Genomic DNA, 144,179 nt, shown 5'->3' with positions numbered 1-144,179 from the left:
TCTAGGAACTCTTCAATCCAATCACACAATTGGTCTGATAGTCCATATGCTCTTACTTTGTTCATTAAACGACTGTGAGGAACTGTATCGAACACCTTGCTGAAGTCAAGAAACACGGCATCTACCTGGGAACCCGTGTCTACGGCCCTCTGAGTCTCGTGGACGAATAGGGCGATCTGGGTTTTACACAATCGTCTTTTTCGAAACCCTTGCTGATTCCTACAAAGTAGATTTCTAGTTTCCAGAAAAGTCATTATACTCTAACATAATACGTGTTCCAAAATTCTACAACCAATTGACGTTAGAGATATAGGTCTATAGTTCTGCACATCTGTTCAACAACCCTTCTTGAAAACGGGGATGACCTGCGCCCTTTTCCAATCCTTTGGAACGCTACGCTCTTCTAGAGACCTACAGTATACCGCTGCAAAATGGGGGGCAAGTTCCTTCGCGTACTCTGTGCAAAATCGAACTGGTATCCCATCAGGTCCAGTGGCCTTTCCTCTTTTGAGCAATTTTAATTGTTTCTCTATCCCTCTGTCATCTATTTCGATATCTACCATTTTGTCATCTGTGCGACAATCTAGAGAAGGAACTACAGTGCAGTCTTCCTCTGTGAAACAGCTTTGGAAAAAAGACATTTAGTATTTCAGCCTTTAGTCTGTCATCCTCTGTTTCAGAATCCATTTTGGTCACAGAGTGTCTGGACATTTTGTTTTGATCCACCTACTGCTTTGACACAAGACCAAAATTTCTTAGGATTTTCTGCCAAGTCAGTACATAAAACTTTACTTTCGAATTCATTGAACACCGCTTGCATGGCCCTCCTCACATTATATTTTGCTTTGCGTAATTTTTGTTTGTCTGCAAGGTGTTGGCTATGTTTATGTTTGCTGTGAAGTTCCCCTTGCTTCCGCAGCAGTTTTCTAACTCAGCTGTAGTACCACGGTGGCTCTTTTCCATCTCTTACAATCTTGCTTGACACATACTCATCTAATGCATATTGTATGATGGTTTTGAACTTTGTCCACTGATCCTCAACATTATCTGTACTTAAAACAAAACTTTTGTCTTGAGCCATTGGGTAATCTGAAATCTGCTTTTTGTCACTTTTGCTACACAGAAAAATCTTCCTACCTTTTTTAATACTTCTATTTACAGCTGAAATCATCGATGCATTAACCGCTTTATGATCACTGATTCCCTGTTCTGCGTTAACTGTTTCAAATAGTTCGGGTCTGTTTGTCACCAGAAGGTCTAATATGTTATCGCCACGAGTCGGTTCTCTGTTTAACTGCTCAAGGTAGTTTTCAGATAAAGCACTTTAAAAAATTTCACTGGATTCTTTGTCCCTGCCACCCATTATGAACATGTGAGTCTATATCCGGCAAATTAAAATCTCCACCCAGAACTATAACATGGTGGGGAAATCTACTCAAAATATTTTCCAAATTATCCTTCAGGTGCTCCGCCACAACAGCTGCTGAGCCAGGGGGCCTATAGAGTCATCCAATTACCATGTCTGAGCCTGCTTTAACCGTGACCTTCACCCAAATTATTTCACATTTCAGATCTCCATCAATTTCCTTCGATACTATTGCACTTCTTATCCCTATAAACACACCTCCCCCTTCACTGTCCAGCCTGTTCTGTGGTATACACGCCAATCTGAGTTTAGAATTTCATTACTGTTTACATTTGGTTTCAGCCAACTTTCTGTCCCTATTATTATGTGGGCATTGTGATCGTTTATTAATGAGAACAGTTCTGGGACCCTTCTACAGACGCTCCTGCAGTTTACTAATAGCACTGCACTAAGTCCTTCACGGCACTTAGTGTCTCAGCCCTGTTGATCTGTCATCCAAGCCTGCTGACTACAACGCTGAGCTCCTTGTGGAACTTGGCATCACAACGTCAGTCGTCAGCTGACTTTCATCTGAGGACAGGGGGTTGAATCTCGAACACAGCAGTCTCCTCATGCCATCACCATAGTCACTTGTGGAACTGATGGATTGTCTCCCAAAAGGGACACCAGGACACCATCACAGCACAACATATGCACCATTGACATCAACACACAGGCCGTACACACACTGCCGGCATCAGCAGTGATTGTTAACAGTGTCTGCTGTGGACCCCATTGTCTCTGCCATTACCCATGTGATGCCACAGAGTGGTCTCAGGAGGGCCAACATTTCTGCAATCAACATAGGAGTGGCACCACTGCAGCACATCATTCGAGTCACAGCCCGCACTGCCATTGTTAGGGTCATTGAGACTATTTTTGCTCTTGTATGATGATAGTCACGGGGTTGAAGGTTACAGGACATAATTATACACAAGTTACCTTCACAAGACCAGAGGAGCCGGCTGGTTTATCACAGTTTAAGGGGAATTCTAGAGATGAGCATTTAGTGTCCGTGCATTGTACTCGTGTAATGTTTTTGGGCACTCTGATCCTTGTGCTGATTTGTTAGCAGTGAACTGCTTTATACATAATAATTTTGGACACACAGCCAGATACTGCAAGGAGTCCAGATTCCTCTTATTGGACAGTTGGCTGATAGAGTACCCTGCCACTGCATGTTCCATTTCTGTTAGATGAAAAAGATTAGGTATCACCAGTGAGCAGGCTTTGCAATCATTGGTAAATAAGGTAGCTCAGTTGCGAGCAGATAATCTGGTTGTAAATTACATATTGGTGGATAACGATCATGAAATAGAAGTGTTGAGGTATCAGGCTCTATAGGTGGATCTGGCTATTGTTAACCTTGTTTCTCCCATCTGTGGTAGGGTGTCTGAGATGTGGTAGCATTTGTAGGAGAGATCAAGCTAAATGAGAGGGTTGGTCACATAAGCAGTTATTGGAAATTGCGAGGTCGCATTTTATGGGGGAAGTGAAGTTGTCTGTAAGGTCTACAGAAGCATAATGTAATGCAGAGACTTTTGATAAGCCAAGACAGGGGTTAGAGCAATGGTACAAGAAGCAGAATAATGCAATTTTTTTCAGATAGAGTTGTGTATTGTGTCCAGAGGGCTTAATGAGGCAGTGGAGGATTTTGTTGGGGTTGTTTCTGGGGGAGGAGACCAGACAGTGAGGTCATCGGTCTCATCGGATTAGGGAAGGAAGTCGGCCATGCCCATTCAAAGGAACCATCCCGGCATTTGCCTGGAGCGATTTAGGGAAATCACGGGAAACCTAAATCAGGATGGCCGGACACGGGATTGAACTGTGGTCCTCCCGAATGCGAGTCCAGTGTGCTCGCCACTGCGCCACCTTGCTCGGTGGAGAATTTTGTGGATAGGTTCAGGAAGTTGAATGTTCACACCTATGAGTTACTGCAAACTTATATGGTGAACAAAGTGGTGCAGCAGGAAGTTGACCAGCGAGCACTCTCAGATTTTTTTTATGAGAGGGTTTGGTACCAGAGATGTCTAGGAAGGTATTACAGGAGCACCTAAAAATCTACATGTTGGCTTAGGTTAAAGAGTTGGAATAGGAGGAAACTGATAGGTTGTCTGTGATGAGAGATCTAAGGCACATATTTGCAACAAATATAAAGTGTTTTAATCATAGGCAAACAGGAAATACACAAAGACAGTGCTACTAGCAACCAAGGAGTGATCAGAGTAATAGAGGTAGCCAAGAATTCTATGAGAATGTTGACAAGGGAGATGTAGGTCGCTGACACAGATACAGGGGTGATCATAAAGGTGGTACAAGGGGAAGTAAGGGTCCATTAAAATTAAGAGGGAGTACCAGGGCTATGACAGGAGTTCCCAATAAAGGTAAATGCAGTGAGTATGAATGCAAAGGTGGAATCTACCATAATGGGTGTAATAAATGGTAGGAAATATAAAGTTTTGTTGAACACTGGGGCAAAAAATGCACCAGTGTATAATTTACATGGGGTACTGGCGTTTTCTTGAGCCACGAGGTTGACAATCAAGAACATACTCTTGCCTAGGCATCAAGACAGTTTAGTTACAAGAGAGAAAAGTCATTCAGAACAGAGAGGGAAATCCTTAGCTTGGTGTATGGAATTACGTATTTCCAATATTCCCTGAGTGGAAGGAAGCCTATGTGGAAGGAAGTTCAAGGTGATGATAGACCATGCTGCTTTGAAGTTGTTACTTGGTTTGAAGGAGTTGAAGGAACCATCGAGTAGATTGGTGAGGTGGGTGTTGAAACTCAGTGAATTTGAGTGTGAAGTAATTTACAATCCAGGAAAGTAACATGGAAATGCAGACAAGTTTAGCAGAAAAATAGCTGTCATGCAAGTACTAGGTCCTGGAGAATTGCACACAGCACAGAGCGCCGAGGAAGAGTGTAAGCAGTACGGCCAGCAAGAGCAGTTTAGCACGAATGATGGATTATTATACAGAGAGACAAAACTGGAACCATAAGTGGTGGTGCTGGACAAGCTAAGTATTGGTGGAAGGGGAGGAAAGATGGTGTCCATCGATATGTCAGGAATTTTGTGGATTTGAGTCGGAAACAGGTAATGTTACAGAGGCTGCCAGAAGCAATGAAACTATTCAGTTTCATTGGGGGTGGACATGTTAGGCCAATTCAACTGAACACCAGCAGCTAACCATTTTGTGCTGACCATAACAGACCATTTTTCTCATTACACCAAGATGATGCTCATGCCAGACCAACAGAGGTCACACCTGCATAAGTGTTGGTGAACATCATGTCAGACCTGATGGCATGGTTTTGTCTGTTACTAAAGGTGAAAAAAAACTGGCAACCAGCCCACTTCACCCACAAGCTAATGGAAGAACAAAATGAGCTAATTGTACAGTTGGGAATACGCTTAGTTATTACAAGAACTCTCAGCATTCAGAAAGGAAAAAGTATCCTTCCTTTGCAATGAGTGCATACAACTCTAATTACACACTAGTATAGAGCTGTCACCATTCGAGGTGGTTCATGGAGGAAAGATGCCATCACTATTCGATATTAACCCTAAAGGTTGTAGAAAAAAAGAGGCATTAAGGGAGTTTGCTAGAACAGTAATGGAAGTACAGAGAAAGGTCCAATGAGCAAATACTAAGGCAGGGCTTCCCGACGTGTGGTCCGCGGACCCTTTAGGGGTCCTCTGGTTATTTCTAGGGGGTCCGCGGCCACCTTACACCAAATCGTGTAAAATAATGAGTAAAATAATTGAATAAAAATGTGAAAATCAAATACATCGCAATTTTTTTTTTTCGGGTGAAAAACATGTGTACTTTTACTTCAGGTCGTATTCCCAAGCAGCCTTTGCAGTTCCTAAGTGAGAACACATACACAGTTTCGTGCTGGAGAATGCGGTTTCTCTGATCGACTGTTTTGCAACAATACGGGGGTCATTTGTGCGCCGGCTCACGGTGCTAGATGCGCTGAAACCTTTTACGCATGTGTGGAGCGAGCTTTGTTGACCAATCACAGCGCTCGCTGGCACAAATGCGGCCCCAGGCATCATTAAATGTTAAACTTGCTTTCTCAGTGCACTACCTATTTCATAAGTCAATTTTTGACCAGTTTAGTACTTCCAACATGGATCGGTGGCTGAAGTCAGGATCACTGAAGAAGGGTGTAGTTTCTCCATCTGCTTCACAACAAGAGAAGTTTCCAGTTGAAAGGAATGAGGAGAGAGGACGACCAAAGGAAGAACAATCACATGAAGCTCCACAGCCGGATTTATTATGTGAAAATGCTGCAAGTACTCCATTGGTTGCAATATCCTATGGAAGTGGAATAACCAAGAAACGTAAGTACTACGAATGCTATTTAGAAATGGGCTTTATGTAGGCAAAGGAGGGTAAAGTTCAGAGTGTAATTTGTGCGCGAGTCCTTCCGAACAGTTCAATGGTTCCAGTTAAAAAGCGCTGTCATTTTGAAGGTAATCACCCAGATTTCCAGGCTAAAGACATCGATTTTTTCAAAAGGAAGAGTGCTGAACTAGCTGCTTCTCAGCATTGCATGAAAACTCATGCAAAAACAATTAATGAAAATTCATTAAAAGCTTCTTTCTTAGTTAGTTATTGAGTGGCAAAAACAGGCAAAACTCATACCATTGCAGAAAATCTCATAAAGCTGTGTGTTAATGATATTGTTTCTTGCATGCTACATGAAAAGGCAGTAAAGCTTGTATCTTCGGTGCTGTTATCAAACAATACTGTCAAGAGACGCATTGTTGACATGTCAGATGATGTGAAAGACACTTGTTTCTCGCATCCAACACAATTCATTTTCTCTACAGGTAGATGAATCCACTGATGTTGCAGGATTAGCGATTTTATTGACTTTTGTCCATTATGAATATTCTGGCTGTTTTGAGGAGGACCTCTTTTTGTGCAGACCACTACCTGCCAGCACAACAGGTGCTGAAATATTCTGTCTAGTGGATGATTTTTTACGAACTAACGGAGTTTCATGGTCTAATTGCATAGATGTGTGCACAGATGGTGCAAAAGCTATGACAGGTCCTACAGTCAGAGCAATAACAAAAATAAAAGAAAACGCCAATAATTGCAGCAGTAGTCATTGTGCTCTCCACAGATACGCTTTAGCTACGAAACAAATGCCTGTTTCATTCAAGAAAGTTTTAGATGAATCCATTCAAATCATTAACTACATAAAATCAAGGCCATTGAAGTCAAGACTTTTTCACAATACTGTGTGAAGATATGGGAAGCCTTCATCATTCCCTGCTTCTCAACACAGAAGTGAGGTGGCTCTCACGTGGAAATGCACTCTCTCATTGTACGAATTAAGATAGGAAGTCTTAGCTTTCCTTTTGGAGCATAACACCAAATTAGCAGACCTTATTAATGACGAAAATTGGCAGTGTATACTTGCCTATTTGTTAGATATTTTCTCCAAAATGAACGAAATGAATATTTCACTCCATGGGCAAAGTGAAACAAAGGTCACTGCTATCAACAAAAAAGTTCGAGCATTCAAGAACAAAATCAATTTTTGGGCAGAGTATGTCCAGGAGGAGGAGGTCAAGTGTTTTCCTCTTCTCAAGGAGTTTTTACAAAACGAAACATTGGGAAGAACTTGTTTCATCAAATCCTGGAACATCTCCGAAGCTTGATGTCATTGTTGGAGCATTATTTCCCAACAGCTGAAGATGAGAAGCTGCAGAAATACAAATGGGTGGTCAATCCATTCACTGTATCCTAAAAGCCGAACATTCTGTCATCAAATGAATATGAGTTGTTGATAGAAATTGCCACAGACCCTACCTCGAAATCAAGTTTTGACATTGAAGGTTACTCATACTTTTGGATCTGTTTGGATAACAAGAAATACTACCCCCTTGTTGAAAAGGCAAAATATGTACTTCTTCCATTTGCCACAACATACATGTGTGAATCTGGATTCTCGATCTACGCTGCCCACAAAACTAAGTACCGAAACTGTCTAGATGCGGAACCAGACATCCGTCTCCAGCTGTCAAGAATTGACCCCAGCTTCTCAAAATTGTGTCAGCAGAAGCACCCTCAACCATCACATTAGGATTCCATTATTATTCCTACAGACTCATCTATAGTAAAGAAGAAAGCATTTTTCTTTGTAGATGCTCAGTAAACATAACTGAACTATAACTTTATAGGAATTTTGTTTCTGTCTTCTATCATTTACAAAATAATTATTAATTGAATTCTGTTGGAATTGATATTTTTGTTACGAAAATTAAAATGATCTCTAAAGCTAATTTCTTTTCTTTATAATATATTCCGTCCTCTCAGTTAAAAATATGGCCTGCCTATACTTCAATTACAATTACTTGCTATTGCTCTGACACTGTATTGTGGCAACTGGCTGCAAGCGTAAACAAATGAGGACTTTTCACGTGCCACCTTGTAAAAGGTAGACCACTTCTGCCAGAATTGTTTCCTTTGAGAAAAAAAAGTCTTACATTCTGAGGAATGCATTGTCTTCTTATAAGGAATAAGAGAGTCTGTTTGTTTGTTTTCCTAATTTGTTTACAGTCGAGGCTGAATGCCATGATGTAGTGTCCAAGTAGTAGTTGAAGTTGTCAGCTGTGGCTAAGCTATTGCCAAGTCACCTGCCAGTTGCCAGCTACCAACTGACAGTACACCGTTGCAACGCCGCCTGATATCTGCCGGCTATGGACTGACAGCTGCCATTCAGTAGATACGCAAAGATGTAAAAATAACTATACTTTCCGAGCTGTTTACATGGGCACGAAAATAGACTGTGGAACTGGAAAACGGCTTTATAAAAGCAGATTTCCAGAATCGATTGTGAAGTGTTTACCTGACCAACCAAAAGCAGAACTGGGACATCTGATTACGAAATCCAGTTTTGGAAACGCATGTAAACTGGGTGAATGTATTCCCACACATTGCTCAACAGATGTCACAATAGTCCTTTAAAGGCAGTTCCTTGGCCTCTTTTCTTTCGTGATGTGTTTGTATCCCACATCATGGGTCTGCCTCTTTTCTTCACAGCCACGCGGAATGCCCGCAGTCTAAGGTCGTCGTGGATTGCACGGCCGCTCCCACCAGAGGTTCGAGTCTTCCGTCTTCCCTTGTGTGTGTGTGTGTGTGTGTGTGTGTGTGTGTGTGTGTGTGTGTGTGTGTGTGTGTGTGCGTGCGTGCGTGCGTGCGTGTGTGTGTTTTGTCCTTAGCGGAAGTTAAACTTAGGTTAATAGTGTGTAAGACTACAGACTGATGACGTCAGCAGCTAAGTCCCATGGACTTTATATACATTTGAACATTTTTCTTCGGATTTCATGAAAAACCACCCACACACACACACACACACACACACACACACACAAAACCGTTATGAAATATGCATGCTCCTTACACAACAGTAGCCAAACAGTGGAAGTGAACAGACCACAAGTGGCAGCTTGTCAACAGCGAACAATTTGGACGTGACGTTGATTGCTCTTGGAGGAAGGCAACTCCAACGTGTGAAATGTCAATTACCAAGTAATTTTAATCTGGCTATAATGTGTTGAACAAAGGGAGTAAATCCACTAGTAAGTGTCTTGATACAGTGGGAATTCAAATTGGATCGTTAATTTCAAGTTGTTTTCATTCATCTCTAAACCAAACACTATTGATACTTCAGGGGGGAGGGGGGGGAGGAGGGGGAGGCCATTGGGAACATGGCACTTGCATTAAGAACCTTTCAGTTTCCATGGGTTTCACTCTGAAATTTAAAGTTACTGTGCTCTTGACTGACTAGGGTTCCGCCATGGATTTTCGACTGAACAAGGGGTCTGTCAGCTGAAAAGGTTGGGAAGCCCTGTACTAAGGCATTGGAGAAGCAGGTAGAGGCAGTGAAATGAGTGGGGATATTACCTCAATATAAAGTGAGTCAGTGGTTGATGCTGTCAAGCCCTTATGCCCTGCAGGGAAAGATGAATAAGTTCATAATACAGTACCAGTGCCATACCAAGTAACTGAAACTACATTACTGGTAAATATGAAGGTACAGCTGCCAACAATGACAACAACTGTGCACATTGGATGTCTACGATGATTCGAGGGTGCACTGGAGACAATTCCACATTTGTAAAAGAGAGGAGATAGGAGAAAAAGCGGAAGTATGAGCAACAGGAGTGAGATATCCACAAACCTCAGTATCATTATGGATTAAGGCCAAGGAAATAATTGATATATGGTACGACTTTTGTGATTACCAAATATTTTTCTTTTGTGTATAGTGTAGGGTATGAACATTATTTTCAATTAAGTTATCTATTTGCATTAAGACTGGTTTTGTTATAGATGTATTGAGATAGGTTGTTTGGAGACAGCAGGCTTCTCGGGGGAGGGAGATAATATAGGACCCTGTCCTCAGATTGCCATGTGGGAGAAAGACTGAAGAAAATGGAGGCTTGTTTTGGCAGCATTCAGGTGTTACACTGTGCATGCTTATCTGGTGAAGTGAGTACATGTTGGGAAATTTGTACCAGTGAGAGAAGAAGGGGTTCTGCTATTAGCAGAATATGGGGATCATATGGTGATGACTGATGGTGAGCTCCAGTAATGCCACAGTGGGGTACTTACCATATGCCTGACTTGCAAAATTGTGACATGTAGGAGTACATGCATTATGTAACTCTTCACGGGTAAAACAGAGAGACGTCCTTCCAAAAAAAGATGTGATCAAACTAGAACTGTGTTTTCATAAGGTAGGTCTACATTGGATACACTCTGTGTACAACGTACTGATGGTTGCTAGTTGATATGAACAGGAGAACCTAATGGGGGTTAGATGTTTGGAATTGTGAAGCTGTGGATTGTTGATCAATATGACTATGTGCAATGTTCTGGGGGCCATGTTTCATTTGCCAGCTACTATGACAAGAGTTACTCTGCTAAATATGACACAGCCACAGCTGTACTGGCTTGACGAACCTTTAGAGATGTTGTCCACACAAAACCTTACCTTTCTTAGCAACACCTGGGAATGTAGCCTGGACGATTCACTAAGCTGAATGATAGCAGCTCAGGAGGGGTGGATCACTGCTGAGAAATTGTTGCAGCATGTGTAGCAGCACAGAGATGGTAGATGACAAGTAACTACGATTTGTGAGATGCCCTTCTTAGTACTGTGCTGACTCTGCTCTGCCTGGCTCTCATATATTTGAAATGATGAACTGTGTGGAAATCTGATCAAGAGCTAATCCAAATTTCCATAGACTGGATACCACAAGCAAGAGATGAAAGATGGATTTACCGAGTCAGGGATGACCATAGTAATTTGCATAGCAGTTGAGAACAGCCGATTTAGTGATTGATACTAGTTTTACAGATGAAGGGTAGTATTAATTACAACAGAGTTCTGGACCAGGGTAAGACATGAGTGATCAAGTCTTCTCCGTATGAGAGGGTAGTGTTGTGCTGTGATCCGCTACTTGCTCAGGAAATCATTTGTCTTTAACAAAAGTAATGAGAGGTAGCATGCAAGCACCATAAAGCATTATGTTAACAGCCACCGGTTGATAATGTCACTGTGGTAACGTGGGTTACAAAACAGATATGGCAATGGACTGCACAGCAAAGATAGCTGGTCTCAGTGGTAAACAGCACTGCACAGCCATAACTGTGTAGCAAGTGGGGAGGTGTCACTGCAGTAGGGTGAGTCTCTTGTTTTGGCAACGCGACTAGGCACAAGGTTTTAGTGAAACAAATGGGCACAGGAGACACACAAATAAGTTTGGATTTTAATATAGGGATCACTCATCATTGCAGGAAGCCAGCAGTGCCACCATGACAACAGAGTGATGTCAGACAGCGAGATGACTGGGCTCTGCTACAGTAGCCATGGGTTTGAGACTGGGCCGCACCTGCAATTTTTAGTCCTTCATCAGACTTGGAGTCTCAGCCTTGCCATTCTGCCGTCCACACCTGCCGACTCAAACACTTAGTTCCTATCAGGAGTCGGTATCACAGCACCAGCTGCTGGCTGACTTCTATCTGAGAACAGCGGGTTTATTCCCACACACAGCAGACTCTTCATGCTGTCACCATGGTAGTGTGTGGAGCCATGGGGCTATTTCCCAAGTTAGCCACTATCGCAGCACAACACAACGCACCACTGTCAAAGCCCAGGGTCTACAGAGGCTGCCAGCCTCAGCAGTGTGAGTTGCCTACACAGCAACAGCACCAGGCAGATGCCACCACACACAAAATAGCTCCAGACAGCGTCAAAGAGGAGAGGCATGCTTGTCTCACTATAATTTGTACAAGATTAATAATCCTCTTTGTAATTGTTAACTGTGTTTTCCCTGATCCCCGCAGCCTGTTAGCACCACTCACTCATCCTACAGCATGCCCTGCATCCTACAAAGTGTTATCACTAAACAGAATTTTCAGACGATGAACTAAGTAAAAAAACAAAATTGAAATAAAAAAAACTGAACTCTTGAATAAGTGTTCAGGTAGTGGATATTAAAAAAGGTCTTCCCAAACTGAAATTCACTATAGAATTGGAATGCAAACATTCCAGTACTTGGATTAGTTTGGAAACAGTTGAATACTTGGGTTAATTTAGTAGATACTAAAACTGTAAAGGTAGAACCAAATTTCATTAATGAAGCTGAAAAAACTGAAAAATTTTGGAACTGTTCACAGTTTCATAAAACAGGGAAGTCAAATCTTGAAATTCAAGAGAGATCTTACTAAACAGAATCTAGAAGAGAAATTTTTAACTTTGGAATCCAAGGAAGACAACCATTCTGCTGTAATTAATATTGAGGTCACAGATGTAGACAAAGTTGTCATTAGCAATGTAGATTTGTGACAAAGTAGCATACATCACAGAAGCATAAATTCTGTTGAATAACAAGAAAGTTTTGCTGCAAAAAGTTTGCCAGTAATTGTAATGGCGTGTGGGCCGAAGTAGCTTTTAAGGGGAGCCGGAGGTGCCTATGCTGCCCATGTTAAAATCACTAAGTTTGAGGAACATTTATGAATAAACTACCAAATAGAAAAATTTGAATTTTTTTTTTTTTTTTACATATAGAGTGGTTTAGTATTGCAGTTATGACGAGGGATTTTGGAGTATCTTTTCTAGATTCCTTCCAATTATTTTTTTTATTAATGACCCAAATTTTTTACAAATAATTGCTTTATAATTAAACTGAAATGAAACTACTGAACATATTGCCAAATGGCTGTGTTACAATGTAAGTTTGACCACTAGGAGTGCTGTATAAAAATTTCATCTCTCTAGCTTGAGTGGATTTTGAGAAAATGTTCCTTATATTCGAAACATTCTAATTTATGGGAAATGGCTATCAAAGTTTCTCAATACATTCCTGCACTGTAGGATGGATTATCAGGGTCTTCTTCTTCATCCTCCAAAAGCTTCCTCTTATGTCTTCTTTTCTGGCCTGTTGTTCCATCATACTTCATATGCCTTTCTCTTCTTTCTGCTCCTCTTATCCTTTCTCTGTCAATATTTCTTAGTGCTCGTACAGTGTTCACCCCAGCTGTAAATCCTAATGCCTTCAGAACTTCACGCTTCACACTGTTCCCTTAGTTGTAGGTTGCTATTGCATCATAAATGCCAAAGTGCAGTGCTTTTATGCTTACAAACACCCTTTTAGAAATCACTTTCCAAATCAAATTGTTTACGCACTTATTAGGATTCTGCGTCTTTCCGCGTAGACATTTGTGTAACAATTCTGGCTGTGCTAAGTCATGAAAAATTGGTTTTATTGCATTTATCACAGCTGCTGGCAAACCATGTTTGTGATCATAGTCCTTTTTTGCATTATATTTGCACCAGGAATCTTTTGGGCACAGGCTGTGTTGAGGGTATTCATTGGAAGAGGCAGTATGAAGGAACAATGCCCACAATGCTTTTCGCATGTCACTAACATTACTAGTATTTTGCCTTATAGCATACCCATAGTATCTCTGTAGACGTTCAATCACCTCATCAGTAAGCCTGCCTCTCCCTCCTTTCCATCACTGAGCTTACTTGAACCCAAAGTTTGTTTGAGCCTTCGAAGCCGTGCACCCATACACTTTTGCACATGCCCAATGCATTCCAACTTTTCAACTACAAATTCAATTCCATATGGTTTCAGTTCCTCTATAGTCTTGAAACCTTTGTAGTCACCATCCCCAAGGTAGTATTTGCTAGAAGATGTTACAGGGCTATGGCCGGCCATGTGTTGCTTAGCAGAAAAATGCACTGTTGCAGTAATTGTAGTATCGCAACTTGGTATTAGTGTTAATTTTCTTTTCCCTACATTCTCCCTCTTCTTATATACACAGTTACTAAAACATGGCATCGTAATCAGAACAACACTTTACACAAGAAGTATAATACTACCAACAACAGGCGCAACACTGAACTAATTCGAAAGAGTAAACAGCAAAGAGACGATGTTCCGCGCTCTTAGCGCTTCATGTGTCACACAAAACAATGTAGCCAACCCTTGCACACTCGCTGTATGTGTAACATAAGGCGCTGTATGCGTAACAGGCCGAGAAAATCCCAAGCAGTTCGCCAGGGAGTCACAAGAGGGTGTTAGATGCATTCAGCGGCCGCCCATTTCCTCTGCAGGCGTGGGGGAAAATGGTAATAACTCCACTTCTAGGGCGAGTAGAACAATAATTCAAAGTATACATTAAAGAGGAATGTTCCAATTAATTTTCAGTAGCAAAAAAATAAAAATAAAAAAAATAAAAATAAAAAAAATCTTAATTTTTTTGGATTTGACCACCTCCGGCTCCCCTTTAAAAGTTTTCCTGACAAATTCCATCCTGTTGATTTTTTACGGCACTGTCACGATAATTTTGTTTTTACAGTGGTTTTGGATGGGGAAGTACTAACTTGGGCACATCACCACATGATTTATAGTGATTTTGAAAAATGTTTCCTTAATAAGTTCTGCTAAGAATCAGAACATGCTAGGCTTGTAAGTGTCTTTTTAAATGGATCAAATTACAGAGAGAGAAGTGGGAGCTTGAAAGAAATTTGTGAAAGACAACTTAGAAATTAATCCATTTAGAAAAACCTTTTAAGGAACTGCATAACACAAATAAATGCATTAAAAATAAGTTTAACAGGGAAGGTACAGTAGAGTTTAGTTTACGGACCTGATGATTCTACTGAGGAATTTCTAAAATATGTAAACAATTTAGAGAAGAAAATGGAGAAGACGAGAGACAGAATTTTTAGTTGATAATTGTTATTCCTCTTTCTGACTGAAATCAAAGACAGATACTAATAAGCTGTTATTGTAGAAACTGTGACTTCTCAATCAATTGTGATTTGTAACAGATACATAATCTCTTGCCCCTTCTTAGTTTGCAGTGTGACAGAGTTACTGGTTCCCTTTTGGATACAAAGAAAGCTGATGTGATATGCTGAGAGGGAAGCTACACTGATGGTGACAGATAAAGCTTTAATCTCATCTTGAATGCAGATTGGCTTTGGATAAGATGCACATTACAGGGCAATTTGTTTCCCCATTGCCCAGCTGAAATTTAGGGAGAGATCAAGAGATACTTAGTGTTAAGCAAAGGAAAAGCCAAAATCCTAGATGTATATGATTTGATATAGCTGCTGTGGAGTAATGACATACACTCCTGGAAATTCAAATAAGAACACCGTGAATTCATTGTCCCAGGAAGGGGAAACTTTATTGACACATTCCTGGGGTCAGATACATCACATGATCACACTGACAGAACCACAGGCATATAGACACAGGCAACAGAGCATGCACAATGTCGGCACTAGTACAGTGTATATCCACCTTTCGCAGCAATGCAGGCTGCTACTCTCCCATGGAGACGATCGTAGAGATGCTGGATGTAGTCCTGTGGAACGGCTTGCCATGCCATTTCCACCTGGCGCCTCAGTTGGACCAGCGTTCATGCTGGACGTGCAGACCGCGTGAGACGACGCTTCATCCAGTCCCAAACACGCTCAATGGGGGACAAATCCGGAGATCTTGATGGCCAGGGTAGTTGACTTACACCTTCTAGAGCACGTTGGGTGGCACAGGATACATGCGGACGTGCATTGTCCTGTTGGAACAGCAAGTTCCCTTGCCGGTCTAGGAATGGTAGAACGATGGGTTCGATGACGGTTTGGATGTACCGTGCACTATTCAGTGTCCCCTCGACAATCACCAGTGGTGTACGGCCAGTGTAGGAGATCGCTCCCCACACCATGATGCCGGGTGTTGGCCCTGTGTGCCTCGGTCGTATGCAGTCCTGATTGTGGCGCTCACCTGCACGGCGCCAAACACGCATACGACCATCATTGGCACCAAGGCAGAAGCGACTCTCATCGCTGAAGACGACACGTCTCCATTCGTCCCTCCATTCACGCCTGTCGCGACACCACTGGAGGCGGGCTGCACGATGTTGGGGCGTGAGCGGAAGACGGCCTAACGGTGTGCGGGACCGTAGCCCAGCTTCATGGAGACTGTTGCGAATGGTCCTCGCCGATACCCCAGGAGCAACAGTGTCCCTAATTTGCTGGGAAGTGGCGGTGCGGTCCCCTATGGCACTGCGTAGGATCCTACGGTCTTGGCGTGCATCCGTGCGTCGCTGCGGTCCGGTCCCAGGTCGACGGGCACGTGCACCTTCCGCCGACCACTGGAGACAACATCGATGTACTGTGGAGACCTCACACCCTACGTGTTGAGCAATTCGGCGGTACGTCCACCCGGCCTCCCGCATGCCCACTATACGCCCTCGCTCAAAGTCCGTCAACTGCACATACGGTTCACGTCCACGCTGTCGCGGCATGCTACCAGTGTTAAAGACTGCGATGGAGCTCCGTATGCCACGGCAAACTGGCTGACACTGACGGCGGCGGTGCACAAATGCTGCGCAGCTAGCGCCATTCGACGGCCAACACCGCGGTTCCTGGTGGGTCCGCTGTGCCGTGCGTGTGATCATTGCTTGTACAGCCCTCTCGCAGTGTCCGGAGCAAGTATGGTGGGTCTGACACACCGGTGTCAATGTGTTCTTTTTTCCATTTCCAGGAGTGTATTTGATGTGTATGGGAATGTATTGAAGATTAAGAATCCAATTAACTAAACACCAAGTATGAAAATGATGCTAGATTTGGGGTGAACATACATTATTCAAGCATTCATTGCTAGCTTGAGTTGTCTGTAGTTTTCACTATCTGTGCAATTTTTTTATGTAGGTAAGAGAGAGATTTCCTGCACACTGCAGTAGGTTGTTCCTCTCAATTCAGATGCTCACCCACCATTATGCCAAAGCACTTAACTGTTTTTTTAACTGAATACCATAGATATGGGAGGTATTGAAGGAATTGTTTCATTTAAGTGTCTACCAATCAGTTTATGGTGTGGTTTCTTGGTTGACTGTACAAAGCATTTGACCATAGACTAACAAAGGAAAATGTCCTCAGATCAAGTTGAACTCAGAAATCTGTATTTTATAAACATAAATCTCAGCTTACATCACTGTAAAGAAGGACCAGCTTTGATTGGCAAAATGTTGTGTATCAGTTCAACTGCAACTGCAAGGTTACAGCGTAGTGGCATTACACAATAATGTTTTTTGTGCAAATCTGAGTTAAAAAGAAGTAAATAATAAAGATATTATTAGCAACATATATTTTGACGGCCAGTACATAAGTGTATGCACCACAGTCACACTGCTTAAGTTCAAAATATTGTTTTAGATCTATAATGTTAAAATTAATACTGTGGTGCAGTATTTCCAGTGCAGTGGACAGAATGTCACTCCTTTGGTGTTTTTAATCAGTCCTGATGCTGCAAATGCATGCAGGGCACAGCACCAGTAGGGAGTATCCCCTGGAATGGACTGTGAGCATTTTCAGCCTCAGGACTGATTAAAATGGCAAAGAAGTGACACTAACAGCTGTCCACTGCAGTGGACAACCGTACCAGTGTTATGGAATTATTGGGTATGTAAGTAATGAGTGGAGATTATTTACACTCCTGATAATTCTTGGAGGTGATTCATAATTAGTATGTCTAGTTTAAGGCATTCTATATACTCTTAGTACCAATGTAAAAAAGGAAAAATTGAACACCCCTTTCAAAACTGTTCTTTAAGCTATAACAAGAGTAACTATGCCATTTGCATTTAATTTTTAACTGTAAAATAAGTTTTTTTGATAATAATAGCAGTACTGACTTTAAACAAATGCAAAATAAGTGCTTCAGCTATTATGCTAACAGCACACACATAGGGCAACAAGATTAGTAGTATGCATATGTAAGTCAGTTTGTAGTTATAAAGTGGTTGCTCAGTCGTTGTATGCTGGAAAATTCAGACAATGCCATTTTCTGATGCTACATCATTTCATAGAATTTTTTTTCCATTTGCCACTTCTTTTGTCTCTTGCAATCTTTGTTAATGTGCAAAATGCTGAGCTGTTTAGGATCAGAATAAAACTATATCGCACACAGCTGGAGCATTTGATTTGCACAATACAATATAAAAGTCACTGCATCAGATGAGGAGCCTCAATGAACTGTACCCTGCAGTGTTCTTTAAATGTGTAGAAGAGCAATAAGTCAACTAGAATGGATAATGTTATAAACTATCTTTTATGCAGCAATTTATTTGAGCATATTAAAATATATACAAATCACCCCATGTAACTTTAGGATGAATATCTACTTGTTATCTAGGGAAATAATTGTGGCTTCAGGCCTGAAAATAGCTTCTGCCCATTTTCGGTAATATAACGCCTGACAATTACTGGTTTTGCATCCAGTTTTATGCATTCAAACATTGAAGAGTTCTGACAATGTTTTTGCTCTCATGTAATTACATAGGCATGAAATGTAGTAACTGCAAAGAGCATCTTATAATTATACCCTGTCATGCACAGATGATTTCTTGGTCAGTTTCTTAATATTGATGAAACACTTTTTTAAACATTTCAGGTCACAATTTGTTTCTATGTTCTGTGAATTCCTTGCCTTTCTTTGCTGGTTTATCAATTTCTTGCCTTCTACTGTGTTGTTATGCTAACACCATATGGTTTCCAACATTATATCTTTTTCAGCTGGGGAAAAGTTTGAACATCACAACTCTTCTGCTCACTTTCCTTCATCTTTATAGCACAATATCTTCTATAGTTATACACTGTGTGCAAAAGAAACATGCAAAACAGGAAGAAAATCAAGGTTCTTAAGCAGCTAAATTGGCATCTCAAGCAGCAACATAGTCTTTTGATCATACTACAAAGGCCTGGCAGAAGAACTACATAGATGAAGAGTTTCTTAATGCTTAACAGTGTACAAATCCAGTGTTGTCTAAATAAAGAGTTCTCAGTCAGTTTGCCAAGACAACATTGTAGACAAGTAAGTGGTAGCAAGTTGGGGCACATGATTTTGCAAATGATGCAATATGTGTGTCCAAGAATTGCATTGATTAAAAGGTTACTGAAGTTATAAGTAACTGTTTAGACACGACAACTTCTGAATCTAAGTGCTCACATGAGACATCAATGGTCACTTGATAATCACTTGGTATTACAGTCTAGTGTGGCTCATGCAGTAAGAATGCTGCAAGTCATCTTTCTCACAGGAATAAAAGTGAATGCAAATACAGTAATCTATCTTTGATGGACACTGAACTCGATTTGTCATACAGTACACTGGTTGCTAAGTTGCAAGTATGTTTTGTTTCATGAAAGAGAAACAAAGATTTAATTTCACGAAACACTGGAATATTGCTTTGTTGAATATAAAATGATCATTCACATGTAGGCCTATAACTGATTTGTTGTACAAATTCCTTTTTACAGACCTCATAACTGAATACAGGTGCAATAGTGTTATAACGGTAACTTAAATTAATGAAAAATAAATATTACTGACTAGGCAAAGTTGTCAAACGAGACTGATAGTGTACAGAGTGACGTAAACATTATTAGAATGGGGAAAAATATGTGTGAGAGAAAGAGATAGTGTTTACTTAACATTAAGCATAAGCTATTGATTTTAGTGGTAATGCTTAACTACACTTAAGCTCAGTCAAAAATTTTCGTACAATGCCGAAAAAGTGTCATTTCAGGGCTTACATTATGGAAATTGAACATAATTAGTGAAATGACCAGAAGGATCTTGTGCCCTTTGTAATATTAACTACCACACTAATAGTTTAACTTAAATTAAAACAACTGGCTGTTTTGCCACGACTTAGTCAATGCTTAACAAATGAAATTTTGCATAAATAAATTAAGTTCTCAACTCTCTGTATCAATTCAATGGCTTTAAGTAGAGTGGGCATGTTTCACACAGTGTTTTAAGGGAGAAAACACTGTTTTGTTCTCAACAAGATGGCACCCCACCTCCTGCCCCACCCCACAGGATGGACATCAGAGCTTCCTAATGTCTGCTCTACATGGCCTATTTTACTGTTGAGTTGGCCACAGTGCCACTTTGATCACTGTAGGGTCAGTTTTTGTACATAGGTTATTGCCTGTATTTATCACACTTATGGACTGTTTGAGAATGGACAAAGGTGTCCAGATCTAGTCACCAAAAAAATAATAAAAAAAAAATTTTAAAAAAATATTTCTCATTGCAACTTATGATGGAGCTAGAATCATTTATTTCACCACAAAAACAACTTTATCAGAAAATAAAAAGGATGGAAATTAGATAAATTGTAGCTTTAGTGCTAAATAAAACGAACACTGACAACTCTTTCCCACTACAAGTTCCATAACATATGTTGGTCAGTCTCCTCCATCTTTGACAGCAGTCTGATAACATCACAAGCTGACTGTTGCATGGATACATATAAACAGTTCGGCTTTCTGAGCTTGTCTCTAACAGCTTTCTTAGTTGTTAAAGCCTCTGGTGATGTCTCCAACATTGGAAGACAAAACATTAGGCAGACAATTATGCCTTGGACCATGGCCTGATGCTCGTAAGACAAATGTCAGATATCATGCAAATACCAGCCATGAAAGCCTACATTCTCTGATTACAGTGAAATAAGCTTACAATACTAGTGAGGGGAAAAACTATGGGGTTAAAAAGGCAGGTTAAGGGTACTGCTGATAATATAGCAGCTCAATATAAACTAGGCTGATGTATGAGTGTACATAATTAGTTATGCAATTAAGTAGAATAGTTGAGCAAATCTATATTTAAAAAAATAATAAATAAATAAATAAAAATAAAATAAAAATGGAAAAACATTGTGTTCGCACCCCCTGTTTTGCTGCTGCAGATGCATCTTGTTTTCCAGTTATAATTCAGCATGCACTCTTGATACCCGGTTGCACCCAATACAGCTACTAACAGTAGTAAGACAGATAGTATAACTAAGGAGGCCCTTTTTTAAGCAAGGACATACTGAGGATGATCCACAGAAGAAAGTTTGTAAGACATGTGTCAGGAAAATCTTTTAGAAAAATGCTTTTGTCATAAATAAGGAAAAATATGGTAAAGACAAACATAAGAAGAAGCAAGTGTGAAAATGTGTACTTTATCTATCCAAAATATTTTTAGTAGATTGTCAAAGGAAATTAAAAATTTCATAAAATCAAAGCATAGCTGAAACACTTTCTAATAACATATAGTTTCCATAATACTGAAGAATATGTGAAGTGCTTTGTTGAAGAGAAATTATTTACATACATCCAAGTAAAATGATTGTGTTTGTAGGCAAGCTTCTTAACAACTTACAACAAAATGTTTTAATGCAATTAGCCTTAAAATGGCTCTGAGCACTATGGGACTTAACTGCTGAGGTCATCAGTCCCCTAGAACTTAGAACTATTTAAACCTAACTAACCTAAGGACATCACACACATCCATGCCCGAGGCAGAATTAGAACCTGCGACCGTAGCGGTCGCGCGGTTCCAGACTGTAGCGCCTAGGACCGCACAGCCGCTGTGGCCGGCGTGCGCGCGCGCGTGCGCGTGTGTGTGTGTGTGTGTGTGTGTGTGTGTGTGTGTGTGTGTGTGTGTGTGTGTGTGCGCGCGCGCACACACACACACACACACACACATCAGCGCAGGCGAGTGTGCGCAAGTATTTTTTATAAAAATTTTAACTACAACTATACTATGCACATGGTTAGTACATCAATAAGTGAACTGAAGTTCTGTACCTTTTGTTAAAGTATACATAGACTTGATACGCATCCCTAATGTTCTCCTTGTTGATGGTAATACAGAAATGATAAATGAGTGGTTCTCATTATCCACGGACAGTTGCTAAACAAGCTTTCTAGAGGTGGTTATAGAACAGCGATGGATGCTGGCAGTTTTGGTGGGCCATCAGAAGCCATTTTGTGAGCAGTGGGGATGCACCACCAACTCCATGTACAATGTTGGAATTGGATTGTATGGTAAATTTTCATTGACAGCCTTGATTTCCTCATACTACATCACATCCAGCATTTTCTGGTATGAAGGGCTAGCTGCTCCATGAATCTTTTCTCCAAATTTGATCAGGGACCACAAGAAGATTGTAAAATTGGAGCAAAATTGGGGCTCGGTCTGCTTCCTAGACCCTAATTCCAACTTGCCCTTAGAACTGAGAAATGCATATTTCACCAACAAAACAGAGAAATTAGAAAGACAATGAAAATGATTAAAAATGACAAACCATTTTCTTGAAGGAAAAACACACATGTGGCATGCTCCCAGTCTTTCAGCCTCCTGATCATCATTTACAACTGATGAGTGATTGTTAGGAGGCTAGACGACACACACAAGATGGAGGAATCATCAACAAATAAGGAGCACTTGTAATGCAGCAGGGTCGCCCACTGCTATCCTGTTTTGGTTTTACACTCCTTCAGTAACTTAGTTAAGCAATGAACTTTAATCTTTTTTCATTTTCACTAATCAGATTCCGACTACAGATTCTGTGGCCTTCAGCCTCATAGTACAGAATTCAGAAATAGTTTAAATAAAATTCCCCTAGTAAAATCTATTATTTCAGTACATTCTAATGTCTATTCTGAAAGTAATGAGCTAATTAGTTTTATTGGAAATGCATCCTATTAAAAGTTATGAACAATGACGTATATTGTGCAATACATATTAAGTAAAACTCGAGTGAGCTAATAGATCGAATTCAGCTATAAGACTGCATCCAAAAGAAAGCCTAAATTTTACTGATTCCAGCAAAGTGTTTGAATTAACCTTAAGTCTATTAGTTAAATAGATATTAAGACTCGAAATCTGTAGCCTGTATGACTTTCAGTGCCAATTGTGACCAAACTACTAAATAATTCCGAGATCTGTTTTGATACTTTTGCTACCTTTGTTTTTCTACGTAAAATGACTCCAGTCTCAACTTTGTAAGTGCATTAATTAAGAATTAAGTAAATCTGAATAAGTAAAAATTATTGTTCAAGAGGGCTGCCATGGTTATAAATCGGGAATTCCCACTGCAGATGCATAAGTTAGTTCCGCATATTTAAATTGATACAGCTCACTCATGTTATTTAAGTAATAAAACCATTAACTTCAAAACCAATTAGAAAGGATCATTTTAACCCTGGGAAATTATAAACTATAATATATTAACAGAAATAGTCAAATATTCAAGCACTCATCTATATAACGTCTGATCTGGTGCAGTTCTCAGTTAGTTCTCGGCCAGATTCTCATGGAGCAAAAGTGCGGCAAGTCGGTTAATTTTTCCGCTTGATACCAAAAAAGTGTAATTGTGAACACTGTTAAAGACTGGAAGTTTTTGACCTACCTAATGTGACGATTAAGTGTAAGAGGCCTGGTCACATGAATATTGTGTGTATGAGTGATAACAAATAAATCGCACTGTGGTTGTCATAAATGTTCAACAATGAATACGGTCTTGACTTTTGATTTTGGAAAACTTTGATCCTGGCTTCTTAATTTCAGTGTGATTTAGGTGAGACGGACGCAGCTACCAGGAAGACAATATTGAATAAGCAAAGCAAGGTAGGTCGGGAACACTGCGCACTATCTACTGGGTGAGGAAAAGTTTCAGTACATCCAGTTGTGACGTGAACTTTAAGTGGCTCTAATACAAGGATACAGCCCGGCACATTACACACTACACAGGACCCTTACCATGGACATATTACTGTTAACTGCAAAGACAAACACAGTCACACTTAAACCTCTTGGATGAATGATGCCATTTTTCGGCTTAAAATATTTGCACAGGCAAGTCTCAAATCAGTATCTAACAAATCTTTTCAAAAGAAGGGGCCACATGAAGGTGCTGAGATGCCCACAATGTAATAATACGTCTACAAAGTTACTGAATTGTCATTTCTGGGTCATATATGAAGATGGTATCTGTTCTTTCGGACCTGTCTGAAAGAACAGATGCCACTGGTGATCTTGCAGCTCTCGAAATATGAAATTACAATGAAATCCAGAACACAGCTGCTTACGGGCGTTGACAAATATCAACAGGGACAGTTGAAAATGTGTGCCCCAACTGGGACTCGAACCTGGGATCTTCCGCTTACATGGCATATGCCCTATCCATCTGTGCCACCGAGGACACAGAGGATAGTGCACTGCATGGACTTATCTCTGGCACATTCCCTGTGAGACCTACATCTCCAACTTACTGTCCACACACTACAGTTGTAGTGCTCCTGCCCACTATATTCTTTACCCACGGCAGTCAATCTACCAATTCCCGTAACAGTTCGAGCAATGTGAGTGCATCCACACTGAAGAAGATCAATGGCCAGTAAGCCTTATTGGACAGGTCCAAAAGAACACATACCATCTTCATACAGATAATGGTCTGGATTTCATTGTAATTTCACATTTCTGGATCAGGTTATCAGGTGTGTAAGGATATCTCCTGAACCCACACCGCAAGTGATCTTGCAGTGACCCGATTTCAAGAAGCATCATTAGATCCAAGTCAACCATGCACTTGAGAGTCATCCTTTCCCTGCAGGCAATGTGAGGACAGGAAACTTGTATTGAAACTATGCTGACGTTTACTGGTATGATACTGTAATATTTGTCCCATAAGACATGAATCATCTTCATCTATACTATTATCTCCAAAACAAAGTAGCTGGGAGCATTTATCAATACCAGTCTATAACAGCATACGAGTTTGCCGAGGACAAACAATGTAATTCCAAAATTATGTTAACAGTTCTGAATTTCGTACAAACCTTTTATAAAACTTTATAAAAATAAAATTTTATTACAAATACAACAATTTACAAAATACAAGTTTGCAGCATGGATTTTTTTTTCATTGACTTCAAATAGCATCAGTTATAAAACAAATTACTTGGTTAAAAAAATTACAATGAAATGCCATTTGTGACTAAAAGATTAAAAAGAATGTTCTTGAAAAATTACATGGAACATAAAAACAAAGAATATAATTAAAATTCCAAAAGTGTTAAACTGATAAACACAGTTGCCTTGACTAGTGACTCTTTTCTTAGGAACATTTAACTGATGGCAGCATCACTCTTGAGCCATTTCCTGCAAAATGTCTGCTGACAAGCAATCATCCAAATGGATGTTCATGAGATTCTCTTTCACTAACTTCATGCATAGAGGGCACGGATGTAAATCCTCTCCACCATCACTTCCAATAGCATCATTCACCTCACTCTCACAGTCATCTTCATCTTCAATGAAACAAGCATCTGCTTTTGTAATACAAAGAATGCACGATTCTAGATGGACATTTAGTGTATGTTTTAAAAGTTTCTCATCACACATAGGACATTTAATCATTTCATCTTCCTCTTCCATTGTTACAGAGGTAGAATCATCATTATTACTCAGACATACATCAACATGACTATTAATTTCATTTAATGGAAAATTCTTGTTGCAGATTGGGCAGTTTGCTACATTCTGAGATGCAGGTGTGTCTTCTGCTCTATACTGCAAACAAATATCTAAGTGTGAATTGATTGCATGTTCTTCCACTAATTTTCCACAAGTTGGACAGTTGACCATAACTTCCAAACTGCCATTTGCTGATGACTGTGCTTGGCTGTTAATATCCCTGCTACTGTGGATTTTATTGTTGCTGCCCACATCAGATGTGAAAAAAGGCTTTGTAGCAGGATCATTTTTGAATTTCTTGGGTGGCGACCGCATTGACTCACTGGAATTCTTCATTTTACTTTCATTTTTAATAATTTCATTACTTTTTACCATCTTTGTTGTTGAGAAGCCTTTGTCAATTGTCAAAGAGGACAAATGTTTCTTTTTCTTCCTGTCAGCTTCAATTTTGTCCAACAAGGACAACCACGGCTTTTCAGTAGCTGCTGGCACAGGCTGACAGCTGCTACTGGATCCAACAGTATAGCCTTTTCCAACAAAAGGAGTAACTGGTGCAGAAACAGAGCGTTGAGGTGCTGAATCATTTGCACCACTGGACTTTTTCTGTGTCTGCTTATTTCCTTTTTGGGTGATTACCATAGTTCCATTTCCTTTATTGGCCAACATTCCTCCAATTTGAGCCTTTCCAAACTTATTGTTTGGAGATGAACCAATAGGTGAATTGCTCTTATTATTGCTAAGGAGATTATTTTTACTATTTGTTACATTTTTAGAGTGATTGTTTAAAACTGGCTTGTCAAATAGCCCCTTAACACCTACATTTTTATCTTTAGCTATTGGGGCACCTTTAATGAAACTGTTTGCAGATACTGGCCCATGATGCACTAAATCACTTGGCCCCCTTTTGTTAGAAGTAACCATATCTGTGTTTCTGAGAGTATCCTTTTCAGATGGACACTTTCCATCTGAAACAGGTCTTGCTTTGTTATGTGAACTGCTCGTGGCCAATGCCTTACCTTCACCCGTAAATGGAAAGAAATTACGGATGTCATTCCTTTCTTTAGACACTGTAGCAGTCCCTGAAAGTAAAGACAATATTGTTATTACATATTTACTCTAATTACAGTATGCTGGCATGGATTTTTTACTGACTGGCTGTACAGTAAATCTAATGGATTTGATAATAATAATCTGAAATAAGAAACAGTGTACAGAGAACACACTTGGGTCTTTTAATAACTTTAGAAAATTGTACAGGAAGCTGACGATAAAAGCACTCCCAAAAATATGCACTGACACGGCACAGTGCAAACAGATCAAGCTCTGCCACCAGTATGCAGTGCAGACAGTATACATGTGCACCAATTCAGACTAAGCATCTGTTCAAGCTTCTGAGTGTAATGAAGATATGTCAAAAACTTCTCTTTCTTATATGAAGCCGTCAGTGACAAAATAGTCCTCTCCACTTCATGGATCACGTTCATTTCACTAAAGAAATCTAACACACACATTTAGATGAAACACAGCATTCACCTATGGCTATTACAGTGCTTCCACATACAGTCTTGGTTGATACTTAAAGTAGATAGTGACAGGAGACAAAGTACAAACAATTCAAAATCTTCTGATTTCTACTAATTAAAAACTAGCAACTGAAGATTCTGAAACGTCCATAGAAAGTGGAGAGAGTAGCCAGGTGGATGGCAATGGCAGCAGTGGCAGTGCACTTATAAAAATCTTTATAAGATCTGCACCATACTTGCTTTATTACTTGATGAGGCAGAGACCATATGAAATCTAAGGTCACATCATGTCAGTATATACAATGTAGATAATACGTAGTGCATCAGCCTTAGTAAATCACAAACTCTCCGTAAACAGCAGCCTTGTCTTTACCCCTACACACACACACACACACACACACACACACACACACACACACACACACACACATTCTGCCAGCTGAGCACACAATGCTGGGACTGCACAGGTAGACTGGTGTGAGGGGTTGTGTTGGGTGGGGAAGAAAAGAGGTAGGAGGCGGGGAGTGGGAAGAAAGGTTGAAAGGTTAAGGAAGAGTTGCTTGTGCCTTGGAGGGAGGCAGCAAGCGTGTGAAATAGGACAGCGGGGGGGGGGGGGGGGGGTGCAGCAATTGCATGGGGCAGGGGCAAGAGACATGGGCACTGGAGCAGGTGTTTTCATGCAGCACACAATTACAATTTCGCAGGGAAGGGGCCTGGGAGAAGGTGACAGAAGAGAGGAAGGGGAGGCTATTGAGAAACAGGCGTTGGTGCAAAGAGGTTAGCAGAGATTGAGGCCAGGAGGATTGTGGGAATGAAGAATGTGTTGCAAGGATAACTCACATGTAAGTGCTGGGGAGAAGGATGCAGATGGCACTGGTTGTGAAACAGTCATTTAAACTGAACACTACATGGTGGTTGACTGCTCTTGGAAACAGTTTGGTGGGTTCATTTCATTCTGGTGGACAGCTGGCTGATGGTCATGCCTACATAAAATGCTATGCAGAAATTGTGGCAGAGCTGGTGTATGTCATAGCTGTTTTCACATATGGCTTGGCCTCTGATGGCATCATAAAGACTGTGACATGACTAGAATACAATATGCTGTGGAGGTGGGGGGGGGGGGAGAGAAATTAGCAGGTCCTTCACCTCACTCTTCTACAGTAGTGTGACCCCAGTGGCAAGGTAGGGCAGTGGGAGTGGCATACAGATGGGAGAGGATGTGCAGGTAGGGTGAGTGGGGGCATAGCACTTTAAGAGGGAGTAGGAAGGATTATGAATATGATGTCCTTCATTTCCAGGCACAGTGATATATACTCTAGGCCCTGGTGAAGGATGTAGTTCAGTTGTTCCAGTCCTGGGTGTCACTGGGTAACTGGGTGGGGGATGCTCCTCTGAAGCTGGTCCTTGGGGGTAGAGGTAAATTAGGGATATGTGTGAGGATATAGTGCATATAGTGCAAAAAATCTGATGCAGACTAGATTTTGGAGACAGTACCTCTCTGTGAAGGGCTTAGTGAGACTTTCAGCACACTGACCCTTCCTCCACACATTGCTCTCAGAGTCATTTTACATCTTTCACTTTTTTCTTTGCATGCAATGATAGTTAATGTGCAAATGATATCTTCGCATTACAGAACTATCCTATATGCCACAGCACAATTTTTTTCCTTTTTTATTTCCTGATGGCTCACCATGTTATTCGTGGTTCCCTTTACAAACAGCTAATGCTTTCATTTGTCTTTTCTGCAACTACTTCAATATGTACTTCGGTACCCACTCCCTACCCCAGTGACATTCCATCCCAAAGAGACCAACCTATCTGTATTAATTCAGAAAAGTATCTCTACCCCTAGCTACAAACCAGTCCCACATCCTGTTCCTGAAAAGCTGTGGAATACCCCCCAACAAGCTAACCATAAATATTCCCTTCTCTGGCTGCTGCCCCTCCTTTCTTGATGCTCTTCAAATTTTCAGATTCTGCTAATTCTCATCCCACACCAAACTGACACTATAGAAACAAATCTCTGTGGTACAGCCATCCTTCAACCACCTCTGCTCCTTTCATCAAATACTGTTACTGTGTAATCCCGACAACAAACAACAGATCTCTGAAATTTAAACTGCTGCCCTACAACACCTGGAAGAGCACTCCAGACACCCCTTCGAAAAATTATCTAATTTACTGAGAGCCCACTTCCACCACAGACTTCCACTATCCTACTACCACTGAAGGCCCTTGTCAACCCTTCACAGCACCCAGGCTCTGCCTTGCCGACCTACTTTATCTGCCTCAATACTTCCTCTAAACATCCCATAAAACTCAGAACAGAAACAAATCTAAAACCAAGTTGTCAACCCATCTGGGAAAAAAAATTTCTACACAAGTTTCAACTCTACCACAAGCATTCACCTACAGCCAGAAACACATGTTCAACCACACTGGATTTGTCAAAGAAATTCTCTCCTCCTCCTGATCCATGAAGTGGAAACACTTCTTTGCTATCAGTTCCTCCAACCAAAGATATTCTAATCTCAACATTAAACGTTGCCTCTCCCAGTTCGTACCACCACCACCACCACCACCACCACCACCACCACCACCACCACCACCTCCACACTGTGACCCTAGCCCTTTCCTACATAATCAATGCCTGGTTACCTTCCAGGAATTCCGATGTCTAAACTATCCTCACCATCCTTCCCCAAGTACCTTCCCAAGGTACACACCTCTCATAGCAAGAAAGAACAAGCATCTAGAACACTAAGACAGAGCCCCATTTAATCACCTTTCCTGCAGCCAGATCTCCACATTCTGTCAGGATGCCTAACTGACAGAAAGCACCCACCATCTGTCTGTCCACCTACAAGCCCTTCCAAATTGATCCCATCCCAGACGTCCAGCATAACCTCGAATCTCTTCTCAAATCCTTAGGACCCGAATCCATTTCCCACCTCACTTCAATGAGTACTTGCACATACACTACACACATGCTTCCCAAAGCCTGTAAACTCAAGAATCCTTGTCACCATGCTCCCTCTGAAAGAATCTTCACTGTTGTTGACCATTACCTGCAACTAATTACCCACAGTCTAGCATTACCTATTAAGGAACCACTTCCTCTGCCAATTCTCTACAAACTACCCCACTGCATCTCATCATCACTGATGCCACCTTCCCATTAAACAATATCCCGTGCCCAAGGTTCTCCTGCTATTGAACACTGCCTCTCTCTGAACACATTTCTAACTCAAAACCCACTACTTAATTCCTTATGCACTGAACCAATCCCATCCTCAACACAGGGTTCCCACTCTTTTCCCAATCTAGAAATTAAGGCCTTTTTTGGGCCAGTGAACACGTGTTCCAAAGAGAAAACTTAAAACAAGAAGCTGCAAATTTAAGATAAAATAAAATACTCACTAATTCCACATAATTTTTTTATTTAGTAAATTCAATTTAAAGGCATTATAAGCCACTTTAAGAAACATATTTTATAAGTACATTTTATATACACATTATACATTAGCTATATGCACTTTAATTATAACTACACATTCTAATTTACTTTCATGTCTTTCAGCATGGGTTCAGTTTTAGTGTTTATCCCTGTCAATTCTTTTGATTTATTTATTTTTTCCCTTGATTGATCTTCTGAAACTGTGACTGAAAAATATATTTCATATTTCCCAAATTTTCAGCTTCTTCTGCCAAATCAGCACCACATTTCTCTTGTTAACTAATAGCATCTTTTAATCTCCTCTTTTTGGTTTTCTGTCCTCTTATTTCATCTACCAATGCTTTTCTTTTAGAACCCAGCATTTCAGTTTCTCAGTTTTTCATCTTCTACAAAATGCATTGTATATTTCTGCCTGGCATTAGCAGCAGATAAAGAAAGTTCCTTGCTCGTTTCAAAATTTGCTAATCCACTAATATGTTTTACATGATTAGTTATTACTCTTTAGGCAATACATGTTTCACTTTTCACATTATTCACTTCCATTAATTTGTTTGATGAGAAACTTCTTTCTACATCATCTTGACCACAATATCAAATCAATAACTTTCTGATGATGCTGTACAGCTTTGAAGAATCTGGAGTCAAGAACTTATTTAAAAAAGAACTAAGTCTTTCCTCGGAAGGACTAAAAACTTTAAAGATATGATGGTTACATGATACTTGCTCACTTAGAAATTTATTACAATCTATCAATAACATGGCATACTCATCTTCTCTAATAACTTTAACCTTCATAATATTCCTTAACACTAGTTTCATTTCAGCATAACAATCAAAGTGATTTAATGCCATCTGCCTTTGATCTAAAGAAGATAAGCTTCAGACCATTAGAGAGTTAATTGCAGATTTTTCTAGCAAGTTTTGAACTAATGAAATCAAAAAATTATTATCGTCAGATCCTACATTAAAGATATCTTTCTCCGAGACTTCTTTCTCAAAAAGTAAATTTTTTGCTATTAAATTTCCTAAAAGGCTATTAAGTTTCCTAAAATGCCTAAACTAATTTTATGGATTTCTGTATGCATAGATTTATCTCCCATATCAATTTTTGATAGTTTGTTTGCAGAGGTCAGTTTATCTGTGCTTTTTTCTGTATTATATTAAAATTTATAAAAATGTGGTGAACAAATCTCCTTAGACCCTCAGCATAAAAGGTAACACTGGATTACTGCTTTGATACTTTTCTAAGAAAGGGGTTAACATTCTGGACATAAACAAGAAAGAAAGAAATCATGTTTCACAGTTATCAAATTGTCTTTGGTAGCTTTTTCTACTGTCTCATCAGATTTTGAACCTAGTTTGTTAAATTGCTTTTTTCTACACTAGAAACAAAATGTTTCGCATCCTCCTACAAGGTGTACAACTTTGCTTCCACCGTTTTTTCCCCAACATTTGAAGCTTTAATGAAACAAATTGGTTACACATGTATCATTCAAAGTATTTTCCATTGCTGGCCGCTACTTTCTCCCATCTTTTGGGAAGTGTACGAATCCCGCGTCGAAAAAATTGTTCATCTGAAGTGATAGACGAATCGATCCAATTTGTGACTTCTTCACGAGATCGGAAGTGTTGGTCAGCCAGGCCATGCGCCACTAATCTAAACAGGTGATAGTCAGAGGGAGTACTGTCTGGAGAATATGCCAGGTGGGGTAGGACTTCACATTTTAACATTTCCAAGTATGTTTTGACCTCTTTTGCAATGTGGGGTCGAGAGTTGTCGTGCTGCAAAATCACTTTATTGTGCCTCTCGCTATATTGCAGCTGTTTGTCTTTTAATGCTCTGCTCAAACGCATTAATTGCATTCAATAACAAGTACCTGTGATTGTTTCACTTGGTTTTAACACCTCATAGTACATGACGCCGAGCTGGTCCCACCAAATGCAGAGCATGATCTTGGAGCCGTGAATATTCTGGTTGGCCGTCCACATGGAAGTGTGGCCGGGGTATCCCCATGATTTTTTGCATTTAGGGTTATCATAATGAATCCATTTTTTATCTCCAGTAACAGTGTGATGCAGAAATCCTGTCCGTTTTTGCCTCTGAAGCAACTGTTCACAAACACAAAAATGCCATTCAATGTCTCTGGTTTCAGCTCACACGGGACCCAAGTTCCTTCTTTCTGAATCATGCCCATAGCCTTGAGATGTTTTGAAATGCTTGCTGTGTCACTGCCACTAATCATGCCAATTCTTCTTGAGTTTGACGTGAGTATTCACGCAGAAATGTCTCCAATTCTTCATCTTCGAAAACATTCTCTCTTCCACCACTATGCCGGTCTACAACGCTAAAATCACAGTTCTTGAAGCGTTGAAACCACTCGTGACAAGTTCTTTCACTAATAGCGTCCTTACCATATGTACCTGAGAGCATTCGATGAGACTCAGCCGTCGTTTTCTTCATATTGAAACAAAATAGTAACACCTCTCACAAATGATGAGAATTAGGCTCATAAACAGACATTTTCAATCAAGAACAGCTTTCTGATGTAGACACAAATTGACTAATGTTTGAATGAGGTTATGTTGACTGAGGTCCAAGCTAACTGCCTGATGTCTGCAATCTGTCTCTTTTGACTGCAACTTACCATTGTTGCCACTTATCTGCAAACAGCGGAAGCAAAGTTATACACCTTGTGTATCTCTAATGTCCTCTCTGATGCTGGAATATTTTCAAGCCACCTATGGCTACAAAGTTTGCAAGTCATTTTATTATTGGTTGAAATTTTTAAGAAATCTTCCTTACGTGAGAGAGAATCATTGAACAGACAGTAAAGTGCTGTACACAAAGAACTTAAATTCCTCCCTGCCACTTTGTTTCCTTTCTTAAAACCACTATTCAACACCTGCAGGCCACTGCTACCTAAATTAAGCACCTTGATTTGAATTTCCTTGAATCGTTCCAATTAACAGCTGGACGATCCATTGAAATCTAAATTAATTTTTGTAAGCCCAGTTTATTTGTTTGATCATAAAATGCTTTTGCAGCACCCACGGCAGTAATGTGACTGAGAAAAGCAGAATATCGATATTGCGTTTCTACTTTATTGGTTACATAATCTCAGTAAGGGATGTGTAAATCCAATTTCTTTGGCATGCATCATCAAAGCATAGTGTGAAAGTATTCACATTATTAATTTTATCATGCAGTACATTCATGAAATATGGTGCTACCACAAAGCTGCCCAAGTATGCAACACTTAGTTGGTCCGCATGGACACTGTTTTGCAATGTTGCTGTCTGGAAACATTTGCTGAAAAACATTACTGTTCCTGATATCCTTAAGACTTGTAAGAAAAAGAACTAGTAACACATTTTATCAAGCATATTATTTCAGATCTAACGCTGATTTTTTAGAAACGTGTTCTGATACAGTATCCACTTGTTCTACTGCTTCATTAATGTTTTTCTCTTTTTGTTTGGATACTATAGAATTGGGTGTTTTAGTTCCTTCTTTAATTATCTATTTATTTTTGTTTAAAAATGACTAAGTTCACAGCAGCTGTTTTTCTGACCATCATTAACATGTATCTTAATTAAAAATAAAATAAAAGTGTAATTTTCGTTAGCTACCATATGTATATGCAATTTGAAGGAGGAAAGTTAAATTTGGGTACACACATTTACTATTAAGGCCCTTTCTGCAAGACCATACAGTCTGATCATTCCATCAATTTTCTATAGTATAGTACAACTTCTCAAATCTGCACTCAAGTTGACAATCACGTAGTGCAGTTATTACAAAAACCCTCTGTACAGTGCTGCCAAATAAATAAATTAGATTTCATACTATTCATAAATGAATGCAACAAGAGTTTTGGCCTCCCCACTGAACACAAATTTTTATGTCACAGTTTCCAGTTTCATCTGCTAGGGGCGCAGTTCTCACGTCATGTGAACCAACTGTATAATTCTTGGGTCTTGGTTGCTACTGATTGGTCATATTGCCTGCACCGTTTCAGAGTCAAATGATTTGTGCCCTATTTCACAATTTTCCTGCCTCAATAACTTGGTACCAAATTTTGCTGTTCAAATGCCCCCCATGAACTGAAAGTACTTATGAAACTGCTTGTAGCAAGTTACACAGTGTGGCATTGGAATCTTTAACACATACCCATTGGACAAAGCAATTCTAATGCTGGAGTCACACCTGTGTCAATTGTGACTGAGCCGTGCGTGGCTCATGTTCATGCCATTTCTTACTTTACATCTTGTTTTTACTGTACTGCCACCTCATTACATTAATTTTCAATTACTGGAGTCACTCAGCAGCTGCCTTGCCTGTCCGTGAGCGGCAGCAGCAGTACTTATCAATATAGGCCCTGCCGTATAATCTATGCTGGACTGCTATTACTTCCCGGTTGTCGCATATTGAGAGTTAGTTTGGACCTGGGAGTGTTTGAGTTGGCACGCAGCACAAGTTCAGTCGTGGCGCGGCAGCAGTGAGGTCTGGACCAATATGATTCGCCCTACAGTTGCCGACACACAGGACAGGAGTGGGGAGAACTTTGGTTGGTCGTTGGTCAGTCGTCTTGCCTGACGACTTGTATTTGGCTGGCGATCACTTATGGGTTGGCTGTGTGTGCCGACTCGTGATTTGTCCTGGTTACTGTACAGTCACTGCCGTTAGATTGTCTAGCTCTTCGTGCAAATGTTCATGAAACTGTATGTAGTTCCTGTGATTTTCACTGAAAAGTAATTTTCAATGTTGCCGGTGTACTGGCTCTGACGAGTCAGTCGGTTGGCATGGAGCAGTGAGGAATTCTCAGCGGGGCGTAGTTTGGCCAGGGCCCGCTGGCGGTCTCTACTTGGTGTTGGAGAGTGTGGCGCTGTTCCCATTGCTACGAGGTCCGTGGCTCTCCAACCCTCCCTGCACACGAAATTTGAGTTTTGATTGAACCTACCAGCAAGTCAAGACTGTTTACATTGTGTTGTTTGGAGTCCGTTGTCGGCTGTTGGGATATTCCCACAAGCAACAACATAGTTTTCAAGTTGGAAAATTCTAGCCACCCTCCGGTGAAGTTTCACTGTATTTGGTTATTTTAAATTAAGTGCACCAGTGAATCTTCTGCCTTGTGGCCATTAATGTTATGGTTACCTGCCCTGGGCGTTGACGTAAATTTCAGGCGGTGTAGTTTCCTCATTGTGTTGTTGCTGTCCAGCACGGTGTGTAGTTTGACAGCTCCATGTATGATTGGTTGTGGGCACCAATATCTTCCACGTTGTTCCATTGAACTCCCGGTTGTGCCCTGGTAGGGTGAAGTGGAAGTTTTCGTGTTGGTGGGTCAGCTGACTGTCGGTTGGTTGGGTTGTTGTTGGATCGTGAATGGTTGACCTGACTGGACTGCCTGTCTCACCTAAGCGAGCATTAGTGTTTGAATTACAGGCCGACCCTCTAACATCTGCGTGCCCTTGTGTGGACTGCCTCTTTTTTATTTGTTCTTGTTGTTCGTACTTGTATGGCTTCTAGCCGGTTTTGTGTTTTAAATTAGAGTTGTTTTACTCTAAATGCCTTCAGCCTAGTTTAAAGTACTGTTTCACATAAGCCCTTTGGCATTATATATATATATATATATATATATATATATATATATATATATATATATATATATATATATATATATATATATATATATATATAAATCAAAAGTGGTTTTCAGCCAGTAATTAAGTCCCAAGGATTAAAACTGTGTGTTTAAAAAAAATTTTTTGAGCGCTTGTAACGTTTGATCAAATAATAAAGTTGTATGTTTGAGTGTAACTGACAGCCCCTTATTTTGGCCCCTTTCTGCAATATATTCTATCTGTCCTGTCCTGCAGGTTAAGCGGGGCATTTCAGAGACAAAGCAATGCGTGCTGAAGCTTCATATATTTTGCTTGCCAAGAATCATGGTAAAGTGGTCGTCACATTACTGGCTTTGTAATTTTACCCTGCAATTATTCAAGTTGTCCACAGTACAATTTCCAGCCTTTTGGCAAGTTTGTTTACTTCTACTAGTGAGCTAAAAATTATTTCATACATGTATGAATGTAGTACACACATCAAAAAACGTTTTGCTTCAACTCAGATCAAAGAGTTCCGGAACATGTACAGAAGACTGGAATAGAGATCAACATAAACATCATTTTCACCCTTTTTATTGCTCATGAAAACCACACATTGGATGTTGTACCACCTTCAGACCTACAGAGGTAGTGGTCCAAATTGCTGTGCACACTGGTACCTCTAATACCCAGTAGCACGTCCTCTTGCACTGATACATGCCTGTATTCGTTGTGGCATACCAGCCACAAGTTCATCAAGGTACTGTTGGTCCAGATTGTCCCACTCCTCAATGGCAGATTGGCGTAGATATCTCAGACTGGTTGGTGGGTCACGTTGTCCATAAACAGCCCTTTTCAATCTATCCCAGGCATGTTCAATAGGGTTCATGTCTGAAGAACATGCTGGCCACTCTAGTCGAGCGATGTCATTATCCTGAAGGAAGTCATTCAGACGATGTGCATGATGGGGGTGCGAATTGTCATCCACAAAGACGAATGCCTCGCCAATATGGTGCCGATATGGTTGCACTATCGGTCGGAGGAGCATATGTCGGCCCCACATAATGCCATCTGAACACAGCAGGGAACCTCCACCTTTCTGCACTTGCTGGGCAGTGTGTCTAAGGCATTCAGTCTGACCGGGTTGCCTCGAAACACATTTCCGACAACAGTCTGGTTGAAGTTGTATGCGATACTCGTCGGTGAAGAGAACATGATGCCAAACCTGAGTGGTTGATTCGGCATGTTGTGGATCCGTCTGTACCGCACTGCATGTTGTTGTGGTTGCAAAGATGGCCCTCGCCATAGATGTTGGGAGTGAAGTTGCGCATCATGCAGCCCACTGCCACAGTTTGAGTCTTAACACGATGTCCTCCGCCTGTACGAAAAGCATTATTCAACATGATGGCGTTACTGTCAGGGTTCCTCCGAGCCATAATCTGTAGGTAGAGGTCATCCACTGCAGTAGTAGCCCTTGGGCAACCTGAGCGAGGCATGTCATCAACAGTTCCTGTCTCTCTGTATCTCCTTGAAGTCCAAGCAACATCGCTTTGGTTCACCCCAAGATGCCTGGACACTTCCCTTGTTGAGAACCCTTCCTGGCACATAGAAACTATGCGAACGCGATCGAATCGCGGTACTGACCGCCTAGGCATGGTTGAACTACAGACAACATGAGCCATGTACCTCCTTCCTGGTGGAATGACTAGAACTGATGGGCTGTCGGACCCCCTCCGTCTAATAGGTGCTGCTCATGCATGGTTGTTCACATCTCTGGGCAGGTTTAGTGACAAATCTGAACAGTCAAAGAGACTGTGTCTGTGATACAATATCCACAGTCAATATCTATTTTCAGAAGTTCTGGGAACAGGGGTGATGCAAACTTTTTTTTGATGTGTGTGCAATGATTTCTTTTCATTTAGTCAGAACGTGTAATCAGTCTGAGAATGAGCAATGCTAAGGCTCAATAGAGGTGGAGAAGGACCACTCGGTCTGCTCCCCAGGAGGTGCCATTCAGGACACGGAAGGTGTTGGATCGCAGACAGCGAGCCGAAAGATAGGAAACGTGGGAGGACCAGCACAGTTTTCTGTCAAACATAAGACACAAGAATTTTGCGACGTCTGCGAACGAAAGGTTGACAGGGCCTAGATGTAAGGAAGGCAGAAGAAACTCTGTATTATGCCAAAAATTAACACAAACGGTATTACTGGGAGAAAAGCAGAAGCCAGTTTCGATGCTCCAAGAGTGGAGGCGATCGAGACATCCTTGAAGACGTCGTTCAAGAAGGCTGGTCCGTTGAGAACTGTAGTAGATCGCAAAATCGTCCACAAAGAGGGAGCCCGAGACATCAGGAAGGAGACAACCCATAACTGGATTGATGGCAATGGCAAACAGTACAAGACTTAGCACGGAGCCCTGGGGTACCCCGTTTTCTTGGGAGAAAGTACGGGAGAGAGTAGTGTTCACCCACACTTTAAATGTGCGCTCTGTCATAAATTCACGAAGAAAAAGGGGCAGCCGACCTCGAAAGCCCCAAGAGAACAGTGTGTGGAGGATGCCTGTCCTCCAACAGGTACCGTATGCTCTCTCCAGATCAAAAAATATTTCTACTGTTTGGCGTTTCCTGAGAAAATTGTTCATGATATAAGTGGAGAGAGCAACAAGATGGTCAACTGCAGAACAATGCTTTTGGAAACCACATTGGGCAGGTGTTAAAAGACTTCGGGACTCCAGCCGCCAGGGTAAATGGAAATTCACCATATGCTCCAAAACCTTACATGCACTACTCGTGAGAGAAACGGGGCGATAGCTAGATGGGAGATGTTTGTCCTGTTTCGGAACAGGAATGACGATAGCTTCCTGCCATCGTCTGGGGAAAGTACTGTCGGTCCAAATTCGATTATAAAGGCGAAGGAGGTAACGCAGACTATGGTATGATAAATGCAGCAACATTTGGATGTGGATACCATCTGGTCCTGGGGCGGAAGAGTGAGAAGAAGAGAGTGTGTGCTGGAGTTCCCGTATAGAGAAAACGGTATTATAGCTTTCGCAATTGTGAGAGGAGAAAGCTAGAGGTCGCACTTCCGCTGCACGTTTCTTCGGGAGAGAAGCTGGCGGGTAATTTGAAGAGCTCAAAATCTCAGCAAAGTGTTGACCCAGTCAGTTAGAAATTTCGACGGGGTCCACTAATTTATCATGCGCGACAGTGAGCCCAGAGACCGGGGAGAAACTAGGTGCACCAGATAACCATCGAATCCGACTCCAAACTTCCGAGGAGTGAGTGAAGATGTTAAATGAGCTAGTAAAGAAGGCCCAGCTTGCCTTCTTGCTATCACGGATGATGCGATGGCGTCACGCATGGAACTGCTTACAGCGGATACAGTTGGCCAAAGTAGGATGGTGGCGGAAAACGCGAAGAGCACACCACCGCTCTTGTATTGCATCTCGGCATGCCTCGTTCCAGCAAGGAACTGGGGGGCGCAGGGGCAATTTGGAGGTGCGAGGTGTTGAATATTCCGCAGCTGTAAGAATAACTTCTGTAATATGAGTGACCTCATCGTAGACGCTAGGAAAGTGACAGTCATCGAATGTCGCTAGAGACGAAAAGAGTGTCCAATCGGCTTGGGCAAACTTCCAGTGTCTCGGGCACATATATGGCAGTTGTGGCTGCAATCTAAGGACACATGGAAAGTGGTCACTGGAGTGTGTATCAGCAAGAGCGAACCATTCGAAGCGCCGAGCTAGCGGAACAGTACCGAGCGAAAGGTCCAAATGAGAGAAATTTGTCGTGGAGGCAGACAAAAATGTAGGGTCCCCAGTGTTGACGCAAACAAGATACGCTTGGTGGAAGATGTCTATCAATAGTGAGCAGCACAGACAAGGACGCGGAGATCCCCAAAGCGGGTGGTGGGCATTGAAGTCCCCAGCCAGCAAATAGGGAGGCGGAAGCTGACCAAGAAGATGAAGGAGATCAGCTCTTGCCACTGGTATGGACGATGGAATGTATACAGTACAAAGAGAGAAGGTGTATCCAGAAAGGGAAAGACGGACAGCGAGAGCTTGGAAGGAACTGTTTAAGGGGATTGGGTGATAATGGACAGTATCATGGAGAAGAATCATAAGTCCTCCATGTGCTGGAGTGCCTTCAACAGAGGGGAGATCAAATTGGACTGACTGAGAATGGGGGAAAACAAAGCAATCGTGGGGACACAGCTTTGTTTCCTGAAGACAGAAGATGACTGGCGAGTAGGATCGTAAGAGGATCGACAATTCATCCCGATTGGCTCGAATGCCGCAGATATTCCAATGGATAATGGACATTGGGTGGACAGAAAAGGGAAGAATGTGACCAAGGTTGCCCTCAACTCGACGACTGCTCAGACCTTGAGACTGACAGTGTGGAACGGCTATCAGCTGAAGGCAGAAGATCCTCATCCATAGGTTGTCCGGGAGCGGCTCCTGCCACCAGCGATCGGCCAGTTGATCGGCCGCCAGCAGTGAAGCCTCAGCGACACAGAAGACGGCCGAGGGCGGTTACCACCAGGTGGTGCTGTAGATGAGACATGCCGTGGTGGAGAAGGAGAGGAACTGGGTTTCTTATTAGCCTTCTTGGAAACTGGACGTTAAGATGAAGGAGGAACCGATGGTTGTGAAGTTGGGGTATGTAACAAGTCTTCACGAGTAGGCTCTTTTTTGGAACTCTGGGTGTCTGCTTTTGGAGCTCGAGATCTAGCAGAACCCAATGAAGGGTGAGCCATAGAGTGAGCAGGTGAGAGTGGGGATGTTGAACGGGCGATCTTTGCTTTGGCCGATCTGACGACCGTGGCACTAAAGGTGAGATCACAAGTCTGCGTGGCTGCCTCCTTTGTTGGCCAAGGAGAGGCAAGGACAGTGCTGTATTTACCTGTGAGGCACAGTGGGCTTTCGACTGGCGAATAACTTTCGAGCAGCAAAGGTCGACACCTTTTCCTTCACTCTGATTTCCTGAATGAGCCGTTTGTCTTTAAAAATGGGGCAATCTCGAGAGGAAGCAGCGTGGTCACCTATACAGTTGATGCAACGAGAGGATGGAGGTGGACAAGCACCCTCATAGGCATCCTTGCCACACGTAACGCATTTGGCCGGATTGGAACAGGACTGGCTGGTATGATTGAACCGCTGACACTGATAGCAACGCGTAGGGTTTGGGATGTAAGGGCGAATGGAAATTATCTCATAGACTGCTTTTATGTTCAATGGAAGTTGAACTTTGTCAAATGACAAGAAGACAGTTTGGGTTGGAACGATGTTCTTGTCAACTCTTTTCATGACTCTATGAACAGCCATTACGCCCTGGTCAGACAGGTAGTTTTGAATTTCCTCATCGGACAATCTATCGAGGGAGCATGTATAAACAACCCCACATGATTTAAGGTGCGGTGCGCTTACACCCGGACAGGGAAGGTGTGTAGCAGTGAAGCACACAGCAATTTTTGTGCCTGGAGGGCACTGACTGTTTCTAACAAGGTGCCATTTTGTAAACGGGAACAAGACATTACAGGACCTGCCATTGCGTCGACACCTTTCTGAATAATGAAAGGGTTGACTGTGGAGAAGTCGTGACCTTTGTCCGACCGAGAAACACTAGGAACTGTGGCAACGATGGAAGAACTGCCCGTAGCTGAGACTCATTGAACTTACGCTTGAGAGCAGACACAGTAGATGATGAGGAAACCATTGCAGAAGTATCCCATGATTACCGGCATCTCTGATGGCATGCTCCTTCCTTGTGGGGGGCCCTCTCTGAGGGCACTCCTGCCTTAGGTGATTGTTCACACCTCAGGTTACACCTCCCGAGAAATGGACGGAGGGACCAATCGGCACTTTCAGAAGGTATCAGCTCGGGTAATCACCCCTCTCTGAGCCTGGCCGTTACCAGGGGGTGCATACGTGTCCTACCTGTCTACCCGGGGCGGGGAATTACGCGTCACCCCGTCACTGGCTACGTATGGCAATGCGTGGGTCGGCCTTCAGACACGCACAGAGAGGAAAAAAAGAGAAAGGGAGGAACAAAGAAAAGAAAAGGAAAGAAGAGAGGTCTCAAATGCCGCAGCAGAGATAAGGGGTAAAGAGAAGAGGTAAGGAAAAAGGAAGGACAAAGGAAGAACAAAGACTTGCCAGCAGAGAAAGCATAGAAGAGAGACCGATTTACAGTTTTGAGCGTCCGTCTCCGGACGTAGGCACTAAACATACTCCTAGAGGGGGAGAAAGGGAAGGGAAGAGGCGGAGGGGAGGGGGGGGGGGATAGGGGATGGGGAAGGATGCGGAAAAGGAAGGTATGCAGCCCGGAAAGGAAGGAGGGCCACACTAGCTCGGGGTCCAGTGCTCGCTACGCACATATCCACAAAAAAGTTGTGGACCCCCTGGGTGTTTCGTTTCTTGTCATACATTGGAAGAATGTTGTCACTTATGAGCAAATGTAAACAAGCTAACACCAACTACCTGATGTGCAATGCCACGAGCGAGATATCTTGACACATTCATTGCCTGTGGAAATACCTATAATGTTTATACTCTCAAATTGAAGTGATATTTTGCGTCTCTCTTTCTAATCCGGATTTATTTGAAGTCCATAATCAGTGAGCACTGAGCAATTCTGGATTGGAGAAGTTGTTCTGTATTACTTATTTTATCACAAACTTATTCTGCTGTAAAACGCTATTCACCATAATAAAGTAAATACGTACAGAAAAATTATGGAAAATGTACCTATTGCACATAGTTTTAAAGATGATTCTCCCATATTCCCAAGTACAAAATCTTCGTTGCATACAGGGCAATTTCCTTTGAATTTATGATCAGATTGTGTAATCCAATTCTTGAATTCATCTTTTTTTGACCAAAGATGATTAAAAACACATTTAGCCATTATGGACATTTAAGGGTGGTAACATTCAATGAATGACTCAACACAGGGTGTAACCTAATTCTTGAATTCATCTTTTGTTAAAGATGGTAAACTGAGGAACACCGCGTAAGAGAGATTCCGCCCTGATGTCACATGCTTAGATGGAGATTGAAGACAACATGGAGTTTAACGCCTATTCTTTCTTGTCTGTAGTTGCCGTATAATCTGTAGCACCTCTAGCATACTACGAAGCAACTACTGCCAATAAAGGATAGGAAATTTACTCTTGTGGCATCTTTGGTCTCCCATGCAAGTGATGCCAGGACTGAGTCTTGTGTAGCTACCCAATGCTCCTCACTACTGACAACAAAGATGATTAGAAACACATTTGCCCATTACAGAATTTTCAAATTTTATTAAAGGGCAGTACACTCAACAAAATATGCATTAAAGAACCAAAAAAGCACTAGTGCACAGGTTACTGTTAAAAAGAACTAAAATGAATGGCAATGCATGATTCAGTACAACATTGATTCTTCTTGTCACACAGATGAATATCGATGAAGGCATGTGCCATCCTTTCTAGTGTAAATCTTGCAGCAGTAGCACTACAAAGGAAACCACAGTGAATGGGCAGAAGGAATGCAATGTCATGCTTTCCAGCAATTCGCCACTGAATCAGGCAAGCCCTCGACAATCTGATTAAGGAAAAAAGACAACCTGTACTTCGTGTAATGTCGGCGCGTTTTGTTGACTTTTGTATCATATGTCCTCTGTTCCCCCATTGCAGTCATTTGCCAAGCTCAACGATCTAACAGTAGTGGATGTTTGGGCTCACTGAATTACAACAACCTTAATTTAATTTCACACATTTTCCTACAGAAAATGTCCGATACTGCATCTGACACTCATACAATGAATGTGCGAAGAACCCTTGTTACAACTGTGAATACAGTATGTCATAGCTGCTGTATGTTATGAGATGTGTACATCTGCAGGTTGGTAGCACTGGCCTTTTCACTGCAACCGTCCGGACATTCCATTTTCCCCACGCAGTATCCATCTGCCTTTTTACCCACAGCCAAACTGTACATGGGTGGTAACCTTTTGCTTTCCTTCCTGTTTGTTGTCTCACACACAAATGATTCTTTTTACAAGTATACTGAGAGATAAAGTAATGAAACTTATGCAAAGATTTTATACAATTTTCAGGGTCTGAAATTTTAAAAATAAGGCCTTTTTAGGGAACCCTATGAAGGATTTTGAAAATTAGGGCCTTTTTAAAGCACAGGGGAACCCTGTTACACATTATTACTTATCCTTTGGGGGGAGGGGGCAGGGGCAAGATATATAAACAAATCTGCAGCATGGCCATGGGCACCTGCATATGGCACCCTCCTATGCTGTGCTATTTATGGGATATCTTGGGGAAACCCACCTAGCCTCCCAAAAAACTATCTTCATGTTCTGGTTGTCAGGGCCAAGACACCCTATGCTCATTCGGCTATAGTATCAACACCACCTCTTCCACTCACTTCACCTGGCCCTCCTCAGCTCCATGTGCCACCTTCCTGGACATAAGACTTTCACCTCTCTGATGGCTCCATCAACATTTTCTTCCATTTCAAGCCCGATATTCATCAACAGCAACTACATTTTTGAAAGGTGTCATCCCTTCCAGGCTGTGGTCTAGTGGTAGGGTCTATGACTATCAATCAAAACATCCTGTGTCCCATGTTAAAACTCAGCCACTTCTTAAATTCCAAATAAAAATCATCCACAATAGTGGCAGAAGATTCCCAGGAAGATGTCACCCATGTTCTGCCAATGGCCTTGTCAAAGAGGGCAGAGCTCCAGGTGAACCTCTTGCCCTTGAGTTAGGAAACTACCCTTAAAAGGCTGATGAATCAGCAATGACCGATGACATGAGGATGCAGAAGGCAATCGAAACCAATGCATGAAACAGCTAATAACCAGCAAAAGGTTAACACTTTACAAATTGGAGAGTGTAACGTCAGAATTTTGAATGTGGTAGGGAAGATAGAAATTTTGGAAAGGGAAATGCAAAGGCTCAGTCTAGATATTGAGGGAATAAGTGAAGTCAAATGGAAAAAAAGGTAAGAATTTCTGATCAGGTGAGTATGAGGTAATACCAAAAGCAGCACAATATGGCATAACAAGAGTATGATTCTTTTTGAGTTGGAAAATACAGCATAGTGTAAGTTACTGTGAATAATTCAGTGCTAGGGTTGTTCTCGGGAGAACTGATAGAAAACTCACACCAATGACGATATTTCAAGTATACATCTTATATTACGAGTGGAAGATGAGAAAATACATAAAGTATATGAGGATATTTAATGGGTAATTCAATATGTAAAAATAAATAATCTAATATCATTGGGGACTGGAATACCGAAGTAGGCAAAGTGATAGAAAAATGAGTTACAAATGAATTGGTAATAGGACAGAGACGAGGAAGACTAACTGAGTTCTGCAATAATTTAGTAATAGTGAATACACTGTTCAAAAATCACAAAAGGAGGTGGTATACTTACAAAAGGCCTGGAGATGGGGAAGATTGCAGCAGGATTACATCACAGACAGAGACTTCAAAATAAGACATTGGATTGTCAAGTACGCACTAGGGCAGATAGATATATGACAATTCAGTAATGAGTAGCCTGAAGCTTAAAAGGCTCATTTAGAAGAACAAATGAGCAAATAAATAAGATACTGAAGTACTGAGGAATAATGAGATGTGTTTTATGTTCTCTGAGGCTATCAATACTGTTATAATGAATACCACAGTAGGCAGTTCAGTTGAAGAGGGTAAACGGAACGTACAGAAACTGGACAAACACAAAATATAGAAATGCAAGTCACTTAGGAATGAAATAAATAGGAACTGGAAGGAAACCAAGATGAAATGGTCACATGAAAAATGTGAAGAAAATGAAAAAGTAATGGTCATTGGAAGGGCTGATTAAGCATACACAAAAGTCAAAACAACCTTCTGTGAAATTTTAAGTAAGGGCAAAAAATGGTTCAAATGGCTCTGAGCACTATGGGACTCAACTGCTGTGATCATAAGTCCCCTAGAACTTAGAACTACTTAAACCTAACTAACCTAAGGACAGCACACAACACCCAGCCATCACGAGGCAGAGAAAATCCCTGACCCCGCCAGGAATCGAACCCGGGAACCCGGGTGTGGGAAGCGAGAACGCTACCGCACGACCACGAGATGCGGGCAAAGTAAGGGCATCAACATTAAGAGGCCAACAGAAACTCTACCGATAAGTTCACAGGAAAGAACAGATAAGTGGGATGAGAACACTGAAGGTCAACACAAAGGGAAGGAACTGACTGACAATGTGATTAGGAAGGAACAGGCGGCGATATGGAAAACACAAGGAACCAGCATTAGAGACAAGAGTTCAATAGAGCTTTGGGAGACTTTTGATCAAATACAGCAGAACAGAGAGATAAAATTTCTTTGGAATTTCTGAATCACTGGGGGAAGTGGCAAGCAAGTGACTATTCAAGTTAGTGTGTATGATTTACGAGACCGCCGATATACTATCAGACTTTTGGAACATCATCATCCACACAATCCCAAAGATACAATCAGCAGATAATTATGAAAGTTATTGCACATTCAGCACATCACCACATGTATCAAATTTGTTGACAACAATAATATATACATGAAAGAAAAATAATACTGACAGTCTACTAGATTACACTCAATTTGGCTTTATGAAATGTAAAGAAAGAGAGAGGCAGTTCTGACACTGTATTTGATTTAGGAAACAAGATATAAAAAAAAAATCATGATAGCTTCATAGAATACTCAAAAAAGCATTCGACAATGTAAAGTGGTAGTTGATCAAAATTCTGAGAATAATAGGAGTAAGCCACATGGAAAGATGGATACAATACAATATGTATAAGAACCAAAAGGGACCTGTTTGGAGTTAAAGTTAAGCAAGTGAACAACAGCTACTTTATCCTTTTTGTGGCTGGATTAGATTTGGCATTGCTGCTGTTTGAAAAGACGCTGATGAGTCAGGAAGGCCTTGTATTCTGAAGAAAAGAGTAGTAGATTTAATGATGTATATTGTTTCTCCTTCAATAAACATTGAAGTGTTTAATATGAATGTTTATTCTACTCTGACAATGGTTATGGGCCCAGGAAGTGTAAATAAAAAGAAAACTTGAATTAGAGTCAGTAAGTCAATCTAAAACTCTTACGTATGGCAAACACAAAACATTTGACGATATTGAGGGAGTATTTTTTGTGAGACACATTTGGAAAGAGTTAATTATGGCAAGCTGTGCTCATTAATTTTGTGTGAAAGAAAATGTGTTCTTTTAACAACAGTAAGACAATTTGTGGAAAATAATATAGATGATGGAGAATAGACACAGCAATGAGAAACTCAGTTGAGTTACACTTCTTGGTCATACCAAATGAAAGTGAGTTAACGGACATTGTTTTGACATGTATATTCAAGGTAAAGCACTAGCAAAATTTGCACTTCCCAGCAGCAGTTAGCAGCAAATGCATATACAAAATTTGGCAAATTCAAAACAGTATGGGAAGAACTTCAAAAATAATTTGCCACAGAGAACAGCAAATTTTGTATTGTACAGCTGAGATGAAAATTATATTTGTGAATCCATAGAAAATAATCAATGACTAACGAAGAAAACTGTAGGAGATCCAGCAAGGGTTGTTTTTTAAGTAAGGGCCGTTTTTATTTTTTTAAAAAAGATACAAATACTTTTATTTTCTGATTCTACACACTTTTGCCTATTTTTCTACATAGTTGCCCTGTTTATTTAAGCATTGTCATACCGTACAACTAAGTTTTTAATTCCCTCTTCAAAGAATTTGGCCGCCTGCTCCGACAGCCAAGAGTTCATGGCCGCTTTCACTTCATCGTCGTCATTGAAGCGCTGCCCACCAAGATGGTGTTTCAGGTACCGGAAAAGATGAAAATCGCTAGGAGCAAGGTCGGGGCTGTATGGTGCATGGTCCAAAACTTCCCAGCCAAAAGAATCAATCAAATCCCGAGTCTTTTGAGAGGTGTGAGGCCTAGCGTTATCATGCAGGAGCAAAACTCCTTTTGTCAGCATGCCGCACCTTTTGTTTTGAATTGCTCTGCGGAGCTTCTTTAGAGTTGCACAGTAGGCAACTCAGTTGATTGTCGTTCCTCGTGGCATAAAGTCCACTAGCAAAACACCGCGCCGGTCCCAGAACACAGTTGCCATAATCTTGCGCTTTGACAGCATCTGTTTGGCTTTGACCTTGAAGGGTGAGGTTGTGTGTCGACATTCCATCGATTGTCACTTGCTTTCAGAATTTGACTCAACATGCCATCCCCTTCTTTCTCGTAACGAATCAAAAAGTCCAATGAAGTGGCAAATCTCTTCCCTTTGTGGTCCTCTGTGAGGAGTCTGGGTACCCACTGAGAACACAGTTTCTTAAAGTTTAGGTTTTCAGACACAATTTTGTACAAAACTGATCTTGAAACTTGTGGAAATTCCAAAGAAAGAGTGGAAATTGTGAATCTTCTGTCCTCACGAATCCTTGTTTCGACTGCAGCCACCAAATCATCAGTGATCACAGAGGTCCGGCCTAAGCGTTCTTCGTCATGGACGTTTTGACGGCCATTTTTAAACTCTCTAACCCATAGACGCACTTTACCTTCACTCATTGCATTCAAGCCATAAACTTCTGTTAACTGACGATGAATTTCTGCAGCTGATAGGCTTCTCGCGGTCAAAAAAGTATCACTGACCGTATCTCACACGCGGCGGGCGATTCAATAATCGTAAACATTATAAAGTAGCACAGCGATGTGTACATGTCAGTTACAGAGCTGCAACTGGCATCAGTGTGAATGGGAAGGATGCCGGCAAGTGGCGCGGTGGCTTGTTGCGGCATCCTCGCGAACTACGGGACTATACGTGCGAACGGCCCTTACTTAAAAAACAACCCTCGTAGTGAACAATGATGATAAAACTGAAGATGGAAATCTAGCTATCACCCATCTATGTTAATTTCCAGATGAATGGAAAGTGGCAGTCTTATTTTTTGGAGTTTGCCACATGATTTGTGAAGGCAAATGTCTGCTTGTGTCTGTATATGTGCGGATGGATATGTGTCTGTGTGTGCGCGCACGAGTGTATACCTGTCCTTTTTTTCCCCCTGAGGTAAGTCTTTCCGCTCCCGGGATTGGAATGACTCCTTGCCCTCTCCCTTAAAACCCACATCCTTTCGTCTTTCCCTCTCCTTCCCTCTTTCCTGAAGAAGCAACCTTGGTTGCGAAAGCTTGAATTTTGTGTGTCTATCAACATGCCAGCACTTTCGTAAGGCAAAGAGTCTGGGCAGAGATGCCAGTCGAGGCGGAAGTGCAGAGGCAAAGATGTTGTTGAATGTCTTTAAATATGTCTGCTTGTGTCTGTATATGTGTGGATGGATATGTGTGTGTGTGCGCGCGAGTGTATACCCGTCCTTTTTTTTCCCCCTAAGGTAAGTCTTTCCGCTCCCGGGACTGGAATGACTCCTTACCCTCTCCCTTAAAACCCACATCCTTTCGTCTTTCCCTCTCCTTCCCTCTTTCCTGATGAGGCAACAGTTTGTTGCGAAAGCTTGAATTTTGCGTTTGTGTGTCTGTCGACCTGCCAGCACTTTCATTTGGTAAGTCACATCATCTTTGTTTTCTTTCCGCTCCCGGGACTGGAATGACTCCTTACCCTCTCCCTTAAAACCCACATCCTTTCGCCTTTCCCTCTCCTTCCCTCTTTCCTGATGAGGCAACAGTTTGTTGCGAAAGCTTGAATTTTGTGTGTATGTTTGTGTTCGTTTGTGTGTCTGTCGACCTGCCAGCACTTTCATTTGGTAAGTCACATCATCTTTGTTTTTATATATATATATATAAAGAGTCAATAAGTTGTTGTTGTGTTAAAAGAAGAATAATTAGTTCCTCTGCTGTAATAGTGTATGTTGTTTACTTTCAATAAATATTAATGTGTGTAATCCAACTGTTTATTCTAATTCAACAGAAACATTAAGAATGGAAGGCCAAGAATAAATCCTCTGAACAAAAAGAAAGAGACAGGGACATAGTTTTTCACACCTATTGTTCAGTCAATACAATGAAGAAGCGATAACAGAAATAAAAGAAACATTAAAAAGTGGGATTAAAATTCAGAGTGAAAGAATATCAATGATAATATTTGCTGATGACAATGCTATCTTCAGTAAATGTGAATAAGAATTACACATCTGTTGAACAGAAGAAACAATCTCATGAGTAGAGAATATGGATTGAGAGTAAACCGAAGAAAAGCTAAAATAATAAGGAACAGCAGTGATGTACCTTCATTCATGTTGTGTGCAATTTCAGAGATTGCATCTCCATACAGTTCACAGGCCCGCTTATAGTGGCCACCTGGGTCGGTCCTCTGGCGCACTCCAGTGACACACCAAAGAAATTGTATCTACATCTACATCTACATCCATACTCCGCAAGCCACCTGATGGTGTGTGGCGGAGGGTACCCTGAGTACCTCTATCGGTTCTCCCTTCTATTCCAGTCTCGTATTGTTCGTGGACAGAAGGATTGTCGGTATGCTTCTGTGTGGGCTCTAATCTCTCTGATTTTAGCTCGATCTCTCTCATTTTATCCTCATGGTCTCTTCGCGAGATATACGTAGGAGGGAGCAATATACTGCTTGACTCTTCAGTGAAGGTATGTTCTCGAAACTTTAACAAAAGCCCGTACCGAGCTACTGAGTCTCTCCTGCAGAGTCTTCCACTGGAGTTCATCTATCATCTCCATAACGCTTTCGCGATTACTAAATGATCCTGTTACGAAGCACGCTGTTCCCCGTTGGATCTTCTCTATCCCTTCTATCAACCCTATCTGGTACGGATCCCACACTGCTGAGCAGTATTCAAGCAGTGGGCGAACAAGCGTACTGTAACCTACTTCCTTTGTTTTCGGATTGCATTTCCTTCAACTTTATACGATCATTCCATTTTATATCGCTCCTAATGCATACTCCCAGATAATTTATGGAATTAACTGCTTCCAGTTGCTGACCTGCTATTTTGTAGCTAAATGATAAGGGATCTATCTTTCTATGTATTCGCAGCACATTACACATTTAAGCTTTCACAAATGAGTGCTCAGCATATTCTGTAAACCATGTTACTTTTGTCCATTCAATGTGTTCGGTGCTACACGCAACCTGTATTTCATTGTACCTTAAATTGGCTCTATAAAGTACTATGTGCCCCAAATCATGTTTGTTCTTGCTATAACAAACTTGGCAACGAATGAGATTATGTTTTCTCCATGTGTTAGTGTCTGTGCTAAGTCACCCGACAAACATCTGAATGGAAGAAATACTCCAACATATCATTGCCCAGCAGCAAGCTTTCATGAAACAACAGCAGGCTCTCACCACCACTCTCAATCAAGTAGCATCTGCATGTTCATGGCAGGTTACTTTTCCATCAGTGCAACCATTGCCCTTTCTGGCATATAATGAATCGGATCATGACTGGGACTCCTATGAGACATGATTACACCAATATTTCCAGGTTTTTCACATGGGTGATGTAAACTTGTGTAGGGCTTCCTTTCATTCCTGGCTTTCAGATCAGACAAATATTCCCCCTCATAGATGCCTTCAATCTACTCTTTCCACCTATCCTCTCTCTCCTCTGCATTTAACAGTAGAATTCCCATTGAGCTCTTAATGTTACCAACCTAGCTTTTAATTTCACAGAAGGTTGTTTTGACTTTCCTATATGCTGAGTCAGTCCTTCTGACAATCATTTCTTTTTTGATTTCTCCACATTTTTCATGCACCTGTTTCATCTTTGCTTCCCTGCACTTCCTATTAATTTCATTCCTCAACAACTTGCATTTCTGTTTTCTTAAATTTCACTGATCATTTCTGTACTTCCTTCTTTCATCGATCAACTGGAGTATTTATTCTGTTACCCACAGTTTCTTTGCAGTTATCTTCTTTGTACCTACGTTTTTATTTCCAACTTCTGTGATTGTCCTTTTTAGAGATGCCCATTCCTCATTAGCTATATTGCCTACTGAGCCGCTCCTTATTGCTGTGTCTACAGCCCTAGATAACTTGAAGCATGTCTCGTCATTCCTTAGCATTTCTGTATCCCACTTCTTTGTGTACTGATTCTTCTTGACTAATCCCTTAAACTTCAGCCTACTCTTCACCAATACCACATTGTGATCTGCATCTATCCTGCTCCTGTGTACGCCTTACAATCCAGTATCTGATTTTGAAATCTCTGTCTGAACATGATGTAATCTAACTGATATCATCCCGTTTCACCCAGCTTTTCCAAGTACACCTCCTCCTCTTGTCATTCTTGAACAGAGTATTCACTATTACTAGCTTAAATTTATTACAGAACACAATTAGTCTTTCTCCTCTCTCATTCTTTGTCTCAAGCCCATATTCTTCTGTAACCTATTTCTTTTCCTCCTTTCCCTACAACTGCATTCCAGTTACCCATGAATATTAGATTTTCATCTCCCTTTATGTACTGCATTATCCTTTCTATACCCTCATATACTTTCTCTACCTCTTCATCTTAAGCCTGCAACTATCGTTGACAGTGCTGTTTTGCTGTCAGTTCAGGTAAGAACAACCCTATCACTGAACTGTTCATAGTAACACACTCTCTGCCCTACCTTCCTATTGATAACAAATCTTACTCCCGTTATAGCATTTTCTGCTGCTGTTGATATTACGCTATACTCATCTGACCAGAAATCCTTGTCTTCTTTCCATTTCACTTCACTGACACCTACTATATCTAGATTGTGCCTTTCCTCTTCCCTTTTGAGATTTTCTAGCTTCCCTGCCACATTCAAACTTCTGACATTTTATGCCCTGACTCATAGAACATTATCCTTTTGTTGGTAATTCAGTCTTTTTCTCATTGTCACTTCCCCCTTGGCAGTCCCCTCCCAGAGCTCTGAATGGGGGACTATTCTGGAATCTTTTGACAATGGGAGATCATCCTTTGACTTTCAATTACATGTCGCATATCCTGTGGGTACACATTATGTGTCTTTAATTCTGTAGTTTCCATTGACTTCTGCATCCTCATGCTGTTTATCACTGCTGATCCTTCCGCCTTTGGTGGCCATTTCCCACCCCAAGGACAAGAGAGTGCCCTGAATGTCTGTAACTCCTCCACCCTCTTTGACAAGGCGGTTGGCAGAATGAGGGTGACTTCTTATGCTGGAAGTCTTTGGCTGCTGATAATAATTATTAATCAAAATTTAAGTGGTGGCAGATTTTGAAACCAGGATCAAGGATGTTCTGATTACTAATCAAAGATTCTATCCCTATACAACGGGTGCAAGAACTTGGTTAGCTACAATAAACAATAGATACCAATCCTAGGTCAATTTTATGCTCCTGTATCTTACAAATCTGTTGTTTGTCCTCTCAACTTCCTTGCTGTGGATCATTCCCATGCCGCAGACTTGTTTCGTTTAGACACATTTAACACTTTCAGCATCTCCATTGCCAATGATGTAAATTTCCATATCAGCAACTGGAGACGCTCTGCTCCAAGTTTTCATCACTATGTTTCCCAGGGCTCGGTTGTGTTACCAGGTTTCAGACCCTCATTACCATGAAAGAGCCCACCCACGCCTTTTTTTTTTGTGTGGTAGGCGTCTGTCACATTGCGCGACTGTCAAGGCCGAATTACTGTTTGACATCGCTCTATGTCATTCAGCCTATTCCTTGTTGCAAATGGGCTACACCACTGGATATTATTAACAATCCAATGGTTGACTTCAGTGTCACAATTAAAGTGCTGTCTGTGATAGGTACATATCCTTTGTCCACTCTGATGAGTTTCTCAAAAATTATCAGGCAACCGAAGACTTCCAAGATTGATGTTTTGGAAGTGTACATCTAGCTCCCCTTGGATGAGGTCACAAGGCACCTTCTTGTTGCCAATAATCCTTTCAGGCTATACCAATATCAATGCTTGCTTTTGCCATTGCTAGTGTACCGGCAATTTTTCAGTGTGGTATTTTTTTTTTTTTTTTTTTTTTTTTCCAAGGTCAGATGACAGCCTCTGTGCCCCGCTGCATCAATTACCTTGATGATACTGTCGTTTCCCGTTCTTCCAAACACCTCTTTTGCAATTTCCAGTCATTTTCTGTTTTGCAGTCTGTGGCTTTAACTGCAATCTTGCCAAATCTCAGTTTTTTCAGCTGTCAATTGGGTACCTAAGTTTTGAGGTTTCTCACTCAGTGGTCAAGCCGTTATGTCACCATGCTGATGCAACTGTGGATGTTTTTTGTAACATTGCATACTACAATAATCTTTTACTGGACACATCCACTGTTGCTAAGCACCTGCACATACTTTTGCACAAAAATGTGCCTTTTTTCTGGTCACCCCATTTGTGGCCAAGCGTTCACTTTGCTTAATCTAAGCATCAATCTGTCCCGTGTCTGCTTACTTTTCAGAGTCTTGTGTTGGCTACAGATGCCTCTCAGCATGGTCTTGGCATGGTTTAGGTGCACAAATATGTGGACGGGTCTGAACAGCCCATGCAATGGTATTCTCAGATTGAAAAGGAGGCTTTAGTGATTGTGTTCCTCTCACAAAATTTCACATCTTCTTGTGTGGTTCAAAGTTACATTTAATCACAGATCATAAGCTGTCTGCTGCTCTTTTTCACCCTTCAGTTTCCATGCCGGACAAGGTAGTGCACGGTTTTTAGCAGTGGGCTCTCTTCCTCTCCCATTATTATCAGATCCATTAGCAGCCGACGGCACAACATGCCCATGCTGGCCGATGCCAATGCCTTATCCATTTTCAATCAAGATGAGTTGCTTTGTTTCACTTATACCCTGAGAACCAGAACGTGGTCAATCATTTTCCCATTGCTAGCACCATGATAGCATCGGCCAATGTCGCAGATCCTGTACTTAGTCAGGTTCTTTCTTTTGTGCACCCCATGTCGCCAGAAAAACCCTCAGGCTGCACCTTGGATCCCTTGTGTAGTTATTTCTTCCTCCAGCACTGCCTTTCTGTGTTTGACTGGGTCCTTTCATCACCTACGGAGGAATCTGTCTATGGGGTACGATTCCCACTTCCTTACGCCATAATGCACTGCAGCTTCTGTATGTCCGTGACTGGGGTACCTTTCACACCAAAGCTTTGACCTGTCGGCATAAACAGGAACATTATGTTGCTTACTGCCACTTGCACTCACTGTGTGGAGTAACACGCGACCCTGTGGGCATTTTTTCTGCCCTGGCTGATGCTGAAGTGCCCATGGGATCACCTACATGTCAATGTTTCTGGGTCATTCCATGATCAGTACTGGCTCATGGTAGTTGATGCATATTTCAAGTTGCCCTTCGTGGCGTGTCGTGTGTCCACATCAATGGCGACCACTATTTTGGCCCTATCTAAGATTTTTGCTATTCAGGGACTTTCATAAACCATTGTTACTGATAACTGTCCCTTGTTTGTTTCTCGAGAATTTTCATTTTTCTGTCAGGCAACTGGCATTCACCTCTCAGCTCTGTCATTTCATCCTCAACCTAATGGCAAGGCTGAAAGCATGGTTAGGACGTTTAAGACTCAGATGCAGAAGTATTTATCTGGAGGCCCCCTAGAGCTGCTTTAGACCATTTTGTGAGTTCACACCATTCCACTCCGATGGGAGACAAGAGCCCAACAGAGCTGTTACAATGATGCTAACTACCAATCCACCTTCACCTGCTGCACCTGTTGATGCATTTGTCAGCCTTGCTGGCTCTGTGACAGTTCTGGCCACGTGCATCTGTCTGGGTTCACGATGAATTGGATTTCTGCCATCATCAAGTGTCACCAGGGCCGCCCCTATGCTTCATTTGCATTCCTCACAAGAGGAAGCCCTGTCATTTCGACCAGCTGCAAACCCACACATTGGGGACTGTTTCAGAGGGCCCACTGGCTCCGGTGTCTACCCAGGTGTCAATGCACCTGCAGCGTCTCCCTCCCGCATTCCTATCTTGTACACTTTCTGCTTCTCTCCAAGCCACCAGCAACCTTCCCTCATATTTCCTTCCCACACACCACCTCTTTTTTCCCCTCAACTAACCAACTTGTAACAGCCCCTCACCTCAATCTACCTGCTAAGACTACAGTGTATTCAGATAGCACAATGGAGCTGTGTGCATGCACACAGGTATCTGAACTCAATCTCAAGAAAGGATTCGTCTGAAAACTAGTGACATTTAATTGTTTTATGTCACCCTGCTGAAGACCTAATGCTTCCACTTTCAGTGATGTTTCCTTCACTCCAAAATAATTACGACATGGGCTTATGATCACTGGGCATTATTTTTGACAGTCAATCTTACACAAATAGAAAGTCAGTGATCAAAACAGAAGGTTCATGTACGTGAAATAAGACAATAAGTTGTATTACATCAATGATGACAGATTTTTGGGAGTTGTCAGCTGTCACCATGTTTTGTTATTTGGAAAAGGTAAGAATACTGAGGGCTCTTGATGCTTGTAACTGGGATGTTCACTTAGTGCACTGAAATAGAAGCAAATGAAGTCAATTCTTGCATCAGAACAATGAACCCACTCATGTGAAGGTGACTGTGATAGCTGAAGGTTTCAAAATTGTTACACACGAAGCATATTCCTCACATTTGGTGCCCAAAAACTGCTGAATGAAAATTAATTTATATCAAATGCACAGACTGTAAATATCTTTTATGAATAATTTTAAAGAAGGAAATTTGCTCAAAAAGGTGCATTACATTGCATGGAGAATAGACTGAGAAATATATAGTTTGCTTACATTTAAAAAATGTTATTTATGTGGTTTGTAGCAAATTTATAAACTGTATCACTTGACTGAACAAAAACTTAACCATAAATAGAGGAGTGAAACATTATAAATTAGTAAAATAAAATCCTAAAAAATCCAAATGAATGATATATGAATACTATGTAATCCCAACTGTTGCTGAAACACCACAATTTCAACCTTCAGCATTAATTCACTGTCAATTCTCAGCTAACAGCTGTTAATGGCAGGTCACTCACCTTTTACTGGTGCATGACCTGTTTTCTTTTTGGAGAAACCTTCTGGCTCACGGACTTTGATGTAGGTACCACCACATTTAGCCTGATGATTTGCCCACCAAAAGTCAGTGGGTCCAGGAGGTCGATTCATTGCTCGTTTTACCATACCAAAATAAGGTGGCCACTTCTGGCATGGGCCATTGCACCGCCACCAGTGTTGCTGATAAAGCTTCACTTCATCATGAAAGTTATGGTATACAGATATTTTGGTGCCTGCTTCTTTGTTGATGCGATACATGTGCTTGTGGAATTCAGGTCCATGCCCATCTCGGTCCCGATCATTGTTTGTCACAAAGAGGTAGGCGTGTATCATTTCATGCTGAAATTGAGATTTAAACTAAACACAACTGCCAAAACATATAACAAATTTAAATTATTAAGATAAAATGAATCTGGAATATTAAACCCAGCATAACAATACACTCCCTCAAAAACACATAACAAAGGTATTTTAAGACAACTCTTCTACAAACATGATGTTTGGACTTAAACATAGTATCTAATTAATGTGCGTATGGAAATGAAATAATTATCCAGACCATGAAAACAGCAGACACCATACAAAGGGATAAATGCTAAGAAAAAGAGAGACTGACAATATGGAGATTTAGTTAGCAAACAATACCACAGAATAATTAGAACCTGTTGGAATGCTTTGACAAACTCTTCAACTACGTGCCACCAATAGAGAAGTAAATCCCCAACAATGACAATGACAGGAAGTCTCATGAAAATCATCTGCTGTAATATACTGATCATCAAAGACTTCACAAAGTAGCATTCAAAGCTGACAAAAACTCTCATAAAGGTGGATATTATTGATGATACCAACTTTTTACATAAAGCGACTGGAATTAAATATTAGCATTTATGGGAAATCTTATTACAGCATTTGACCTAAAATATACTGGCTAGTGATTTATTGAGATCATAACTTTCACTTGTCACTCATCAGATTACACTACAAGAAACAAGTAAAAAATTAGTAATACAAGAAACATATCAAAAATTATTAATACAATTCATTTATATAAAATTATCGCTAATGAGATGGAACAGTATATTGAAATTAACATTTTTGTCCTGAGAATGAAGTCAGATTTATGTAATGATGTTCATCATCAACCTGCTTAAAGTACCAACTCTTCCACCAACTAATAACATTTCAGTATCATGTAGCTATTTTTCAGTAAATCTAATTTCATGTTGAGAATGGGAAACAGAGCAAGTTGGTATATTTCCATTTGCTCTTATTGCATTCCTATATATATAATTTATTAATTTTCATCTAAATTTAGTTAGCTACGTTGTGTGTATGTAGTATATGCCCCATCTGTCCATAATAGTATTAGACTATATTCCATGCAAATTTATTATACAGAAAATAATTTGTTAGGTGCTGATTACAGGAACATATTCAGTTTTCCTAGAAACCACATTAATGAAAAGTAATTACAAATTTCAAGTAGGCTGATCAATAACTATGGCACTATTGACACAAACCATTAAAAATACAAGAACCCAGACTTTGCAGTAACACGTTTTAATTTTACTGAAATTATTTGAAGACATACACAGAAAAACAGGTTAACCCTCAAATGTAAAGATTTGGAGATAAGTGCTGGCTGGCATCTGTTGCTGGGTACAGGAACTATCAAAACTGACACTGGTCTAAACCGTAAATATCACAGAGGATGTAATATAACACAGAGAATTGCTTGTGTTTCACCTTTCATTACTAATGTGAAATTTCCTCTCAAATATGATGGTCCAAGACTTATAAAACCTGTCAAGCTAAAGAATTTACAGCAATTACTAAATTACATTCCACCAGTTCAACATGCACATTATAGGAACCTTAACCCAGAAACATTATCTGAGAACATCAATGATGACACATTGATATCACCAATTATTGTCAATAATGTTTGTGTGTGTGTGTGTGTGAGAGAGAGAGAGAGAGAGAGAGAGAGAGAGAGAGAGTGTGTGAGTGTGTGTGTGTGTGTGTGTGTGTGTGTGAGAGTGTGTGTGTGTGTGTTTTTTCAGAATAAATACATTTAGACTACATTAAGCCTGGTATATAATTTTAACAACGATAGGAAAAATTTTTTTAACTACAGTTAATGGTAATTTGTGATTGTGTATATTTGATAATGTACAAAACAAATCTTTACGTAATGCTGTTCTTCCTTTCAATTATTATTTTTCATGTTACATTGCAATATAAAGGACATGGCAGATCAGAAACATTAACTGGTCCATTCTGTATGGGTTCTGGTTAGGTTAGGTTAGGTTAGGTTACAGAGAGAGAGAGAGAGAGAGAGAGAGAGAGAGAGAGAGAGAGAGAATAAAATAATTTGATATGTATTTTCCAGCATTATTTACAAAACCCCTTTCTCTCCATTTCTAAATACTGTGGGTTAGTCCATTTTATTGTGTACATCTTCAATTTAACTTAAAAAAATAATCAGCACTCAAGTCCAGATACAGCAAAAACTACTGTTTCCTTTTGGTCCATTATACCCATTTAATAGCCAAATTTGACACTATACTTTTATTGCCATACTTTTTCTGGACCAAATGTCACCCATCTTTAATCAAAGAAGTCACTAATTAAGAATTTGCATAATTTATCACAATTTCAAATATGGCAACTGTATTTATTATTGCTAATTTCCAGCACACACCCGCAATTGTTCTGTAACATTTTGCATTTTATTACCCAACTATATATTTTGTTCAACAAGGCTTTGCTGAAATACATAACTTATCCAAATAAGTAAATTATAACCTAGCAGCTCTACAAACAAATATGTAGTTCCCAAAATCCAAATGTATTTGTATGCAAGTTTTTAAATAGCACAACCCAACCAACAATCTGCAGTCTGTGCCTGACCAGTACATAAGCTACATCTCAGTGAAAATCCACTATCAGTCAACATCATCTAGTAACTAGTATTACATTTTCCGAACTATTTTGACTATCTGTGAGTAAATGCCACTTCAGTCACATCTTTTCATTTCTATAAGAGATCAGAAAGTATGTCATGCTCAATAACTGTATAAATTAAAGTCAACTTTGACATTCAGTGGTAAGATTTGTAAGCGAAAGTGTACTCTACATAATTTGCCACTGTCATACTGATTAGTAGGTTGCTGAAAGTGATTGCCTGTGAACAACATTTTATGCGAGTGCTGATACTGCTCATCATATTGTCACGAGTGACAATAAATGTGGAAGAAGTCACGTTAATTATTTATTTATTGTTCCATGGGACCAAATTAAGGAGAAGTCTCCATGGTCATGGAATGAGTCAATACATGAAATTATAACATGATATTAGAAACAGATAAAATGAAATATAAAAAAAACATATTCAGGTGACAAGTCGTAAGTTTAAATAAAGAAAATCAACAATGTAACACTGGAATTTGCTAAATTTTTTAGCTCTTCCAGGAGCTCCTCGACAGAATAGGAGTGAGCCATGAGGAAACTCTTCAGTTTAGACTTAAAAGAGTTTGGGCTACTGATAAGACTTTTGAGTTCTCGTGGTAGCTTATTGAAAATGGATGCAGCAGAATACTGCACTCCTTTCTGCACAAGAGTCAAGGAAGTGCATTCCACATGCAGATTGGATTTCTGCCTAGTATTAACTGAGTGAAAGCTGCTAACTCTTGGGAATAGGCTAATATTGCTAACAACAAACAACATTAAAGAAAATATATACTGCGAGGGCAATGTCAGAATTCCCAGACTATTGAATAGGGGTCGACAAGAGGTTCTCAAACTTACACCACATATAGCACGTTTTTGAACCAAAAATACCCTTTTTGAATCAGAAGAATTACCCGAAAACATAATACCATATGACATAAGCGTATAAAAATATGCGAAGTAGACTACTTTTCGTGTTGAAGTGTCACTTATTTCAGATACTGTTCTAATGGTAAATAAAGCAGCATTTAGTTTCTGAACAAGATCCTGGACGTGGGCTCTGCACAACGGCTTACTATCTATCCGAACGCCTAGGAACTTGAACTGTTCCGTCTCACTTATAATGTGCCCATTCTGTCTGATCAAAATATCGGTTCTTGTTGAATTGTGAGTCAGAAACTGTGAAAACTGAGTCTTACTGTGATTTAGCATCAAATTATTTTCCACAAGCCACGAACTTATTTCATGAACTACATTATTTGATACTGTTTCAATATTACACACAAGATCCTTCACTATCAAGCTGGTGTCATCAGCAAACAGAAATATTTTTGAATCACCTGTAATACTAGAAGGCATATCATTTTTATATAAATAAGAAACAGCAGTGGCCCCAGCACCGACCCTTGGGGAACGCCCCACTTAACAGTGCCCCATTGGGACTGAACATCACTACCACTCTCAATATTGCGGAGAATTACCTTCTGCTTTCTGTTCTTAAAGTAAGAGGCGAACCAATTGTAAGCTACTCCCCTTACTCCATAATGGTCCAACTTCTGCAGTAATATTTTGTGGTCAACACAGTCAAAAGCTTTCGTTAAATCAAAGAAAACACCTAGCGTTCGCAACCTTTTATTTAATCTGTCCAAAACCTCACAGAGAAAAGAGAATATAGCATTTTCAGTTGTTAAACCATTTCTAAAACCAAACTGAACATTTGACAGCAAATTATGTGAATTTAAATGCTCCAGTAACCTTGTATACACAACCTTCTCGATAACTTTAGCAAACACTGATGGCATAGAAATAGGTCTAAAATTGTCAACATTATCAATGTCTCCCTTTTTATAAAGTGGCTTCACTACCGAGTACTTTAATCGGTCAGGAAGCCGACCACTCCTAAAGGAAAAGTTACATACACAGAACAATACTTCAGTATTCTGCTAGATACCCCGTCATATCCATGAGAGTTCTTGGTCTTTAGTGATTTAATTACTAACTCAATCTCCCTATTGTCAGTATCATGGAGGAGCATTTCAGGTAACAGTCTCTGAACACTTTTTTCTAAGAGCGCTATATGATTCCCTGTTGGGACTAGGGTTTCTATTTAGTTCATCTGCTATATTCAGAAAGTGATTATTAAATACTGTTCATATATGCGACTTATCAGTAACAAGGACATTCCCACTATGCACTGATTCTATATCCTCGACCTGTCTCTGCAGACCAGCCACTTCCTTTATGACTGACCATATGGTTTTAATTTTATCCTGAGACTTAGCTATTCTATCTGCATACCACATACTTTTTGCCTTCCTAATAACATTTTTAAGCACCTTACAATACTGTTTGTAATGGGCTGCTGCATTTAGATTTTGACTGTTTCTAACGTTTTGATATAATTGCCACTTTGTTCAACAAGATATTCTTATCCCTCTAGTCAGCCACCCAAGCTGCCTGTTTGTGCTAGTACCGTTTTGAACGTTCTAATGGAAAGCAACTTTCAAAGAGCACGAGAAAAGTCTTGAGAAAAGCATTGTATTTATCGTCTACTGTATCAGCGCTATAAACATCTTGCCACTCTTGTTCCTTAATAAGGTTTACAAAGGTCTCTACAGCAACTGGATTAGCTTTCCTAAACAGTGATGACTATATTTAACACGTGTTGTAGCACAAAAATCTTTTAGAGTTAAAATTTGTGCATCATGACCTGAAAGGCCATTCACCTTTTTGCTAACAGAATGCCCTTCTAGTAATGAGGAATGAACAAAAATGTTGTCTATGGTTGTTCTACTGTTCCCTTGCACTCTCGTTGGAAAGAATACGGTTTGCATAAGATTATATGAATTAAGGAGGTCTACCAGCATCCTCTTTCTTGCACAATCACTTATACAATTGACATTGAAGTCACCACATATAACTAACTTTTTGTATTTCCTATAAAGGGAACCAAGAACCTCCTCTAGCTTTAGCAAAAATGTTGTGAGATGGGAGTCTGGGGATCTATAAATAAAAAGTTAGAAGTTTAGCTCCGTTAAATTTAACCACACCTGCACAACATTCAAACACCTTTTCAGTGCAGTACTTTGAAACATCAATTGACTCAAATGGGATGCTGTTTTTCACATACATGGCTACTCCCCCACACCGCAAAGAGCTCCTCGAAAAGCTGCCAGCCAACCTGTATCCTGGTAAAGGAAGCCTCTGAATTATCTCCTTATTTAAGAAGTGTTCAGATATACCAATAATTTCAGAGTCAACATTTATAAGCAGTTCACTAACTTTACCTCTAATACCTTGTATATTTTGATGAAATATACTAATTCCCTCATTACTCGGATACCTAAGCTTTGTCAAAAGTGGTCCCTTTGTTAGAGGGACTTCCCTTAAGCAGGAATACCTATCAGCTGACTTCAATCTAAAAAAGGTGCAGCTCTAACACCCACTACTGCAGGAATTTTCCCATGAGTGATCCCACCATCCCCACCTATGCTGTCACCTATAAGCTTTGCCAACCTCCCTTTCCCATACCTGTTGAGGTGCAGGCCATGTCTAGTGAAACCCGTCCTGCTGATAGACTCCACCGACACCACTGAAATGTGACCCATGCTTTCTGTCATCAGCGCACCCACAAGTCTCATGTTATTACGCCTGATGGCTGTATTAAGATGAGGCCGATCGTGATGCTGAAACAGTTCCACGAAATGCACATTCGTGTTGCCAGTCTGAGTGGCTATCTTTTCCAGGTCACCATCCATGTCATACTCCCCATCCCTATCAATACTATTACCAGCCCCACCCACAATCACTACCTGATCCTCTTTAGTAAAATCCCTACATAACCCCCCTATGTTAACAGTCACTTGAGCCAATCCTGCATTAGGCTTCACAATGCTGGTGACCTGGTACTCACTCCCCAGCACTTCCGGCAACTGCTGGCCTACACCTCTGCCATGAGAACTACCTAACAGCATAACCTTCTTCTTCCTCTTCGACTTTGCAACTGTTATAGCCACCGTAACTACTGAGGTCTGCTGCATACTTCCTACATCTACAGCTACTAGAGATTCCCCTCCACTAGACTCTGACAGTTGGTCATATCTATTGTAAACACCAATAGTAAAACTATCTGAAAATCTTCTTCTCCTAGCAGATCTCTTGCCAACAGCCAGCTCTCAGTCCCCAACCCCCTTCTCCCTCTTCATCCTATCTAGCTCCTCCTGCGTGTTTTTCAACTGCACCTGAAGGGCACAGATCTTACGCTCCTGCTCCTCTATCAACTTACTCTTGCTACATAACCTGCAATTCCAGGAGAGGATCTCACCAGAATGCCCACTGTCTTCCCCACTGCATTGCCCTCAGTGAAAATACTTTGAACAAGTCTCACACCGCAATCCACTACTCACAAACCTACGGCAAAGCCCACACTTCTCACTCCTGGTAAAATTTTACTTTTTCTAAGTTCCGCTACTACAATAAGAAGATGTTAAAAACCTGACTACAATAATCACAAACTTACTCTACAAGGGAAGTAACTACTATTATTAACAGTATTAATTAATTATTAATGTCATGGACATTATCAGAGTATTTCCCATAAAGCCAGTTTTCCAGGATTCCACTAAACTTTTCTCACTAAGACACCAAGTGCAGAACAGAATTCCCAGTTAGGTTGTTGTTGTTGTTGTTGTTGTTGTGGTCTTCAGTCCTGAGACTGGTTTGATACAGCTCTCCATGCTATTCTATCCTGTGCAAGCTGCTTCATCTCCCAGTACTTACTGCAACCTACATCCTTCTGAATCTGCTTAGTGTATTCATCTCTTTGTCTCCCTCTACTATTTTTACCCTCCACACTGCCCTCCAATGCTAAATTTGTGATCCCTTGATGCCTCAGATAATGTCCTACCAACCGGTCCCTTCTTCCTGTCAAGTTGTGCCACAAACTCCTCTTCTCCCCAGTTCTATTCAATACCTCCTCATTAGTTATGTGATCTACCCATCTAATCTTCAACATTCTTCTGTAGCACCACATTTCGAAAGGCTCTATTCTCCTTGTCCAAACTATTTATCGTCCATGTTTCACTTCCATACATGGCTACACTCCATGCAAATACTTTCAGAAACGACTTCCTGACACTTAAATCTATACTCGATGTTAACAAATTTCTCTTCTTCAGAAACGCTTTCCTTGTCATTGCCAGTCTACATTTTATATCCTCTCTACTTCGACCATCATTAGTTATTTTGCTCCCCAAATAGCAAAACTCCTTTACTACTTTAAGTGTCTCATTTCGTAATCTAATTCCCTCAGCACCACCCGACTTAATTCGTCTACATTCCATTATCCTCGTTTTGCTTTTGTTGATGTTCATCTTATATCCTCCTTTCAAGACACTGTCCATTCCATTCCACTGCTCTTCCAAGTCCTTTGCTGTCTCTGACAGAATTACAATGTCATCGGCGAACCACAAAGTTTTTATTTCTGCTCCATGGATTTTAATACCTACTCCAAATTTTTCTTTTGTTTCCTTTACTGCTTGCTCAATATACAGATTGAATAACATCGGGGAGGGGCTACAACCCTGTCTCACTCCCTTCCCAACCACTGCTTCCCTATCATGTCCCTCGACTCTCATAACTGCCATCTGGTTTCTGTACAAATTGTAAATGGCCTTTCGCTCACTGTGTTTTACCCCTGCCAGCTTTAGAATTTGAAAGAGTGTATTCCAGTCAACACTGTCAAAAGCTTTCTCTAAGTCTACAAATGCTAGAAACATAGGTTTGCCTTTCCTTAATCTTCCTTCTAAGATAAGTCGTAAGGTTAGTATTGCCTCACGTGTTCCAATATTTCTATGAAATCCAAACTGATCTTCACCAAGGTCGGCTTCTACTAGTTCTTCCATTCGTCTGTAAAGAATTCGTGTTACTATTTTGCAGCTGTGGCTTGTTAAACTGATAGTTCGGTAATTTTCACATCTGTCAACACCTGCTTTCTTTGGGGTTGGAATTATTATATTCTTCTTGAAGTCTGACGGTATTTCCCCTGTCTCATACATCTTGCTCACCAGATGGTAGAGTTTTGTCAGGACGGGCTTTCCCAAGGCCGTCAGTAGTTCTAATGGAATGTTGTCTACTCCCGGGGCCTTGTTTCGACTCAGGTCTTTCAGTGTTCTGTCAAACTCTTCACGCAGTATTGTATCTCCCATTTCGTCTTCATCTACATTCTCTTCCATTTCCAGAATATTGTCCTCAAGTACGTCGCCCTTGTATAGACCCTCTATATACTCCTTCCACCTTTCTGCTTTCCCTTCTTTGCTTAGAACTGGGTTTCCATCTGAGGTCTTGATATTCATACAAGTGGTTCCCTTTTCTCCAAAGGTCTCTTTAATTTTCCTGTAGGCAGTATCTATCTTACCCCTAGTGAGATAAATCTCTACATCCTTACATTTGTCCTCTAGCCATCCCTGCTTAGCCATTTTGCACTTCCTGTCGATCTCATTTTTGAGACATTTGTATTACTTTTTGCCTGCTTCATTTACTGCATTTTTATATTTTCTCCTTTCATCAATTAAATTCAATATTTCTTCTGTTACCCAAGGATTTCTACTAGCCCTCATCTTTTTACCTACTTGATCCTCTGCTGCCTTCACTACTTCATCCCTCAGAGCTACCCATTCTTCTTCTACAGTATTTCTTTCCCCCATTTGTGACAATTGTTCCCTTATGCTCTCCCTGAAACTCTGTACAACCTCTGGTTTAATCAGTTTGTCCTGGTCCCATTTCCTTAAATTCCCACCTTTTTGCTGTTTCTTCAGTTTTAATCTACAGTTCATAACCAATAGATTGTGGTCAGAGTCCACAGCTGCCCCTGGAAATGTCTTACAATTTAATACCTGGTTCCTGAATCTCTGTCTTACCATTATATAATCAATCTGATACCTTCTAGTATCTCCAGGCTTCTTCCATGTATATAACTGTCTTTCATGATGCTTGAACCAAGTGTTAGCTACCTGAATAATTCTTTTATTCATCATACATTTCATCAATTTCTTCATCATCTGCAGAGCTAGTTGGCATATAAACTTGTACTACTGTAGTAGGTGTGGGCTTCGCGTCTATCTTGGCCACAATAATGCATTCACTATGCTGTTTGTAGTAGCTTATCTGCATGCCTATTTTTTTTTTATTCATGGTAACATTTCAAATGTTCTTAACTTTCATGTTGTTTAGTATTTTCATGCTCTTTTATTTGGGAGCCACCATATAATTTTAATTGATGAACAGGACGCATATTATCTTCATTTCTTGTGTTATACAAATTATCAAACTGATTTACTGAAAATAATTATTATTTGTTGTATATGGTTATCTCATAGGCATACAAAGGGGATGTTGAAAGTTCCATGGTTTTAAATAGTCGACAGCATGACTGACTTGAGTGTGCTGCACATTTCTGGAGCAATGCATTACTATAACTTCTCCAGCGAAAAATATCATACATAATTACTCATTTAAAATAGCTATGGTACGCAGTCTTCCCTGTATCAATGGCAATGAATAATATTTGCATTATAAATGTAAAGCTCTATGCTTAACTCAATGTACTGGACAATTATAATTAAACTGATGGTGTTCTGAATGCTGCAGTGCAGGCTGTATACACTACAGGATGCTAAAACATCATAGGTATGTTCTTAATCGGTGCACTCGAAGAGTATGTGGAAAAAATAATAGTTTCACTTTCTGACACCAAGTGAAAATATGGCACTATAAGTAGTCATTATGTGAAATGTTTCCTGTTTTGATGAGTGGACTATCTGTTGCTTGGTGATGCACATTGATTTTGAGAAGTGACTGTTGGGTAAAGAGGTTAAGAATGTTGAAGTTTTCCACACAAAACACAATGGCTATTGGCAAGAAAGACCATGCACTCCTGATGAAGTTGTTTTGTCACAACAACAACAACAACAGCCTTGTATTGTGGAAATATCACAGACAGAAACAATGCCTACGTGGTGCAGCAGAAAAAAGGATGCAGCCAATTCCATGGCAGTAGTTGTAGAAGTTGCTGTTGCTATAGCCGTAGCCAATTGTGCAGTACATGCCCTCTGCAGCCAGTGCTTGAGCTGTGACAGGAACTGTCTCTCCCCAGATCAATGGTTCACAAGATTTTCTGGCACATTTTACACCAGTACCTCTACAAGAAACAGAATGTACACTAAATGAAGCTCCAACATAGGTTACAATACCTTGACTTTGCCCCTCATTTTTTAGTACACAAGGAAAGAATAGCGTCGCTGGGGTATATTCTTTGGGCGGATGAGGCACACTTTATATAGATGCACTCCACCCAGGTTATGCAACCGAGTGGTGTGATTTTTTCACAAGATCCTTCATTCTCTCTGATTTTTTAAAGGAAATGACACCTTGTGGGCCTGTAAGCTGAACAGTGACGTACACACATTATAAAGACCAGCTTTGCAAGAACGAAACTGTGTCCACACCATTTTTTTTCATGTAAGAATTGGCGGCACCACATGTTGCTTGCCAGGTGAAAGATTTGTTTCGAGAAACCTTCAGTAATGACAACATCATCTCTGTACAATTTCAACACTTGCAGCCTTCGAGATCCCTGACCTAAATCCATGCGAGTCCTGGTTGTGGGGATATCTGAAAGGTTACATCTACCAGGAATGTATTGAGGTTCTACCTGATTGGATCATATGGTGACATACTGCTCCGATTACACTGTATATGATGTGGGTAACTGTTGACCATGTCTTGTTACAAATACAGCACATAATTGAGTCAGGAGACGATGCTGAACACATGTTGCAACTTGTGACCATATCCTGATAAACATGCCACAACAATTTTTAGCACGTGTTTGATCATTTCTCCTCTTTTCCTGCACCCACACCACAGTGTAACTGCTTGCAGCACCGTATTTTCACCTGGTGGAAAATTTTGTGGAATAATTATTTTTTCCCACGTACTCCATGACTGCACCAATTAACGAAGATACCTATAATGTTCCAGTGTTCTGCAATGTAGACAGCCCACCCTGCAGCACTCAGAACACTGCAAGTTTAATTATAACCACCTGATGACATGTAATAAGTTCTTATCTAGATCCAGTTCTAGAAGCTTCATATTGCACTCCTATGTTATTTTTGTGGCATTTCTTGTCCTTTTGACTGCTGGATCGAGAATACAGCCTAGAAGGCTACCTTGTATCATTGTTCTCCTTTTGAGAAGATAATTACCCTCTGTCTCATGTTACATAGATACGACATCAGCTACTGTAACGCACTGTCTCTAACCTCATAATTATCTAGTTTGTGAATTAGTGAGGCATGTTTTACTGAGTCAAAGGGCTTTCTAAAGTCACAGAAATTCTTGCCTAGTGAGGTGTTAATCTAAACAAAGTTAATCAAAATAAAGTTAATTATGGCATCTACAGTATTTTTTCCATGCTGAAAACTAAACTGGTTGTTCAAAATTATCTCAGGTGTTACAATAACTATTTGTAGTATGGCAGTGGCTACTTTAACACATTTGCTAAGACAAAAAGAAGAGAGATAGGGAAATAATTTCCCATATCTACCCTGGATCTTTTCTCCAAGTGCTCTTATCAGCAGAATACAGAAATAGCCACAGCCACTAAATGATGAAGTTATGAATAGTAGGTCTTAAGTCTGTCAATTATATATCAAAAAAATATTTTCATATTCTGACCAGAAAGCAGGTGATTGAATTTTGTGAAAAGATCTTGCCACAATGATTAATGCCTCTGTTTTAATGACTACCACCCCAACTCCTGTACCATATCCATGACACTCTTTCCCCTATTTTGTGGTAATTCAAAACAAGATGCCCTGCTTTGAACTTTTTCGATTTCCTCTATCAAACCCATCTGGGAAGTCTCCCAATAGTATTTTGCCAATAAAAAACAGTCTTTGGTTTGCCTTCTCCACATTTTCTGTGTGATGGATTCCAATTTAAGTTGTTTTTAACTGTAATACTTAGGTACTTAAGTTGAATTGACAGCCTTTAGATTTATGTGATTTACCATGTAACTAAAATTTAAAGACTACACTGATGGCCTCTATGAGGGGGAGTACTTGTCTGGTGACTTGATAGAAGAAGAAACTGGAGTTGATAATGAAGACACGGAGGACCCATTATTAGAGTCAGAATTTAAGAGACCCCTGGAAGACTTGAGATCAAGTAGGGCAAAACATACAGATAATATTCCAACAGAATTTCTAAAAGTATTGACGGGGAAATGGTAACCAAATGACTATTAAATCTGGTGTGCAGAATTTATGAGACTGGCATTGTACCTTCCAACTTCCAGAAAAATATTATCCACAGAATTCCGAAAATAGATAGGGCAAATAGGTGCATAAAGTATCACACTATCAGGTTTATATCTGATGTATCCAGTACAGTGACAATATCAATATACACAAGAATGGAAACGACACTTGAGGACATGTTAGATGATGAATAGTTTGGCTTTTGGAAATCTTAGTGCACCAGTGAGGCAATTCTGACTTTTTCATTGATAACTGAAGCAAGGCTGAAGAAAAATCAAGATACACTCACAGGGTTTGCTGATCTAGAGAAAAGTGTTCAACAATGTGAAATGCTGCAAAATGTTTGAGATTCTGAGAAAACTAGGGGTTGGATACAGGGAAAGACGGATAATATACAACATGTGCAAGAATCAAGAGGGAACAATAAGACTGGAAGACCAATAACGAAGTGCTTGGACTAAAAAGGGTATAAGACAGGGATTCAGTCATCTGCCCCAGCCATTCAATCCATATATTGAAGAAGCCAATGACAGAAATAAAAAATTCAAGAGTGGGATTAAAATTCATGGCAAAAGGATATCAATGATAAGATTCGCTGATACCACTGCTATCCCTATTGAAAGTCATGAATGATTACAGGAGTTGTTGAAGGGAGTGAACAGTTTAATGAGTACAGAATATGGATTAAGAGTACACTGGAAACAGAGAAAAGTAATGAGAAGCAGCAGAAATGAGAGGAGCAAGAAACTTGACATGAAAATTGGTGGTCAAAAAGTAAATGAAGTTAAGAAATTCTGCTACCTTGGAAGCAAAATAACCCTGGCAGATGAAGCAACAACGACATAAAAAGCTGACGAGCAGAGGCAGAGAGTGCATTCCTGGCTAAGAGAAGTCTACTAGTCTCAAACAATTTCAGAAAGAAATTTCTGAGAATGTATGTTTGGAGACTAGCATTGTGTGGTTGTATATCATGGACAGTGTGAAAACTGAACAGAAGAGAATCTAAGCATTTGAGATGTGGTGCTACAGAAGAATGTTGAAAATCAGGTGGACTGTTAAGACACATTTAGAGTACCAGGTAGAAGGACTGCTGGCGTGCATAAACACATTCAGAGCAAGCAGGGACAGGTACAAAGGCACGCGTGTTAACACATCCAGAGCAGTTAATGGGTTAAAGCAACAGCCAATAACCTCAATGGTACTAGAAAGAACTGTAGAGCGTAAGAAAGGGGGAAAGCATACATCGGAATACATTCAGCAAGTAACTGAAGATTCATGGTGCAAGCACTACTCTGAAATGAAGAGGTTGGAACAGGAGCTGAATCCATGGTGGGTCACATCAAACCAGTCAGAAGATTGATGTCTCAAAACAAGTATGATTACTTTCATAACATTTCTTATGATGAGTACTCCAAGTGTCTTGTTTTTAGAATGCATTACATTGTTCATTAATTCAAACTATGGAAAATCCAGGATGGCAGCTGTCAACTTCTGATGAAGGACTTAATCTGAAATCTAAATAATACCTAGCAGGCTTTTTTAATGTGCCTGTCTGCCACTTGAGGTTCAAGAAAAAGAGAATAAAATATCACTTTTATCAACTTAATTTCCTGGTGACAAATATAGCTTAGATGTAAAGTGATAAGCAATGAAAACAGTTTTTTATATTATCCAGCTGTTAACTTCATACATTATGTAATCATCTTGTCAATGCTGCAGCTTGTATTTCCATATTTACTAAGAAAAATTGGCTCTATGTTGTTCATTTACAATATGTCTAAAGTTCTAGTTTCTCAGTAAATTTTGAAATAAACTGGATGCCTACTTTTTTATGTACCTCACACGAAGCTATTTGTTATTTATGCTGGCAGATTTTGATCTATTACACAATTTACAGCTTGACATCTGCAAATAGCACAACTTTTTTATTTTCTGTTTGTTAGGCATTTCCAACTGAGGATTGCTATATATCAGGTCATTTAGAATGTTACTTACAGTTTTTTTTTATATTGTGGCATTTTTTACTTTGTTTGTATCGAGGTAACATGATATTTCTTTTGCTGCTGTTGTTACATATGCATTTTCTAAGATATGTTTATCAAGCACAGAGTTTTCGCCACCATTACATGATGTTGTGTCTGTGTAATGTTCATTTGTTTCGTGACATATTTGCTTTAGATGTGGCATGCAGATCTGAAGTGTTGTTGAAGTTTGTGACGTTTAGGTGTGTGTGTGTGTGTGTGTGTGTGTGTGTGTGTGTGTGTGTGTGTGTGTGTGTGTGTGTGTGTGTGTGCAGTTTTGGTAGGGGTTATTTATACAGTAGTTCAATTGTGGCAAAGAGGGTTTTATTACACAGTGATGTGTATTCATTTAATACTTTCTAGTACTTTCTTTCCTTTGGCTGTTGATTTTTGGATATAATACTTTTCTTCTGTTGTTAATTTTTGGTATAGGCTGTTACTAATTAAATAACCCAATTTACAGTGATTCTCAGTCATAAATGCATAATAAAAAGAACATAGTTTGCTGTTTGCAGATGACAGGCTGTAAATTGTGTAGCAGATCTAAAACTAGCAGCACAAACAACCAATAGCTTCATGTGAGCTACATAAACAAATGTACACATCCACTTTATTTTTAAATTTACCATAGAACTAGAATCTTTAGGCATATCATAAATGAGCAACATAGAGTACCACGACTGTATGCAAACTAATGTTAAATGTGTGACAGTAATCACTCATTCCACAAATGTAATTTGTAGCAAACGTTTCTTTAGTGGTTAACAGGTAACAACAATTTTTCAGAAAGGAAATAAACAAATAAACCCACTGAAGATGACACAAAAAGTGATGAAACACATCTGGGTAAAAAAAAGGTGTCCAGTATAAGGTGGAATTCCTCTCGAATAATACATGACTGAGAACTGTTAAGTTAGGAGCTGACCTGCTACTTATGAAAAGGAAACTTTTATCTTCTTCACTCTACCGTTATCTTTAAATGTTTTTGCTAGAGTCTCAATGTTTTAAGTGAGATTACTGGTCATCGTACCCATAGCTCCAGTCAGATACTGGATATTAATTTCATTGTTGAAAAAACACTTTCACGCAAATATGTGGTTCTGAATATACCGCAGACTCTAGCAGCTATTAAAAACAGCTGTGGCAACGGTTCAAGAAAAGTTTTGATAAACATTTCAATATTTTCTGCAGTGCAAACCCTCTCCCGGAGCATAGGACTACACTGAAAGTCAATGAGCTCCAACTGAATTCCATGAGGCACCACTGCAAAAGGTGTCATAAAAATACTAAAATCAATTTAAAGTCAATTTCAGTCACTAAATCTACTGGGCAAGTTTTCTAACATAGCCTGCAGCACCGTAACAAATTCATCAAAATGTTAATTCAGTATCTACTTTTTTTAAATTCCTTTCACCTATAACTAGTGCAACATTAAAAAAAATGCACAAATTACCTTCTGAAAGTTGCTTTACCAACAACATCAATTTTCCTTAAATCCCAATATCACACCAAAAGCCTCGGTAATCAGTTTATGTATACCATGTAAAGTTGCACTCAAGACATTCAAGTTCTTTCTAACATCAGTTCGAAATGGAAGATTTACTCTCTTCTGGGGGTTGTCAAATTCTTTTACTGGTATTTTGTTCATGCCCATGAAAAATGTTGTGTTTACACAGGTTGAAAAATCTTCTAAAACAGCACCTCAACTCACCCAGCATGCTTCACAAAAATCTGGAACATGCCGCAATCACACTCTACCTCCACCAGGAAAGGTTTAAACTCCCGAAGTCCCAAGCCATGTAATCTTAGTTTATTAATGGTTTTTACAACAATGTTGATTATGTCACTTATTTTGGCACATTTTGCCAGCAGATTTATTTGATGTAGAATGCAGTATATCACTGATATTTCCTGATGGATACCAACTTCTTTCATCTTTTTCCTATCAAAGCAGTGACACCAGACTTTTGACCAATCATTGCAGAAGCTCCACCTGTCACAATCAATGGAAGTTTTTAACAAAAAAGGTCACATTTAACAATAGTGTTTCCTAACCAAGAAAACAGTCACCTGCCATAGCTATACTGGTACTGATCAAGGAGCTGCTACACTACACTGAACTCAGCACCAACACCTCTCACACATTGAGCAAGTTGAGCAACATCTGTTACATCTGTGCTTTCATCCAAAGCTAAAAAACAACTACATCTTTAGTTTTGTCTTTCAGTTGTATTTCCACATCACCATTTCTTTGGTGCATCTGCAAAGTGTTCTCTGTGAAAGAGGAACTGTTTCAAAAATGGAGAGTGTCACTGAACCCAAGAGTGTTGCAACAGCAGCAAAATACTATTTTTAACAAATTCTTCATTGCTGAAGGAACAGGCTGTTTGGCTGTTTTAGAAGTTATGTGATAAATCACTCTCACTGCACTGACAATGTGGATGACATGGTTCTTTCCCTGTAGATACATTACAAGGAAGAGGTAAAATCAACCACATAATTCTTAAAAATAATGGTAATATTTTCAAGAAATGACATATCTACATGAACTACTACTGATTTAGCTTGAGGAGTTTGGCCTAACTTTCCTCAGCATCAAAAAGTGATCACTAATTTCACACAAAGTTCTTTCATGCTGATAAAATAGCATTACAAAACAGACATTTATCCATCTCTGCTCTAACCAAACAGCTGCAGCGCTGTGCCACAGGTCCACAATCATAGACCCAAGGAATTAACATTCTGTGAAGCACACTGTCAATTGCTGCAGTGGTCAAAACAAGAAGAAACACTGACATGCTTTGCAATCCTTTGGCTCAAAATCTCTCTCCTGACTAAATAAAATGACATTGTTACTTCCTGTAGTGGGGCATTCATTTGTCCCAACTGGTAAGAGTTTTCTGATGAATTATGGGTGACATTAAGAAGGCTGATCAGAAACACATTACTAATTAAATAACTCAATTTACAGTGATTCTCAGTCATAAATGCATAATAAAAAGAACATAGTTTGCTTTTTGCTGATGGCACACAACATTGATTTGGCTGAGAATGAACTGACCTGTAGAGCACATGAAGGGAGCAGTTTCCAGGGTACTCAGAGAACCTGGTAACTGACATTTCAAACTTCAGCCCTGCAAAGGAATCATAATAAAGTGAACGAAATCAAAAAACTGTGTCGTGAAGGGTGAAGCAGTCTACAACAATGATCGCAGGAAAGCGAAAAGCATACTGAAACATGGTTAACACTTGTCTGTAATAGCACCATCAGCAGTGCAAGAAGAAATTACTTTCAAAAAAGGAAAAAAACTTCAAGATATGAACAAACTGATTTTTAAACATCATGAGAAAGACTGGATGAAAAACTGAAGTCTTATTTTCTTTAGTTAAACCACTGTAAGAAAAACAGCAAACTTCAGCAATTGAGCCACTTCACTGATCTACAATATTTTGTCAGAGAGTAACGAGTTATTCACATATATGTGTTGAATGAAATAAAGTTAATTATGTTTGATGAAAGCAATAATTCTTTTCAATCTGATGTTGGAAATGAAATTTTAAGTTCCAGTACAGTATAATTTTTCAATTTACACCTTTATCCACTCCTAATATACAACACATGTAACATTTAATGTAAGTCAATAGGAAAGTAACAATTAGTGAATTGTGTTTTCATCTTTACAGAAAAATACTGCCTCAAACTGTTTTGTACCTAAAACAGTTGCAAAATGCATTATTCCCAAAGAGTTTAAGTTCCAGACTTTTCAAAGTTTATTGCAAGATGGAGAGCAGGTTTTATGACTTCTCTGAAGAAGGCAGGTCCTTACTATTTTACAGTAAGAAATAAAAGTTTTTGTGGTTCCTGAAAACTTTATTCTTTTGCCTGCAATAAATTATGCAAATGGATGACTCACTTGGTATGTATACATTGCTAAAAAAGACAGTCTGACGTTACATTGAATACCTTAATGAACCAGTCTACAATTAGGTATTCAATATATCACTTACAAACAATAAGTGCCTATTTTTTCAGCCTTCACAAATCTTTTGAGTCTACTAACTCATCTATCACTGTTTAATAATAATAAAATAAATAAAAAGAAAATTGCAGTCTCTCAATATTAAAGTTTCTGCTGTGCAACAGCGAGGAATACATTTTAACAAAGGTTTAACTTAGAATAAGTACAATAAAAATTAAAATACTTACAAGTAATGTTTCAACAAGATCCTTCCGTGGGCGTAATTTCAACAATGGTGCACTCAAACGAATGGAACATAAACCACCTCTCCCTTCATAACAACACACACCAGCACATCTGGAAAATGATTTGGAATAAAAATATATTATGAAAACGTCTGCATGCAGTAGCTTATGTAAGTGTTTCTCCACAGCTAATCAGTACTGTAGGAGACTCAATGTGCATGTGCGCGCGCCCACACACACACACACACACACACACACACACACAAACACACACACACACACACACACGGGGGGGGGGGGGGGAGAGGGCAGAGGGGGTGGGTGTGAGGTAGAGGTGAGAGGTAGAGGTGAGAGGTGAGAGGTGGAGGAGAGGTGAGAGGTGGAGGAGAGGTGAGAGGTGGAGGAGAGGTGAGAGGTGGAGGAGAGGTGAGAGGTGGAGGAGAGGTGAGAGGTGGAGGAGAGGTGAGAGGTGGAGGAGAGGTGAGAGGTGGAGGAGAGGTGAGAGGTGGAGGAGAGGTGAGAGGTGGAGGAGAGGTGAGAGGTGGAGGAGAGGTGAGAGGTGGAGGAGAGGTGAGAGGTGGAGGAGAGGTGAGAGGTGGAGGAGAGGTGAGAGGTGGAGGAGAGGTGAGAGGTGGAGGAGAGGTGAGAGGTGGAGGAGAGGTGAGAGGTGGAGGAGAGGTGAGAGGTGGAGGAGAGGTGAGAGGTGGAGGAGAGGTGAGAGGTGGAGGAGAGGTGAGAGGTGGAGGAGAGGTGAGAGGTGGAGGAGAGGTGAGAGGTGGAGGAGAGGTGAGAGGTGGAGGAGAGGTGAGAGGTGAGGGAGAGGTGAGAGGTGGAGGAGAGGTGAGAGGTGGAGGAGAGGTGAGAGGTGGAGGAGAGGTGAGAGGTGGAGGAGAGGTGAGAGGTGGAGGAGAGGTGAGAGGTGGAGGAGAGGTGAGGGAGAGGTGAGGGAGAGGTGAGGGAGAGGTGAGGGAGAGGTGAGGGAGAGGTGAGGGGAGAGGTGAGGGAGAGGTGAGGGAGAGGTGAGGGAGAGGTGAGGGAGAGGTGAGGGAGAGGTGAGGGAGAGGTGAGAGGTGAGAGGTGATGGAGAGGGGGGAGAGGGGGAGAGTGGGGGCAAAAGGGGGAGAGTGGGGGGCAAGAGGGGGAGAGGAGGAGAGGGGGAGAGGGGGAGAGTGGGGGGGCAAGAGGGGGAGAGGAGGAGAGGGGGAGAGGGGGAGAGGGGGAGAGGGCGGAGAGGGGGTGAGGAGGAGAGGGGGAGAGGGGGGAGAGGGCGGAGAGGGGTGAGGGGGAGAGGGGGGAGAGGGGCGGAGAGGGGGTGAGGGGGAGAGGGGTGAGGGGGAGAGGGGTGAGGGGGGAGAGGGTGAGGGAGGAGAGGGGGGAGGGAGCAGAGGGAGAGGGAGGAGAGGGGGGAGAGGGATAAGAGGGAGAGGGAGGAGAGGGGGGAGAGGGATAAGAGGGAGAGGGAGGAGAGGGGGGAGAGGGATAAGAGGGAGAGGGAGGAGAGGGGGGAGAGGGATAAGAGGGAGAGGGAGGAGAGGGGGGAGAGGGATAAGAGGGAGAGGGAGGAGAGGGGGGAGAGGGATAAGAGGAGAGGGAGGAGAGGGGGGAGAGGGATAAGAGGGAGAGGGAGGAGAGGGATAAGAGGGAGAGGGGGGAGAGGGATAAGAGGGAGAGGGGGGAGAGGGATAAGAGGGAGAGGGGGAGAGGAATAAGAGGGAGAGGGGGAGAGGAATAAGAGGGAGAGGGAGGAATAAGAGGGAGAGGGAGGAGAGGCAGGAGAGGCAGGAGAGGCAGGAGAGGGAGGAGAGGGAGGAGAGGGAGGAGAGGGAGGAGAGGGAGAGGGAGGAGAGGGGGGAGAGGGATAAGAGGGAGAGGGAGGAGAGGGGGGAGAGGGATAAGAGGGAGAGGGAGGAGAGGGATAAGAGGGAGAGGGGGGAGAGGGATAAGAGGGAGAGGGGGGAGAGGAATAAGAGGGAGAGGGGGAGAGGAATAAGAGGGAGAGGGAGGAATAAGAGGGAGAGGCAGGAGAGGCAGGAGAGGCAGGAGAGGGAGGAGAGGGAGGAGAGGGAGGAGAGGGAGGAGAGGGAGGAGAGGGAGAGGGGGGAGAGGGAGAGGGAGGGGGGAGAGGGAGAGGGAAGGGGGAGAGGGAGAGGGAAGGGGGAGAGGGAGAGGGAGGGGGAGAGGGAGAGGGAGGGGGGAGAGGGAGAGGGAGGGGGGGAGAGGGAGAGGGAGGGGGAGAGTGAGAGGGAGGGGGAGAGTGAGAGGGAGGGGGAGGGGGAGGGGGGAGAGGGAGAGGGAGAGGGAGAGGAGAGGGAGAGGGAGAGGGAGAGGGAGAGGGAGAGGGAGAGGGAGAGGGAGAGGGAGAGGGAGAGGGAGAGGGAGAGGGAGAGGGAGAGGGAGAGGGAGAGGGAGGGGGAGGGGGAGGGGGAGGGGGAGGGGAGGGGGAGAGGGAGGGGGAGAGGGAGAGGGAGAAGGGAGGGGGAGAGGGAGGGGGGAGAGGGAGGGGGAGGAGGGAGGGGGAGAGGGAGGGGGAGAGGGAGGGGGAGAGGGAGGGGGGAGAGGGAGGGGGAGAGGGAGGGGGAGAGGGAGGGGGAGAGGGAGGGGGAGAGGGAGGGGGAGAGGGAGGGGGAGAGGAGGGGAGAGGGAGGGGGAGAGGGAGGGGGAGAGGGAGGGGGAGAGGGAGGGGGAGAGGGAGGGGAGAGGGAGAGGGAGAGGGAGGAGAGGGAGAGGGAGAGGGAGGAGAGGGAGGGAAGGGAGGAGAGGGAGAGGGAGGAGAGGGAGAGGGAGGAGAGGGAGAGGGAGGAGAGGGAGAGGGAGGAGAGGGAGAGGGAGGAGAGGGAGAGGGAGGAGAGGGAGATGGAGGAGAGGGAGAGGGAGGAGAGGGAGAGGGAGGAGAGGGGAGGGAGGAGAGGGAGAGGGAGGAGAGGGTGAGGGAGGAGAGGGTGAGGGAGGAGAGGGTGAGGGAGGAGAGGGTGAGGGAGGAGAGGGTGAGGGAGGAGAGGGTGAGGGAGGAGAGGGAGAGGGAGGAGAGGGAGAGGGAGGAGAGGGAGAGGGAGGAGAGGGAGAGGGAGGAGAGGGAGAGGGAGGAGAGGGAGAGGGAGGAGAGGGAGAGGGAGGAGAGGGAGAGGGAGGAGAGGAGAGGGAGGAGAGGGAGAGGGAGGAGAGGAGAGGGAGGGAGGGAGGAGAGGGAGGAGAGGGAGAGGGAGGAGAGGGAGAGGGAGGAGAGGAGAGGGAGGAGAGGGAGGAGAGAGGGAGATGCAGAAGGGAAATGATAAGAACAACATGGGAAGAGGTGAAGGACCCCATCAAGTTAATTCTGCTTGTGAGTGAAAAACAGTCATAAATAAGGCAATGACATATTAGTTTAGAATCTAGTTTCCAAATTCCTCACATGTACAATTGAACATGATATGTATGAGGGAAAAAAATTTCTTTCATTCATTTGCAAATAATGTCACCATAATGAAAAAGTGGGAAATATCAAGGGATTTATTAACAATATCTGCCCTAAACCACGAGTAAGCTATAATCCAGAAAGTTTTTTTCTTATTTTCAAATTATAGTTCATCTGCTTTACTGTTAACACATTAAAATATTGAAATATTGGAAAAATTGAAGTCCCTCTCCTCCCTCTCCCTCCTCTCCCTCTCCCTCTCCCTCTCCCTCTCCCTCTCCCTCTCCTCCCTCTCCCTCTCCTCCCTCTCCCTCTGTAGTGCTCCTTACAGTTTGAAGCTGATCATTCTTTGGGGTAGCAAATGCACAACTAACATGTCCCTGCTGCAAAGATTATCTAGAGATTTGTTCCCTTACCTATTCTTTACAGTAAAAACCCATTTCAGTTGCTCACCCAATATACAATATTCTTCCATAATATCAAATTTCAAATGTTCTCCTTTTTTCCAAGGTTTACACTTTATTTTAACACAAAGGTCTGCCCAAACAAAATGTGAAATAAATTTCCCTCTCAAATGTATGCCAATACACTAAATCAGTAGAACAGTCTGGGTCAGGAAGCTTTATCACTGCCACTACTTCAATGCTCTTACTTCAGCTGTCATATTTAATATCAATTCCAAAAGAGAAGAAATTTTTTACTACTACTTTTGTTTCACATCAATTTTTTAGGGTTCCGTACCTCAATCGGTAAAAATGGAACACTTATAAGATCACTCTGCTGTCTGTCTGTCTGTCTGTCTGTCTGTCCGTCCAACTTTTCAGATCCCTTTTCCGCAGGAATGGGTAGACATATCAAGTTGAAATTTACATCACATATTAAGGTCTAAGGTCTATTGGCAGTGTAACAAAAAGGGAAGCTTCTAAGTCAATGCAATAAAAATATATGGCCATTTAGTCACATATTTTGATACTTTAACTCATTCATCAAAATCTGCATGCTCCTTCACGTTAGAATCATGAAATTTGTCAAGAAGGAAAGTTTCACACTGTTACCAAAGGAGAAAAATCCAAAAACTTGTAATTATGTCACACAAAAATTTTTTTGTCATCAGACTGTCTGTCCACCTGTCAGTTAAATCTTTCTTTTTCTCACGAACAGAGAGATGTATCAAGTTGAAATTTATGTAACGCACTACGGTATATACAGCGAAACTCATTTTTCATACTTTTCACCAAAAAAGTGTAAAATACAGAGAAGAGTAAAATACATGAAATTACAGGAAACACAAAATGCTGTAGATTTCGTGCCTATTGTTCTCTCTTTACAAAGGTTGCCAACTTTAGTGTTTTAACCAATATTATGTTATAAGTTTTCATCATCATCTTTGTTTCTCCTCTGTCCAACATCTAGTTGGGTTGGGGTATCAATGGAAATTCACCACTTTACTCGGTCTTCCCACCATTCTTCTTCCACGATTTGGTTCCACAGCAGGTTTCTCCTCCTTAAACTCATCTTTATTGTATCAATCTCATCTTGTTCTCGGTCTTTCTCTTGGCCTCTTGCCCTCAATCTTTAACTCCATTGTTCTTCTTGGTATTCTTTCCTCTCCCATCCTCTTCACATGCCCAAACCATTTTAATCTATTCTTTTCAATTTTCTCAGTCAACTTCTCCACTCCAATTTCCTTCCTACCATCTTTATTTTTCACTCTGTCTCTCCTCGTCTTCCCTAGCATACTTCTCAGAAATTCATTTCACTGGAGATGTATCCTACTCTCCTCTCTTCTAGTCGTAGTCGAATTCTCTGAGCCATAAATTAGTATGGGTGTGAAGTAAGTCTTGTACAGAACCAGCTTGCAACTCATTGGCACTTCCCTTCCCCACACCAAACCCCCTCACACAAGTTTTATTTCCCATAATTTTATAGTGATAATCAATAATAAGTTTCACAGTAGAACATGAACATCTTTTTTATGTGATTTCACGAAATACTTTTGTTTATGTATTTTTTTTACACCACTGGGCATGATCAGAATGAAGAAAAAACATGCATTTGTGTGTGTCAGCACTCAACCATTGCCTCTGTGATAGCCAAAAATGCAGTGATTCATGGAAGACCCCTATAGAGAAGTGTTGTAATACAATGCAATGAGCAGAAGGAAGGTTCCTACTGAAGTCATTACCATCAGATCTTGATTATCACTGAGACAGTGACCCAGCATATTTTTCCACTCTTCCAAACACTATGAACCTGTAATACAGGTGGCTGTGCCCCAACACGCCAGCAGTGAAAATCTTGCTTCCTATGCTAATGCTATGTTAAACAGTCAATAACTTTGTGTATAGTCTGTTTTCTGTTCCAAGACTGACTTTAAGCATGAGTATGATGCACTTTTTGCAGAAATCTGTATGAAAATCAGTGTTAAAGGTCGTCATAATGTCAAAGAAAATTTAAAAGGCGGGAAATGTTCTAACATGGTATCATTAACGATGGGAAAGCATTCTATTGAGAGAATATTATTTCTGTTGGGACTGACAAAAATGAACATAACAGGCAAGAAAAAGTAGAAATGGGGTTTTGCTGTAGATGCTTGAAATTAAAAAACATTCTCCAGTCTTGAAATCTCTGGGAGCAATATCTTGCCACTATCAATGTTGACAACAGGCATAAATAGTTGAGATTCTCTATTTCCGAAATGGATGGACTGTCTACCCTTCTGAAATAGGGCACTAAGTATCCAAAACCTGTTTCTTGATTAAATTCCTTTTATGCATCTGGTTGCTGATTATTTCTATGCATACAACTGCAGTTGCTGAAAATGGATAAAATTCTAAATAATTAAGTTTGTATGGAACCACAGCTGGCCAATTTTGTTTACTACTAATCTTCTTTCTTGCCTATCCTCTTGCTAAATAAATTGTCAATTTCATCTAGATTTTTTAAAGTTTTCACAGCTCTTGACCAGATGGACTATTTTTTCAATTAACATTGACATTGATGTGTGTTCTCCCTGGGATTTGATCAATATTCTGAAATTTTATTTAACTTTATTTAGTGCAGCTTCTACACGCAAGCAGAATATTAGGGTGTGATTAGCTGTCACTGTGCCTTACACCCATCTTTTCTTGAATTATCTTGGTATTCTGCTTACTACTACTACTACTACTACTACTATACATTATTCACTTGTCCCTGTACTTTATCTCAATCTCCTTCTCAATTTCCTTCTCAATTTCTAATGTCTTATCCATCACTTACTTTTTATTGGCCTATTTACGTTAAAAGTGCCATGGAGCAGTCAAAGTTCTTTCCCAGCCTTCCTTCCTTTATCTTGCACAGAGCCATTTTGTGAGTACATTTACCTTTGATAAGACCAAACTTGCCCTTGCATCTCTCTTATTTCTTTTTATTATTCTGTATAGTATTCTAGTTGGTAACTTACAAGCATGATACATCTTGCTGATTGGACAGTTGACTATTTCCTTATAGCAGGTATCTCTCAGATTTCAGTTGGCTTCTTTGTGTTTGAACTATTTAGCCTTCTTCCCAACTCACATTGCATTATCTCAGTATCAGCTTGTTACACAATACCTCCTACTTTTACTCACTCAAGTTATGTGTGAGATCTTCTCCTTTGTACAGAATTTTTAGGTATGCCTGCCTTCTATCCACTTTTGTAACAGTTTTAAAGCTTCTGCTTCGGTGAATATATATTAGGATACATGATTAACCTCCCACCACAGGTAAGCTCAAACCATTACTAAATAAGTGCAGTAGTATCTGACACCTATTTACACTAAAATCTGCAAATTATGTGCCCAACTGATGCAGTTTCAACATTCATTTTCTTGTAAGAATTTGATAATCAAATGTAAGAGTTGCAGCAATGATGTAACTTGGACAATTGAACACCACAAGCAATATGTTGAGCTGAGAGTCTGGTGGACATTAAACTTCTGTGCTCAAAATGCAGAGCAATAGGATATGTTGTTATATTACAAAATGGAAAAACAAATTCATAAACTGATGGTATTTCAATTTAAAGTACAGCATGTCTTCTCTATTTGTATGAATCACTTTCCACTGCTGACAGTTAAAGCAAACAAATTGAATCTTCATGCTCTTTAATTTTCTTTAACCATTCATTTGCTCTCTGCCCAATACACTGCACTCTACTGTGTTCCACTTGGTCAGAGCATTAGAGTTGCTCTACCTGAGATTTCACAAAAAAGGTTTGGGTAACTGTTTTTTCTTTCCTCCTCCAACTGAACAGTTATTGTTTGTTTCATCTAGAACTAAACACATACTCAACAAACCACCATACAGTGGATAGTGGAGTGTATTTTTTACCACTGCTAGTCATTCCCTTTACTGTTTCACTCACAAATGGAGTGACAGTAAACAACTATCTATATACTTTCATACAAGCCCTAATTTCACTTTCTTGTGTTCATGGTCCTTACCCACGATGTATGTTGGTGGCAGTAGGATCATTCTGTAGTCTGTTGCAAATACAAGTTCTCTAAACGTTTGCAAAAATAATGTCTTCTTCCTTCCAGAGATTCCCATTTGAGGTCACTGAGCTTTTCTGTATACAGACCATTTCTGTAATCTAATCTGGTAGGAAACCCAACACCTGAGCATTTCTCATGAAACAGTTGTACAAGAGTTCTGAATATAGCCTCCTTTACGGATGACCTACACCTTCCAAGAATTCTCCCAATAAATATCCACCAACCATTCACCTTCCCTCACCAGTCCCCATCAGATCACCAGAGCTAAGTGCTGTCAGGCTGAGCTAGCACTTGGATGGTGGCCACACAGTCTGCCGATTGCTGTTGGCTAGCAAGGTGCCCTCAACCTTTGTGAGGCAAACTGAGGAGCAACTTGAGTGAGAAGTAGTGGCTCCTGTCTTGGAAACTGACTTACGACTGGGAGAGCAGTGCGCTAACCCCATGCCCTTCCATACCAACATGCAGTGATGCCTGTAGGCTGAGGATTACACGGCAACCGGTCACTACCATCGGGTCTTCATGGCCTGTTTGAGCAGAGTTTAGTTTTTATTCACCTTCCATAAACTGACTTTACATTCATGTTCCATTTCATGTTGTTTTGGAACATTGCATCTAGATATTTAATTGACATGACTGTGTCAAATGGCATACCACTAACACTGTAATCAAACATTACAGGATTATTTTTCTCAAATGGTTCAAATGGCTCTGAGCACAATGGGACTTAACTTCTGAGGTCATCAGTCCCCTTGAACTTAGAATTACTTAAACCACTCCGGCCGGCATTTTTCTCACTTATCTGCATTAACTAACATTTTTTTCACATTTAGAGCAAACTTCCATTCCACAAACCAAATAAAAATTCTCCATATCATCCCATATCCACCTACAGTCATACAAAAATGGCACTTTCCTGTACACTACTGTGCCAGCAGCGAACAATCGCAGATTGCTGCTCATCCTAACCATCAGACTGTTTAAGTATATGAGAACAAGAGCAGTCCAATTATATTTTCCTGGAACATCATACCTTTGTGTCTGATGAATACTTGCCGCCCAGGACCATGTACTGAGTTCTGTTACTTAAGAAGTCTTGTAGCCACTCGGATCTGAGAAGCTATTCTGTGTGCTTGGACCTGAGTCACTAACAGTCTGTAGTGTGGCAGTGAGTCAGATGCTTTCCAGAAATCTATGAAAATCAAATCCGCCTGTTGCTATTTCATCCTTGCTTCACAGGATATTGGGTGAGAAAAGAGCAAGTTAAGTTTCATGTGAGTGATGCTTTCTAAATCCATATTGATTTGTGGATATAAGTTTTTCTCTCTTAAGAAAATTTATTATATTTGAACTGACAATATGCTCAATAATTCTGCAGCAAACCTATGTTAAGAATGTTGGTCTATAATTTTTTTCGATGCAGTCTTTTACCCTCCTTATATATGGGAGTAACCTGGCCTTTTTTACAGTCAACTGAGACTTTCTGCTGGCTGTGTTGACCCTGAAATAAGCAAAATAAGTTTCCTTCTGCACTGATTGACTTTGATTTTAAAATACTGAAAAATTTATTTTGCTAAAGCAGACATTCTTTTTACAGATCATTTGGGGAAAATCCATGAAAAAAAGGGGGAGGGATGGAATGTATTAAAGTTCATCCAAGTATTGCTCAGAATGCCAATTAGAGAGAATTTATCATGAAATACTGTTTCAATATGTTGCAATGGAGAAACTTTCTTCAGCTAGCAACACAAAATTCTGTATAAATGGGATGCTGAAATATTAATGTCATAATAACTGTTTGTACTTTAAGTTCCAAGTATGTTCTGAACTAACAAATGTTACAACATTATTAACTAAGAGTGTTGGAAAATTACACACACACACACACACACACACACACACACACACACACACACACACACACACACACACACACACACACACTACTACCCCCCCTCCTCCCCTCACTCTCTCTGCTGACTTAAAAATCATATTTATACTGGCACATACTGCAAGTGGCATTTGTACTGTTTCTTTCACTTCTCCTGTCTAAATATGACAAACACATAATTACCTACTTCCATCTGAAAGAGACTACATCTTCGATACATATTAAGCTACACTAACAGCTGTTTTGCTGTCTTGGAACAAGAAAGTCAACTCAGTCATAGCAATATAGTATTTTCTGATATTTTTTTAAAATTTACAATATAACCAACCCAATGCTTTACATAAGTACAAAGAAGAAAAATATGACTTACGAAGTCATCCTTGGGCTCCATCTTACTTCAACAGCATAAAGTTTACCCCAAAAGAAGCGCGAGTTGAACTGCAAAAACATTGCGTGAACATCTGGAGTTGGATCAATATACTCAAAAGATGGATCTATGAGTGTCACTGGTTTTTTGTTTGGGTCCTCATTTTCACTTTGTTTTCGACTCTTCCACCGGTGTGTAGATGAGTCATCAGGTAGATCCATTATTGATGGCTGCAATAAAAATGAAAATTATGTTCAAATTAATGATATGGATATAATAGAGGGAAACATTCCACGTGAGAAAAATATATCTAAAAACAAAGATGATGTGACTTACCAAACGAAAGTGCTGGCAGGTCGATACACACACAAACAAACACAAACATACACACAAAATTCAAGCTTTCGCAACCAACGGTTGCTTCATCAGGAAAGAGGAAAGGAGAGGGAAAGACGAAAGGATGTAGGTTTTAAGGGAGAGGGTAAGGAGTCATTCCAATCCCGGGAGCGGAAAGACTTACCTTAGGGGGAAAAAAGGACAGGTATACACTCGCACACACCCATATCCAACCGCACATACACAGACACAAGCAGACATTTGTAAAGGCAAAGAGTTTCGGCAGAGATGACAGTCGAGGCAGAAGTACAGAGGCAAAGATGATGTTGAAAGACAGGTGAGGTATGAGCGGCGGCAACTTGAAATTAGCGGAGGTTGAGGCCTGGCGGATAATGAGAAGAGAGGATATACTGAAGGGCAAGTTCCCATCTCCGGAGTTCTGACAGGTTGATGTTAGTGGGAAGTATCCAGATAACCCGGACGGTGTAACACTGTGCCAAGATGTGCTGGCCGTGGACCAAGGCATGTTTAGCCACAGGTGATCCTCATTACCAACAAACACTGTCTGCCTGTGTCCATTCATGCGAATGGACGGTTTGTTGCTGGTCATTCCCACATAGAAAGCTTCACAGTGTAGGCAGCCTTGCCTCTCAGTCCTCCTTAAAAAACCTTAATCCTACTCCCAACATCACCACTGCTGAAGCCCAGGCTATCTGTGATCTGTAGGCTGACCGATCTAGCGTCATTCTTCCGGCGGACAAGGCTTCCATGACCGTGCTAATTGATCGTCGGGAGTATGTGGCTGAGGGACTGCGTCAGCTTTCAGACAACACCACATACAAAGTTTGCCAAGGTAATCCCATTCCTGATGTCCAGGCGGAGCTTCAAGGAATCCTCAGAACCTTAGGCCCCCTACAAAACCTTTCACCTGACTCCATCAACCTCCTGACCCCATCGACACCCCGCACCCGTACCTTCTACCTTCTTCCTAAAATTCACATACCCAAAAATCCCGGCCGCCTTATTGTAGCTGGTTACTAAGCCCCTACAGAACGTATCTCTGCCTACGTAGATCACACCTTCAACCCATTACATTCAGTCTCCCATCCTTCATCAAAGACACCAACCACTTTCTCGAACGCTTGGAATCCTTACCCAATCTGTTACGACCGGAAACCATCCTTGTAACCATTGATGCCACTTCCTTGTACACAAATATTCCGCACGTCCAGGGCCTCGCTGTGATGCAGCACTTCGTTTCACGCCGATCACCTGCCACCCTACCTAAAACCTCTTTCATCATTACCTTAGCCAGCTTCATCCTGACCCACAACTTCTTCACTTTTGAAGGCCAGACATACCAACAATTAAAGGGAACAGCCATGGGTACCAGGATGGCCCCCTTGTATGCCAACCTATTCATGGGTCGCTTAGAGGAAGCCTTCTTGGTTACCCAGGCCTGCCAACCCAAAGTTTGGTACAGATTTATTGATGACATCTTCATGATCTGGACTCACAGTGAAGAACAACTCCAGAATTTCCTCTCCAACCTCAACTCCTTTGGTTCCATCAGATTCACCTGGTCCTACTCCAAATCCCATGCCACTATCCTTGACGTTGACCTCCATCTGTCCAATGGCCAGCTTCACACGTCTGTCCACATCAAACCCACCAACAAGCAACAGTACCTCCATTATGACAGCTGCCACCCATTCCACATCAAACGGTCCCTTCCCTACAGCCTAGGTCTTCGTGGCAAACGAATCTGCTCCAGTCCGGAATCCTTGAACCATTACACCAACAATCTGAGAACAGCTTTCACATCGCGCAACTACCCTCCTGACCTGGTACAGAAGCAAATAACCAGAGCCACTTCCTCATCCCCTCAAGCCCAGAACCTCCCACAGAAGAACCACAAAAGTGCCCCACTTGTGACAGGATACTTTCCGGGACTGGATCAGACTCTGAATGTGGCTCTCCAGCAGGGATACGACTTCCTCAAATCCTGCCCTGAAATGAGATCCATCCTTCATGAAATCCTCCCCACTCCACCAAGAGTGTCTTTCCGCCATCCACCTAACCTTCGTAACCTCTTAGTTCATCCCTATGAAATTGCCAAACCACCTTCCCTACCCTCTGGCTCCTACCCTTGTAACCGCCCCCGTTGTAAAACCTGTCCGATGCACCCTCCAACCACCACCTACTCCAGTCCTGTAACCCGGAAGGTGTACACGATCAAAGGCAGAGCCACGTGTTAAAGCACGCACGTGATTTACCAACTGACCTGCCTACACTGTGAAGCTTTCTATGTGGGAATGACCAGCAACAAACCGTCCATTCGCATGAATGGACACAGGCAGACAGTGTTTGTTGGTAATGAGGATCACCTGTGGCTAAACATGCCTTGGTCCACGGCCAGCACATCTTGGCACAGTGTTACACCGTCCGGGTTATCTAGATACTTCCCACTAACACCAACCTGTCAGAACTCCGGAGATGGGAACTTGCCCTTCAGTATATCCTCTCTTCTCGTTATCCGCTAGGCCTCAACCTCCGCTAATTTCAAGTTCCCGCCACTCATACCTCACCTGTCTTTCAACAACAATTTTGCCTCTGTACGTCTGCCTCGACTGACATCTCTGCCGAAACCCTTTGCCTTTACAAATGTCTGCTTGTGTCTGTGTATGTGCGGTTGGATATGGGTGTGTGTGCGAGTGTATACCTGTCCTTTTTTCCCCCAAAGGTAAGTCTTTCCGCACCCGGGATTGGAATGACTCCTTACCCTCTCCCTTAAAACCCACATCCTTTCGTCTTTCCCTCTCCTTTCCTCTTTCCTGATGAAGCAACCGTTGGTTGCGTAAGCGTGAATTTTGTGTGTATGTTTGTGTGTCTATCGACCTGCCAGAACTTTCATTTGGTAAGTCACATCATCTTTGTTTTTTGAAAATTATGTTCACTATACATACATACATACATACATACATAAGAAAAGTTTCAGATACATGATGGTAAGACATAATGTAAACAAGAGATAATATAGACAGTTACAGGTCAATTTCTTTGTCCAACAATGTTTTTGAAAGTTTCTAAAAAAGCAATGTAAAGGAGAGCAGTGGCACATTTCAGTACACACAATCTGCTGTCAGGTCCAGAAAGGAGTATCCAGAGAAAAGGTTATTTGTTATTCCGTGTGTGGGGTACCAACATGGCTGGACAACACATTGAGGGCAACAGGCCTTTCCTCAGATTTAATAAACATATATGATTTTGTGGACCAACCAATAATTTTACACAAGTTGGAACATCATTGAATTAGGGAAAAAGCTCAAAATGGTTTACTTCATATCTGGAAAGTAGAAGCAGAAGGTTGTCCACTAGTGTCTGAAAACAGGGAGAGTTTTAATCTGGCTGGGATCATGTGAAGTGCACCACAGGGTTCAGTTCTGCATGCAATGCTTTTCTTGATATACAGGGTGATCAAAAAGTCAGTATAAATTTGAAAACATAGTAAAGCACGGAATAATGTAGATAGAGAGGTAAAAATTGACACACGTGCTTGTAATGCCATGGGGTTTTATTAGAACAAAAAAAAGGTAAGTTCACAAAATGTCCGACAGATGGCGCTGGACAGCAAAACTGCTACCGTGACAGGTGAGAGGCATGCCGATGTGTTACAGAATCGCATCATCCCCAGCCTGGCTGATAAACACCTGCTGGAACGTATGATGTTTATGCAGGATGGCGCTCCACCCCATATTGCTAGACGCGTGAAAGATCTCTTGCACGCGTCGTTTGGTGGTGATCGTGTGCTCAGCCGCCACTTTCATCATGCTTGGCCTTGCAGGTCCCCACACCTCAGTCTGTGCGATTATTGGTTTTGGAGTTACCTGAAGTCGCAAATGTATCATGATCGACCGAAATCTCTAGGGATGTTGAAAGACAACATCCGATGCCAATGCCTCACCATAACACCGAACACAACATTATTCCTCGACTACAGCTGTTGTTGACGAATGATGCTGGACATATTGAGCATTTCCTGTAAAGATCATCATCTTTGTTTTGTCTTACTTTGTTGTGCTAATTATTGATATTCTGATCAAATGAAGCAACATGTTGGACATTTTTTGAACGTTTGTATTTTTTTGGTTCTAATAAAACCCCATGTCATTCCAAGAATGTGTGTCAATTTATAACTCTCTATCTACATTATTCCGTGATTTATTCAGTTTTCAAATTTATACTGACTTTTTGATCACCCACCCGGTATATCAATGACATGCCACTAAACACAAAAGATGACACAAAAACGGTCCCATTTGCAGATGAGAGGTGTTATTGTGAAAGACGTGGACTGTAATGTAAATGACGTAGCTAACAGAGTAGTCAGTAACATTGTGCATGGCTTTTAGGTAACAGATTAATGTTTAAATGTATCAAAACACAATGTACACCACATCTGACATGTGACATGGAACTCTTGTAAAATTGTGACTTCACTGTCAGAAGCTGGCCAGACAGACAGTGAAGGCATCCATTATAAATTTTTAGGTCCAAGGCTGAATGGAAGACTTTCATGGAACTATTATGTGCAAGATATTGTGCAGAACCTGAATGAAGTAATCATCACTCTCAGAATGATTTCCACTGTCTCTGACACTGGAATACTAAGGTTTCTCTGAACTGCTTACTTTCTCTCTATAATCTCACACAGTATTATATTTTGAGGCAACCCTGTGCTCTCAACAAGAACATTGTTAATCCATAAAGAGGCAGGCAGACTGATCTGCAGCGTCAGTTCACAAAATGTGTATAGGCCAATGTTCAGATGCCTCAGAATTCTAACTCTTCCATCTCTGTATATGTATTCCATCGTCAGATATGCTGTTGGCAACAGTCACTCTTTCACAAGAACCTGTAATATTTGTTCAGTGAGCACTAGCCGGAGAAATGACCCACACATGGGTAACACTTCTTTAAGAACTGTAAAGAAATGTGTGCACTATTCTGCTGCAGGTTTCATTTTTAACAGGCTCTCAACGGGAGAGGGGGGTAAGGCCAGATACAAGTAGGACTTGCACTCTAAGGGTTTCGTACAAACTTAATTATGTATACAGACAGTTCATACTTCTGGGAATAGAGTATATTGATGAGTTTGCCTGTTATTGACACTGATACTGTCAGATATCGGTCCCAGGGATTCCAAGACTTTCAAGAGTGTTTTAATTTCAAGTTTGAAGTCATAACGAATGACAAACGAAATATATTTTTTGTATGATGTAACAACAAATTAACAATTTTGGATTTTTCTCTTTAGTTTTACTGTGAAATCTTGCTTCCTGCCAAAATTCACGATTCTAGGTCAACGAGAAGTATCCTATAGGTTTTGACAAGGTTTTTTTAGTATTGAAATATGTGACAAATGCCTACATCTTCTGACTGAATTGATTTAGAAATCTAAAATTTTTACACAGCCCAGGCACCATTGACCTCAATCTGTGACATAAATTTGCTCTTTATTCATTTACTTGTTCCTGAGAAAAAGGGTTCATAACAGTCGGACAGACATAAAGACAGACAGACAGACAGACAGACAGACAGACAAAGTGATCCTAAAAGGGTTCTGTTTTTAAAGACTGAGGAGGATCCCTAAAAAACAAAGTGTTAAACCCAAAGTCTTCAAACTTAAGTTGAAAGACTTGCTTGTGGTGCTCTCCTTCTACACTGTACAGAAGTCCCTCGCAGTAGTTGATAACTTTTCACTGTGATATGCTATTTTTTCATATACTCTCATTATTATTGGTTTCTTTAGTTCTTCAGTCCTTTTGTTTAAAAATTCTCTAATCAGCATTCTGTAAACTATGTACTGACTCATTCCATGACTAGGCAGCTTTGACTCACATGGGCCCATGGAACTTAGTAAATATATGAATATATAAACAGCTTTCTTCTGACTTATTTGACAAGCCAATAACAGAAACAATCTTCATCTGAAAAGGTGGGGGAACAGCGATTACTCATGAAGACACTTAAAGTTATTCAGACAGGTCAAAGGATGGGTTCAGATTTGGGAACAGGGAAATAGTGAAGAAAAATGCAGGCTGGTACAAAATTAGTACACTGTATTCCTAGACTTTTTTCCTACCAGCACCATATCTACTGTTAGTGTTACAAGCAAAGCGTATGGCATACATAACACACTTCAGCTTCTCATTAATTCAAATATTACAGAAAATCTTACACAAGAGTTTGAAACACTCAGCTACCCAAAAATTATCCAAACCAAACTAAAATACTACTTTTTGAAACAATGGGTTCCATAGCCTTATAAATGAAACCAAAAGAGATTGAGAAACTAAAGACAGGAATTTGTCCAAGATGCATGGTTGATGAATAGAAAAGGTTTTGACCCTTGTACATGAGTACTGAAATATTATTAAAGGAATCTTGATATCAGTTGTTAAATATATGACTGTGAGGTACAATTTGTGTGACATAAAAAACTATATTCATGAAGACTAAAACAACCAAAAAGTATACCACTGTTAGATCTCACTATAGCGAAACTGCCTTCAAAAAGAGAAATTAAACTACACGGTGATGCAAAACCTTGACAACTGACATAGGGGGTGAATACTAAATATTGCACACAGCTGCATATTTAAACAGCCACTTACCTGCCTTTAATATTACTGACATTTTCTTGATTACACAGTATAAAGTTGCAATACAGTAACATACAATTTTGGAACACACTTGAATTACACAATTCCATAGAATGGAAGGTAGGGTAAATGAAGCCTTACTTGTCTGTTCATATCCTGCAGTTGCAACTGTAGTGCCAAGTCATCATCAAACATCATGATCTGAAATTAAAATCAGACAACTAATGTCATTTATGCTGATATTTTAATACAAAAAGTAACAGTAATTCATGGAATTGTCAGTCCACCTTCCAGAAATTAATTTAAAAATGCAGCAGAATACCACAACATGATGTGGATATTACACTATTATTAAAATAACTTTGATTTAAACTTGAGAGTGGGGATGATGCATAATTACCCATGTTTTAAAGGGTGTATTCTGACAAGAGGATGTTGTTGTTGTTGTTGTTGTTGTTGTTGTTGTGGTCTTCAGTCCTGAGACTGGTTTGATGCAGCTCTCCATGCTACTCTATCCTGTGCAAGCTGCATCATCTCCCAGTACCTACTGCAACCTACATCCTTCTGAATCTACTTAGTGTATTCATCTCTTGGTCTCCCTCTACGATTTTTACCCTCCACGCTGCCCTCCAATACTAAATTGGTGATCCCTTGATGCCTCAGAAAATGTCCTACCAACTGATCCCTTCTTCTGGTCAAGTTGCGCCACAAACTTCTCTTCTCCCCAATCCTATTCAATACTTCCTCATTAGTTATGTGATCTACCCATCTAATCTTCAGCATTCTTCTGTAACACCACATTTCGAAAGCTTCTATTCTCTTCTTGTCCAAACTATTTATCGTCCATGTTTCACTTCCATACGTGGCTACACTCCATACAAATACTTTCAGAAATGACTTCCTGACACTTAAATCTATACTCGATGTTAACGAATTTCTCTTCTTCAGAAACACTTTCCTTGCCATTGCCAGTCTACATTTTATATCCTCTCTACTTCGACCATCATCAGTTATTTTGCTCCACAAATAGCAAAACTCCTTTACTACTTTAAGTGTCTCATTTCGTAATCTAATTCCCTCAGCACCACCTGACTTAATACGACTACATTCCATTATCCTCGTTTTGCTTTTGTTGATGTTCATCTTATATCCTCCTTTCACGACACTATCCATTCCGTTCAACTGCTCTTCCAAGTCCTTTGCTGTCTCTAACAGAATTACGATGTCATCGGCGAACCTCAAAGTTTTTATTTCTTCTCCATGGATTTTAATACCTCCTCCGAATTTTTCTTTTGTTTCCTTCACTGCTTGCTCAATATACAGATTGAATAACATTGGGGAGAGACTACAACCCTGTCTCACTCTCTTCCCAACCACTGCTTCCCTCTCATGTCCCTCGACTCTTATAACTGCCATCTGGTTTCTGTACAAATTGTAAATAGCCATTTGCTCCCTGTATTTTACCCCTGCCACCTTCAGAATTTGAAAGAGAGTATTCCAGTCAACATTGTCAAAAGCTTTCTCTAAGTCTACATATGCTAGAAAAGTAGGTTTGCCCTTCCTTAATCTAGCTTCTAAAATAAGTCGTAGGGTCAGTATTGCCTCACATGTTTCAATGTTTCTACGGAATCCAAATTGATCTTCCCCGAGGTTGGCTTCTACTAGTTTTTCCATTCGTCTATAAAGAATTCGCATTAGTATTTTGTCGCTGTGACTTATTAAACTGATAGTTCGGTAATTTTCACATCTGTCAACACCTCCTCTCTTTGGGATTGGAATGATTATATTCTTCTTGAAGTCTGAGGGTATTTCGCCTGTCTCATACATCTTGCTCACCAGATGGTAGTGTTTTGTCAGGACTGGCTCTCCCAAGGCCGTCAGTAGTTCCAATGGAATGTTGTCTACTACGGGGGGCCTTATTTCGACTCAGGTCTTTCAGTGCTCTGTCAAACTCTTCACGCAGTATCATATCTCCCATTTCATCTTCATCTACATCCTCTTCCATTTCCATAATATTGTCCTCAAGTACCCTCTATATACTCCTTCCACCTTTCTGCTTTCCCTTCTTTGCTCAGAACTGGGTTTCCATCTGAGCTCTTGATGTTCATACAAGTGGTTCTCTTATCTCCAAAGGTCTCTTTAATTTTCCTGTAGGCAGTATCTATCTTATCCCTAGTGAGATAAGCCTCTACATCCTTACATTTGTCCTCTAGCCATCCCTGCTTAGCCATTTTGCACTTCCTGTCGATCTCATTTTTGAGACGTTTGTATTCGTTTTTGCCTGCTTCATTTACTGCATTTTTATATTTTCTCCTTTCATCAATTAAATTCAATATTTCTTCTGGTACCGAAGGATTTCTACTAGCCCTCGTCTTTTTACCTACTCGATCCTCTGCTGCCTTCACTACTTCATCCCTCAAAGCTGCCCATTCTTCTTCTACTGTATTTCTTTCCCTCATTCCTGTCAATTGCTCCCGTATGCTCTCCCTGAAACTCTGTACAACCTCTGGTTCTTTTAGTTTATCCAGGTCCCATCTCCTTAAATTCCCACCTTTTTGCAGTTTCTTCAGTTTTAATCTACAGGTCATAACCAATAGATTGTGGTCAGAGTCCACATCTGCCCCTGGAAATGTCTTACAATTTAAAACCTGGTTCCTAAATCGCTGTCTTACCATTATACAATCTATCTGAAACCTGTCAGTATCTCCAGGCTTCTTCCATGTATACAGCCTTCTTTTATGATTCTTGAACCAAGTGTTAGCTATGATTAAGTTGTGCTCTGTGCAAAATTCTACCAAGTGGCTTCCTCTTTCATTTCTTAGCCCCAGTCCATATTCACCTACTACGTTTCCTTCTCTCCCTTATCCTACTACCGAATTACAGTCACCCATGACTATTAAATTTTCGTCACCCTTCACTATCTGAATAATTTCTTTTATTTCATCATACATTTCTTCAATTTCTTCGTCATCTGCAGAGCTAGTTGGCATATAAACTTGTACTACTGTAGTAGGTGTGGGCTTCGTATCTATCTTGGCCACAATAATGCATTCACTATGCTGTTTGTAGTAGCTTACCCACATTCCGATTTTCCTATTCATTATTAAATCTACTCCTGCATTACCCCTATTTGATTTTGTGTTTATAACCCTGTAGTCACCTGACCAGAAGTCCTGTTCCTCCTGCCACTGAACTTTGCTAATTCCCACTAAATCTAACTTTAACCTATCCATTTCCCTTTTTAAATTTTCTAACCTACCTGTCCGATTAAGGGATCTGACAATCCACGCTCCGATCCGTCAAATGCCAGTTTTCGTTCTCCTGATAACGACATCCTCTTGAATAGTCCCCGCCCAGAGATCCGAATGGGGGACTATTTTACCCCCGGGAATATTTTACCCAAGAGGACGCCATCATCATTTAATCATACAGTAAAGCTGCATGCCCCCAGGAAAAATTATGGCTGTAGTTTCCCCTTGCTTTCAGCCGTTCGCAGTACCAGCACAGCAAGGCCATTTTGGTTATTGTTACAAGGCCAGATCAGTCAATCATCCAGACTGTTGCCCCTGCAACGACTGAAAAGGCTGCTGCCCCTCTTCAGGAACCACACGTTTGTCTGGCCTCTCAACAGATACTCCTCTGTTGTGGTTGCACCTACGGTACAGCTATCTGTATTGCTGAGGCACGCAAGCCTCCTCACCAACGGCAAGGTCCATCATGGTTCATGGCGGGGGCAGGGGGGGGGGGGGGGGGGGGGGGGCAAGAGAATATCCCTGTATCCCTGTTAAATTCTTGTAAAATATGTCATTTATATTACTACTGTCATTTTTTTATATATGAGCCTATATCTACACTGAAGAGCCACAGAAACTGGTACACCTGCTTAATATTGTGTAGAGCCTCTCAAGCATGCAGAAGTGCCACAAGACGATGTGGCATGGACTTACCTAATGTCTGACAGCATGAATCCTGCAGGGCTGTCCATAAATCGATAAGAGTACGAGGGGATGGAGATCTCTTCTGAACAGCACATTGCAAAGCATTCCAGATATGCTCAATAATGTTCATATCTGGGAAGTCTGGTGGCCAGTGGAAGTGTTGAAACTAAGAAGAGTGTTCCTGGAGCCACTCTTAGTAATTCTGTTTGTGTGTGGTGTCGCACTGTCCTGCTGGAATCCTTCAAGTCTGTTGGAATGAACAATGGAGATGAATGGATGCAGACTATCAGACAGTATGCTTACGTATGTGTCACCTGTCAGAGTCATATCTAGACATATCGGGGTTCCCATATCACTCCAACTGCACATGCTCCACATCATTACAGAGCCTCCACCAGCTTGAACAGTCCCTGCTGACATGCAGGGTCCATGGATTCATGACGTTTTCTCCATACCTGTACACGTCCACCCACTTGATACAATTTGAAACATGACTTGTCTGACCAGACAGCAGGTTTCCAGTACTCAATAGTCCAGCATCAGTGTTGATGAGCCCAGGAGAGGTGTAAAGCTTTCTGTCGAGCCGTCATCAAGGTTACACGAGCAGGCCTTTGACTCCGAAAGCCAATATCGGTGATGTTTCGTTGAATGGTTTGCATGCTGACACTTGTTGATGGCCTAACATTGAAATCTGCAATAATTTGCAAAAAGGTTGCACTTCTGTCATGTTGAATGATTCTCTTCTGTTGCTGTCAGTCCTGTTCTTGCAGGATCCTTTTCTGGCTGCAGCAGTGTCAGAGATTTGCTGTTTTACCAGATTGCTAGTATTCACAGTAGTAGTAGTAGTTGTTGTTGTTGTTGTTGTTGTGGTCTTCAGTCCTGAGACTGGTTTGATGCAGCTCTCCATGCTAATCTATTCTGTGCAAGCTCCTTCATCTCCCAGTACCTACTGCTACCTACATCCTTCTGAATCTGTTTAGTGTATTCATCTCTTGGCCTCCCTCTACGATTTTTACCCTCCAATGCTAAATTTCTGATCCTTTGATGCCTCAGGACATGACCTACCAGCCGATCCCTTCTTCTAGTCAAGTTGTGCCACAAACTTCTCTTCTCCCCAATCCTATTCAATACCTCCTCATTAGTTACGTGACCTACCCACCTAATATTCAACATTCTTCTGTAGCACCACATTTCGAAAGCTTCTATTCTCTTCTTGTCCAAACTATTTATTGTCCATGTCCATTCACAGTACACTCATGAAATGGTCGTACGGGAAAGTCCCCACTTCACCACTACCTCAAATAAGCTGTGTCCCAGCATCTGTGCACCGACTATAACACCACATTCAAACTCACTTAAATCTTGATCATTGCAGCAGCAGTAACCGATCCAACAACTGCACCAGACATTTGTTGTCTTATATAGGCACTGCCGACCACAGTGCTGTATTATGCCTGTTTACATACCTCTGTCTTTGAATATGCATGCCTATTTCTTTGGTGCTTCATTGTATGACGCCATATATAAGCTCCCTCTCCCAGCCTCAAAATAAAGTTCCCTTCTCCTCTGTATACGTAACACTGCTAGCTATAGTTATATATTAATACAGCAGACTTATGTTTCTTCTGCACATGTAACAATTACAGTGTTTGAACTTTAAAAATTAATATTGTAAGTGCAATGGCACAGGATCTACGTCACATAGCTTTCGATGCACAATAATATTCACTGTAAATGATTTTAAAATATTGTATGTTTAAGTTATAATTAGATTATTAATAATAGAAATAATAGATTCATATTAAAAATTAATGTGGGAAATTATATTTGCTATATGTCCCCTCATTCAGATCCCCGGGCGGGGACTACTCAGGAGGACATTGTTATCAGGACAAAGAAAAACTGGCGTTCTACGGATCAGAGCATGGAATGTCAGATCCCTTAATTGGGCAGGTAGGTTAAAAAATTTAAAAAGGGAAATGGATAGGTTAAAGTTAGATATATTGGGAATTAGTGAAGTTCGGTGGCAAGAGGAACAAGACTTCTGGTCAGGAGAATACAGGGTTATAAATACAAAATCAAATAGGGGTAATGCAAGAGTAGGTTTAATAATGAATACGAAAATAGGAGTGCAGGTAAGCTACTACAAACAGCATGGTGAACACATTATTGTGGCCAACATTGATACGAAGCCTACGCCTACCACAGTAGTACAAGTTTATATGCCAACAACCTCTGCAAATGATGAAGAGGTTGATGAAATGTATGATGAGATACAAGAAATTATTCAGATAATCAAGGGAAGCGAAAATTTAATAGTCATGGGTGACTGGAATTCGATAGTAGGAAAAGGAAGAGAAAGAAACGTAGTAGGTGAATATGGATTGGGGGGGAAGAAATGAAAGAGGAAGCCAACTGGTAGAATTTTGCACAGAGCACAACTTAACCATAGCTAACACTTTGTTCAAGCATCATGAAAGATGGTTATATACATGGAAGAAGCCTGGAGATACTAGAAGGTATCAGATAGATTATATAATGGTAAGACAGAGATTCAGGAACCAAGTTTTAAATTGTAAGACATTTCCAGGGGCAGTTGTGGACTCTGACCACAATCTATTGGTTATGAACTGTAGATTAAAACTGAAGAAACAGCAAAAAGGTGGGAATTTTAGGAGATGGGACCTGGATAAACTGATTAAACCTGAGGTTGTAGAGAGCTTCAGGGAGAGCATTAGGGAACGACTGACAAAAATCGGGGCAAGAAATACAGTAGAAGAAGAACGTGTAGCTTTGAGAGATGCAATAGTGAAGGTAGCAGAGGATCAAGTAGGTAAAAAGATGAGGGCTAGTAGAAATCCTTGGGTAACGGAAGAGATATTGAATTTAATTGATGAAAGGAGAAAATATAAAAATGCAGTAAATGAAGCAGGTAAAAAGGAATACAAACGTCTCAAAAATGAGATCGACAGGAAGTGCAAAATGGCTAAGCAGGCATGGCTAGAGGACAAATGTAAGGATGTAGAGGCGCATATCACTAGGGGTAAGACAGATACTGCCTACAGGAAAATTAAAGAGACATTTGGAGAACAGAGATCCACTTGTATGAATATCAAGAGCTCAGATGGGAACCCTGTTCTAAGCAAAGAAGGGAAAGCAGAAAGGTGGAAGGAGTATATAGAGGGTCTATACAAGGGCAAAGTTCTTGAGGACAATAAGAAATGGAAGAGAATGTAGATGAAGATGAAGTAGGAGATATGATACTGCGTGAAGAGTTTGACAGAGCACTGAAAGACCTAAGTCGAAACAAGGCCCTGGGAGTAGATAACATTCCATTAGAACTACTGACAGCCTTGGGGGAGCCAGGCCTAACAAAACTCTACCATCTAGTGAGCAAGACGTACAAGACAGGCGAAATACCCACAGACTTCAAGAAGATTATAATAATTCCAATCCCAAGGAAAGGAGGTGTTGACAGATGTGAAAATTACCGAACTATCAGTTTAATAAGCCATGGCTGCAAAATACTAACACAAATTCTTTACAGACGAATGGAAAAACTGGTAGAAGCCGACCTCGGGGAAGATCAGTTTGGATTCCGTAAAAATGTTGAAACACGTGAGGCAATACTGATCCTACGACTTATCTTAGAAAATAGAATAAGGAAAGGCAAACCTACGTTTCCAGCATTTGTAGACTTGGAGAAACCTTTTGACACTGTTTACTGGGATACTCTCTTTCAAATTCTGAGGGTGGCAGGGGTAAAATACAGAGAGCGAAAGGCTATTTGTAATTTGTACAGAAACCAGATGGCAGTTATAAGAGTCAAAGGGCACGAAAGGGAAGCAGTGGTTGGGAAGGGAGTGAGACAGGGTTGTAGCCTCTCCCCGGTTATTCAATCTGTAAAGGACACAAAAGAAAAATTTGGAGTTGGAATTAAAATCCAGGGAGAAGAAATAAAAACTTTGAGGTTCGCCGATGACATTGTAATTCTGTCAAAGACAGCGAAGGACGTGGAAGAGCAGTTGAACGGAATGGACAGTGTCTTGAAAGGAGGGTATAAGATGAACATCAACAAAGGAAAAACGATAATAATGGAATGCTGTTGAACTAAATCGAGTGATTCTGCGGGAATTACATTACGAAATGAGATGCTTAAAGTGGTAAATGAGTTTTGCTATTTGGGGAGCAAAATAACTGATGATGGTAGAAGTAGAGAGGATATAAAATGTAGACTGGCAATGGCAAGGAAAGCGTTTCTGAAGAAGAGAAATTTGTTAACATCGAGTATAGATTTAAGTGTCAGAAAGTCTTTTCTGAAAGTATTTGTATGGAGTGTAGCCATGTATGGAAATGAAACACAGACGATAAATAGTTTAGACAAAAAGAGAATAGATGCTTTTGAAATGTGGTGCTACAGAAGAATGCTGAAGATTAGATGGGTGGATCACATAACTAATGAGGAAGTATTGAAATGAATTGGAGAGAAGAGAAATTTGTCACACAACTTGACTAGAAGAAGGGATCGGTTGGTAGGGCATATTCCGAGGCATCAAGGGATCACCAGTTTAGTATTGGAGGGCAGTGTGGAGGGTAAAAATCATAGAGGGAGACCAAGAGATGAACACACTAAACAGATTCAGAAGGATGTAGATTGCAGTAGGTACTGGGAGATGACGAATCTTGCACAGGATAGAGTAGCACGGAGAGTTGCATCAAACCAGTCTCTAGACTGAAGACCACAACAACAACAACAACAACAACAACATGTCTTTCACTACAGCCACATGGTGTCTGAACATGTTTACTTTTCCAATTTGGCTTTTGAGGTCAAATAAGGTTTTTCAACTGTCACTACGTTCTAGGCATCCATAAGGTATGTGATCAACTCTTGTGACCGCAATTATTCTAAACATTGTTTACATCAAAGCTTGTTACAGTCTTAATGTTACTTCTCTGTACCACTGATATGATGCGAAGATATTGTTAAAGTGAAATGTGTTATCAGGGCCAATAGCAAAAAGACTGCAGTGAGTTTTATTGAGCCAAACAGGGCCACAAACCTGCGGAAAGACTTTTTGTCACAAATAATGTTCAAACTAAAGTTCAAACTCAAACAATTTGGCAATTTTACAACACTGTATCATCACTGACTAATACATTATTTCAGTACCACATCAATAAAGGAAGTATGAAAGTTTTACATGGCCTATGAATTTAATGAGTGCCTGTCACACGCAGCACCTCGTATGTCCATATGGCAGTATTGTTCTCAGCAAACACATTTGGTATGTTGTTTCCCGTGGCTGTAGTAATGCATATTCTCAATTCCAACAATGTCCAAATAGGACTGAGAAAGACGACTGGATCATATTTTTAGAAACACATACCATTTTGACAACAGCGATTTATAATTTTTCTCACACTGCAATACAGTGAGACAGGCATAAAGACTACCATGCTCATGTGGTTGATTTGAGAAAACACATTCTGTTGTTTTCCACTTTGTATCAGTTAATTTTCCACCGACACAATGCTCTTCTGTCAGACTATGAGATGAGGGGTGCAACAGAACTGCACTTTGATGCACAACAGCATCTCTTCATGCTTCTTTGGCCGCTTTGTTGGCTGTGGCGTATCTCTCTACACTAACTTGTCCAGGCACTAAACAAAAGACCACCTTCTTGCCTTGGTGTTGGATCGATTGTAAAGTGCTATGGATGATTGGAATCTATCACTCTACCAGATGTGTGTGTTGGATCACTCTTAGTACACTGTATGAGTCAGAGCAGATGCTAAACTCTATACTATGATGCCCTTGTTCCACTAAGGTGCCATAATAATTTGGAAAGTGCTCCACAAGGTATCCTGGAGAAACCCCACCAGGGAAAACAGTTGTACAACAGAGTGCACTCCCTTGCTGGGTGCCATCTGTGTACTGCAGTGATAAAACTGTGCTACACATTTAAAATTGAAGAAAGCAGTGTTGTAAAAATGTAATTCTGGGTACAATTTTCTCGTACTGTTTCTATCTCAACATCACTTTGGGCTTCTCAAGACACCAAGGCATAAATATGCTCCATCCCTGGCTGTGTATTCGGAGATTTGATATATCCAGATTTGTGAGGCAGTCAACAGCATGTATCCTGAATGGTTTGGTTGCATGGGGCTGATTCCTGAACAGCCACTTGAAGTTGGGGTGGACTGCCATACTACACGATAATGACAGAGACAATACTATGATTTTCAGGGCCTCACAAGCCAAGCACCACCAAATATGGAATGGTGATTCACCAGCCACTCCACACCGACTCTGAACTTGGCTTGTCTGGTAGACTCCTGTTGATATCAAAATGTCCTCATGCTGGACAGAAATCTAACGTCTTGAGGTAGGAAGTACACGATGATTCACAAACCACACTGCTGTAATTTTGCTGTAATCTGACAAATGCCCCAGAAAACTGCAGAAAGTGGGACATGTCAATTCCCCATGCCTTTCTGCTGGGTCATTTCTAAATATTCAATGATTTGATCCCCTTTGTTCGCAGGGCTTTCAGGTGCAGGAGCTAGCTTAGTTTCATGACAAATAGTAGGCCCAAAAAGTGCACATTCCCCTTAAAATTTATAATATTGTCCTTCATTGTGAACTCTGGTTGGTTAAAATTTCAATGAGCATGGGTAAAATTGGCACATGTAGTCTTGTTTGGTTATTTTGGCAATCACCCAAGTGGTTAAGCCAAGAGCAAAACACACCATGAAACACAATGTCCAATTACTATGCTCCAATGGTGGTAGCACACATCTGCTCAGAGCTCATGGAGTGGTGACACTGACCTACCTACAGATGAGGAACTCAAGATTTACAAAACCTGTAACCCATGTGACACAGATAACTTATAAGATGCAGCAAGCATTCATTATCTTCAAATAATGAAAAATCCAGGGGGGGTGGGGTGGGGGGGGGGGGGAGGAAGGCAATTTGGGAAGATGTGCAGACAGTCTCCTGAGAACTTCTGTACAGTGGGCTAGGTGAAAGAATAGAAGACAACTGCAAGTTACTATTTTGTTCACCTCCAGGTGGTTGCACTGCCCTTATATGATAAACTATTATTCAACAGTTGAATGGTTACAGTGTCAGGATATGTTATAGACACACAATTCTAGATTGACAAATGTTCGAAACAGATATGAAAATCAAGGCCAAACTTAAGTTAAAAACAACAAGTATTAATATGTATTTTGTGCATGTTTCTGGAAATAACTGAGAAATTTTTACTGTAAATGAATGGGCCATTTGCCAGATGTTTATCCTGAAGTGGGGCATGTAGCTGATTTTCATTTATACTTCAGATCTTTTTTTTTTTTTTTTTTTTTTTTTTTAATTCAAAATAGTTTTTCAGTGTAGAGTATCATGGTACCATAAACGGTTTTTCAGTGTAGAGTATCATGGTACTGTAAACTTTCAACTGATTCTTTAGTTAGAGATGTGAGTGCAATGCAGCCATCTACACAAGAAAAAATTTTCAGAACTGAAAATGGCAAGAGACAGTATAATGTTTTAAAACTATGCCTTTTTACACTTTGTTTTCAATTTTAGTTTTGCTATCCATGAGACATTTTTGTCTTATTACACAAGTTAGGCCTATAAAAGATTGTCATGGTACATGTGAACAAGTTTAGAAAAGCACACATATTGCCATTGTTTTTGTTACTCTTTCTCAACTGTCATCTCTTATTTACAACATGTTTCACAAGATAATTGTAATTCTTCACTTCAAATACTGAACTCAAAGCAGTAGCTGCTATATTCATTAGTCCAAAACTGATTTGATGTATCTCTCCTTGTTAGTCTATCCCATGTAAATGTCTCTTTTTCCTTCGCTGGATTCTTGATCCGAGTGAACCTGATGACAGACTACACTCAGTCCTTGGTTTCTCAGTACAATTTTCACCCCTCCCATCCACCTCCTCCACCCGCCATCACATGAAATTAGCTGCACCCTGATGACTCAGGATGTGTCTCATCATCCTATCCCTTATTTTAAGTTATCTACATGATAATGGACGAGTAGTACACCTTCTTATGGACACTTTTATGCAATAAAACTATTGTTGTTGTTGTTTTCATTCAGGAGACTGGTTTGATGCAGCTCTCCATGATATTCTAGCCTGTGCAAGTCTCTTCACCTATAAATAACTACTGCAACCTACATCTTACAGATCTGTTTACTGTACTCATCTGTTTGTCTCCCTCTACGATTTTTACCCCACACACTTCCCTACTATACTAAATTCACGATCTTTTGAAGTCTCAGAGTGCGTCCTATCAACCACACCCTTCTTCTAGTCAGGTTATGCCAAAACTTTCTTTTTGCATCAGTACTATTCAGTACCTCATCATTAATTTTTTGATCTACCTATCTAATCTTCAGGATTGTTACATAGCACCACATTTCAAATGCTTCTATTCTCTTCTTGTCTAAACTGTTCACTTCCATACATTGTTACACTCCAGGCAAATACATTCAGAAAAGTTTTCCTAACATTTAAATCTACAATCAACGTTAACAAATTTATGTTCTTCAGAAGCATGTTTCTTGCCATTATCAGTCCACATTTTATACTGTCTCTACTTTTGTCATAATCGGTTATTTTGCTGCCCAAACAGCAAAACTCATCTACTACTTTAAGTGTCTCATTTCATACTCTAATTCCCTCATCATCATCTGATTTAATACTCTGTCTCACTCCCTTTTCAACTACTGCTTTCTATTCATGTTCCTCAAGTCTCATATAAATGCCATCAGGTTCCTGTACAAGTTGTAAATAGCCTTTTACTCCCTTTATTTTAAATCTGCTACCTTCAGAATTTCAAAGAGTATGCCAGTCAACATTGTCGAAAGCTTTACAAATGCTTTAAATGTAGGTTTCCTTAACATTTCTTCTAAGATAAGTCATTGGGTCAATACTGCCTCACATGTACCTATATTTCTTCTAAATCCAAACTGACCTTCCCCGAGGTCAGCTTTTACTAGTGTTAGTATTTTGCAACCACGACTTATTAAACTGAGAGTTCGGTAATTTTCACACCTGTCAGCAACTGCTTTCTTTGGAGCTGCAATCATTACATTCTTCTTTAAGTCTGAGGTTTCACCTGTCTCATAAATCTTGCTCACCAGATGGAAGAGTTTTGTCATAGCTGACTCTTCCAAGACTATCAATAGTTCTAATGTAATGTTGTCTACTGCCGGGACCTTGTTTCAACTTAGGTCTTTCAGTGCTCTGTCAAATTTTTCTTGCAGTTTCATATTTCCCATCTCATCCTCATCTACATCCTCTTCTCTTTCTATAATACTGATTACAAGTTCATCTCCCTTGTATAGATCTTCTACATATTCCTTCCACCTTTCAGCTTTCCCTTATTTAATCAGGACTGGTTTTCCATCTGAGCACTTAATATTCATACAGCTGCTTCTCTTTTCTTCAAAGCCCTGGATCCTACTACAGGTGTGGGGATTCTCTACCCAATGGCAGCACTGTGATGTCGCACTGAGGCTATAGCTACAAGTATACCCAGTGTGCAATTCTGAGTTGGTTCGGTGAACAAACATGAAATCCTGTGTGTGTCATGTCTGACTGTTTTTAATTGAGCAAGTCTATTGTGTTCATGAATACCAACACACCACATCTGCACCCATGCAGAATACGCAGACATGTTGTTTGTGTACAGATACTCTAATGGCAGTGCCCATGTGGCTGTGTGACAAAATACCAGAGACGTTTCTCTGATCGAGAACCCCCTGTGCCAGGGTATTTGCCAGGGTTTTTCAAACATTACCTGAACCAAGAACTCTACCCAGTGTACATGTAACGTCAGAATGTGAGACTGTTCAGTCAGTTGAGGGGGCAGACATTATTGCAATGGTACAACTGAGTCCCACCACCAGTACACAGTGTATTGTCCATCAACTCAAAATTCTACTTAAACACAAGTGCAGTGTACATTACATGTGCAGCCTGTGCAACATCTGCATCCTGGTGACTAAGTAAGCAGACAATAATTTTGCGAATGGTTGGCTGTACACAGGTATGTCGCACAGTACATTTTATTTACAGATGAGGCTACATTTGCATGCAATGTTAGTTATTATGAACAGCTGCAGTTATCATACATTGATGCGGGAGAACCCACATGACACTATAGAAAGAAGATTCCAAGTAGTTCTCAGTGAATGTCTGGTGTGGTATGACTGATGACCTGATGGTAGGGTCTGTGTTCCTACCAAATCACATGATAGCCACAGCACGTACATATTTCCTGATTGAAGATATACCTGCACTTTTGGAAGACTTTACATCAGAGTAACAACAGCAAATGCATCTGCAACATGATGGGTTACCTGTTCACTGTAACAGACAAGTATCCCATTATCTGAGTAACACACTTCCTCAACAGTGGATTGGTCATGGCAGGCCCATAAACTGGTCTGACAGATAACACAACTTAACCACGTCAGACTTCTGTTTATGGGGCTTGTTAATGGGGGATGTGTGTGCTACGAAGGTGGATACAAGTGAAGAACGTGCCTCTCACATCGCCGACACTGTTGCTCACATTAAAGTCCACCAAGATAATGTTCAGTGTGCAACACAATGCACCCTCCAATGCTTTGAGAAGTGCATTGCGATAGGTGGGGGATTTTTGAACATCTATTGTAGGATGGATCAATTATCTGTCCACCACTGCACCTACACAGCATTTATGTAAGTAACAGTCACACTTCCCTTCACAATCATTCATCGATGTGTGTAGTGTGGACCTTTACAGGACTTTTTCTGTTTATTTCACCTATAGAATAACCTCAAAAATAATAATACTATTTTACTTATTTTCTAAGAACTATTGATTGCTTATAATATAACCTGCAGTTTACTCGCATAAGCTTAAGTGAACAGTTAAAATTGTAAAACAAATGAAACTAAATATTCTTACCCTAATGACACATAGAAATAAACAAATATATACATTGTAACAACATATTTCAATTAAAATATTTTTTTTTCCTGAGAGCACATATAGTTTTATTCTAACAACATAAAAAAAATTACGGTTCATCAACATAATTTGAATTAATATGCAAAATTTTATCTTCATGACCTAAATATACCTTTTTCTTTCTTTTAAGAGTGTGTTTTTAGCTAAATGATTTCTTCTACAGTTACACTAAAGGATGCCTTTTAACGGTAAATAACCTTTTATAAATGTTTGTTCTATCAATAATGTTTTTAATTTAATTTTGAGTATACGTATATTATTAATTTCCTTTTCTATATCGAGGGGAAACATATTGTACTCACATACTGTTATACCTGATTCAGTAACTCCCCTGTGAAGGGGCACTTTTTCTGTTGGCTACAAACGTAATCATTGTGTATTTATACTGACTCTCTGAGAGATTTGAGGAGATCCCAGCAGTTGTTCTGTTAGAGACCCCATATATTAATCTCACTGCCCAGTTCTGAAATTTGAAAACTTTTTCAACTCCTGTGGCATTTCCTGAGAAGATTATAGGCCTACCACAGGAGAGTATAGAATGGAAACATGCCAGATATGGCAACAGTATTATTTATCTATCAACAAAGTGAGAAATGGTTCATAGCGTGAAGCACGTTGAGCTAAGTTTCTTGACCAGCTTTTCAATTTGCTCTTTCCACCTTAGGTGTCTGCCTAGTAATTTTCAGCGGGTGGTTTCATAAATTTTCTGACTGTTAATATCCAATTCAGGAACTTGAAGTTTCTTTATTTGCTAACTGAAACTAGCCTATATCATATTAGTTCTTGAAAAATTTATGGTTAGGCTATTTGCTGTGAACTATTTATGTACATGGTTGGTGACTGTCAGAGCTGTGTCCTGCATTGTGGTTGGACCATTTGATCAGAATACTTGTATAAACAGTAAACGTAACTATTTTTGCTCTGGCATTAACTGTAATTGGTAAATCATTAACAAAGAAGAAGAAAATCAGTGGCCCATGGATTGAGACCTGTGGCACTCTATTTTACATTTCCTCAGTCTGAGTTTATTTTTACACCTGCCTCTGTTAAGACAGCTCTGTCTTCTGTTGTTTAGAGATTCTAGCCCAGTGAAAGGTCAGTCTTTGGTTCCATAGTGTGGAGCCTTCTTAGCACTGTGATATGATCTGCACAGCTGAATGCCTTAGCAAGGTCACAAAAGTTCCCTATTTTGTAACTCATAAAATTTAGTTTACCAAGAATTTCATCTGTTTCCGGTACACTCAATACAGCACACACTGTGGGAAAACCCTTATGAAAGCCAAACTGTGTAGGTATCAGCAATCCACTTTGTACACTGTTGCTATAAATCCTATCTACATTGTTCTCTCAAATACCTTTGAGCACACTGGCAGCATAGAGATGAGCAAATAGTTGGTTATTACAACCCTTGCTCCACTTGTGTGAACTGGCATCACTATCACCTGTTTTAGTCCCTCTGGAAATACCTTACTTTTCATTGATTAGTTACACAAATAGTAGAACAGGTGACTAAGTCTGCCCATGATTTTAAAACACCACTTGATACACTATCAAATACAGAGGATTGTGAGCTCTTAAGTAATATTATGATTTTTTTTTCAGTTTCTTGAGTAGTTGTGTTTTTGAAACAAAGTGCTATATTTCAAGTGATATGCATGTGTTTCATGGTTTCTATAACAGATTGTGTATTATGGTTACCTCTTTTTTGTTTTGTTTTGCCACCGTGAGAAAAAAATTTATTGAAGTCTGGAGCTGCAACGTTTTGATTGTTCTTGCCCATACCATTACCAGAGGAATGTGCAATCCCTGCTTTTTCTGATTTTATATTCCTATTTTTCCCACTTTTTATGATATTTTTACTTTATTATATGAGAAACTATATGTGCTGTAGGAGCCTAATTCGTTTTATTAACAAATAATATAGGCTACACAGAAAAAAATCCAGTAGCTATTTCACAAACATTGCAATTTCCCCACTGATGTATGCCTACTGGAATTGATAACACTAGCATAATTTCCAAAATCAACTGGTTATGCTTATAGTATATTGAACATAAAGTATTTAGATGGCTGCAAAATAATGGTGGAAGTTAACCACAGACCAAGTTGATGATTCTGTCCAACTAATTTCTCATCTTATGAAAAAGAAAGCTATACATAAAAACTGAAGATCTTTATTCAGTATTTGTTACTAGTTCCAAAAACTGGTATCAGTTTAAATCTCTAACTACACGTTTATCTATAAATATCAAAGGGTATGCAAGTAGGCCTAGCTAAAACCAACCTATATAGTCAATGTGATGCACAAATACCGATGTAAGGGTTGTCATTTGCTACACAACAGAAAAATAATGCAAATTAATATAAAGCTTTCGAAGGTATCTGTATCTGTCCCAGTGGTGGAGCAGTCTTCAAGTGAAAAATAAAGATGGTGAGTAAATTTGCTTAACTACTTCTTCACGTCCACAGTAAATAGCCCCAGTACTACGATATTGTGATGGGGATATATGGCTTGATACTTCATCCATATGTTGCAAAGAGCCAAAGCATTTTTTTAATTAATTATATTAGCCTGTTATTTTTGTGGGCGAATGTTTGTACTTTTACGCTGTCAAAGCTGACGGGAACAACACATATTACATCGATCAAATGACCTGGATACATGTAGAGCTCACAATACAAGGATTCTTGCAAACATGGATCTTCTATGCGTGAAACAGTACGTGCAAGTTTAAAGTGTGGAAGCTAGAAGGGCAAGACAAAATGACAAACTACGACGTTTACCTTGTATGTTGTATGGCCCCCGAACCTGCGGGTGTCACGAAACGAGAAGCACTTGGGCCTTGGCGTCTAATGACATCAAGTAAACAATAAACTCGTGGAATTGTATTTTAATCTTTCTTCTATTCAGCACTCCTCGCACATATTTTTTGGCTATTTCATTTCTCGGAACACTTCTTTCAATTTAGAATCCATCAACTCCCTAGGCATTTATACCCACACAAACAGCACTCCTGTTTTCACTTTCTCATCACTGACAGTCACGAAAATCATCCGAACCGCAGTTCTGGCACAACACACACCTAACCAATGGCAGGCCAGATTGTCGCAGCCAATCGCTTGCGGCACTAGCGCACTTGTTTTGAAGTTAAGGTGCGTTTACACTGCGATTTGTATCGGCACATGTATGAGATACATGTATATGCGACTTTGCGACTTGTATGAGTTGACAAGTATCAATTTCATACATGTATGAGCGTGCGTTTACACTGATTTGTATCACTGTGCGATGGCTTCCGACGACGATCTGGAAGATTTCACATTTTTATGTGCTGGTACACTTGCTCTTTTGGAAGATGATAGGAAGAAAAGGCGGAGGAAGCGTAGATGGTGGGAGAGAGAGTTTCTTCGCAAACGCGCTACTCAAGGAGCTTACGCAATGCTCGTTCAGGAATTAACGCTAGAGGATGGCGCATATTTTAGAAATTATGTTAGGATGAGTATGGAGGATTTCCGCCGTTTGCTATCTCTTGTTGCTCCTCTTGTGTCCAAAACCAACACAAACTTTCGGGAAGCGATTCCACCAGAGGATCAGTTGGCTGTAACACTCCGTTTTTTTGGCCACTGGGGATTCCTTTTCGACGTTAATGTATCTGCATAGAATATCAAAAAGTGCCATATGCAACATTATTCTTCGTGTTTGCGAGGCCATTGTGCAAGTTTTATCCCATGAAGTGAAGGTAAAAGTTTTATATATATATATCAGAGTATGTAATACATTATATAATTTTTTCATGCATCTGGCACGTATATCAGTCTTTTGCTATTATTCCGGCGGCCTCGCGTGATAATGTTGACAACGGATGCTAATGCCGACAATCGTGTGTGAGAGTTGGCATTAGCAATCGCGCGACAATGCAAATGTTTTGTCATGAAATCTTCGTTTTACGAGGGCAATTACTTTTAACGAGCGGACGAGGGTACATACAAGTAACTGTCAACCAGGAACAGCAGCACAAATTTTCTACCGCGCTTTTAGTTCTTTGGATCGACTGACATGCTTCACTCAGTAATACAATATCACAATTTTTGAGGACACTTTCTTCACAGTAAAGATATCCAACAACATTAATTTGTATTTAGTTTTATTAAGTAGTACTTGACAGCACATTACATGCATATTTCAACATTTATACATGTTTTTAAAGAATCCATAAATTATGATGCATTTGCATCTATTAGTTCATCGTTTGCCTCCTGCAAACATCTGTATATTCCGTTCTCAAGTCTTGCCATAATTCTAATATGGCCATTTTCATAAAGAAATCTGAGCTTATTGGCGACCAAGTCACCCAAATGGGTAAACTGGTCCCTTTTTCTGCCTGCTAAATTGTCGCCAACTTTTCTTAAGGTCTGTAAAAGACCTTCTCGGTCTTCATCTACCACTTCCACTCGGACTTGGAGTGGTACAGGGTGACACGGCTGCACATCCACTTTCATGTGGAGGCACAGAGATGACTGGAGTGGTTTCCACTTCCACAATGTCTTGTGGGGGCGTGGCAAATGTCACCTCCTCCATTTCTGTTACATCGAAAGGGAAACTAATGCTTCCTTCTCCTTCACCATCTCCTTCTGTGGCTGGGGCTTCCATGACCTTTAAAATACATAACACATTTCTAAGGCAAAGTGAGCTATATGTTATACATACATTATAATCAAAGTATCTTCATGTATTTAGAATTTTTTTGAGTGTCCGTGCATAAATTAAATTAAAAGAGTAACAATTTTCTTTCCAGCTTCCTGCTACTGCAGAGGAATGGCTGAAAATTGCCAAAGAATACGAAGAAAAATGGAATTTCCCCAGGTGTTTGGGAGCTATAGATGGGAGGCACATTGACATTGTGGCACCACCCAACAGTGGAACAGTTTATTTTAATTATAAAGAGCGCTTCAACATTGTTTTGCTAGCAATTGCTGATGCTAATTATAGAATAATTTACGCTGATGTTGGCACGCAGGGGAGGATTTCAGATGGTGGTGTCCTTAAAGACACCACATTTTACAAAATGTTAGAAACCAAAACTCTAAATATACCACCTTCAACTCCTCTTCCTGGTAGGAGCAAGCCTGTTCCATATGTTTTCGTCGCTGACGAAGCCTTTGGCCTAGAGGAAAATATTGTAAAACCATTTCCAGGTCTGCATGAAAAAAATAGTTGACAACGTATTTTTAACTATAGAGCATGCAGGGCAAGAAGAGTAATAGAAAATGTATTTGGGATTATAAGTGCTGTTTACAGAGTGCTGAGGAAGCAAATGCTTCTCAGTCCAGAAAAAGCTACAGTGGTGGCACTAGCCTGTGTTTATTTACATAAAATTCTTCAAAACAGAAAATCTCAAAGTTATTGTCCAGCAGGAACATACGACAGAGAGGGAGATGATAGCAACGTAATACCTGGGTCCTGGAGGGACACCCCTACTGTGCTGGAGCCACTGCCCAGAACTGGCTGAAGAACTTCATTGCTGAATGTCAACAGAAGAGAATATGCTGAATACTTCTGCAGTATTCAGGGCTCCATCCCATGGCAGTATGGAAAATAAGTTCCACATCATTGTTAAATGATGACATAAAGTAATATGCTCTATTCTTCTGCAGTATTCAGGACTTCAAACCATAGCAGTATGGAGAATCATGTTTTTCAGTGAAATTGTAAATATTCACATTATGTAAAGCATTAGCACGAAAAAATGTTGCCAAATATATGATTAATAAAATAACAAGTTTACTTACTGGTACTACTACATGTGTGCTCCTATGAGAGAGTGGTTTGTAATTGTCTCTTATGAACTGCATACTTTCAAAAGCATACCATGAAGAGTGGTACACATTGCTTGTAGCACTTCCAGTTCCTTTGCTGCTCTTCCTTTTCACTAACTCGCGACTATATTGGCTTTTTAAATTATGCCACTTGTCCTCACATTCCTTCCTTGACACGTTAAATGCCTTGGCAATTTCCTCCCACTCGTCGTACCTTTTCTGAGTGTTCTTATAGTCTCCTAGTTTCACATCCCATATACAGGGATGCCTGCGCACAGCCTCTATAAAATGCAGTGTATTTTGTTTTGACCAAGAAGTCATGGTAAATTTTAAGGTATTACACGCGGGCACAACACACGACACAATACACCAATAACTACACAACAAACGACAGTCGGCACCTCCAAAACTCAAAGAGCCTGGTACTACGCATGCGCTAATCGTCAAAATAAGCGGTAGGCGACAAGACGACAGGATATGATAGTACTGCGCATGCGCGAGTTCTTAAAATGTCGCTCATACATGTCGCGTATATGGCCAAAAAGCGATATACAAAATGTATACGCGACATGTATGAGCTCGAGGGTCCGCATGCAAGTTCCGTGAATTTTTGTATGAGGTGATGTATCGCGACATGTCAAATTGACATGTCGCGATACATGTACCCCAGTGTAAACGTACCTTTATACTGTGTTTCTGTCTGGTATTTGTTCGGTCATCGTCATGTGCTCGTGAGTCGTGAAGGCTCGCGAAGAGTGTAATATGATAAGTTTTGAGGAGATCAGTTCACACGAAAAAGGAAGTGAAATTCTTATAAGTGTTTTATATTAGTTTTTTTCTTAGTCTCAAAAAATTTTCATTGTTTCTAGAACTACCATCATGAGTAAATTTCTTTTCAATGGGAATACTGTCATCATGGAAAACGTTCGTTTATGATGTGCTGAGAAGGGAAACTGATGAGAAATTGGAGGAAGTAGATTTCCTGATAGACGCTAAAATGAGCATGATTTTAAGCAGTGGGTATGCTGCTGACATAAAAGTCACCCAAATAACAAACTCTCCTTCGAAGCTGACAGTCACTTTCATGGTCTGAAGACACGATGTAGACAAAAATGGAAATGTGATTCCTTTCCTGAAATGCATTGTGAAATAAGTTTAACACTAAATCACAACCACAGTTCAGGAGTTCCTGCGTTCTTAAGGTTAAGAGAACCATTAAGTGACACGACGGATAAGTTGTTTAGTCTATTAACAAAGCTACTAATTAGCTTAAGCACTCGATGCTATCGAAACTGGAATCAGTGATATGAGCCAAACTACTCTTTAGTACCCGAGTTATAACTGAAGACATGCCCGGAAAAATTGACTAAATTTCAAATCTAAAAGCTTACAGATAAGTGTTGCCATCGGTTGCTGGGTATGTGAACTACCACAGTGGAAAATTGACGTTAGTCTAACCCTTAGGTGATATTTAGGGGTGAGACTAATGTCAATTTTAATGGTTCCCGTACCCAGCAACAGATGGCAACACTTACCTCTAAGCTTTTACATTTTTGAGTTAGCCCGTTTTTCCGCGCATGTCTTCAATTGTTGGTATTATTGGTAAGCCCCGGATCTACGATATTTCCGAACCGGGGCAAAAACTTGATACTGGCGCCCTCTCCCCGGTATGTTCATTTTGTAGCGCACGCCTTTCTGAAGAATTTGATACGTAATGTAAGACAAATTATTTGGTCTTAAGTGTGCCGAAATGTAGTGCCACGCCTCTTCACACAGTATTCTTCTATCGCACGTCACTGTATTTAGCTCTAGGACAGTGGAAATTAATATGTCCTGTGGTCACGTGGTGTCTCTCCTGTTCCCAGTCCATCGGTTTGCCAACCTATCCTCTTAAAATAAAAAATCACAATTAATACTCGGTGGGATTATTTGTGACCGGGAGAATAAGTTCTAGAAATCTTCAGAAAATTTATACCATACTCCTTATTGCCTATAAGATAATAACTTTCTCTTTTGTGCGACATAAAGTTAAATACAGGAAACATAAAAGCAGTAAAGACAAGAGACAAGCAAAACATTCCTTCAATCCTTAGGTCCCAGCATTATTTTCTCTCTAATCTTGCTACAGTTTTACGCAGCGTGCTTTCCTTTCTGCGAAAGAACCTGTTACCTCATTAAAGTTCGTCAAAAGTTTTGCTACATGAAAAATCAAGATGTCGTTGTCTAATACTGAAAAAGCTATTAATACAAATAGTACGCAAGACTGGTGTGGTTTCTCGATTTGATTACGACTGTGTTGTCACTCTGTTAGATTGTAATATTTCAGCAGTTGTAACACACGTCAAATAAGAGGGACTGTTTTGACAGAAATGGTCATTTTTATCTACATCATTTACATAAATAAAACAGACAGAATATATTTCAAGAACTACCAAACTCAAATACCTATTAGGCCTTCTAGAAGCAAAAAGTTTTATGTTAGGAAATAGTTTTACATTTCATTCATATGCTCCAGTTTTCTCAGGCATGAGATCGAAAAGTAGTAGCATTAAGAAACGTTTATATAAATTTGGAGTTAGCATATTCTTTCATATAACTTGTGCGATGTCCCCGTTTCTTTTCCTTCTTCGCTCTAACAATCTTGTCATATCTAATTCTGTAACTTTTCGTGCCATTTTCAAAAGTTATTCTACGGTCAACTTCACTAACCCTGCCAGAATCGCAGGTTTAGTTACCCCGCATTTTTTTCTCCGGCTAGGCGTTAATACGTGTTTGTACAACGTGTTCTATTCCGAGAATAGAATTAAGCGGCTGATAACTTGGGACTGTACAACCGACCCTTAGCGTTGGAGCGATCCAGCAAAAATTTTCTGTCAAAATACACCGAGAGAATAATATGTAATCTTTCTTACCTGTTATTCTTGTTAGTTGTTTATTTCTACCCTAGTAATCTGAGTGTAAGGACTTTGCTAATAATTAAAACGACACTCATCATTCGCACACCAAATCAGCCCCATAAATAAACAGCGCTAGACATTCACCTGTTCGGATTTACTCAGCTCATCTCAGCTCGTATAACGCCGTCTCCTTTTGTGTGCGGGTAAGTTTTTTATTTCTAGATACGACAACATTCAGATATATCAAATTGGATTGTGTTCAGAAGTGTTAAAAAACCAACAGGGATGACTTTCAAAATCACATGTACAATCAATGAACCAATGTGCGCTGGATGCAAAGCGCTTTGTGAAACATGGGGTTTTTTCTTCAAGAATATGAATTTGGCGTCCTCTGAAACTGCCGCCCCGGGCAAAGACTTTGGTTTGCCCCCCTCCCACCATGAGAAAATATACCCCAAAGAAAGCAGTGTACATTCTATCATGATTTTTAAAATATAATTTTTGCCCAAACAGAAGAGAAAGCTATAAGAACTTATCATGTATCAAGTAGTCATCAAACAGAATATGTTCCTGATTACTCACAAAACTTGGAAAATTACTGGAGAAGACAGAAACTGTGAGTTTTGTCGTATCAAAATGGCTTACTTGTGCAAGACTACCACACAAATAATTTCTCTGAGGCACTGATGACAATTATAAGGGATAAAATATTTGAACAAGGGAGATTCTTGAATGTTGTATGTATGTTTGATTTCATAACAATGGAATCATCTTGTATTTAGAGAGAAGATTGCTTGATACAGCCAGTAATAGCAAGGGCACTGTGTTTCCAATAGGCCAGTAAAAGTACCCACAAGAGGTATTAAACAAAATCAAGAAGATAAATAAAAATGTTTCGTTTGTTTCATGTGAGAATCAAAACAGTCATCAATAAATTGTTAACACAGGTGACCTTATTTGCACATGTTCAGAAGGAAACTCAGGAAAAACATGTAAACACATAGATTGGACAAGTATTGTTTCATCTTCAGAAAAATACTTGGAGGTCATACTAACAGGCTACAAATGCTCTGTTATCTAATAGCCACAAATTAACCTTCTGCAGGATGGCTTGGAACAAAAACTGGCATTTCAACGGACTTGAATGCTGTCAAAAATGCCAGAATACGAATTTTAATTGTACCAGAAGTAGAAGAAAGTGTGGAAGATTTCCCTCTCTCTCCCCCCCCCCCCCCTCCCACTTCAAATTGTTTGGGCAGACTTGACTTACTGTCAAAAATTCATGGAATCTTCATAGCTTTTACAAATAACTCACCAGAATAAGTGGGCAATGGGTCGGTAAACATGCATCAAAAATTGCAGAAAATTAAAATACCATATGTATTTGCTTCTCACTGTTCAAAGTTTGGAGAAGGTAATACATAATTTCATCTAAATTTGTTCTGTAAGAAGAATAAAATCTCCTGTTTTTTAGATATATCAATTTCTTGTTTCAGTATGTATTATGTAAGAGGAAAAATTCTGGAAAATACACTCCTGGAAATGGAAAAAAGAACACATTGACACCGGTGTGTCAGACCCACCATACTTGCTCCGGACACTGCGAGAGGGCTGTACAAGCAATGATCACACGCACGGCACAGCGGACACACCAGGAACCGTGGTGTTGGCCGTCGAATGGCGCTAGCTGCGCAGCGTTTGTGCACCGCCGCCATCAGTGTCAGCCAGTTTGCCGTGGCATACGGAGCTCCATCGCAGTCTTTAACACTGGTAGCATGCCGCGACAGCGTGGACGTGAACCGTATGTGCAGTTGACGGTCTTTGAGTGAGGGCGTATAGTGGGCATACGGGAGGCCGGGTGGATGTACCGCCGAATTGCTCAACACGTGGGGCGTGAGGTCTCCACAGTACATCGATGTTGTCGCCAGTGGTCGGCGGAAGATGCACGTGCCCGTCGACCTGGGACCAGACCGCAGCAACGCACGGATGCACGCCAAGACCGTAGGATCCTACGCAGTGCCGTAGGGGACCGCACCGCCACGTCCCAGCAAATTAGGGACACTGTTGCTCCTGGGGTATCGGCGAGGACCATTCGCAACCGTCTCCATGAAGCTGGGCTACGGTCCCGCACACTGTTAGGCCGTCTTCCGCTCACGCCCCAACATCATGCAGCCCGCCTCCAGTGGTGTCGCGACAGGCGTGAATGGAGGGACGAATGGAGACGTGTCGTCTTCAGCGATGAGAGTCGCTTCTGCCTTGGTGCCAATGATGGTCGTATGCGTGTTTGGCGCTGTGCAGGTGAGCGCCACAATCAGGACTGCATACGACCGAGGCACACAGGGCCAACACCCGGCATCATGGTGTGGGGAGCGATCTCCTACACTGGCCGTACACCACTGGTGATCGTTGAGGGGACACTGAATAGTGCACGGTACATCCAAACCGTCATCGAACCCATCGTTCTACCATTCCTAGACCGGCAAGGGAACTTGCTGTTCCAACAGGACAATGCACGTCCGCATGTATCCCGTGCCACCCAACGTGCTCTAGAAGGTGTAAGTCAACTACCCTGGCCAGCAAGATCTCCGGATCTGCCCCCATTGAGCATGTTTGGGACTGGATGAAGCGTCGTCTCACACGGTCTGCACGTCCAGCACGAACGCTGGTCCAACTGAGGCGCCAGGTGGAAATGGCATGGCAAGCCGTTCCACAGGACTACATCCAGCATCTCTACGATCGTCTCCATGGGAGAATAGCAGCCTGCATTGCTGCGAAAGGTGGATATACACTGTACTAGTGCCGACATTGTGCATGCTCTGTTGCCTGTGTCTATGTGCCTGTGGTTCTGTCAGTGTGATCATGTGATGTATCTGACCCCAGGAATGTGTCAATAAAGTTTCCCCTTCCTGGGACAATGAATTCATGGTGTTCTTATTTCAATTTCCAGGAGTGTACATTCTGAGCAGCCAATAGCAACAATATAGAATTTTAGGGTAGAATGGGTGAGTTGGGAAATAATCTGTATCTAGGAAAAAAGAAAAGAATGTTTAGTAAGAGCATCTATGGTTGACAGGTCTCCTAAAGTCGACATAAAATGTTAAAATATTTGAAATAAGGAAATGAAGTAATATAGAAGGCTTTGCTTGTAACATACATTGTTGTTATCCATTGTTTAAGTCTGGCATCTACAAAGTCACACAGGAAAAGCCACATATGTTATGATCTGCACTACAACAGAAGCAAGAAGCAAACCTTGAGGAATTCATAAGTAGGTAAGATTCATTTCTTTAGTTTTATTAAAAAGACTTTATAATTGCCTTTGTTTTGTTGAGTATAGGATAAAATTAGTAATTTAAGTACACACATGTGTGTTAGTTATTGGTTTATGGGAACGTGATACGTGTAGAGGTATACTGAATGAACTATCCCACAAATATTTGCACATAAATATATATTTCCACAGTAGTGGTACACATTTACACAGCAAGAGACATAAAATCAGACTCTTAGAACAACATGGTGGCTCGAATGAATCGATCTCAGTCACACATCATGTTGTTCATGGTCTTTGTAAGAGAATATTTAAGAACCTCCAATGCCTATCAGCTGAACAGCTCTGTGCACAATTACACAACAAGCAATGGCAATAACATTCATGTCTCATATGCCAGAACATCAGCCTACCAGAAGAGTGTCCTTCATAGAGACACAATTTTGTGCCCCCACCCCCCGCAGTACGGGACAGGTGAGACTTGGCTGGAGACAGTGTGGGCACTGACACTGTTGGTGGTCATATGAGATGGTAGACGCATGACCAGGACCTTCACCTCAACCGGGGTGGGGTGCAGAGGCAGAACAACAGGAGGCAGGTACACCTTGAAGTCATTGAGCCAGCGACAGTGGATGATGCGGCAGCTGGCCCATGGGCAGAACGGTGGATGGCGGGGTGTAGGTGTGGCAAGCCCTGATGCTAACCAAGCCGTCCGGTGAGATGAAGGTGTGGATTGTCGTCGGGTTGCACCCACGAGGGAGGGTGAGTCTATGCACAACACTGAAGCTTAGCTGGTCATTGGGTGGTGAGGGTGCGGTGTCTGTGGGTAGATTGAGAACTCAGTCATCGAGAGATATGATTGAAATGTCATCCATGCGGTGTGGGGGTATGTTGCAGAGCAGGGTGATTATGGGAGAGGGTGTCTCCATAATCGGTGAGGTAGCAGCGAAACCCGCACACGGAATGGGGGTTGATGTATCTGAGAAACCCACGAATGGTGACAGGGAGGTGTCGGGTGAAAAAATCAGCATGTTGGCCCGAGGAGAAACATTGTTGGACTCCACGGCGGGAGAGAGGCTGGCAGGAGAGTCATTAGAAGAATCTGACTGAGCCAGCAGGGGAGTGTTGGGGTCCACAAATGCTGGTTTGAGTCAGTGTAACGAAACAGTTTGGGGAGAGTCTGTGACGATGATGTCGAAAGTTGTATCACCCCTGAGGACTTTAAACGGGCCAATGTAAGGTGGTTGCAGAGGTTGTCGGACCGAATCATCTCTCAGCAGCATCACATGGGAGCAAGTGTTGAGAGTGGTTGCCACATAAGTGTCCAGCATGGAGTGGCAGATAGGTGCGTGCTGGCGCGCATGTTTGAAGTGAGTGCGCATGCGACTTATGAAATTCGGATAGGGGGGAAATCTTCGGGTAACTGAGGCTGAATGAGTTCTCCTGGTAGGACGGTGTTTTTCCTGAAAGCAAATTCTGAGATAGTTCCCTGTAAGTCAGGCTTGAAAATTGAACAGAGGCCAAGGAGCACCCATGGAAGGGCTTCAGACCAGCGGTAGTTGTGGCATCTGAGGGCCATTTTCAGAGTGTGGTGCCACCATTCTACCAACCCATTGCTTTGTGGGTGGTAGGCTGTGGTATGAATTTTCTTTATGTCACATAAAATGATGAACAAGGAAGACTCAAACTGCCAACCATGGTTGGTTGTGATGGTGGCCAGACAACCAAACCTAGCAATCCATGAGTAGATGAAACCCTTGGCCACGGTCTCAGCTGTGATGTTAGGTAAAGGAACTGCCTCTACCCAGTGGGTCATGCGGTCAGTTGTGGATAGAATGTATCTGTGACCCTCCAACGGTGGAAGAGGACCAATAAGATTGATAAGTACATGGTGAAATCGTTCTGGGGGAATGTCGAACCTACCCAGTGGTGGGGTGGTGTGGCGACCAATTTTGTTGCGTTGACAGGGGATCCAGCTGCATGCCCAAGTCTAACAGTCCCATTTTATATTTTTCCAAACAAAACGTTTGGAGACTAGCCGTGTAGTGGCACAGAGACCAGGGTGAGCGAGGTTATGCAGTGTGTCGAAATCCCGCTGGCGCAGGGGGGGGCAGGAGCAATGGGTGTAAGGTACCAGTAGAAGAGTTGCACCATACCTCGTCCACAATACCAGGGAATTTAGCTTTGCTAAACACAAGGGATGTTTGAGGGTTCACAAGGAGAGCTTGAGACTCCTCATTGGAGGCTTGTAGGGCGACAAGGTTGGATAAGTCTATGATGCGCGAAATAGTATTGATCCACGAGAAAAATCTGCAGTGATGTTGTTTGTGCTTTTGATTTAGCGATTGTCAGTTGCGAATTGGGAGACTAGATCAAAGTGGCGGAAATGTCAAGGGGATAGGTCCTCACGGGGGGGGGGGGGGGGGGGGGGGGGTTGCGGAAAGTGCCTGCGAGTGGTTTGTGATCCATGAGGATGAAGAACGAGCGACTCTCCACATCGGGGCGGAAGTGTTTGACAGCCTCGTAGACCGCAAGGAGTTCTCTATAGAAAGCAGAGTATTTCTTCTGAGCTCCTGATAGTTTTGTAGAGAAGAAATGAAGAGGGGAAACCGTGACTGCCTTGTGTTGCTGTAGTACCATTCCCACTGCGATGTCACTGGCATCTGCAGTGATGAACAATTCGGCCGAGGGGTCGGGGTGAGCGAGCATCACGGTGTGAGCTAAAGAAGTCTTTAGTGCATTGAAGGCCTCCAGCATAGATGCAGTTCAGTGAACATGTTTGAGTCCTGAAGTCTGTTTACCCAACAGTGAGTCTGTCAGCGGGCCCTGCACAGTGGCATCGTAGTTCTTTGTAAGTATCAGGGGGCGGAATTGACATGATGGCCTGCACGCGAGATTTGGGAGGCTGTATTCCATCGGTGGAGACGATGTAACCCAAGAAAGTGACGGAAGGCTGGTGCAATTGGAATTTGTCTTTGTTGACCTCGACGCCATTGGAGTTCAAGGTCTGGACGACCATGGATAAATGATTTTTATGTTCCTCAGCTGACTTGTTGAAAATGAGTATGTCAACCAGATATGCAAAGCAAAACTCGAACTGTCGTAAGATGGAGCCAATGAATCGCTGCCACATTTGTGCCGCGTTTGAAAAACTGCCGAATGGCAGGAAGTTGTACTGGCGTGATAATAGCTGTTTTAGGGATGTCTTCTGGTGCTACGGGAATCTGGTGGTAGGCAAGTTTACAGTCAATAACACTGAAGATTGTAGCACTCAATAACATATGAGCGAAATCATGTATGTTAGGCATGCGGTAATTGTCCATGATGGTACGAGTGTTTAGACGTCTGTAATCACCACACATTCGGAAAGAACCATTGTGTTTCAGGGCAAGGTGAATCAGTGAAGACCAGTTACTGTCTGACAGTTGCAGGATACCTGCCTCCAAAGTTCATTAATTTGCTACCGAGCCACGCGCAACTTAATAGGGTTGAGGCATCAACCTTGTGCCTAATAGGAGGGCCGGCAGTGGTAACTATCTTGTGCATCGTTCCGTCAGTGGTGGAAGAAACTGAGAACTGCACACAAGACTGATCACTGTCCTGACACAAAGTTTTTGGATGAGTAGGGTGCAATGAGGCATTGCCATTAGTGCGAGTGGGAAAGGGCAGCCTGAAAGTCACATGCCTAGTATGTGAGCACGGTATGCACTTGTGTGGAGAGGGAACCTGTGCCTGGGTTGGAACGCGCGGTGAGTGTCTGCTGTCAACCTTGCACTTGATAACTGGTGCGGGTGAGAGCGGCGTTGCCCCGCACTTGAAAGAGCGATGGCCGCCGAGTCAGGTGGCTGGTGGACGAGAGAGGTGGAATGTTTATCAACACGCAGGGTGGCTTTTTGCGTGGTTGCGTCACGTGCACGACTGTCATTAGAAGCACTGTTTGAAACACAAGGCACTGAACATGGCGTTCATGTCGGGGGTGCAGAGACTACCGGACACGAATCGCCACACGTGATTAATGTGTCTGGACTAACATGATGAGCATCTGAGCTGGTGTCTGCCAGAGAAGCTCGATTAGGTGGCAGAACTGTGGACTGCCGTTTTAGCAGCGAGTTATGAGCTGCGATGAGCTCATTGCAGGTGTGTGTGACGCGTTGTTTCAGCTCGTCATTGTCCTGATGGAGTTGTGCTGCTGAGTTGTATTCTGACAGTAGATTAATTACACAGATCAGAATGTCACCCATGAGGGTGGAGCACTCGCATACTAATTCACATGTCATGAGAGAAGCAGAACGGGGAACGTAAGTGCGGGAGCACAGTATCTGAGTGTTAGTGGGATAGTGTAGCACTGAGCCCTGAACTACATTCAAAGAGAGTTTGTAATGGGACAAAAAATCCATACGGAGAATTGGTTCATCAATGTCGGCAATGTAGAAAGTCCACGGAAAACACAGAGATTGAGATAGGTGCACCATAACTTTGACAGGGTCTCAGGTTTGTAATTTTGATGTGTTGACAGCTCATAGAAGTGCCCTCGTCGCTGAAAAGACAGAGGGAGCTATCGATGTAGGTATGATAGACATGTCAGCACCAGTGTCGACTAGGAAAGTGAGCCATAACAAAATGTCAGTCACGTACAAACGACCGCTCAGCAGGGCAGACGAGTGGATGGAATGCAATGTATGAGGATGCCTGTGAGGTTCCCCTCAGCACTCAGCGTCTTTTAGGCCCTGCGGTCGGCGTTTGGGTGCTGGAAAGGTAACCGGCAATTCTTAGCATCCTCGCCGAAAACCTTGTGGTACCAGCAGTACGGATGTGGTGATGGTGGTGACTGTGGCAGGGGAGGAGGCTTGTTCTCATCGATTTGTTCAGGCATGGATACCGCATGTATGGTGTGTGGGCAATCCTGGAGTGCTCAGACGGTGGAGAGAGCAAGCGACTGCTGCCAGGTGATGTAGAACGCGCAGAGGCGGAGCAAGTCCTGCCTCTGCCAACAGATGGCCAGTAAGTGGGAGCAGTTGTGCCAACCAGCTGGCTGGCATTGTCATAGCAATGAATACAGTTGGTCTGCGATGTGGAGGCAAGAGGCGATTGACTTGAAGAAATGTGGGAGCAGGTGGATCTGTAGGTCAGTAGGCAGCTTGGCAGACCACACCGTCCACAGGGTGACGTCCGGCATGGTAAGCTCACTCACAAGTAACCGAAGACAGCACCAGAGTTGTGATGGCATTCGGTCCCCCAGGTGTTCCTCATGAAAGATCCTGATGATTAGTTCTTGTGGTGAGCAGGTGAGTTGTTCAATGATCATCTTCTCCATGAACTCGTATTTCGGTGGATGTGGTGGCAAGAGGAGTAGATCACAAGTTAAGTCTGAATGATCATGGACGTGCGTGACGAGACACAGGAATTTTGAGTTGTCATCAGACACATGATGCATCTTGAAAAGATGCTTGACAAGCACAAACCATGACACTAGGTTGTCCTCATATAAAGGTGCCAGCTTCAGCAGACGACTTGGAGGTGGGGACGAAGGCGGCTTCGGTGTGTCTTGGAAAACTGTCTGGTCCATGATAGGAGAAGCTATACAGCAGGCCAGCATGGTAGGCACTGGGGCACTGGTGTGCTTCTGGTGAAAACATCCGTAGCAACCGGTGGTTGCATTGTCCTTGATGTGTTACGAAAACATCACATGGTTGGTATCATGGAAACAAGCGGTTGCGCGGTAGATGTTAGGGTCCCGTAAACTGGGCTGTAGGCTACAAGCACTGATTTGAATTGACCCACCTCAGAAATAATGCGGAAGGCCGGCACGGCAGGCACAGGTGGTGCTGTGGGATAGGCGAGCAGTGGAGCTGCCAGAATCATGGGCCCATGTGGGGCGGGGGTTGGTTGGTAAGCCGTTAAGTCGTATGACAAAAGATTGAGTTCTCCATGCATGTTGAAGACACGCCCTGTGAGGTTGGACTATAAATGACTGGTGGAACTTGCAGAAAGTCACTTTGGTATGGTAAGATGCCATTGGAAGGCGAAACACCGAATGATGCACTCAAACTGATGTGTTTGAAAACTTGAGCGTCCGGTCTGTGGGGTGATTATCAAGAATTGTGTGCACTAAAATGTCCTTGATTAGTTTGAAAATGAAGCAAAACCAGACCAGGTCACGGTTTATGGTGGCCAGGTGCATTTTGCAGTAATTGCGGCACTGCACATGGCACCACAGTAACTGTCGTTGCAGCCCGTTGAGAGTCAAAGTATATGTGTGAATATAGATCATTTTGAGCATTATATGATCAATCGGTAGGTACACAGTTCTGAATATTGTTCACTTCAAACTTTACACATTGTCAAACGCAGTCCAGTGACACAAAACTCGAGTCCATTGTTTGTGTTAGCGGTGTAGCACTCGACTGTTGTAGAGCAACAAAGTTTGAGGTTAATGTGGCTGGAGATCACAAATTGCTGTGAATTAATGTAGAATCGGTTGTTGGAAAAGGAATGAAGAGGTCTGGTGGTCATTGTTGAGCTTCCAAATCTTTGAACAAAGCATTGGGTGAGGCAGCCATGGCGGTGTGCACATAACCTGTTGATGCTACAACACCTGGCATTGCAGTTGCAGAAGATGTGCAAACTTTGGGGTCACCAGTATGGGAACATGATGTGTGTAGAGGTATACTGAATGAACTGTCCCACAAATATCTGCACATAAATATATATTTCCACAGTAGTCGTACACAGGTACACAGCAAGAGACAGAAAAGCATGCCCTTAGAATAACATGGCGGCTCGAATGAACTGATCTCAGTCAAAGATCGTATTGTTCATGGCCGATATGACCTATCAACACCACAGGTTCTTCTAAATTAGTATAATCTTTAATATGACAGGGGATTCATTCTACAACTTGAGTTTTAGACAGTATCTGAAAGTAATTTTAATGCTGTTCATAATGATATCAGTTTTATTAAGCTATGTGACTTAGAACCTGTAATTGACATAGGGTGTCAGCTTTCGGTACCCAGATATTGAATTTAGGAGAGCCTTCTTATCATTTTAAATCTTTTATTTTCTGGTATCAGCATTCTAAATATTTTTTATCTGTTTTATTCCCCAGAAATATGGGTCCAAAGAAATATCAACAATACTCACAAGAGTCTATGATAAAGGCCATTAATGCAGTGAACAATGGAATGCAGTGAACAATGGTTTGAGCTATTTTTGTGCTTAAAAAAACAGTATGGAATTCCAAGGGTAACTTTGAGAAGCAAATGTAAGGGGCAGGTACCGTTAGAAATGAAAATGGGAGTTTCTAGGGCATTCATAACAGGTCAAGAAAACTTGCTTGCAGAATGGGTAGTAATAATGGGGAAAACAGGGTTCACAGTTTTGAAAGAGACAGTATTGTATTTTGCTAGAAAGTTGGTTGATGAATTAAGACTTAAATTAAAACAGCCTTTTCCCAGTAAGAAATAGTATAAGGGATTTACACAAAGACATCACAACTTAAGTCGAAGTATTTGCCAAAATTTAACTACAGACTGATGAACAGTCACTCAAGAAAATATTAAATATTGGTTTAAGGAGGGTCATAGTTACTTTGAGGAAAGATGGCTAATTTCAGTGTTTGAGGACCCAAGTAGAATTTTTAATGGAGATGAAACTTCCTTCTTCCTCAGTCCAAAGGATGGAAAGTTTCTGGCTCATTGAGGAAGCAAGACAGTATATCAAGGGGCTGGAAATTATGAAAAGGAGAAAATAACAACACTCATTATGTGAAATATTTTTGGGGAAATTTCTCCACCAATGATTGTATTTAGATAAACAAAGCAGTTTCATGTATCTGTTTCCTATAACAAGTCTAATTTACATTCTGAACATTTTCTTTCAGGTACACCAGAATACCAGCTACCATTTCCACATCAGTGCCAAAGGAATGGTCCATTGGGCATTCAGTAAATGGGTGGATGAATCATGAAAACTTCTATGAGTGCATTGGCAACATTTTCTAACCCACGGTTGTTAAAAAAGACTTTCAGTTCCCATTTGTTCTGTTTCTGGATGCTCATATATTGCATATGCAACCACACTTGAGACGGTCTTGTGCAAAGAAGGGCATTGAAATGGTGACCTTATATCCATATGCAATACATAATTTTCAACCTATGGTTGTTGTATTCCATACACTGAAAATGTCTTGGAAGCAGAAAGTGCAAGAATGACACATGGAGAACAGATGCTTAAATAATGCCCATGTGCTCAGTTCAATTCTAAATGGTGTAACACCCGAGATCCTTCAGAATGGGTTTCATGAATGTGTTATTCCCCTGGAAGGCAGAAGCTGTTGTAGTTTCAGAATTAAATGTTACCATGCCACAAGTTGCAACAACAGCAATCCCAGAGAACCAGTTGAAAAAAGTATATAACTTTGCTCAAATATCAAATTGGATTTGAGAGACTGAGAACTTTCATGGAAAATAAAGGAGACTGGGCAGACTGTGAAGAAGATTTGTCCCTTTACAACCTTTGGAAGAAAGTAAATTAACAACTTATACATGATATGCCTCAGCAATAAATCTCACCAGCACCATCATCTGCGCCACAGGGTGCCTTGCTGATTTGCCATAGGTTTCATTACCAGAACAACTTTCTCAGCATTAAGAAGTGGCAAATACATCAAAGTTGGTGACACTTGTAGAACCCAGCACTCCACAAAAAGTTGTAATGGCAACAAAGGAGCCAGAACCATCCATGACTCTTTAAAAGAGCTTTATTTAGGCCTAGCCGTACTGCTTCAACTAGAGTAAAGAGGAAGAGAGAAAAAATTCCAGTTGTCGTCACATCTCCTCAAGTGACAGATTACTTCCAGAAAAAGGGAGTAATGAAGAAGAAACTAGAAACAGAACAACAAGAAAGAAAAAGATAAGAGAGAACAAGAAGATTATTCAGCAAAAGAACAAGGAAGAAAAACTAGCCGAGAAAGAGTAAAATAAATTGGTGGTGTCTGGTCCAGAAACTTCAGAGTGAAAGTTAAGTTCCATTAATGGACAGTGACTCAGAATTGTATGAAGAAGATTCTGATGGAATGATTAGACAGTATTAGTGAAAATAATGTGAAAGGAGTGGACTTCATCATTTGTTGGAGGTATTTTGTAAATATCTACTACAAGTTCTATGATCAAATATTTGACTCTCACACAAAATATCTGTTGTTTGCTCACTAAGCTAATAAGTATGTTTTAAGAAGAAAGATTGATAGCATACCTTAATGCTTGGAAATGTTGATGCTGTTATTTTTTTGTACATGTAAACAATGTGGCATATACTTGGGTTGTACACAGTTCCAGAGAAGAAGACAAATTTAGTAATGAGAAACACAAGAACAACTTGTACTTTCACACAATCACAAAATGGCTTCTCAGATGCAATATGATACACCCGAAACCTTTCATTACCCTACATTTACATTCACTATTGAATTTGTCACAGTGAATAGAAAAGGTGTGCCTGTACTTTCTTATACACTCATACTCCACTCCTCTCATCTCAGTGCATAACACAAAGCCATCACAACATCATCCATATACGTTTCTTTTATTTTTTAAAAATTATTAAAAACAGTTATTTACATTTTAGGATAGACATACAGCTATTGAAACACACATTGTTTCCAGACATAAGAAACCCACACAGCCACAGGTTGTGCTTACGTTTAGGCCTCTTATGGAAATAGGACCACAAAAATGTACCACAGGCCTATGATGAATCAGTTGAGCCTCATGCAACAAACCTCTTTGGCCACTAGGAAAATAGATATTTTTTGAGGAAAGTTATTAAAGACATATCTCAGTCTTTAAATGTTCATGCCATTATCTGTAAGTACAATGGGAAGTACTTTTAAGCAATGGGACATCCTTAGGTTGTACACTACTACTAAAAAAAAAAAAAAAAAAAAAAAAAAAAAAGAGCATGAGAATATCCAACTCCTATTAGAAAGAACAGAAAAATGCAGAACATTGGAATTTTTAAAACCTCTATTAGGGTAATACAGATTCTTAAAAAGAGGTCAGGTTTAGCAGCCATAAACAACAGAACAAATTTTACCTCTGTTCAACTACAAGGGCTCCTTAAATCCAGTATGATATTTCTGAAACTATTCATTACCCATATTTACATTCACCATCGAAGTAGTCACATTAATTAGAAAAAGAAGACCTTTATTTCAATATTAGAGAGCAAAATTGCCACTCACCATATAGCGGAGATGCTGAGGCGTGATAGGCACAACAAAAAGAATCACACAGTTATAGCATTCGACCATTAAGGCCTTTGTCAGCAATAGACACACATACACCCAAGTACACACACACACACACACACACACACACACATGCAAACACAATGTGCGCACACATCTGCAGTCTCAGACAACCGAAACCACAGTGCGAGCAGCAGCACCAGTGCATGATGGGAGTGGCAACTGGGTGTGGGTAAGAAGGAGGCAGGGGTGGGGGAGGGGGAGGGATGTATGGTGGAAATGGCGGACAGTGAAGTGCTGCAGTTTAGACAGATGGCGAAGGTGGGGAGGGGGACTGAGTAGTGGAAAGGAGAGAAATATAAATAAATTGAAAGACTGGGTGTGGCAGTGAAATGACAGCTGTGAATGTTTTTGTGAATTTTTTTGTTGTGCCTATCGCGACTCAGTATCCCCACTATATGGTGAGTAGCAACTTTCCTCTAATATTGTTACATTCCATCCTGGATTTTCCATTGTTAGACCTTTATTTCATGTACTAACTTGAGTTCTATTTCTCTCTGTGCATAGTAAGAGCCAATTCAGTATCATCCATATTATTGTGCAGCGGAATATCATTACCTCATATTGTCCAGTCGAAATTAGGCTTTATCTGGTGGTTTATCTGCCCAGGGTGCAGTATTTCGCTTGCCAGTCTTTTGCTGCAGCTAATGAAATTCTGTGGCATGCAACACTGAGATTGGTACTATTTTAGTGTCCTCCTTTAAAACCTTTTATGGTTCTTAATATTGGAGACCGGAGTTTGGATTTGTCTTCTCTCATTTACATTTCTCCCACTATCAGGCCCTGATGTAGCCACAGCGGGGTCATTCTACCCTGACAGAATTGTTGCAATGTCATTTCCACAAGCAGACTTTTCTCAATATGTAATTGTACAGGGTGTCTACAGTCACAATTCTCCTCAGACGTTCAATGGAATTGCATACAGAGCTAGTGAGGGGCTGATTTTCACACACAACATATGCCCTATAACGGCATATAGTCACATAAGAGGTATCTGTTTTTATAATTATACTTTAGCTGTTCTATTGCCTGACCACACTTCTTCTCTGATACTGTGAACTGTCCCATATAAACCAAATGCTTTTCTTATCTTTTTGAGCAGCATCTTAAATGGTAAATTACAGACTCTCACTGACTGCAAGGCAAGACCCATGCCTGTTTTTGATACTGTGCTTACAGAATCATCATTATGCTTAAATTTTATGCTACCATTGGTGTTCCTGACTATTTTGCATAAACACTAGTTAGCCTCATATCCAATTTCAACACCTATCATCTGCATATCAAGAGCTTACTTCATTAATCATCCATTTCTGGATAGCAAGAGGGGTAGGTTTTGTAGTGTGCCATTCAAAACTAAATTTCTAGGTTTCTGTCTTTGAGGAAGACATGTTACTTACAGTTTAGTACACTCTTCCCTGCAGTACTAATGATATTACACAGCAAAAATGCACTTTCCTGCACACAGCTGTGCAGTGGAGTTCCACACACCGGGTGGTCAAACACAGATTGGCAGGTCAACTCCACCATGGACAAACCAAACTCCCACACCCAACTAGCTTGTAGTTCTCTTATATTTACCCCCACAGCCATGTTAGGCTCTGTCAGTGTTATGAGAATGGCACCTTAGGGAGGTTTTTGTAAATCACTACATTTCATTTTAAACTTGACAAATCTCCTGTATGACAGATTAATGTAGTGTAGTTCAGTTTATTTTTTGTCCATAGATCATATTTTACCATGATATTAGACATGGTCACCATTTTCATACAAAATTTTTTATAGATTTGTCACTGATACATAAAGGCCATTTTTGTTGTTGTTGTAGCAATATTAATAGATAATCAATAGTAATACATAGCGATGTTATATTCTAATAGCCTGCATTAATTTATGAAACAGACTGGCATGCATAAGGAAAGTCTACAAAGTTATATGTTTCTGCCACACTGTACATTTACAATTATACTAACTGAAAACTAATTTTTTAGTTTGTATGTGTTAGCCACACTGCAGACAATATCCAGACATTTATATATAGTGAAGACTCATTTAAATCATATTTGCACCAGTTGTTTCAACAAAGCTCACAATTTGCACCATTGTCCTCAGAACTGATCGTGGCCTCATGGTTCTGACTTTAGTGAAAGGTCTGTACTAGAGAGTTTGAAGGTTCTGTGACAAGCTAGGCTTTGACTTCCTTTACATGTACCATAGGGTCAAGAATTGTAGGATCCCCCTAAGTAGATCAGTTGTGTACTACACAAACAAGGCTGCTCTCCAGGTAACTGACAGTGTGTGAGGTACACACAAGGTTTTTTTTTACATTAGGTGACTCCCCATCCAGTCCAGTTAATGGCAGCTGTAGACGCAGACATGTAAGTGTAAGACTAAAAAGAATGTGCCTCACAGGTGAGAGTATCAAAATCCTAATGATTGACTGCAGAAGCATTTAAAATAAATTGTCAGAGTTTGAAGCATTTCTGAAAGTGGTGAAGCTCACATAATACTAGGTATAGGAAGTTGGTTGAAACTTGAATCTGATAGCAGTGAGTTGTGGAGAAAATTTAACTGTGTATCAAAAGGTTATGCTATCTGGGAATAGAGGTGATATATTTGCTGCAGTAGACAAGAAACTTAGATCAACCAAGATAGAAATTGACACTGCATGTTAGATTGTTTGGGCATAAAATGGGGATCCTTCTATCAGCCACCAGATTCACCTCCTGCTGTACCTGAAAACTTTAGAGAAAACCTAAGTTCATTTGTATGTAAATTCCCCAGTCATACTATAATCATCAGTGGAGACTTTAATCATTCAACAATCAATTGGGAAAATTACAGTTTTGTTAGTGACGGGCATGACAAGATATCCTGTGTAACATTACTTAATATCTTCTCTTACAATTAGCTGGTACAGGTAGTGTGGAGCCACACTCATGATGGAAATATATTAGATCTAATCGCAACATATAGAGCTGACCTGAATGTCCACACTGAAACTGTTATCAGTGACCATGATGTGGGTTTAGCAACAGTTATTACCAAAGTACAAAGGACAGCTAAACTAATCAGAAACATATATACATTAAGTACACTACATAAAAGAGAAAAATCCAACAATGGAAATCCACGATGGAATTTAACAATATTATGAGAAGTAGAGTTGCTACTCACCATACAGCAGAGATGCTGAGTTGCAGATTGTTACAACAAAAGACTTTCACAATTAAGGCTTTCAGCCATTGGCCTTCATCAACAATAGACACACATACATCCACACTCATACATCCAGCCACACTCACGCAAACACAAGACTGCAGTCATGTGTGTGAGTGACCAAGGCCAATGGCTGAAAACTTTAATTGTGAAAGTCTTTTTGTTGTGCCTGTCTGTGACTCAGAATCTCTGCCATGTGGTGAGTAGCAACTTTCGTTCTCACAATATTGCTAGATAAAAGAGCAGTAGACTCAAATCTCAATGTGAAACTTACAGCTTTCAGCACAGGATAGGAGCATGTAGAGGAACTATGGCTCTTCAAGTTCGAAAGAATAGTTGACCATGTGCTGCTGTGTTCCGAGTAGAAGAGTTTGTAATGGGAGAGACTCTCCATGGTATACAGTCACTGTAAAGAAACTTCTAAGAAAACACAGACTACTGCTTAATAGGTTGTAAATAAAGCAGAAGGCTCTAGATACAGAGATGCTGAATGAAATGCATTTGGCTGTCAATACATATAGCCATCATTGACTACTGTGGGAGAATACTATCAAATGATCTTTTGCAAAACCCAAAGAAATTCTGGTCATATGTAGAGGAGTTAGTTGCACAAAAGTTATTGTCCCATCTCACAGATGAGACTGGAACTGAAACTGAGGGTATGAAAGCAAAAGCTGAAATGCTTAGATCCATTTTCAAATGTTCCTTTATAAAGGAAAACACAGGAGAATCACGCCAATTTAATCCTCATGCCTCTGAAAAAGTAATTGAAGTCAGTGTTAGAGTCAGTGGTGTTAAGAAACAGCTGAAATTGTTAAAATTGAACGAAGTTCCAGGGCTCGATGGGATCTCTGACAGATGGTATAATGTATCATAGATTCCTTTTATATATATATATATATATATATATATATATATATATATATATATATATATATATATATATATATATATATATATATATAATAGAGGGAAACATTCCACGTGGGAAAATATATTTAAAAAGAAAGATGATGAGACCTACCAAACAAAAGCGCTGGCAGGTCGATAGACACACAAACAAACACAAACATACACACAAAATTCTAGCTCTCGCAACCAACGGTCGCCTCGTCAGGAAAGAGGGAAGGAGAAGGAAAGACAAAAGGATATGGGCTCCAAGAAAGAGGGCAAGGAGTCATTCCAATCCCGGGAGCGGAAAGACTTACCCTAGGGGGGAAGAAAGGACAGGTATACACTCGCACACACACACACCCTTGGGTAAGTCTTTCCGCTCCCGGGATTGGAATGACTCCTTGCCCTCTCCCTTGGAGCCCATATCCTTTTGTCTTTCCTTCTCCTTCCCTCTTTCCTGACGAGGCGACCGTTGGTTGCGAGAGCTAGAATTTTGTGTGTATGTTTGTGTTTGTTTGTGTGTCTATCGACCTGCCAGTGCTTTTGTTTGGTAGGTCTTATCATCTTTCTTATATATATACGCACTCCTGGAAATTGAAATAAGAACACCGTGAATTCATTGTCCCAGGAAGGGGAAACTTTATTGACACATTCCTGGGGTCAGATACATCACATGATCACACTGACAGAACCACAGGCACATAGACACAGGCAACAGAGCATGCACAATGTCGGCACTAGTACAGTGTATATCCACCTTTCGCAGCAATGCAGGCTGCTATTCTCCCATGGAGACGATCGTAGAGATGCTGGATGTAGTCCTGTGGAATGGCTTGCCATGCCATTTCCACCTGGCACCTCAGTTGGACCAGCGTTCGTGCTGGACGTGCAGACCGCGTGAGACGACACTTCATCCAGTCCCAAACATGCTCAATGGGGGACAGATCCAGAGATCTTGCTGGCCAGGGTAGTTGACTTACACCTTCTAGAGCACGTTGGGTGGCACGGGATACATGCGGACGTGCATTGTCCTGTTGGAACAGCAAGTTCCCTTGCCGGTCTATGAATGGTAGAACGATGGGTTCGATGACGGTTTGGATGTACCGTGCACTATTCAGTGTCCCCTCGACGATCACCAGTGGTGTACGGCCAGTGTAGGAGATCGCTCCCCACACCATGATGCCGGGTGTTGGCCCTGTGTGCCTCGGTCGTGTGCAGTCCTGATTGTGTCGTTCACCTGCACGGCGCCAAACACGCATACGACCATCATTGGCACCAAGGCAGAAGCGACTCTCAACGCTGAAGACGACACATCTCCATTCGTCCCTCCATTCACACCTGTCGCGACACCACTGGAGGCGGGCTGCACGATGTTGGGGCGTGAGTGGAAGATGGCCTAACGGTGTGCGGGACTGTAGCCCAGCTTCATGGAGATGGTTGTGAATGATCCTCGCCGATACCCCAGGAGCAACAGTGTCCCTAATTTGCTGGGAAGTGGCGGTGCGGTCCCCTACGGCACTGCGTAGGATCCTACGGTCTTGGCGTGCATCCGTGCGTCGCTGCGGTCTGGTCCCAGGTCGACGGGCACGTGCACCTTCTGCCGACCACTGGCGACAACATCGATGTACTGTGGAGACCTCACGCCCCACGTGTTGAGCAATTCGGTGGTACATCCACCCGGCCTCCCGCATGCCCACTATACGCCCTCACTCAAAGACCGTCAACTGCACATACGGTTCACGTCCACGCTGTCGCGGCATGCTACCAGTGTTAAAGACTGCGATGGAGCTCCATATGCCACGGCAAACTGGCTGACACTGACGGCGGCGGTGCACAAATGCTGCACAGCTAGCGCCATTCGACGGCCAACACCGCGGTTCCTGGTGTGTCCGCTGTGCCGTGCGTGTGATCATTGCTTGTACAGCCCTCTCGCAGTGTCCGGAGCAAGTATGGTGGGTCTGACACACCGGTGTCAATGAGTTCTTTTTTCCATTTCCAGGAGTATATATATATATATATATATATATATATATATATATATATATATATATATATATATAGTTATAATAGAAGGAAACATTCCACGAAGGAAAAATATATTTAAAAACAAAGATGATGTGAAGGCCAGATCTATAATTTTTTTGTAAACTTGATAGTATTGAGGAAGTAGTCGTAGATTTGAACATTTTCTAATTGTGTTCATAACAGAAGTAGTTTGATTCACTTGTCCTAGTTGCATTGTGATTTAGCGGCAACACAACCACCTAACCTTTTTGCACATCGCTGTCTACCAACCCAAGTTCAATACAAGATCAACTTAACCAACACTTTTTCGCCTTTTTTTCATACCAGATCTCCAATTCCCGACTGACATCTCTGCCCAAACTCTTTGCCTTTACAAATGTCTGCTTGTGTCTGTGTATGGGTGGATGGATATGTGTGTGTGTGCGAGTGTATACCTGTCCTTTTTTCCCCCTAAGGTAAGTCTTTCCGCTCCCGGGATTGGAATGACTCCTTACCCTCTCCCTTAAAACCCATATCCTTTTGTCTTTCCTTCTCCTTCCCTCTTTCCTGACGAGGCAACCGTTGGTTGCGAAAGCTTGGATTTTGTGTGTATGTTTGTGTTTGTTTGTGTGTCTGTCGACCTGCCAGCACTTTCATTTGGTAAGTCACATCATCTTTGTTTTTTAGGTATATATATATATATATATATATATATATATATATATATATATATATATATATATATATATATCTAAAAACAAAGATGATGTGACTTACCAAATGAAAGTGCTGGCAGGTCGACAGACACACAAACGAACACAAACATACACACAAAATTCAAGCTTTCGCAACAAACTGTTGCCTCATCAGGAAAGAGGGAAGGAGAGGGAAAGACGAAAGGATGTGGGTTTTAAGGGAGAGGGTAAGGAGTCATTCCAGTCCCGGGAGCGGAAAGACTTACCTTAGGGGGAAAAAAGGACGGGTACACACTCGCACACACACACATATCCACCCACACATATACAGACATATGTATGTCTGTATGGTGTCTGTATGGTGTCTGTATATGTGTGGGTGGATATGTGTGTGTGTGCGAGTGTGTACCCGTCCTTTTTTCCCCCTAAGGTAAGTCTTTCCGCTCCCGGGACTGGAATGACTCCTTACCCTCTCCCTTAAAACCCACATCCTTTCGTCTTTCCTTCTCCTTCCCTCTTTCCTGATGAGGCAACAGTTTGTTGCGAAAGCTTGAATTTTGTGTGTATGTTTGTGTTCGTTTGTGTGTCTGTCGACCTGCCAGCACTTTCATTTGGTAAGTCACATCATCTTTGTTTTTAGATATATTTTTCCTTCGTGGAATGTTTCCTTCTATTATAACCATATATATATATATATATATATATATATATATATATATAACTGCACCCAGTAGATGGAAGCAAACTCAGGTCATGGCCATTTACAAGAAGGATAATAGAAGTGGTCCACAAAAATACCATGCAATATCCTTGACATCTGTTTGTTGTATGATCTTAAGTGCATATTTTAGAGTATTGTATTGTATTGTATATTTATTGGTCCTGTGGATCCTACATTGTACGGGGGTACATAATCATATAGGACAAGTCAAATAATTGATATAACGAGGTATCTTGAACAGAATGACCTCCTCCATGCCAACCAGCATGTATTCCCAAAACATCTATTGTGCAAAAACCAATTCACGTTTTCTCACATGACATACTCAAACATTCGGATCAAGGCAGGCTGTCATGTGGATTTAGTATTTCTTGATTTCTGAAAAGCATTTTCTCAGTACTGTGTCTATGCCTTTTGTCAAAAGTACAATCATACATGGTATACAGCTAAATTTGTGACTAGATTGAGGATTTTTTCATAGGGAGGATACAGCATGTTATCTCAGATGGAGAGTTATTGTCAGGTATAGAAGTAACTTCAGTTGTGCCACAGTAATGTGTGCTGGGACTCTTGCTATTCATGTTCTACTGTGTATTAATAACCTTGTGACAATATTAATACACTGAAGTACCAAAGAAACTGGTATAGGCATGTGTATTCAAATACAGAGACATGTAAACAGGCAGAATATGGTGCTGCAGTCAGCAACATCTATATAAGGCAATGAGTGTCTGGCGCAGTTGTTAGATTGGTTACTGCTGCTGAAATGGCAGGCTATCAAGATTAAAGTGAGTTTGAATGTAGCATCATACTCGGTGCATGAGTGATGAGACATGGCATCTCCAAGGTAGTGATGAAGTGGGTATTTTCCCATACAACAATTTCACAAGTGCACTGTGAATATTAGAAATCTGGTGAAACATCAAATCTTGCTGTAGCCAGAAAAAGATCCTGCAAGAACAGGACCAACAATGACTGAAGAGAATTGTTCAATGTGACAGAAGTGCAACCCTTCTGCAAATTGCTGCAGATTTCAGTGCTGGGCCATAAACAAGTATCAGTGTGCAAACCATTCACTGAAACATCATTGATATGGGCTTTTGGAGCCAAAGACCCACTCCTGTATCCTTAAAGACTGTGTGACATAAAACTTTATGGCTTGCCTGGGCCAATCAACACCAGTTGCCTGGTCGGACAAGTCTCGTGTCAGACTGTATCAAGTGGATGGATGTGTACACGTATGGAGACAACCTCATGAATCCATGGACCTTGTCTGTCAGCAGTGGACTGTTCAAGCTGGTGGAGGTTCTGTAATGGTGTGGGGTATGTGCAGTTGGAGTGAAATGGTACCCCTGATATGTCTAGATATGACACTGACAGGTGACACATGCATAAGCATCCTGTCTGATCACCTGCATCCATTCATGTCCATTGTGCACACCGACAGACTTGGAAAATTTCAGCAGGACAGTGCAACACCCCACATATCAAGAACTGCTATAGAGTGGCTCCAGGAACACTCTTCTGAGTTTAAACACTTCCATTGGCCACCAAACTCCCCACACATGAACATTGTTCAGCATGTTTGGGATGTCTTGCAATGTGCTGTTCAGGAGAGATCTCCACCCCATGGTACTCTTATGGATTTACGGACAGCTCTGCAGGATTCATGGTGTCAGTTCCCTCCAGCACTACATCAGACATTAGTCAAGTGCATGCCATGTCATGTTGCAGCACTTCTGCTTGTTCGTGGGGGACCTACATGATATTAGGCAGGTATACCAGTTTCTTTGGCTCTTCAGTGTAGTAATGCAGACTTTTTGCAGATGATGCAGTTATATATTAAAAAACTAAAAACCCTCCTTGATTGCAAAAAAAAGCACCTAGAGTTAAGTGTTAACCCAGGTTTCGGCGTAGATAACTACGCCTTCTTCAGAACGAAAATAAAACCCACAAGTGCCTAAAAAGACCTTTCTCAATGATTAAAAGAACACCATAGCTATACATCTATGAATGAAAAAGAAAAGGAAAACACAAACAGTACATATGTACAAAGTCTAAACCACTACTTAACTTAATGGTGTACGCTCCACCTCACATCGGCCTATGTTCGATTGGCCATGACCCGCCATAAACTGCAGTTACAAATGGTTGCTCACTTACAAGCCTGAATCACTATGTATGCACATGCACAAGATAAGGGAAGTTACTTGAATGCGCATGTGTATACGAATACAAGAAAGTTTATACATGGGTTGGGGCTAAATAGCCCATGTATTCCCAACCATGGATCAACGTATATCAAAAAATGAAATGGATAGAACAAGATACAATCTAAATAGGAGATGAAACCTAAAAATAACCGCACATGGTTGCTTATGCTAGTAAAGAAACTTTTATATGAAGCTACCTATGACAACAGGAGGAACTCTTAAAAACTATACCTAAAGCCAGTAGTTAGCCTGGGTGGGGGGTGGGGGGGGGGGGGGGGGGAGGGGGCTGAGGGGACATAATCTAAAGACGTCATGGTAATAAAGATATAGGGATAAACGTGAGGGTTCAATGAGCTAAAATCACCTTCATCGTAAAAGGAAAATGAGGATAAAAAGAAAGAAGATGAACAGCTTGACCAACCGCGTTCGCCAATCAGCGCGCGCATGTGATAATCGCCAGATCATCAGATTTACAAGTATCAAGAACAAAGTAAAGGTGCAAAACCTTCAAAAAATTTTATATTTCTTAGTAGGAGTTGGTCATTGAGGATATTATCTTTAAAATGTTGCAGATGCTTAAAGATCTGCATTTCTTCCAAAACATCCAGTTTTAAGCCCTTAACCTCGGCATGCGCATTCAAGTAAGTTCCCTTATCTTGCGCATGTGCATACATAGCGGGTCAGGCTTGTAAGTGAGCAACTGTTTGTAGCTGCAGTTTATGGCGGGTCATGGCCCATTGAACATAGGTCGGTGTGAGGTGGAGCGTACACCATTAAGTTAAGTAGTGGTTTTGACTTTGTACAAATGTACTGTTTGTGTTTTCCTTTTCTTTTTCGTTCATAAATGTATAGCTATGGTGTTCTTTTAATCATTGAGAAAGGTCTTCTTACGCACTTGTGGGTTTTATTGTTGTTCTGAAGAAGGTGCAGTTATCTACGCCGAAACCTGGGTTAACACTTAATACTAGGTGCTTTTTTCGCAATCGAGGTGGGTTTTTAGTTTTTTAATATATTAACCATCGATTGCTGATGCACTGTGATGTTGAAGGTTCTTGATACAGTTATCTATAATAGGTACTGTATGAAAGAAGCTACATAAATAATCAGACGAATCTTGACAAGATTGCAACATGGTGCAGAGATTGGCAACTTGCTTTAAATGTTCAGAAATGTAAAACTGTGCACTTCACAGAACAAATAAGCTTAATATCCTGTGAATATAATACCAGTAAGTCACAGCTGGAATTGACTGCCTCATACAAATTACTGTGTGCAATACTTTGTAGGGCAGCATGAATGGTTACAGGTTTGTTTGATCTGTGGGAGAATGTCACAGAGGTGTTGAAAGAACTGAACTGGCAAACACATGAAGGTAGATGGAAACTCTCCTGAGAAAGTCTAGGAACAAAGTTTCAAGAAGCAGCTTTAAATGACAACTCTAGGAATATACTAAAACCCCTTACATATTGCTCCCATAGGGATCATGAGGCAAGATTATTTATATTAATTACATTGCGCAGAGAGGAATTTTAACAGTTGTTCTTTTCGCACACTATAAGTGAATGGAATGGAATGAAGCCCTAATAACTGGTGCAGTGGGCTGTACCATCTGCCATGCACTTCACAATGGTTTTCATAGTGTAGATGTAGATTAGTTTTGCTATGGGTCTGATGCCTTTCTTTTGAGCTTCTAAAATTCTCTGAATGTGTACATCTGCTGCTCTTCTCTATCATGGTATACAGGACAATGTGTATGAGAAGATAAATCCTTAGAATTGAATCCAGAGCTACTCCATAGTTATTTTCAGAGAATAAGAGTAGAAGTTTTCTCTGCATTTGTGTTTTATTTCAGCAAAGGTTTTTTGTAATATCCACAGCTTTTCATCATATGTCACAACAGTCTAATTTTTCTAGAAGAATTTTATGACTGACGTAATCAAAAGCTTTTCAGAGGTCTAAGTATACCATAGATATTTTCCTATGATGATATAGGGCCTCAGTGATGTGCGTTATGAAGTTTGCTGCTGCAGTGTTGATGGATCTCCCCTTTCTAAACCCATGTTGTGCTGCAATTAAGATGTTTAGTTTCTCTATGAAGTTTATAATTCTATTTTTAATAACTGCTTCTACAATTTTAGACAGAACAGTTGTGTTTGTTGTGGGTCTGTAGTTTCCAGGATCTACTTCATCCCCTTCTTTAACTACTGGCACAACCTTTCTCCCTTTTAAACATTTTGGGAATACTCCTTCCTTCATTAGAGGCTTTGCAGGATATCTGTGACAGTGGTTTCCATTTATGCTGATATGCCATCCAGACCCTCTGAATTTTTTTTTTTTTTGTAATCCAGTTATTTTTAAAACATACAATACATTTGTAGGAAGTAAGTATAAACTCTCAGCCACCTTTTTGAGACTTTCCATGTACTTTGTTGCTGATATGTTTTCTTTTAGAAATTTCTCCACTAAAGCTGAATAGTGCTGACTGAAAATATTACACACTTGTTGCGGAGCTATCACTTCTTTCCCCTCCCTTGTCAGTATTACATTTGTAGCTCTTAATACACGTGACTCCTTTCTGCTCTCATTTGTATGATTTCGGACTGTCTTACAGATGTTGGAAGAAGTTTGTATTTCAAGTGTTTGGAGCATAGGCGTTGCTTCTCTTATCATCCTAGTGTATGCTTTCTTCTTTCACCTGTAAGCCTCATGAATGTCCCGTCCTTTATCTTTTTGGTAATTTTCATAAAGCTCAGTCAGTTATGTTATGTTATGTGTGTTATGTGGTTTATTCATCTCATTACGTACAATTTTCAAATCATTTGATTTGATGTACAGGAGACATGTCAAGGTTTACAAAAGAAACTTTTTTAAGAGAAAGTTTACATTATATTTTACATTTCTAAGTTGCAGCTACACATGTACATAAAATAGTACATGCAATACAATCCCTGTGTTCAGACTGTGAAGCTGTCCTCAATGAATTATCAACAGAATAATAACACTTTTCCACCAGAAGAGTAAAGAGCAATCTTTTCAGTGGTCCAATCTCCATTTTAAATATATTACTGCCTTTTATTTTATTGAAAATTTTTAACTCCATATACTCTGGCGTTTGGGCATAAAGTTTTAAACGATGTGTTGGAAGTTTGAAGTTATCTCTGTGGCAAGTGCTGTAGTTGTGGTCAAAACGGAAAGTGTCTAGTGCATGTTGATTTTTATATAGGAAGACCACCATCTCATATATGTAAAGTGAGGGGATAGATGGTATTTTTAAATTTTTTAACAGCAGTCGACAGGATTCCCGTTTTTTTGCAACACACGTTTCTAATTACTTTCTTTTGTAATACTCAGTTCATCTCTTGTTTTTTAATTTCTTTGGTGCACCATTTTGTGTGTGGTTTACCCCTAATAGTTATGTGTATTTTAGGACAATCAATGTCTCTGTGGTTTCTTAATATATCACAGAAAGTTTCCCAGCTCTTTTCCAGATTGGCTTCTATGTAAACATCATCCCACTTTTCTCCTTTTAGCAAAATTTGTAGCCTACTCAAATTTCTGGGCTTAGTTTGTTTA

General features: G+C 41.0%; 2 protein-coding genes across 2 annotated transcripts; one reads left to right on the top strand and one right to left on the bottom strand.

Annotated features, from left to right (window-relative positions):
• Positions 1-24,701: 24,701 nt before the first annotated feature.
• LOC126092438 (DNA-dependent metalloprotease SPRTN-like) lies at positions 24,702-111,733 on the bottom strand. Its single transcript, XM_049908038.1, has 6 exons — positions 111,351-111,733; positions 93,714-93,773; positions 86,575-86,801; positions 76,412-76,520; positions 56,888-57,245; positions 24,702-26,350 (listed from the first exon to the last, which is right to left on the bottom strand). Exons 2-6 carry the CDS (start codon positions 93,768-93,770, stop codon positions 24,939-24,941), a joined length of 2,163 nt encoding a protein of 720 aa, XP_049763995.1. The 5' UTR covers positions 93,771-93,773; positions 111,351-111,733; the 3' UTR covers positions 24,702-24,938.
• An 83-nt stretch (positions 111,734-111,816) lies between these two features.
• LOC126092439 (uncharacterized) lies at positions 111,817-114,317 on the top strand. Its single transcript, XM_049908039.1, has 2 exons — positions 111,817-112,306; positions 113,363-114,317. Exons 1-2 carry the CDS (start codon positions 112,214-112,216, stop codon positions 113,783-113,785), a joined length of 516 nt encoding a protein of 171 aa, XP_049763996.1. The 5' UTR covers positions 111,817-112,213; the 3' UTR covers positions 113,786-114,317.
• The last annotated feature ends 29,862 nt before the right edge of the window (positions 114,318-144,179 follow it).

Source organism: Schistocerca cancellata, chromosome 7 (assembly GCF_023864275.1).
Source record: "Schistocerca cancellata isolate TAMUIC-IGC-003103 chromosome 7, iqSchCanc2.1, whole genome shotgun sequence".
In the NCBI taxonomy this organism is placed as follows: domain Eukaryota; kingdom Metazoa; phylum Arthropoda; class Insecta; order Orthoptera; family Acrididae; genus Schistocerca; species Schistocerca cancellata.
This window is presented reverse-complemented; position numbering and strand designations above follow the sequence as displayed.

Bases quoted from the DNA above. Each gene is read 5' to 3' on its own strand.
- LOC126092438 (XM_049908038.1), bottom strand. From the start codon at position 93,770: ATGATGTTTGATGATGACTTGGCACTACAGTTGCAACTGCAGGATATG. The intron at 86,802-93,713 runs GTAAGGCTTCAT...TTTTTATTGCAG, and splicing joins TGCAGGATATGAACAGACAA to CCATCAATAATGGATCTACC. The intron at 76,521-86,574 runs GTAAGTCATATT...ATCATTTTCCAG, and splicing joins TGGAGCCCAAGGATGACTTC to ATGTGCTGGTGTGTGTTGTT.
- LOC126092439 (XM_049908039.1), top strand. From the start codon at position 112,214: ATGTATCTGCATAGAATATCAAAAAGTGCCATATGCAACATTATTCTT. The intron at 112,307-113,362 runs GTAAAAGTTTTA...TTTTCTTTCCAG, and splicing joins TTTTATCCCATGAAGTGAAG to CTTCCTGCTACTGCAGAGGA.